Source organism: Strix uralensis, chromosome 1, assembly GCF_047716275.1.
Source record: "Strix uralensis isolate ZFMK-TIS-50842 chromosome 1, bStrUra1, whole genome shotgun sequence".
Classification (NCBI taxonomy): Eukaryota; Metazoa; Chordata; class Aves; order Strigiformes; family Strigidae; genus Strix; species Strix uralensis.
The window spans coordinates 49,135,899-49,252,867 of record NC_133972.1 but is presented as its reverse complement, the minus strand read 5'-3'; the positions used below and the strand labels follow the sequence as shown (position 1 = coordinate 49,252,867).

General features: G+C 38.4%; 2 protein-coding genes across 4 annotated transcripts; both read right to left on the bottom strand.

Annotated features, from left to right (window-relative positions):
- Positions 1–1,171: 1,171 nt before the first annotated feature.
- Positions 1,172–34,258, bottom strand: LOC141942369 (macrophage mannose receptor 1-like). Of its 2 annotated transcripts, XM_074865428.1 has the most exons (30): positions 34,144–34,258; positions 32,302–32,700; positions 31,377–31,550; positions 30,286–30,450; positions 29,863–29,979; positions 28,809–28,952; positions 27,252–27,434; positions 26,926–27,080; positions 25,947–26,060; positions 25,113–25,228; positions 24,184–24,332; positions 23,555–23,754; positions 23,037–23,158; positions 21,217–21,304; positions 20,361–20,505; positions 19,854–19,889; positions 19,596–19,765; positions 18,802–18,869; positions 17,155–17,255; positions 15,769–15,911; positions 14,146–14,260; positions 12,825–12,973; positions 11,365–11,467; positions 10,299–10,531; positions 8,512–8,677; positions 7,338–7,490; positions 6,964–7,080; positions 5,332–5,499; positions 3,384–3,425; positions 1,172–2,958 (listed from the first exon to the last, which is right to left on the bottom strand). In XM_074865428.1, exons 1-30 carry the CDS (start codon positions 34,202–34,204, stop codon positions 2,729–2,731), a joined length of 4,326 nt encoding a protein of 1,441 aa, XP_074721529.1. In that variant the 5' UTR covers positions 34,205–34,258; the 3' UTR covers positions 1,172–2,728. The 2 variants fall into 2 exon arrangements, with proteins under 2 accessions (XP_074721529.1, XP_074721539.1); XM_074865438.1 differs by lacking the exons at positions 31,377–31,550; positions 32,302–32,700; positions 34,144–34,258 and having other exon boundaries at positions 28,809–28,978; positions 30,286–30,334.
- A 4,268-nt stretch (positions 34,259–38,526) lies between these two features.
- Positions 38,527–104,547, bottom strand: LOC141942359 (macrophage mannose receptor 1-like). Of its 2 annotated transcripts, none has more exons than XM_074865406.1 (30): positions 104,074–104,547; positions 99,765–100,166; positions 98,108–98,281; positions 93,105–93,269; positions 89,859–89,972; positions 87,304–87,450; positions 82,817–82,999; positions 78,817–78,974; positions 71,149–71,262; positions 69,634–69,749; positions 68,152–68,300; positions 66,442–66,641; positions 65,901–66,025; positions 64,671–64,758; positions 63,582–63,726; positions 62,008–62,049; positions 61,723–61,886; positions 60,510–60,577; positions 58,453–58,553; positions 57,819–57,961; positions 56,971–57,085; positions 54,935–55,104; positions 53,101–53,203; positions 51,996–52,225; positions 50,752–50,917; positions 49,288–49,440; positions 45,939–46,055; positions 43,874–44,041; positions 40,302–40,355; positions 38,527–39,930 (listed from the first exon to the last, which is right to left on the bottom strand). In XM_074865406.1, the coding sequence occupies exons 1-30, from the start codon at positions 104,132–104,134 to the stop codon at positions 39,683–39,685; spliced, it is 4,383 nt and encodes a 1,460-aa protein (XP_074721507.1). In that variant the 5' UTR covers positions 104,135–104,547; the 3' UTR covers positions 38,527–39,682. The 2 variants fall into 2 exon arrangements, with proteins under 2 accessions (XP_074721507.1, XP_074721517.1); XM_074865416.1 differs by having other exon boundaries at positions 100,052–100,166; positions 104,074–104,094.
- Positions 104,548–116,969: the final 12,422 nt, after the last annotated feature.

The window sequence follows — 116,969 nt, the reverse complement described above, 5'->3', positions numbered from 1 at the left end:
TACATTTCCAAGCACCTTGATGAGCACCTATTTCATACCTCCATATAAGTAGTGTCTTTAAACTAGGTAATAGATGTGTCTCATCTGAGGAGCTTTCTTGGAGCAGGCCTATCAGCTAGGATTTGGTATGAAATACAGTGGCAGCCACACCTTTCTGTCAGAAGTCTAGCTGCAGGAGAGGAGTTTGGAGTCAAAATCCTGAGAGGAAACAAACTTTGAGAAGAAAAAGCATCATACCTGGATGTACAGACCAAAGTTTCTTGTAAATTCCCTTTTCACTGATAGGGGATCAAGATGGAGGGAAATGCAGAACATAACCAATATTTCTTAGAAGTTTGGGTTTTTTTTTTCACTAAGCTGTTATTACTAATATAATCAAGCTATTATAATAAATAGCAAATAACTATTCACATAACACATTCACATCTTCACTCACAGAGTTCACTCACAGACAGTCACTCACAGACTGCTACCTGGTTGGAGCAATATTTGGAAGTCAATCCCAGCTGTATACTCACTTGCAGAGAGCCATACTGGCACTCCAGGGGATTCTCAGATGTCTGGCAAGTCCCTCAGATGGTCGTACTCTTCATTATCAGATAGCAGCCACTGCTGTCTTGGATGTGGTCCAAGTTATACAAACCTCCGCTGATGCTTGTGTGCACTAGTAGCCTTGTATAGTCCCAGCAAATTCTTGGTTCAGTTCTCACAGAGGCAACAGGACTACTAGTCTATAAAGCTTATCAGTCCTTAGAAACTTTCACAAACTAACTTCTCATTAGGCACCTTTCCTGTCTTTGGCCTATTATTTTCTGGTAACCATTACTCTATCCAAACCTATAGATCCTATAGAATCAATTCAGACAATTCAGACAGGAGGGTCCTTTATAGCAAGTGTTACAGTGGTGGATTAATCTTTTTGATCTGCTCATTGTTGTTAGGATCTCACCTGAAATTGTACTGTCAGAAGGACTTACATACCATAGAGCAGGGTCTAGAAGGGAACAGCAGAAAGGACCAGAGATCTAGAAGAGGTAGTCAGTGAAGTGAAAAGGGAAGAACTAGTGTTGCTATCAGAAAATACGGAGAGGAGATGTGACAAGAGCTATCAAATACGTAAGAATCTGTCTCAGAAACTGCTAGAGCAGTATAACACATGAGTAGTCCTAAATTACACCACTTTCATTAGATGTTTATTAGGGTAAACTTTCAAATAAAGAAACAATGAGACACACTGTTTCACAGGACAGTAAAGACAAATTGCTACTGACGTTTAAGAACATGCTAGACGAGGACAAATGGATGCTCATTTGTGTATAGAAATTTAAGAATCCCATCCCTCCTTCTTGTTATTTTTACTTTATGCTAAATTGTTCTGTTTAAGACGACACACAAACTTTTACTTAGAAACAGCCTTTTAATGCCCATTTAGTGAACCAACATAGAATAAAAACTTATTTACATGCATTTCATACACACGCAAAATATTTTAATTTAAACAAAACTAAAATCTGTCAAAAAACTAAAATATCAAAAAATATCAAATTAAATAAGGACCTTCTCTAAACTAAGAGCTTTGAGTCATTTGTTTACATTTGGTATAAAATACACTGGAAAAGTAAAAAAAAAAAACCCTACATGTGAGTCTACTGTATTATTATACTGGGTTTATGAACCCAGAGAATATACCAGTAGACCAGTATGACATGCAATGCTGTCATCTCCATCATGATGGAACTCTGGAATGATACTCAAAGAATTAAAACCGACTTGGCCAGCAGGAATTTGGTTATTAGAAAAGACTTTCTAATGGTAAGTCCCATTAGGCTTTGAAAAAATGGCCTAAAAAGGTATGAAATCTTTACTGGCATTGGAGATTTCAAGAATAAATCTTATGTAATTTTTTCAGGTAGGAATTAAGTATAATTTATCCTGCCTATTCTGCCCCCCCACACACACACACACTTTTTGCAGAATCATTTGAGATTCCTATTCTATTATTTAAATGATAAAATATTTCTATTCACAATATATTCCAACCTCTTATTATAGTTGCTTATGTTTCTTATGTTACAGAATTATAGCAGAAGAAAAAAAATTTGCACTTTCCTTTCTATCAGTCATATACAGAGGAGGAAAATGTGTTAATTCAGATATTACAGGCAACAGGAAGGGTTTTTGTGGGTACCTCAGTAGCAAAAGGAAGATGTAGACCCACAGCACTGGAGCAGTGTGCCTGGCTGAGCCAGGGAGCTGGTCCTGCTTCGATCAGGGACCTGCACCAGGTGAACTTGGAGGTCCCGTCCTGTGCAATTCTGCCAGTCTACGCTGGAGATCAGGGTGGCATTTTCAGGATACCTACAGATCCAGATATACTTTCTGGAACATGCTAAGGAGCATATTCTCACAGTTGTCTGTGATGAGCATGGTTCCTCTTGTGCCTAAAGGTGATGCTGGACCCATGCAGAGACTGGAACTGAGTGTTCACTTACACAGCATGGCTCCAGGTCTATACGTATGCTCAACAGTTTGCCCAAGTACTAGAGTTTGTGAGCAGATCCATGGATCTGCCTTGCAAGATTGCTTGTTCCTGCTAGTACAGAAAGCAAGAAGCATCCTGTGCAAAATGAACTAGAATTTCCATAGGAGAAAATTGCTTTGCCTTAAGAATTCTTGTACTCCAGCGCTTTAATTCCTTTCAAAATCAGGCCCAAGATTACCCTGCTTATTAAACTGTTGCCTGCTCATTTTGTTCAATATTGGTCACAAGACAATTTGATTCAGCATCACCACGGTATATGGCATTGTCAAAACTGGCTGTAACTGTTTGTCGATCACGTCTTTTTTTATAGAAGAAATAGAATGTAAGGCCAGTTCCTGTTAGCAGAAGGAAGATCAGTATAACAATCATCCCACCTAAACTATTTGCAGATGAAGCAGCAGCTTCATTTTTTGATGCTGTGAAAGACAAAACAGAACAATTACTAGAAATGGACAAAGACTGCTATTGCATATAACAAACATCTCCTAAGTAAACCAACTGAGTGAACTGTAAAAGTACTGAACAACCGTAACAGCAGTTAAAATTGATGCATGTTCTGGATGGACAATGCAAAATTGGGGCTCAATCTTTTCTATGTTCCTTTTAAAAGGAGCATTATATTGTACTACAGTATACCATTCGTAAAGAAAAAAAAAAATCAATAAGACATCCAGTTTGAGAGAAGAACTCAACTTTTAAACAGATTCAAAACAAAATAATCTGTGACAGTTAAATGGATACTTAAATAAAACTTTTCTGGGGGCAATTTTACTTGTAAATAATAAATGCCTATAAAGTTATTGAAATTTCTGTTTAATGGGCTTATAGGAAACAAACTTACCTTTATTGACAGGTGAATCATGGGTTGGCTCAACTTCAATAACTTAAAAATTTAAAAATATATATATTATACACAGTTTGCAAGCGATCATTTAAAGATTAAATAAAAACTGCATACATAATTTTTACTTTGCATTTCTATCAAATTTTAAATAATCATAGAATCACAGAATGGTTTGGCTTAGAAGGGACCTTAAAGATCATCTCGTTCCAACCCCCCTGCCATGGGCAGGGACACCTTCCACTAGACCAGGTTGCTCAAAGCCCCGTCCAACCTGGCCTTGAACACTTCCAGGGAGGAGCAGCCACAACGTCTCTGGGCTGCCTGTTCCAGTGTGTCACCACCCTCACAGGAAAGAATTTCTTCCTTCTATCTAATCTAAATCTACCCTCTTTCAGTTTAAAACCATTACTCCTCATCCTATCCCTACACTCCCTGACAAAGAGTCCCTCCCCATCTTTCCTGTAGGCCCCTTTTAAGTACTAGAAGGCTGCTATAAGGTCTCCCTGGAGCTTTATCTTCTCCAGGCTGAACAACCCCAACTCTCTCAGCCTGTCCTCACAGGGGAGGTGCACCATCCCCCTGATCACCTTTGTACCCCTCCTCTGGACCCGCTCGAGCAGGTCCATGTCCTTCTTATGTTGGGGACCCCAGAGCTGAACACAGTACATGGACATGAAAAATATATGAAAACATTTTCCCTAGCAATTCAGACTGAATCCATGAAATATTCTTGTTAAAAATATTTGTTTAAAAAAAATTTAACAAACTGTTGTCTCACTATTAATTGCTTTGAACACTTTTTTTGGTAGGGAAGACAGATATTCAAAGTTTTTACACTTCCACAGTGTATGGCTTCACATCTCACACTGAAGAACTCAATTTTTTACACTTGCAAAAGTCAAAAGCACATTTGTACTTAACAGCATTTAAGCTGTATTTTTAGGCAACCTCTTTTTTTTTCCTTTGTTGCTGGAGGAATATGATTCAGTTAATTGCTTGCAGGACTGTCTGACTGGGCCCTACGAAGCTCATGGATGACTCCATTGTCAACCTGCCAACATGTGGAGATCCACAAGCAGGGGACTCAAGTGATTCTACATTACATCTATTATATTTGTGCAGAGGATCTGTTTGCCAATGACATGTCTGCCCTATTTCATACTGTCTCCCAGCTGATGTGTTCAAACACAGCTGAATCTGTGTGTATACAATGCCTCACACTAGCTGCATGTGTGCAGATTTACTTCCTTCATGCTTTATGCAACGCTGCTGTGCACGCAAGGGGGACTCACCTCAGCCTGTGACACATTCAGATTTTGTATGGGTTGACCAAAAAACCACAGGGCCACAAATAACCATTAAAAATGAAATGCACTATGCTGTTTGGTTGTCTTGGCATGTCTCCCTATGCCTGTGTAAGCAGAGAAATTAATTGGGCCCCACTGCCCACCCTCACTTGATTCTTTCTGCTTGGTCATCCAGCAGATCCCAGCACACTTCACTGGTACCAATCCCATCGGCAGTACCTACCTTCTTTCTGCAGGACCGCAGTAACTATGCACTGCTGGCCCTCAGCTTAGCTATCAGAAGAATGTCCGACTCTTCTCAGCACTAGTTTAGTCATTTATTCATCATATACTGCCCCTTGAACTCCAACCACTGAATTTTCTCCGTACTCTCAACAGGTCATATGGGGTCCCCTACCCCAGGGTACAGCAAATGTCAGGAAATCAATGCTTTTAAACTGAGAGGGGGAAACAATGACTTAGGTTCTTCTCCAACATTATTTCTCATTGTCCTTAACAGAAGTTACTCTTCACTTTGATGCAGATGCACATGCATCACCATCAATGCATAAAGCATACCCAGTGCATAAGCAGTTTGGCTTGATGCATATTAACCACTACTTCTAAAATAACCCAGTGCAAAGAAATTCAGAACTTACTTTTTGGGATTTTGCAAATAAAATTCTGGTCAGCAGAGCAGTAATAGTTCCTCCAGGTTCCACTTGACACATCCATGTCAACACAGTGTTCATCAAAAATTACTGTAGGTTCTCCTTTCTCCCAGTTGACAAATTCTACAGCACTTCTGTCTGTCCATAGCCATTCCCCTAAAATGAAAAGTATTATCTAGTGAGTGAATGAAGTGAAGAATCATTTCTAGTCTACAGGTCACAATGACATCAGATATGGAATTTATTAGTTGATTAAATTAGCATCACAGAAGGGTCTCACTCTTCTAACAGCCAGAGATATTCAGATGGGAGTGTACCAAATGTAAATGTTCACAGACAAAGTTAACTCCATTAGCCTTCAGGGCCATGGCTGTCAGTGATATAAGGAAGACATGCCCTGGCTACCTGAGGACTTGTAGCTGAAGTCTTTGCCCAGGGTTCACCTGTGTCTGGGAGCCTTAAGAAAAGCAGAGCACTTTTGAGACCCATGCTCTGTAGTTCAAGGATCCAGATTGTTCAGGAGATTTTCTTTATGTGTGTATCCAAGATCAGTGAATAGCTGCTTTAATAGAGCTTAATCAATTCTCTTTTCAAACTGTATCAGCTCTCTTTAATAATAACTACCTGCTCATCTCCTGCTGAGGCCCATCAAGTAGGAATAATCACCATCTCTGCTCCCTCAGGGTGTGCTTTCATGGCAGCATATCATGATATAACTTGCAACTGCCTCAATGATACCTCCTCTGTCTCCCGTCCAAAGCTACACTTTCCTCTTGCCTCTGCTTGCACTGCATGTAACAGTGTGGCAGTGTAGTGGACCAGGTCAGGAACAAATCACTGCTTTTGTACTGTTAGTTTTCAAGTAGAACATATGAACCTGGCCCACCATGCGACAAGGTGCCTGCCATTGCTGGTGGTGAGAGATGGGGACTTGGGCAGCCATGGTCAAGGCCACTCACTGTAGCCCAGTCTAGACTCACTCTTGAGATATACCCTCACTCTTGAGATATACCCTCAAAGTCTCCCATGAAAAACAGGTTTCAGAATTACAATGATATAGAAAACAGGATCAAATTTGAAGTTTAAAAGAAAAAAAAAAAAAGATGAAATATTTTTGTATGAAAATAAAAGGTTCCACCAAAAAATTTATGAAAAATCCCTGAAATTTAAATTAAGATATGTTGCTAGGTAGCTCATATGAGTTGCTGTCCCCTGTGTTGTTTAGAAATAAATTTCAATTTAAGGCTGCCTCAGCTTTTAATTACAAGACAACATTTTTCTTAAAAGACTAACACTGGTTAAATGTCAAGCAATTTGAGTTAAAAAAAAAGGTGACAGGAAATATTTTAATCAGCTACTGCAGTGCTAAGCTAGAACCTTTTACAGAATGAAATATACTCTAGTTACAGTAAAGATACAAAAAGAGTAGACCTCGTGGTGGTTTATGTTTTAAGTATTTTAGCAGAAAAGCTATTAAACATTTAACAGTTGATTTCTCTCTGATTATTTATTTAATATTTAGTATATTAATGTTAGTATTTAGTATGTTAGTGTTACTTAGTATTCTCTCTGTTTATTTAGTATTTATTTTCATCTCGGTATGCATCGTGAAATAATTACCATCAATATTTTTGAACAGTCCTATCCACAACTTTCTGAAGTCACTTGCAAGTGGAGACAAAAAAAGTAAGAGAAAGTCCATTTCAGCTGAATCTTCTATGGAAACCAGAGAAGCGCCTAAAAATATGAATTAAATATTGCATATAATTTCAGCAAGATTTTCCATTAGAAATTAATTATCTCAGTAAACAGTCATGATATGTTTTGTGGTCAGCTTTTTCATATACTAGAAAAGCTTGATAATAAATTTAAATTAGCTGTAGCTTATAATTGATATACATACACACAAATCTATGTATTATCTCTTGTTTCTGGATTTAAAAAACAAACACACAAACAACCTGTAAAATATCGTAATAAAAAAAGGGACTTACCCATTTGAATACACATCATAGAAGCATCAGGCCAGCTTTCTTCAGAAGTGGTGTGAACATAGTAGCAATGGCCACGGAAGGGAATCCAAGATCTACCACGCTTCGGTTCAGGACACTTCCCAGGAAGCTGTGGTGGCTCACTAGGGATTAACTCTATTGGGAAGACAAAGAAGTTTCAGTGGGGTCCTAAAATCTAAGAGAAACACGTACTCCTGTACCACACATCAGCCCTACCAATTTGATAGTTATTCCAGGAAAAGGAATATCCCATAGACTGAGCTATTGATAAAAGATTGAACCAAACATGATAAACCAGTAATAAACTATACTCATTGGAGCTAGTTCTCCAATCTGCTAAAGGTTTACACCAGTCTAATGGCAATTGTCTTCAGCAAGGCAAAAAAATTTTTACATAAAACTTGTGAAACGGAATGAGGAATGAGTCAGTATAGGTAAAGGATCTTGACACCACCAGCAGTGGCTTATGTCCAGCCAGTTTGTAGCAAGATCAGTCAGAGTAGTTCCAAGTACCTGTCCTTGTACATACATCCTAAACCAAGTAAAAGTAGTATTAGTAGCCTAGTGTATCACCTGATTAAAGTCAAAGCAGAATTTAGATGAATAGAAAATATGCTATGAAGTATGATGCAGAGATCATAAATTTCATAAATATTTTAAAATATGTTTGAAAATTAGGTGCAATATTTGAGCTCTAAAGTATCCCAGCAGAAGCTTCCCAGGATTCTTATGCTTTCAACAAATATAAATTAATTGATTCAGCTGCTACACTGACAGGAGATTCTTGTCTTCCAATATTACAAAAGATACTTTCAAATGTAAAAATATATAATTAATATATTTATAGTTAGGCTAAAGTTGATCAATTCTGCAGTTCTTGAGAAACAAGGATGCAGAAAAGAAATATTGCATATGGCATGAAATATTGCAGTTTTCTTTCTCATGTGCATGTGTTGACTGGCCTGTGAAATGAAATGCCTGGAAATCATTCAAGACAGACTGGATCTGAGAGGTCTTCCTCAACAAAAGCAGTAGTTTATCACAAGGTATACACCATCCATCACAATCTTTGCATATGAGGAAAAGCTAAATTCAAATAAAGCCATTAATTCAAATTCCAGTCTCCCAAATCATATTTCTCTCATTCACAACTTACCATCAGATTGTTTACAGAGAGATAAAAATGTTTCGTTGCAAGATGCTGTCTTCCAAAAACCATCCAAATCTAAATAGACACAGGCTGTGTTCTTATTTGGTTCTCCACTGGCCCAGTTATGATACCTGCTCCTCCTTCTATCTGACCATATGTAATGGCCACGAGTCTAAAAGCAAATGACAACAAAGATTATGTCACATACAAGAATTAGATTGAAAGAACATTAAGATTGCCCTTGAAGGTATGCAAAAATTAGGAAAAACCAGAATCACAGTTTCTCGCACAAAATTAATTCATCCTCTGTCATGAATACATAAGTCTGGTCCAGATTACCACTCTCCACAGCAGTTAGGGCAGTGGTCCTACAGATGTTTATTTAGAACACAATCTACGTTATTCAACTCACACCATCCATCTCATGCACTAAATGGGCAAAAGTTCTTGCGGTAACAAATGTGAATATACAGTTGAAGGTTTGATCAAAGGAGTCCACATATACACACAGATCAACTAAAGATTGCAGAGAAACTATTCTTACCATTCTTCTAACACAGGCTTCTCTATGTAATTAGAAAGCAAACAGAAAAAGCAGATGTTCCACTGGAGAGATGAATACTGATGACATTTTTCATGGGGCACGCACCACAGACCTCTGCCACCCATGCTAACAGGGCTTGTGATAGGTTTCTAGTTCTTGCAAGGACCAGCTACTAGAGATGAGCTAAGCGTGGGTTTTTTCAGTGAATTTCACCACTATTTGCAGAGGATGACCAATATTAGTCACATCCATGGCTCCTGTCACCCTGTCCTGTGCAGCCTAGACCCTTCTTCCTGCAATCTTTGGAGGCAGGCTCCCTTTTAGTTCTTTGTGCCAGTTCCTTTCCTGTCCTTTTTCCTTTGAAGTCCTTGACCGTGTTTCATCCCAGATTCCTGTGTAATCCTGGTTTTCCAGTGCCTGCTCTCACCGAAGTGCAGCTCCAGTTCCTCTCACGGCAGCACCTGTGGCCTCTCTCAGTCCTGTGCCTCACCAAGCCCTGGCTCTAACTCTTTCCTCTTGATTTCCTCACAACTCCAGTTCCACAAATATCCAACTACATCATCTTTTTTCATGCTCTTTTTACATGTCCCTAATAGATGCTTCCCCTCTCAGACCCTTCCAGTCTTTGCTGACTGAGTTTGATGACAGTTTTTCGCAAGGCACTGTCTTCAGCTCCAAAAGCCAGCCTAAGGTGTTCCCATTGCCAGAGGTGTGCTCCCACCTTTGTGCTGCACCTTGCCATTTCCCCTATTGCCCAGCACAAGATCTTGTAGTGCTAGGCTGTGAATTAAAACATAACTTAAAATAACCTCATGAAGAAATAACTATTTTTAACCCAAGCTGTTTCTGTGGTGTGCGCCACAATGTGTCTTTGCAAACAGCAATGCTCCCCCACATGAGTGTGTGGTAGACCATGGCGCAGGAAGTGGAAACTTCATAGCCTCTTTTACTGCTGAAACCACTGTCTAATGCAGCTATATCCTTGGTGGCCTTTGAAACGCGAGCTGTGGCAATTCTCACATTATGGCCAAACATATAGATGGGTAAAACCCCTGAAGTGGAGGGAAGTCAGGCACCTCAGCAAGGTTTTGATGCCTGCCACACATACACAGATCTAACCAATAGCACTCACATGGGAGAAAACAGTGACCACAGCAGTGGATCTTGTCAACATCTGAGCAAGAAATATGGCTGATTTCTGCCAGTCTAGGGTAGCAGTATAATTGTCACAAGCATTTGATGGACTCACTGTGTTGCTGTTAAGACCAATCCATACAGGCTCCCCATGCCTTAATATTTGTAACCACAGGTAAGATTCAACATAAGGATCCAAAACACTGGCGAGTTCTGCAAACTGATCTCTGCAGTTCTTCTGTGCTTCTTCCCAGCTCATTTTGTAGTTGATGACTGCATAGCGGTCATTGCCATAATTGTTAAAGCCAAACATTGGAATTATGGGTTGGGAGTTTTGCAGTCTGGGGTCTGCAACAACCAACCACACAAAAAGAAAAGTCAAATGTTTTATATTGGCTAGACATATAACACTGAGAGAAGATCTAGAGTACTGGGGTAGTCAAGTAATGAGGAGGGACTGGAATAACCAATTAAGATGTGTCCCAACTATCACTGCAATGATGAAAGCCATGTTTTCATGTTCTGTGACAAAATTGTCTAATTCCTGTCAGAATGACCTTTTAACATAAATATCTGTATCACCTCCAGGAACATGCCTTGTAAACTCTAGACATTCCCAGAGCATACTGTAATGATGTAGGGCATTAAAGGGAACAATTCCTCCACTTTTTCCATGATATATTAGCATTTGTTGTATTTCTGACAAGGAACAGGTTATGGTAAGCACAACATAAGCAAGCAGAGGGGTATAACTGCTGCTAATGAAATTGCCTGAGTAAGACTGTAAAGGAAATCAAGCAGGGCAGTTTTTCAAAATAAAGAAGTTTCAGTGCTTTTAAGTATAACAGTAGAATTTCAGTTTTGAAGAATTTACCCATATAAAGTACTGTTCTCTCTTACTCCCACCTGATGACACAAAATAGTAAAATACATGATGATCTGTAGCCTTTTTTTTTTTTTTTTTTATTTACTGGTCTAGTCCTTAAAATAGGAAAGGCTAAGAGCTTTTCTCCAAAAAATAAAATGGGTGCTCTTTTTTTTAAAATGTTCCATAGTGCATGTGATGCTGTCAGATTAATTTCAGTTAAAATAGGATTGAATATGGGAAAGTCACTTTTAACACCAGTTTGACATAACCGCAATAAATCAGCTGTACTAGAAAGTGGTGAAAGAAAACTCACCAGAATTTTTCTGGCATATGTAGCTTTTGCTTGTTTTACATTCTTGATCTTTCCATTTTCCTGCCTGTTCAATAGGGTTCTTCATCATAAAGACACAGTCATCCTACAGGGGAAATGAGATTAACAAGAAAAATGGGTATTGATAGGAAACATCCTTACTCCTGCTGGACATACAGACTTACTTATCATACACAGACACACAGAGATGAGTAATAGGAAGGTCATATATATGAACTCATACAAGCAGTGGTCAGGAGCAGTAATATGATAATAGCATTTACAACTCAGCCCTCGAAAAGTTTTTACTTGGATGATGGAGGGAGTTGCAAAACATAACATAGAGGCAAGAAGAATGACTGGGACTAGCTGTAAGTATATAATCTCTGTGCATGCATGTGTGTGTGTGTGTATGTGGATGGAAAAGACCTTGAAGATCATCTAGTCCAACCATTAACCTAACACCGACCTTTTCCTCCCACAGCATGAGAAGACGCTGCTTGGCTTTCTGAGGCAGAAGGCAGCTGCTCTCCCCACCTCATATCAGCCTAAACTTACGCTACCTCCAAACCCCCTGAGGGGCAGTAGTCCCAGGTCTTGGTTGCAAGTGAAGGAAGGTGTATGTGGAGCAACAACTTGTGTAGGGAAATGGGCATAGCCTTCTACAGAAAGCATATAGATGTGTGAAATGGGGAAGTCCTGGAGATCCCAAAACCCAGCTCTAGCTTGGATGGCAGCAGAGGTCAGACCTCACATAACTTTTCCCCATTTTAGCTGGGCTCAAACCAATTCTGTTATAAAAAAGAGAGAAACTTGGTACAGCTAGCACAGGAGTAGAAGAGTAGTACTATAAAGTACAGTATTCTACATTAGCCATTTTACAATCATTGAATAACATTCAGTTTTGTCTTGCAATTAAACACAAAATGGTATAGCAGTGCTGAAAGTTTCAAAGCATGAAGAAGAGATCTTTCAGAAAGAAGATTTGATAGAGGGAGAAGATAAAAATGAGAAAGGAAGATCTAGAGTCTCCTTCTTTTGAGGATTTTGTTCAATGCATTTATCTTAATAAATTCAGTGCCAAGAAATGTAAATATACACAGTTATCTGAGTATTTTTATCAATATTCAATATAATCCCAAAATTATACAGTTACTGCTATGCTATGGTTTATTTGAGTCTTCTGTTCAGTCATGGTAAAGTGAGGAAAATGTTCACTTGTCTGAGTTTTGCATAATGTTTCCAAAGTCTGTCCAGATTCGTAACAAAAAATTCATGACAAAACACAGAAGTTGAAAAAAAAGTGTGAAGGTAGATCTGTTACATGATTACTCTGTTTTCAAAAGCAACAAGATCACTAAAAATCTTCATAAAAGAAACTTTACGGAAAATACAGTGATAGCTACATACTTTCATCTACCAAAGTTATAATGTTTGAGTGATAACCAGAAATTAATGTTTACCTTACTATAATAACTTCGGGAACCTTTTGCCCAATTTGTGTAGTAAACTGGGCTTCCATCTGTCCATAAGAACGTGTGCTCCTGATTTATGTCATTCAGTCCGATCCAAGCATCAGTTGCGGCATTTTTTAAGAGGGACATGAGGAAAGCTGAAGGAAAAAAGACAAATTGTACAAGGAGGGAAACTGTATGCAGCTTTCCCCAACAGTGCAGACTCTAGAGTGCCTGGAAACAGGATGAGGAGTTTTGTTTTTCCTCTTTTTTATTAAGGTGGTAATCTTATGATAAAAATTTTTAAAAATAGATAGTCGTATGATGTCAAAGTCCAAAAAAGTATTTACAAACCCAAAGATGGGCAAATTTTGATACATAAAATTATTTTCAATTTTTTTTAAGGAATTTATGTATACATTCTTCTGTGTTGTTCATCATCTGAGGAAGCAGGGAAGATGTTTTAATGGTATTACAGAAATTAACATGAGCACACTAAACCTTGACACATAGAAAATGAGTCTACAGACTGTGCACTCCCTTTTCTTCTTTGGTAACTTCTTTGTTAACCAGACTTAATAATTTAATTTCTAAACAGGCATAACACAAATAAAACTACTTATTAACCAAGTATGTATGTACTGAAATCTCAGCTTTTTGGAAGGCAAGATGATGCTAGACTGACTTTCCACTGAAAGAATATCCTTCCTCTGCTATTGAAAAAAGTATAAACCACAAGCACTGTTGGAGTGAGCTAGGAGATGGTCCATGTGCAGCCCTCAGGACCTGAGGAACTACCTTTCCTGAGCAAACATGAGGCCTCACTAAAAAACTTGTAACATGCTGAGCAGCAAGACCAGCAGGATGCAGTCCAACAGAACAAGGGGAAGGGGAATGTGGGACTCCAGCACTGGAGCCTTCTGCTGCCTGAGGATGTGTTCTCCACTGAGACCCACAGCATTTGGCTCAGCAACTAGGTGCACAGCGATTTGGTTTAGATATTACTCCCTTTGTGTGTTATTTTTATACGTACGCTTAAAAAAATTAAAATATGGATATTTTATTATATGACAGGCCCCTTATATAAATCTTACTGTTTGAACAGTATAAATTCCTTCGTGTTGTATTTTAACCCCAAAGCTATGATTTTAAAAGTTAATTAAGGCACTAAAACCTATGCAAACATTTTTCCAAAAGCAAAATGTCTCATTCAAGATAAGTTTATATTAATATGGCATAAATAATAGCGTATATTGTAACATCTGTTTTAATCTGTTTATCAAGAATTACTTGATGGCTCATCCAGTATCAGAACATTGGTACTTTATACCTTGCGTTTCCTTTTTTGATATAGTAGCCAGGTTTCCTCCAAAATTAATACAATTGTTCCGTGCAGCATGCCATGTCAATGTATCATTTTCATTAAGGCCAAATACTTTGAAACACTGAAAAAGAGAAGCGTGCCAAATCTGTAACTGGATAATGTTTTAATTTCTGGTGAAAGCATCTCTGTAAGCAAAAAGGGAGATTAGCTGATTTAACAGGATTTTTAGTTTGCCTATAAATCTTTATGAAAGAAATATATACTAGAAACCTAGTATAAACCCCAATATTTTAGCATACCCTTAGAAGAAAGAATATGTCAGTCTAATGATTTCAGTAGAAATTATGTTAAAGCTTCTGAACACACTTCTAAGGTGTGACTTTGTGGGAGGAACGCCTAAGAAGACCTCAGAAAACAAACAAGGATAAGATACATTATTGAAGCTAAACATCTCAGCTTCTGTTGCCCTGTTTGTCAAACCAGGTTTGGTTCTCACAGGATAATCACAGAAAGAGAATAATTCTGACATTACAAAGAAAACCATGAATTTAACATTTCTTATAATATGATCTATGAGATTTAACCAAGGCATCATTAGACAACATTGTCAGAGTCAAGCAACCTAAATGTGTTCATTAAAGCAGGCAACAGAGAAGTTAATCTGGCAATTTGGGGTAAAAGTTGGGCAAAAGGGAGATAGCGCCATGATGGTCAGAAGTGATGTGTAAACACTTGGAGAGGAGTCAATAAAGGAGCCTTTGGAAGCTCCTCTTCCAAGAGGTGAGGAAGAGAGGGACATTTTAGCTAGAGAGAGCACCATGAAAGTGAACACTGAGGTTGTGACTCTTTTCCCCAGGACTGAGAGAGGGAAGGAAAGAGGAGACAGCAGCCAGCAGATTTCAAACAAAGGAGCTCTATCAAACTGAAATCATATTTTGGCTTAGCCAAAAGGAAAACAGACAGAGCTAGATGAAGCAAAGTAATCAAGGATTATCTTCATTGCTAGGTGTATTCTCAACAGTGTACTCTGTTGCCTTATAGCTTTTATAGTATAGTTGATGATGATCTATGAATTTTGAATACACACAGTCTCTTATCCTAAACTTTTGTCTTTTGAGAAGGCTAAGAGTGATCTTACATAATAGAGTGTGGTGAAGCTTGTAACTGGATTATTTAAAAACCTTAACAAGTGTTTGGTTACAGAAAAAAACTGATAAATTTGCTCAAGGAAAGGTGCCTTAGTGGCTTAAGAGCCAGTGCATAGTAGGCAAGGAATGAATTTGTGTTCAGGCAACCTGTGTCAACCAGCTAAGCTCAGCACAGTAAATGAGAACATACAACAGCTCCACACAAGGAAAGTTGCTCAGCCATCCTTGGAAACACAAAACACTAACAAAAAATATATGAAATTTTCTTCTTGTATGTCTCATGGCCTCCCTCATAACTGTTGTGATCCCAATGGAAGCTATAATGTCTATTTCAGGAATCGTATTTTTAGAGTCTTTAAATATACATAATCAGAACTTATTTTGGATAACTGAAAACCCTGCTACAGCTGAAAAACTGAATCCAAGATGGGGTTTATTCTGCTCTTTCTAAAATACAGTATACTGACATTTCATACTGCACCTTGTTATCAAAGAGGAGCCAGTCTTCTGCACATCCACCCTTTGGTGGTGGTGAAGTGGGAGCAACAGTTGGACGAACAGTACTGTTAAGCCTTTCACAGATGAATAACTCAACACTGCCACAGTTGAGATCATTCCATGTACCTGAAAGCAAATTAGAATAAAAGAAAAAAAAAAAGTGCAACTGAGACTGGGATGAAAAGTGTCCTTTCCTAAAGCAAATCTATCATAGGAAGTAGAACTAATTTCAATATTTGTATTTCTCTGCCCCAGGAATAATGAGTAATCTTTATGTATGTTCATTAGAAATATTCATGTTTCCAGCATAATTCAGAATATGAATATTTTGTCGGAGAACAGAAATATTTCAGTATTGCAAAACCACAGCATTGCCAAAAGGGAGTTTTAGTTCAAGTGCTTAATTCACCTCCTTAAGATCTGTAAGATCTCTAGGATCACTCTGCCTATATAAGGTACTGAGTCCTTGTTACCTTACTGCTTGAGCTTCTCACAGTCTTATAGTCTTCTGGGTATCTTTTCTCTCAATGGGAGTGTGATGTAAGAATATAACATTAATATCATCATCCCCATTTTATGGATCAGGAATAAATAAGAAAACAACATTAATTTCATTAACTTCAGACAGTTACAAGGTAATTATCTACAGCAGAGATAATCACACCTTATGTTTAATAGAGATATTGTCATAATTCAGTGAAGTTCAGGACATAATTCATCTTATCTTAAAGAAGATCTCCAAAACAGGACATAATATTTACTCCCCAAAAGTGTTTACTTCTTTCCATTGACCTCTAACAGAGCCTAGGAAGATTACCTCAGCTATTGATTTTGAGACTAGAACTTTTTAGAAGTAGAAGAGATTAACTGTTCCAAAGAAGACTAAGTGCTTGGCTAGTGTAAGCACAATTACTTCTCACGCTCTTTATTTGTATTTATTTTAATTAAAATAGTGTGTAACTTTGTTTAGTAATAATCAAAGCCATGCCAAAGCCCTAGATTTTTAGGCACTGCACAAATGATAACAGACAGCTGACATCCTCAGGAGGTAGTCATAAAATGGACAGAGGTTAGAGGAAAACCAATACTGATTTTATCTGCAGATGGTCTGATGCTTAACTGATTTGTTCACACTGAAATTTTCTGACAAAGCTAGGAATCAAAATGCAGATGTAATCTAATATATTAGCTACATAGAGTCCAATTTTTATAAAGAGTAAATGAAAGAAAAGAATACAATTTATTTTCCTGTTTTTTAAACACTCTTTCAAACATCAGCTTGCTCAGTATTGTAACTCACCCAGCCTTGCACATGCAGCCCTCCCAAGCCTATGCCACACTGTGCAGATTGTGTTGTGACAGCACCCACCTGTTTGGGTATACATGACCACACAGTTTTCATCATTATTTGCAAAATTGGGTTCATTTGGAGCCCAGGCAACATAGTTCACTGGAGTTCCATCCATCCACCTGAAAGAAGTAATTTGGGGGAATGATAACTCTTAGTTGAATTAGTTAAAATTTCTTTGTAAAGGATGTATTAGATCTTTCTATTGTAAGTTTCCTATATCCTACATTACAAACACATGTTCTCTGGTAAAAGAAAGCCAAGATCTTCCACCTGGGATTAGTAAAAAATATCTTTATATCTATCAACTACCTACTCTATTGACCTGGACCAGGTCTGAACTAATCATCAACTGGTAGTCCCAGCCCTTCTTGGTCTCTGAGCACTGAGAGCCTGCAGAAACACACTAGGGTAGCACTGAACATCTTTCTCTGGAGCACAGAAACAGAAACCTGAGCCTATTTCAGCAATTTTCTGCATCCAAAAGCAATAATATAAGAACTTGTAGGGTAAGAGAGAGCCTTGAACAACATATTGGGGACCACTTGGAACCATTTTGCTAAACAAAGGAAATCTTTATTATACAGTTATTGATTTCAGTTGTGCAACAATCATTTCCTACTTTGGTGATTCACAAATTTATTCTCAAAAAGTAGCCAAGAAAAGAGTGAAAAAAGCCTCAGTGGAAGGAGAAACGTCAAGTTGGGAATCTGCCAAGACTGAGAGCCTTCAGACAGCAGCTCCAGGGAAATTTAGTGTTTTTCCAGTTTCGGAGACTAAGCAACTATATGCATGTTTTTGCAAGTAAACTTCAAATAAGGAATTCAACAGGATGCCTAGCTGCTTCCACTTGCAAATCTTCTGAGCCAAATAGGAAAAAAACAGTACATAATAAACTGGGAGAAATAATATAAAGACAAATAGCGGGACTGTCATCCAGCAGGGAGGAGGATGAAACTAGTGAGGGAGCAAGGGAGAACTGGACAAACAGCAGTATTTTCTGAGCAGTGGATGTGATGTAGAAAGCAGGAGCTCCAGGAGATAAGACTCAGTGTCTGTGGCTTGTGGCCAAGACATCCTGAGGCAACAGAAGAAAGACTGAAATGAAGAGGCTGAGACTCATCTGACCAAGCTTCAAATCACAGGAGAAGGCACTAGTAAAAGAGGCAGGAGTGGAGAGGAGAAGAGTCCCACAGGAGAAATGTGTCTGTAACTCATCTAAGGCTCCAGAGGAGGTTTAGGACATTCCCAGAGCACTTTGTTTCCAAAGATATTTGTAGATGAGTAATGACTCCATGTAGTCTGAAGCTGTCCTGCCCTGAGCTCTGACAGTACAACCATCTGGAAATTACCTTCCAGACAAGGACTCTCCTTGATATTTCACATCTAAAAAAACACCATGATGTCTCTCACTGCAGGTTTGTAGGGTTCTTTGATCATCTGAATATTCAGTAATGTCTGCAAGTACCATCTGGAACACTCCTGAGACCTCTAACCAGTTTTATGTTTCATCTAACAAGGAAAAGGGGATGGCACCACACCGACTGTGAGTGAACATCTCAACGTCACAATGCAAAAGCAGAGTATAGAGCCAAAAGAAAGGGAAATAGATAGCCATGACAAATATTCACATTATGAGTCTGACAAACTTAATTTGATTTTACTTACCGGAATGTCTTGTCAAGGCTCACACTTAAGCCAATATAAAAGTTATTTCCCCAGTCTTTATAGAAAGTCTAAAACACAAAAAAAATAAGAATCTTAATGAGCTGTAAGAAAACACTGTAATTTCCAGTATTTACTTTTTTTTAAAAAAAAAAAAGCAGAATGGAATGAAAAATAAATGGAGCAAAAGCTATGTTAAGAAGATAAGAATGACCTCTTAAGCAGGCTATAAAATAGAGCAATACTTTTAAGAGATTTAGGAAAACATATTGAGAATTTGCTGAAAGGCTACAAGTAAATGGTGGGGTTTAATGCTTAGTCATGTGGAGGAAAGGATGGAATCATATTTGATTTTAATATTATAAACCTATTTCTAAAAGAGTATATCATCATCAGGTTATTCTTTTCCTATTAGAAAATATTCTGGTTTAAATCTTTTTCTGAAAATCTGAAATCTGTTTTGACAAAAAAATAGAAAAAGCTTTTCCTGAATTCTATGAAAAGAATGAGTTGGAAAACAAAACATACTCAATAACCGTAGCTTTCAGATAAACAGAGCAAGGTTTTTGAAAGTTACACCCTGAGAGTGTTCTTGAAAAGAAGCTGAGGATTTGTCTACGTGTAACAATCTATGAAAATAATGATTATGGTAAAGCTCTAAGTGGATAAGCCCATGAAAGATGGCACTGATTTTTTTTATGATGGGGACCACTTTCTAATATTTCACAAGCCAGCTGAAACAGATGGCTCAGTGCAGGACAGAGCAGAGCATTTTTGAAGTAAAACATGGTTCTTACATATTTCCAAAGAAAATTTTTTTCACTTTCATTCTCAATGACAGCAAGATCACCACCATTCTTCTTACAAAAGTCCCTGGCTTTTTCCACAGGCATTGGTTCCTTGCTGAAGTAGTACTCCTTATGATTATATATTATCCAGTCATCTTCACTAACAATATATTCATAATCTGCAAGGTAAGACATTAAGCAGTCTGTAATAGAAATTAACATCATTATCTGTTAATTTATTTCTGTTATTGGAAGTACAAGACTTACTGAATGTGGAAGTAGGCTCCGGTTTCAGTGATGCTCCTGCAATGTAAATCAATATCTGAGTATATTACATTTCTCAGGCATTTCTCAACTAAATATATTTATACAGTTGTTAACATATTAATTCCAAGTAATAAAATTAATCTTAAGTGTTACTCAGTATACTTATTTTTGTCACAGAATTTCTCAGAATATCTGAAAAAAAGGTGTTACACTCAACAAAATACCATGTTAGAAGTGATCACAAGTTAAGCTTACAGAAACTATGCCCACCTTTAGGCTGCTGTATTTCACTTCCTCAACATGCTGTATATACATTCCACACTTACACATGTATCTCATGGATGAATTAATAGTTTTCAACTGTTTTTATTCAAATTAAAATGTATTAGGTATTTCATTGTGCTTGATGGCACAGCTGGCTCTAATATGCTCAGATAGTGTGATCTGACCTGGAAAGGATGTTCTTTTCTGACTCTAAAAGTTGCTCAAGGAAGAAAGTTATCTTACCTTTTTTTATTTGGCAAATATAGTCCTGCATATGTTCACAAAATAAATCATTCCAGTTCATATTATTGTAGCCACTAAACACGCCACATTTTTCATTTCCATCATAATTGTTTGGTTCTCCATTTGCCCATTTTTCAAAATTTACCTATAGTGGAAACACAGTTTTGTTACTGTTTTCCTTTTAAAGTGAAACAATTGTCTTATATCATCCTGTTAAAGAAGAATGTACTTCATTTGATTTCATGGTCTGTCTCGTGCTTTGATGCCAGACCTTGTAAGGAGAATGGCATGACCCTTGCACAGCATGATTCATCTGTGTATTTATAAGCCACATTAGTAAGACAAGAAGTTGTTGCCCTCTTTGTTATCAGGAGAGATGAAGTTCTCATGTCAAGTTGTAGAAAGAAGTATCTAAGTACTGTCCTCTGACCACTGTGTCGGTTATCCTGCTCTGATGTTTCAACCTGAGACAATCCATCAGTGCTGCCATATGGACTTGGGCCTTGCAGATCTTGATCTACTTAAGATGGCAAGGGCAACAAAACGTAGCTTGTGTAGACATACAAAATTATTTCTAACAGTAAATGACAAATGGGAATATAGAGATTAACACAAGCAGATTTGCTTAGATCAAGAGAGATATTCCATCACCTTGGTGTTATTTCATTACTCTAAATGTTATACCATTATCTATAACTACAAATTATAAAAAGATAAAAACTAATTCCTGGAGTGGAATTGGGTAGTAAAGACTTAAGGTCACTTGTGGCTTGTATAGGAGGAGCTGTGAGAGCTGTCTGTCAAGATATAAATGGAACATTAGACAAAAAGCTGGAACAATAAATTATTTACTCACTGGTGAGCCATCACTCCATATAAATCCACTGTCAGAGTCTAAGGCACTTAACCCCATCCAGTAAGATAAATGAAGATAATCTCTGTTTCTGAAGATCACAAATATAGACCATCAGACAGTGTGAAATAGAGAAGGAGAATGTATATCATTACATTATTCTCAGTGTTTTGATGCTTGAAGTGTCATTTCAAGAGACAGTCATATAAAGTCATCATTCAATTGTCATGTGGGGAAAAACACCCTGGCACTGCATGTGGCAGGGAGCAGTGAAACACAGAGCTTCATGGGAAAGATCACAGGTGTCATGAGTCCACAAATACTGAGTTAAATGAAAATACATTTTAAGGTCTTGGTTCCACCAAGTAGTTTAGTGTGCTGGGTTTGTGTGGCAGAGTTTTTGGTAGCGGAGAAGGGGGCTACAGTGGTGATCCCTGCGAGAAGCTTCTCTAAGCTCCCTCAGCTCCAAATCAGACCCAACTCTGGCCAAGGCCTAGCCACTTAACAATGGTGGTTGCACCTCTGCGATGATGTATTTAAGAAGTGGAACCTGAGAGGAGGAGTTGTGGGAGTTGTGAGGAGGAGTTGCAAGGAGGACACCTATGCAAACACCAAGGTCAGTGGAAGGAAGGAGGAGTGAGAGGTGCACCAATGCTGAGACCCCCCGTGTATTCTGTGGTGAGACGGCAGCACCCCCACCACCACCCATGGAGGTCACCACAGGAGCAGAGATTCGCCTGTAGCCTGTGGAGGACCCCACACCAGAGTAGGCAGCTGCACCCAAAGGACGCCAGGACTCTATGGAAGGAAGAAGGCCCTGCTGTTGTAGTTTGGTGCTGGGAGGCTTGCAACACACAGGGGGTGACCCATGCTGGAGCAGCACAGGAATGGCCGCATCCCATGGGAAGGACAAGGACTCATGCCAGAGAAAGTTCCCAGAGGACTGTCTCCTATGAGAGGGACACCACACCGGAGCAAGGGAATACGTAAAGAGTCTTTCCCCTGAGGAGGAAGGAGTGGTGGACTGACTGTAACCCCCATCCCTGCCCCCTGCACCACTGGGAGAAGGAGGTAAAGAGATCAGGAACAAAACTGAGCCCAGGAAGAAGGGAGGGGTGGGGGGAGGTGTTTTTAAGATGTGGTAACCTGTCTCACTGTCCCACTCTGTCTGTTAAGTGTTGCTGTTGTTAGTGTTTGAATTAAAGTGAAGTTCTTTTTCTTCCCCTTACGAGTCTGTCTTTTGCCTGTGACTGTAATGGGTGAATCACCCTTCTCTGTCCTTATGTCAATTCCCAAGGCTTTTGCTTTATTTTCTTCTTCCCATTCCTGAGGGTAAAGGGTGAGTGAATGGCTGCATGGTGCTCAGTTTCCTTCTGGGCTTAAACCACAACACTTAGGCATCCAAATTCAGACTTGTCTGTACTCATAAGTTTAGGTCAGGCTTTCCTTAGTTTCTCAATCTTCCCCTTAACTAAGGAAGGAAAGCAGCACAAACTATTCCTTTAATCAAGAGTATTTTCAGTGAGCTAAAAAGATCAGTTTTATCTCTTTGAACTAAACTCAGTTGTAACCAATTTTGATGATCCTTCTTTAAGTTTTGTGTATGTTCAGGCTACTTCAATGCAAAGCACCACCTTCCCAGAGGCCTGCCAAGAAACCCTTTTGCTCACCTCTTCCTACCCAATTCCTTCTGCCATTTTACAATGATATACACCATCTTTGCAAAGTAGAAATTGATCACCAGAAATCCTGTATGTCTTTCAGAAGGGTCATTTTTAAAATATTTTTTTTCCTATATTTAAACAGCCTGTGCAGATACTTACAAGCCAGCTATTAGGTTTTGTTCTTCTTCACTGTGGATACATGCCAGATCTCCTCCAATGGCTCTACAAAAATCTCTTGCACCAAACCATGTTTGCATTTTCTCCCTTCCTCCCTGAAAAATCTGTAAAAAGTGGACAAATAAATACTGTGCTGCATATTACAGAAATTTCAAAACAGAATTCTAGTCTTCTTTCTTTCTTCTGGTCTCCTGGTCTCTAGTTTTATTCTTTACTATTTAATTGTGCAACCATAAGCTTGTGGTCATCTATCAAATTTGATTATTGCAACTTTGCTTTTCCTATCATCTCAGAGCCCCTGTGACTCCAGACTTCAGTACAACCTACATACAGCATTTTCCAGCAGTTCCCAGCCATACCAGCTGGGGTACCTATCAGTTAGGCAGGCTAATCAGAGACTACCTATCAATTAGGCAGGGTAAAATCCACCTTCCATACATAAATGAAACATATTCTCATTGGAAATTACAAACTTTTGCATCCTGAAATTAAACACCTACTTTGAAGCAGGAGCTGCTCTGAGCAATGGATTGCCATCCCTCTGGGCATGATGGGAGAGGGGTTGTCGTTGGAGGAGGAGGGGGGGTCACCCCCGCCACCAGCTGCTTGCAGAGAAACATGTTTGTTTCTTCACAGTTCAAAATATCCCATAATCCAGCTGAAGTTCCAGTTATCATGGCCACACAGCCTGACTCCCTTCCTTCATGAAACATAAAATTTTTAAACCTTATTGATAAATGGCTGCATCTCCTCAAAGCATATGCTACTTACTTAAGAGTTACCCGTCCCCACTGTGTTTGGATGCCAATAGGTCACAGTAGCTCACGTGCATTTCAATTAAATCATAAAAAGAAATTTTATCTAATTCCTTTTACATTATACTATGAATCATTTATCAAAACTATCAAACAACAAAAAGCAAATGATACCAACAGACACATGTAGTCCCAGGTGGTCTACTGGAAGGAGTTACCACCATTCCTTATTTAATCCCTGCAGCACAAATGAAAAGTTGCACTGTTGTTTCTGCCACTTTGTGCCAGAAGAGTTTCTAAATCACTTTTCAGCTTTCACACCCTCATTTCTTGGGTTCCCAGAGCAGAAAGTCAGTGGCCCCCATAGCACATACCAGGCATTCCTGTGTTCCAGTGAGTGAAGGTGACCGCATCCCCACTGGCCCACCTGAACGTTCCCTGCTCCTCCACATCTGAGAGACCAATCCAGAAATACTTCGCTGGATTGAATCCAATTACAGAAGTCAAAAAAGCTTGTTCATATCTGTGAGGAATAAGCATCAAAGTATCACATTTTTAGCGTAATTTGTTCATTTCTTCAAACAGTTCATTGTAGCAAATGTGGTAAAGTTAAGGTGACTTGTTAATATGTGGGAAAAGTATGGATTGAAACAAGGGTAATGATCTTAATTTTGTAGTTCTAAGTGTCATATAAGTTAATTTTTATTTTATATTTTGGTAACGCAAATCATGATTAGAGTTTAGAGTGATTCTATTCTCCTTTTGTACTGCACAATGAAAAACACAAACCAAACAATACTTCTGTTAATGCATATATATTATTTATTCTGTATAAATAAGTGCTACAGTGTTTTACTGAGTTTTATGATAAGGTCTAGATCTTTAAATCTTGTTACTCTGGGGAAAATTCTACTTTTATTCTGAGAAAGGCAAAGAAAAGGCTGAAAATCTCAAATCCAGAAGAAATAAATTGTTCCATGTTTATTTGTTTATTTTTAGTTCAATAAGTTTTAAAACAATCTGGCAAGCTGGGTTTGTTGGGGAGTTGACTCAATTTTTTAATTTCTGGAGTCAACAACAGTATAGGTGTGCAGTAGCAATGGCTTGAATGTAATGATGATGTAAAAGCTCCTGATTTTGTATTTTGTATTTTGTAATACTTCTTCAATTCTACCATAATTTTTCCAGCAAAGGAGTGGTGTCACACTAGGCACTATGAATAACTGCAAGGTAAGAACAGATTTCTGTTTGGTCCTTCCATCCTGGTTGCACGTATGAAAGGACAAGAATTACGTTTCCATACCTGTCTGTCACAGTAGCCAGGTAACCTTTGTTTCCTTCACAGATCTGTTTTGCTTCTGAAAATGTTGCTGGTAACTGCCCCATGGAGTAACAGTAGAAGCCATGCTTCATCCAGCCCTGCCAGTATCAACAGCAGAGATGCACAAAAGGGCTGTCAGATTGTGCAGCTTCCAAAAGCCACGTTAATACCACACCCCAAGTCAAAATTAACCTCAGAAACCATGAGAAGAAATGAAGGGAATGATCAAACATAGCATTTGTAACCACAGCTCTGTGTCTTGCCCCTTGATAAAGGATGCACAAGGGGTCTTTGCGAGCAGTGAGCTGTGGTTCTGACTTGAAGCTGGCAAGCACACTCACTGTCATTTTGCAGCTCCTTGTGTAAAGCCTGCTCTGCCTTCTCACTGTGTAAGTGTAGCTGTTGCAAGAGGCTACAAACAACCTACAAAACAGTCGGCTCAAATATTCCTGCCTCCTGTGGTGGATAGATTAAACTGAGAAGGCTGCATGCAACCCAAGACCAGGGAGTTGCAGCGTGAAAAAATACTGATGTGCTCTGCAGAGAGCAGCTTTTATGGGTGAAGTGACCAGCTCTGCACTAGAAGAGACCTGAGTGAAGTGCACATGTAAGGGAATACAAAAAAGAAGTCGATCTACATTTTGGTTAAATAAAGAAAAATTTCCCCATTAGTCTAATAAGCATCAGTACATACAAAATAAACAGTTTTCTAGGGCTCCATCAAGAACAGTCAAAATAACTGACTTCTGTGATATTCACTGTCATGGGAGCGAAAGTAAGATGCAACGACTTTTCACAGCTTTTTTTCACACTTACTTTCTGGCAGCCTGGATAAATAACTTCATCTGCACCTGATTCTTCTGCCAAGGGTTTCCTTTTACAGATGTAACCAAGTTTTATTTCACAAGCACTGTCAGCCCAGGATCCATCCTGAGCATGGTAAGAAGAAATCACAAAGAGAAGTGAAACCTAGAGAAAATCCACATCCAACAGGAATATTCACCGTCCTCACACAGACCCCTTCTCTCTTGGTACAGCTGAGGCTGTTTCAGCTCTCTTCCTTGCCTTGCTACTTCTTCCAAAACTCCCAAATAGGGAACAAAATAAAGACAGTAAGGGCCACATTTCCTCAGAGGTGTGAGAATGAGGGTTGGATGTATTAAAGATTCAGTGGCTGATGAGAGCAGGAAGGAACCATGCTGTTCCACTCTATTCTCACCACCATAGTATTTATTATGTTCATATAATCAGATGACAATAGCAAGGAAATGTGGGATAAACTAAACATAAAATATGAAAAATGTATTAAGTCTTTTTCCATAGTATTATGATATGTCATTTTATACTGAGTATGCAACAAGACAGAACTTCTTTCACCTAATTTTTTGTACCTCCAGTAATGAGCCTCCAAAGTAACTCTAATAAACCTCTGTTATAGGTGTTTTAAGGGAAACATAAGGCCCTGCTCCAAGAATTGTACTGTGCAGCTACGATCAGCCATGTTGAATATGGATGAGTTATTTCAACCTATTTCAGATGGGAGATTTATTGTAACTGTTTCAGAGCAGACCAAGTCTCAGCGCAGCGCACTGCTTCTGGTCTTTACCATACACCTTCCTTAGATCTGGTTGCCAGTCTCCCTCCACTCTAAAATATTCTGAATTAAACCAAGTTCATAAAAACCCTTAAAACCCTTGTCCCTTTTTACTTTTTTTCATTTTTTGGTCACAGATGTTTTCTTTTTTGGGAGCACAAAGGACAGAAGAAAGCATGAAAGTGGGAGAGGGATTTTTACCTCTCCCTTCATAACGATGCAGTCTGCCTTATTCTGTGTGTGTGTTGGCTCTCCATGATGCCATTTGGTATAAGTCACAGCTGTCCCATCACTCCATTCAAAATACATTTGAACTCTGAAGTCATTTAGACCAATCCACAGCTCATCATCTGGCTCTGGGAACACAAAGGTATGGGTATGTCTTAAAATGGAACAATCACATCTCACAGCCACTTTTGACTGAAGAAGGACTTTTTGAAAAACGTTTAAGTTTATGGTTACAATGATTAAATGAATCATAGCAACAGTATAATTCCAGATTAAAAAGTGACCTGAGAAATACTCACTGTAGCCAAGCTGAGACACTGTAAAACTGTACTCCTCAATATTATGAATACTCGCCAGGTCTCCATCTTCTTTTCTACAGGAAGACTGGGCTGCTTTCCATATTTTGGGTGTTCTGTAAATTCTATAGCAATGACCTGCATAGGTCACCCATTCCCTGGGGCACTTAAAAGGCTTTAAGTCACCTAAAAAAATTGTTTCAAACAATTAATAAGGAGTCCTGTTCAGTGCTTTCTTTTAATCAAAAGGAAAATAACCTGTATTGACATGAATTTGAAATATTGGAGCACATACTGGCAGAGAAGAGAAGCAAAAATCTGAGGATCACAAAGAAGACAAACAGATTTTTCCATGCCAAATGTGCTGGGAACTGCTGAAAAACTCTTTTACGGGACTAAATAAACACTAAATAATTTGGCATGCAAACTTGCAAGGCACAACTCTGTGTTAAATCCCCCTCAGTAAGGCCCTGGGTACAGCCACATTTTACAGGAAGGGGCCTCTTTTCCTACACAGGGACTTTACCTTGGTGATTTTTGGCGATGTATGTTTTTTCTCTGGAAACACCAGGTGCTCAGGAGCCAGTTGGAATTCCTACATAGCCCAAATCCCATATCAGAGAGCCCAGACACAATTTAGGTTGTACCAGACATGTCAGAAACCTCAGCTTCACAGAAATGCCACACACTTTGTTCAGTGGCTATTTCTTGGTGTGAATTTAGTATGGCCAACCACTGACCACTGCTTGGAAGGTTCATGTGGTCTGCACCTACATAGTAAACTGGAGAGAGCAGGATGCGCACCCAACATTAACGTGTGATCAACCACATTGTTCAGTGCTCCCTGGACATGGTTTTGACCTGTGCAAACTTGCATTCACCTAAACAACCTCCAGACATGGTCTGGAGGTTAGCATGGGTCAGAAACCATTCCCAAGTGAGCTGTCTGGATGCAGCCAGAATGTACAGGATACCAGCTATGATGTGTCATTCATCCCCTGAGTCAGAGAATAATCTTGTATACTAACATATATGTAGTTGAGGGAGTTACTGTAGAGTTAGTTGCATGCTGAGAATTCCCAGGTGAAGTAACTGCACACATTTTTCTTCACATAGATAGCACCTAGTCTGCCTCAAGTGGAAAGGGAACTCAATTGGGAAAAGGCGCCAGCCCCATATTCTGAAGTTTTCCTTTCAGAATAGAGCAAAAAGGGTCAGAAAAAGTAGGGGGTGCATGAACTCTGGCTCAGATCTTTTAGCAGGACATATCTTTAGTGTATTTTTCAGAGCACAGGTTATTCATCAGTATTTTTTGGTCTGGATAACATGACTAAGCACATAATCCTGCCTTCTTTCGAACCCCGGGATCTTTTCAAAATGATGAACAACGTCTAGACATCGTATTTAAAATGAACCATAAAATGTAAGTCTTCTCAGTGTTTGACCCAGGTCAACAAGTGTAATCCTTTTGTTTTGACAATATATTGTCATTTCATATATGGCATCCTCCCAGTATTTCTCACTCACTGCAAAAATAGCCTTATTTTTTGACCAACTTACCTGAGGCAATAGTGGAGGAATCTAAGGAGGAGTTTCTCTTTTGGCAGATATATCCCAGTTTCCGATCACATACCTGGTTTTCCCATTTGCCGTTCCTACCTTGGAAGGTCCCACATATTTTTCCAGATTCCACAGAGGGATTTCCTTTCGGAAAGAGGCACAGAGTCCCTCTGTTAACAATGAAAATTTTCACCTCATCACAGGAGGGAACTGTGATGGGCTTTTGTAGCTGCAAAGCCACTGGTGTATTATTCTTTAGAGTGATAATTTCCAAGAGATGCAACAAGGGAGCACCACTAGGATGGCCGAGAGGGATGACATTTCAAACTTAGACTTGCCCCTCTCTTCCCATGCACTGCTTAAGAAGAAATTCAGTGTATTTGAAGTATGGCAGCATACAGAAAAAAGCTTTATAAAAGTTCATCTAAGGCACAATTCCTTATGGGGTGGTAGTATTGCAAACAACTCAGCATCCTTTACTGTTGAACACTAGACATGAAATGCATATTTAATTCCATGAGAGTGCTCACCCTTTGGATTTCCCTGTAGTCACAACAATTATTATGAAAATATGTAACATGGCAACATACAAGATGGTGACTTAGATCCTAAGAAAAATGTGGAAATTTATCAAGATAAAGTACATCAAATAAATATTATAAGCAGTAACTGAGAACAATTAAAAATATTTTTATGGAATTTTTCATGTTATTTTTTTTCTTTCTTTGAATTCTCTCTATATCATTTTTCATGGGGTTTTTTTGTTTGCATTGAATAACATGCCTGATGAGAAAATTGTGGATGGAAAAAAAAAGTAGAATGAGGTGTAGATATTTGTTTTTAACTATTTACTTAGCTGTCGTCTTTTTCTGGGAAATTCAGAATTAATGACAATTCATCTCTGGTGTGATCCCTATTACTGTAAAATCCTACCTTTCTCATAATCCCCTGTAACCTATGCAATTTCTATGAAACCAAAGGAATTAGTTAACGGGAATTGGGGGAAGAGAATTTTGCCCAGACACAGATCATCGTTTCAGAAAAGTGCTCTTACCTGGAGCCCAGTTTAGGTATCTGAAAGGCCTGCCCCCAATCCATTGCCAGCCACTGTCAAGTGCACTGAAAAGACCAGTCCAGAGTTTTGCATTGACACCCAGGTCACTCGTGAGCCCTAAATGGCCAAAAGAAACAAACAGTGAAGTTATTAAATGCCTCTGAATTTGTAAGTTATTCAATAAAACTTGCAATAAAATTTTAAAGCATGGAAAAAGTGTCATAGTAGATATCTTTTTTTAATACATTTTAATATTTTGAAAACTATTTTAATACATCTTTTTGTGAGAAAGGCATAAAATTTTTTAAGAATGTCACTAAGACCTATTTTCACAGGTAAATCTAAGAATCCATGTTAAAGCCCTTGGCGCTGACCCACTTTTTAAATATATGCAGTAATTTGTTTGGGGATTTTTTACTTTACCTAATAAAAACATTTCTTCATGAAGGTCTGTGACACTTAATAATTCTGCATTCTGCTGCTGGCAGCTTTTTCTTGCTTGGTGCCATGTCAAAAGTGACTCTGAGTTTATCTGATAGTGGGTTTTTGTCACAGGATTTGTTTTCCAAAGGTCGCTGTGGATGGTGTCTATAAAACATGATAACAGCAACTTGATAATCATACTTGCTAACACAGAAAATAAAATCTTCATTGCAAACTAAAACTATGTAACTATATGATTTGCTAATTTTTTACATATAGTTTGCCCCACTTAAATATACTTTATTCAATATTAGTAATACATAAATCACATAAGGAATTATTTCTCCTTACAAATTGACCCTGTTTGTTTTTATTTATATAACTCATCTACTCTCACAGTTCAGTCCGCATTAACCCACTCACTGATATATTCTAGCTGTACACATGCATTTCTCTATTCCCCATACAGAAGATTTCTGTCTGCACACCCATTTCTTACCTTGGGACCCCTTTTACACTTTCCCAGACTTTTCAACGTGACAGAAATGATCGTTTCAAATCAATCAAATGTGAAGAGTGTGAAGGGGTAGGGAATTTGTGCTGGGGTTATTGGAAGGCTATGTTGGATAATTTGGATAACCACTGCCCATGTCCTGCATTCTTCCATTCATTCTAGCCCTCCTGTTCTCTGCTCCATCTTATGATACACCACTGTCTCCTGCTTCCCTATATCTCAGCTTTCTCATCCATTACATTTCTTACCACCTTTCATTCGCCCTGACTGACTTCTCACCTAGTCCTAGGGGTTTTCTCTTCCTTTTTCCATCAATCCCAGTCACCACCCTCAGAATACTCCCCAAATGTACCAGTCTTGGGATCACTGTAGGACCACTCCTCATCTCTGCTGGAGAAACAGTGTGGGTGAAGAGCAACTACCTCATTTTATTACTGCATAGCTCACCAGTGAACTAGGCTAGCCAGAATCCAGCTCGCTGTCCAATGCTATTTCCACATCCCAAGAAGATTTTGACCATGAGAGTGGATGAAACTTTTGCTTAATGACTTTCCTGAAATCTTTATAAATAAATTACCTTTTAGTGGGCAATGTCCAAAAAATTGGTCTTTATCAAAATCTGAAGAAGTTGCACACCAGAAAGAGCTTGCATCATCACTCCGAGGGATGCACTCAGCATACCATTTGCCATTGAGCTTAAAAGGGAACACACAAGGTGCACCAAAGGCATTTCCTCCCAGTGTATAGATGTCTACAGAGACAAACATAGATCAGTAGTAGTCAGTTGGCATCAGATGTTCACCACAGTGTCTGCTTATAGACAGCTCTCCATGGACACGGTTGAGTTGTACAAGAGCTCAACACATTAGTACTTCATTACCACAAAGCCTTCTAAGGCTGTAGTGCCAATCAGATATGTTATGGCAAGATATTCAGAATCAAGTCTCTCAAACAACCCTTCATTGGCCCTCAGACTACTTTCTGTCTAACTTTTTCTTTTCATTGCTATCTAAACTACTGTGTCAGAGGCACTCGTGACTCAGCTTCTCCCATTGCATACGTATTTCTGTCCTTGGATTATGTTTAAGTTCTTTTTTTTTCCCTGTATGGTTGAAGAGGCTTGGAAAGTTGATACCAGAATACTCTTATTGGTCTACATGAGAGGAAGTTATATATTAAATTTGCATGTGACTCTGGTGGGAAGTGACCCTCATAGAATTCCTCCCACTGTTGTTGTACAATCAGAATTCCCATTTTCCTTTATGATTATATCATAGGCCTTTGTCATTTTATTCTATCATTTGAAAGAATTACACTTTCCAAGTTATGCAGAAATATATACAGCCATATTTGCCTTGCATTTCTACACCCTAATCGTCATTAGCTCTGTTACTGATGTCACTGTAAGAAAAGGGTTGCTGCATGACAAGCAAGCAGTGGAATGCTTTGTGTATAGGTGCAGTCAAGTTATCTAGAAATAAAGATTAGTTTTCAGTACGCACCCTCGTAGCGCTGGGAGCACATGTTGTCTGCAGTTCCATGTATTTTCCACCTGCTTCCTTTGCCTGATCCTTTGGACAACCTGATTTTCTTCCCCTTCCCTTTGCCATAGTTGAAAAATAAATCCTTGCCGTGGGTTGCAAGTGTCTCATTTCTACATTCCCACCACTGGAGCTCATTTGTCCTGTTACAGGATTCCAACGTGATGGCAGCCTCGTCGTCCTTGGAGAGCACTCCCAGGCACAGCTTGAGAGCCATGCTCAGTAGCTGCGTGGCAGAGACCCACCTGAACTTTTGAAACTTGTTGTGTTCATCACAAGTGGTAGTTATGACTGAGCTAGAGTTTTGAGCTTGGGCGCAGAGCTTGCTATCTTCATTATAGATTGAAAATATTCCACTATCTATAAAATAAAATCAGAATACAAACATCTGAGGAGGGAGAAGATAAGTTAGTTACCTGTTATTTGACAGTCTGCTACAACAAAAGATTGAATATATGGAGTTCATAGAGAAAGAAATCAAGGGAGGTTAATCATCAGTATGAAGGATATTCATCAAATCGTTCTTAAGATGCAAGTAACACAGAAGCTGAAAATATAGCTCTTTCAAGAGAAATTGCTCTTCACATCCCTCCTTCAAGCACACTGTTCTCAAAATGCCATTCAAAAATGACCTTTATTAAATTTCATGAGTTCTTCAAAGTTTCACCACTACACAGCATATTAAACAGGCTTTAATTTTGCAAGTAAAAGGACTTTTTTTTTTTAGAGCTATTAAAAATGGTTTACATACTCAAAATTCAACCATTTTTATATTTGGCCCAGAATGACATTGTGGTTTTCAGCTCATCAAGCAAATGGGGTATTTTTCATTTTTTGTTAATTATTTTGGAAATGTTTGGCAACTGTGCAAAAAGTTGTTTCTTCACAGAGTTCAACTTGTGAGTTTCTCAGGAGGGAAGCCACAACTTGCAGCATCATCACTTCCATTCTGAGCACAGTAAAGCTAAGTATCCTAAGTGCCATTAATAGCTACACTTGTAAACGGAAATGCGAGACACTGCACAACAGGGTTTTGTTTCTTAACTTCAGCCTGGTTCAAAGCTTGACCATTTTTGCAGCTCACCTTACATCCCTTAGCTCCCCTCTAAGCAACAGCAACATCATCCAACTCACTCTGCTGTGCCATTGAGTTTTACTGCCACTCAAGGTTTCTTGCCAGGGTTGGAATAGTTAAATGGGGTTTTATAATCTCCTACATCCCAGAGTTGTCAGGGAGTGGTCAAACATCCTTGGTGATGTTTCTCTGAAGCGCTTCAGACCCGAACAAGCCCAATGTCATTTCCCCTGGTGCAGCTCTCCTGCTGCAGTGGTTCTTTTAAGGTCCTTCCTAAAGACATCAGCTTGGAAACAGGATTCCAATATGCAATGGTCAGTATGCCATAGTCTATATGAGCTGTCTAGGAAAGTCAAAAGTACACGTCATCCAGTGGTTCTGTGAGTGCTGAGAGGATACTGCCCTGTACTTCTGAGCTGTTCTAATGTCTCATGGAGTAATTTCAGGTCAGCTTTTGTCTGCATTCAGATGGCTGATTTTCAAGAGTCAACACTGTCTAGGTTATGCCCACATCTGTTGACATATTTCTTTCACTCATACACCACCTTGAAAACTGGGTTAAAGTAACAGAATGCCTGTACAGATACCGCCAGATTTAAGGTTGAATAAAACTGTTTCAAATTACATGCTGTGACTAGAGCTAAACTCACTGTCTACCAAGAAGGACACCTCAAAAGCATGAGAAAGAACTTGCAAACCTCCATACTCAGCACAGGACAAAGACTTACCAGACACTTGAAGAGATGTACTAAAGGAAAAGAGAAAAATCAGGAACAGGTAGACAGCCATGGCTAAATGCTTCAGTCCCTTCTCCCCTTCACCTCAACTGAGGCTGAAGACCAAATCTGTGCCTCACAAGAAAACTCTTCTGCACTGAACCAGATTAGCAAATCCTTTTCGGTTCTTAAGACTTGACAGATACAGGGAAGTTCTGAGCTGTAAAGAAGGAACTCTATCGTGTCACATGAGTAATTTTGAAATGATACATTAATGAATAAACTTTGCTTTCTAAGCTAGTTTCTCTACTGCATAAACATTTTCCCTTCCATGGAAATAGATCTATGAGGTAACATTTTAGTGAGGATTTCTGGAGTCATACCTTACAATTCAGGATCATTATTTTTATGAAAATTTCTTTTACCAGAAATAAAAGAAAAAGGTAAAAAAGAAGAGGAAGATTTCTATATCAATAAATGATGAAAAGAGCCAGAGTTCAATGCAGTACAGTGAAAAATTGGCTGGGACACCATGCAAGTCAAGTAATTATGACCTTGGAATCAGAGAGAAACAGAATTTCCATGTCTTCAGTTTCACAGAAAAGAGAAAAGCTGCAGAAAATAAGACCTGTGTTCTTCAGGAGGCACGTGTCCCTTCTTTTGCTCCATTCCTGACTATATGCAGGATTAATGTACTGAAACTGACAGCAACAATGGAATAAATTCTGAAAAGAAATCATACAATACTAGAAAGAAGAGAACCTGTAACTGGAAAACAGTCGATTTTCAATTACTGTTAGAGAGAAAGACTAAACTGATAAGGAATACTGCCACATTTTTCATCCTGCTAGTCTGTGAAAGTTTGCACCCCCTGAAGTGCACACCCCTAAGGCATTCTGACAATATTCTGATGTTCACTTTGAAAAAGATCTCTCCTTCATGACAGGTAAAATAATTAGAAAAATACAGAGGGTAGGGAAGAGAAAAAGCACTCCTGTGGAAGGTTTACATCCTTTTTTGCTTATGGCCTTTGAAAAAATTCACTTCCCATATATTTGGGAGAGGCTGGTTTGGGATAACTTCCCCAATATTGTATTTGCAGCAAATACTCTTTAGAGTCTTTCCCTGAAAATTGCTGCTGTTGCAGGCAATAAAAACCCTGGACACCTACATGAAGATGTGGGATCCTGCTTCTATTGTTCTGACTCAGATGCACATGAACATCTCACTGGGTCTAGAAATGTACACAAGGAATTCAAGCAGAAGAATTACAACAGTGACAGAAAATAGTAGGACCTGAAGGCCAGCAGGTACAGCCAGACCAAAAACATGGAAAGAATGGGAGCCTGAGAAGGACACTGAGACCTGAGGAAACTGAGAGAAAAGAGAAGGCTGCCTCAACAAAGCAGCAGATGGTCGATTACTCAGTAAATTATGATGCATATGCAAAGATGGCTGCCCTGAGTCTGGAGTAAAGCATTCTGGTAATCCCCAACATGGGACTGTTTGACTCCTCAATCTCTACTTTGCAATTTCCCTTGCTTCCTTGTTCAGGAGCTCCAGATGTGCAGATGGAAAAAACATTCTTATTTATTATTTAGGCAGGAAAAATGTAATGTGTTGTGGTTCCGCTGTATACAACATCTCAGCATCTTCAAAGCTACCAGGAGGCAACAAGTACAATTACAACAGGGGAAAAGAAACTAGTTCTGCTCTGAAGAAAGATCGGCATTTGGTGAAGGACTGTTACGACGATCTGCCAAGAGAGGCTGAAAAAGGGTAAAACATACTATGGTTAGCTTCACCTCAGAGTTTGTATGTTTGTCTGAGCAGACCTCATTGCAGCCCACAAAGTCATAAAGAAAATCAGAAGATTGCAAAGATGCACTCCAGCATCTTTTACTTGGCAAGGCACAGACTGACGTTTTAGAAGTTGCAAGGAAGAAAGGCTGCTGGGTTTTGTGTTGAGTCAGCATTGTTCCTTCAGCAATATCCCAGGCAGGAAGTTACACTCACAGTGTGCAGATTCACCACCTTATCTCTGAAGTCTGAACTCTTCTGGAGAAAAGGGGAAATGAAAATTAAGCACAAGGGTATCAAGAAACATAGCAACGTGCAAAGAGACAAACCTTCACACGCTATCAAATATTGCCGTCAAGTCACTCCTCAGCTGCCCACAGAAAGGCATGGGTGGGTCAATCCAGGTTCAGCCAGATGCTTTCCTACAGAAGTTAAATAATTCATTTTCAGAAAACACTGGTATTAAAATCTGAAAGGAATTTGTGGCCATTTAGCCTGCTATAACTTCATATAAGATAGCCTTCTATAACTTGATATAAGATTTCAACCCAGAATCCCCACATACAACACAATCGTAGTTTCCAACTGAAAAAGGTCTTTAAAAAAGAAGACATGCTCTAAACATCAGTAGAAACATTCTAGCCAAAAAAACCCCACAATCCAGAGAGTCAACATTTCCATTTCTCTAGACAACCTCAAAACATACTGAAAGAGCAACATAAGGCACCTTGCAATTTCATGCAATATTTTCATGCTACGTAATCAACAGGGTTTTTTTCTTTCATTTATCTAAACCACCAAGTTCAAACATAAGAAATCTTGGCATAATCAGAGAATTATGGATATGAATTATTAGTGATCAATTGAAAATTCCCTTTGCTTTTCTATCCATCACTTATGTTTCTTGTTTATCAAGAAATTATTTTCCTCGTTTTTACAGCAAGAATATTTCAGAAAAACAAGATCCCAATTCCTCTGTGAATGTATATTTATGCAGTACAGAGCCTGAAACCTCCCCTAAGTAGTGGCACTTGTTCAGGAGACAAAATAAGAGATCACAAGAGCAACGGGGCAGTTCTAAGGCAACAGACCGATCCCAATAGGAATAGCACCCAGTAGCAGAAAAATTGGTGAAGGATCAGAATACATTAAGTAACAAATTATATTGAATCCATATGAATATGAATCATTTCCAAGACAACACACTGGTTTTTTTCAGTCAAATAGAGCAACATGGATAGTTTCCCCAGCCCAACCTTTGAAACTTTTTTTATGCCTTCCATTAGATATTGTTTAAAGTGTTCAAGCTTGTTCTTTTCTCTACCTTCCATTCAGAAATTCCTATTAGAGTTTGTGTATAAAGTATCGGTGCTCATCCTCAGCTTACTACATGGAACTGCAATGATTTCCTGTGCTGTAAATGCCACTGTTTCCAAGTTTGCTCTTTTTAATGGGAAATTTGCTTCAATTCCATTGTATTGCAATGTGAGGGACAGCAAATCATGCAGCTTAAGTTTCAACTTCTCAAAATCATTTAATTCTTTTTCACTCAGGCTCCTTCTAAAATGAGCAGGCCAAGCAGATCCATCTTCAGAGTAGAGTTTCTGATCTGGAACCTCCTCTATTTTTTCTGAACCCATTTGGCCAGGAGAGCAGAACAGAAGCAGCTACACCTACTGTCAGCTGTTAACTAGCATGACATTTTTTTAATTCTCTTCAACCCAAAGGTGATGCTGGATTTCAGGCTGTATAAATGGGTGAATGAGTTCAGGACTATCCAGGCTCTGGTAGCTGGATTCTCTCACTGACACTTTTTAGCTGTAGAGATGTACCTGGTAAGTATGGCAAAGCACCAGAAATGAGACATCCCCTCAATCTTTCTTTTTTTTTCAATCATACATTTGCATACATACATGTGATGAAATGTTATCTGGAAGAATCACTCGGTGTGCAGATACTGCCTTAAGATGGTGCAAGGCCCCAGAACGGAACTGAACTTCTTTTGGGTAGAGACTGCACCTGTTTGGTGTTTGCCCAGCAGCCAGTGTGTTCAGGCTGGGATTCCAACCAGCACCTCTTGACCTTTCACTGTCCCTTTCACACACCTTTCTAGCTGGCACCACTTCTCCATATAAGTGAAACGATGTTGTCCTTAACATCATTAATCAGTCAGTCAGGAGGTTTCTGGCACATAAGCCACATCAGGTGGCACGAAGAATCATTAGAGGTACTACTCCTTGGAACAGCATGCTCAAATAACTGTGCATTAAAAATGGAAACAGTAATAGGAACAGAGGCAAGGAAATAACTGGGAGAAAGGGAGCAGAGTCAGAGTAAAGGTGTTCCAGGACAAATTTCCCCATCTTACCTACATTTGTATGTAATTCAGGATTTTTACTAAATCACTCAGCTGACATTTTTGTCTTGGTTTTAAGCAGACAATCCCAGGACAGATTCAGGGAAATATGGTCAATATATTACTTGATTGCAACTCTGGATGGAATGTCTCCATGGTTGTATCATCTCCTTTTCACCTTTATCCTGTTACAGAGTCTTATACAGACAAGACTATAAAATGAAAAACTATTTAAAAAATCAAAGCTAGTTACTGTTTATTTCACAAAACAAAATCTGAAACCACAAAATCAAACCTTGCAAACCTTTGTATGCAAGTGAGGCATCATGCATGATTCACATTTTACAAGATTTACAAATGTTAAGAATATAAACTCCAGATCGGGGAATCTAAAATTTCCATGAATCATAACTGATCTAGCCATTTTAGAAAGGAAATAAAATCAGTAGTAGCTAATACATTGGTAAAGCTAAATTGTTCCTGACTTCCAGCACACACCCCACTAACATGTGTTACTTATTGAGAGGCTGTAGGAGAGCAGTACCAACACGTGACCACCGTAACAGCTCTCCAGTGCTCCTATAAACCTTCAGAACACATATAGGTAATGTTCCTCCCCCTTCTCAGTAACTGTTGTCCTGATAAGAAGGAAGTTTTGCCGTGACCTTCATCACCTCTCCCAGACAAACCCACCTGTGGTCAGCCAGAACACTGGTAGTTAACACCAACCACACTTCTCCATTCCAGAGGCCTGCCCCCAGATTTTATCTGATTAAATTCTAGAATAAATAAACTACAACAACTAGATATTTGGTTCTCTGTGTTGTGTGAAATTGTGGGAACTGAAATTATAATGTAAAAAGATTTTTTCCCCATGTAGTTCAAAGAAGATGTGCCTAAATACAGATTCATCATCTAGCAACTACCCCTGTAGTTAAGTCCTTAGGAATACTTGAAAGATGGTAGAATTAGAGAGATGTTTGCTGAAGAGCTTGGAGAATCTGCATTAGCATGGTTTGAAATAAATCTGGTGCAGAAATTTCAAATCTTGGAAGCCTTCTCAAGTGGATCTATCTACATTTTACTTCCTTTATTGCAACTGTTTCTATTGTTCCATTAAATAATTAGTTAATATTATCTCTTAAGACCCACACTCACATGTGTGGGTCAATAAATTGTGAGATCTGAAATCTTACACATTATACAATGGTTACAAAATAAAATAACTGCTGTATATAACATTACGCACACACTGAACTGGCTACTACAGTATTTGCACATGAGAAAAGAGTTTTGGCTTAATCCTAATTGCATAATTTTATTAAAACAAGGCACATTTTATTTTATTACATTACATTTTACATTACATATTACATTACATTTTATTTTGTTACATTACAATGTCGCATGTTCATTCTGTTCTATATTGGTCACAAGATCCTTTGTGTCACTAGTTCCAGGAACTGCTTCACTATTGAAATACAAATTGTTCTCAAAGCTGTCATTTGCTGGCAAGCGATTCTTTCTTCTTTTGTAGAAGAGATAGCCTGCGAGGCCACTTCCAACCAGGATAAGCACAACAATAACTACAACTCCTGTTTTACCGTGGCTCAGAGTGGAAGACTTCTCGTCCTTTGTCATTGCTGAAATCAAACACAAAGAAATCAAACTCTTTATCTGATTGCTGAAAACAATTTCTTTAGAAAGTATGATGTTTTAAGCAAAAATATTCCATTTGTTTCAAAATAATGAGACATAGGTAGCAACATAAAATTAATTTATTTTAAAACATTAACATTGTATGTTATATTACAAATTATTATTTTTTTACATCTACATTTGAACACTGAATGGAGTATATTGTATTTTACTAGGAAATAATATGCTCCCAGGAAATAGATCTGGTACTCAGGTATATCAGAAAATGTAAGAGACATAATACAAAACATGATTTGTTCTGTTTATGATCTTACATGGGACTAGTTTTTGTCTACTTGAAAGACAATATTCTTACCCTTTGTGGGCATTTCAGCTGGTGGCATTTCAGCTGCCGGTGGTATTTCAGTTGCTGGCATTTCAAAACATTGAAAAAGAATTGTGTTATTATATTATTCTGTTATTTATTTCTATATTATTTATTATTTATTTCTATATTTGGACCATACTGAAAATCATATTCATATCCATACAAAGCTATATACACCTATCAAAGGCCACAGCACAATGGTTTACTGTATTCTGATCTCATATGTAGCTATTTACATAAACTAGTAGAAAAAAAGAAACATCAAAGATCTCTATGGACACACATCCTGACATCAGTGTAAAACCACAAGAAAATCTACACTGTACCTTCAGAACAGAGATGCTCAAACATCATTCTCAATATAATTACAAATTCTTGCAGTACTTGTTATCTTATATAAACATACCAAATGTAATAAATTTGGTTTGCCAAGATACATTAATGGCCTGTGTACACAGGCAATTGAAATCACTCATGAACTCCAAAGTGTCTTAGCATTTATCACATCCAAACTAAAATGTTTGTAGCTCATTTAAAATTCAGTATCTGGACCACGAAATCTGTCTTGCTGAGAAAACTGGGTCACCATTTCAGATGAAGATCTGTATTTTGCCACATGGACATAAAATCAGTTTATAACTAAATCTTGAATCAATGCATCATGTTTCATTCTGAAAAAGGTGAGCCCAGGAAGTTAAACTGTTTTTATCAATTCCCACTTACATTGCCTGATTTCATTAATAATCCAACAATCTCGACTTTCAAAGATGGAGTGCCTGTTATCCCAGGTAGTTTTACATTTAAAGACAAACATGACTCTATATTTAGCTCTTCAGAGTAAAACTAGGCATGATTAGTTGGATGTTTCCAAGAGTTTCTATCAAGAAAAGTATCTGTTAATGCTGTTTCAATAAAAAGCAGTTAGCATTATACCAACATGTAAATCTATGGAAAAGAGGGAAACCAGGAGCTTTCTGTATTTGCACCTTTTTGAAGTGCTTTCCATGTCTGCTACACTGCATGTTGTGTCCAGTTCTGGACTCCCCAGTATGAGAGGGAGAGAGAGAGCTACTGGAAGGAGTCTAGCGAAGGCCACTAAGATGCTGAAGGGACTGGAGCATCTCTTAGGTGAGGAAAGAATGTGTGAAGAGCATCTCTTTCACTAAGAGATGTGGAACTGTTTCGCCTAGAAGAGAAAGTTCACAGGGGATCTTATCAATGTATACAAGTGTTTGAAAGGAGTGTAAAATGACAGACCCAGGCTCTTCTCAGTGGTGCCCAGTGACAGGACCAGAGGCAGTGGGCACAAACTGGAACACAGGAGGTTCCCTCTGAACATCAGGAAACACGTTTTCACTGTGAGGGTGACTGAGCACTGGCACAGGTTGTCCAGGGAGGTTGTGGAGTCTCCACCCTTGGAGATATTCAAGAGCCATCTGGACATAGTCCTGGGCAACTGGCTCTAGGTGGCCCTGCTTGAGCAGGGGGTTAGACCAGGTGACCTCCAGAGATGCCTTCCAACCTCAGCCACTCTGTGATTCTGTGAAGATAATGCTGCCTTATGTCCAAAAGCACAGTGCAAAAAAACAGTCTCAGAAATGTAACAAGGAATAGGAGGAAATAATTTACATTATGCAAATTTGGAAAATAACCGTCTCACTGCATTGCTTCATTTGACTGAAATTTTTTTGGAATATAATAACCTAGACATTTTTCCTTGTTCTTCACCAAAAATTGTTGACTGACCAAGTTTGGTATAGCACTGATCAGGCATATAGTGCACATCACTGTTGAGTTTTGGTACGAGATGACTGCATGCTAAACATACGTACATGTTAAACAAGCGGTATATTTAGGGATATGAATCTGCTTTCCTGAAATGTGAGAGTGAGATACCATGAACATAATACACTATTTGTAGCACAATCAACTAGCACCTGTTGAACTGCTGAACTGTTCTTTAGAGTACCTCCTTACTTATGAAATAAAGTTAGATTATTTATGGAATAAACCTGCTACAGAATTTCAAACTACTAGGGTAAAAATTACCTCAATAAATGGAACAGAAAATAGCATCTATTCTATGGGAAGACTTCAGTCACAGTTTTGCATTTGCAGCCTCTTCAGAAAACAGCAAACATAACAAGTCATAGCAAGTGCAACTAAGTAAAATCGTGCTTCTAGCACCCCATTTATTAGCCTATAGCTATTTAATTCTGCCAATGAAGCATTATCACAGGTTTGCAAAATTGTGACAAGCCAAGATACATTTCTACGACAGTGTAGGTCTCAGTTGTGTCTTGTTCTTGAGTGAGCAACTATATAGTCCTTGCATTGACATGGGCATTTGGCTGATTCCATGGCATTACAGCTCAGGACGAGATGGCTAAAATTAATCCCAGAAAAAGTCACTATAGCTTTCTTCTGCTTCAGCTTCTTGAAATGGCTCAGCATCAAAACAGGTTAATGCCAGTACCAGCACAAACAGGTGAGTTGAATGGTCGAAAAGGAAGGGTGGCCATTGATTTTAACACTTGTTACCTACATTTATGACTATTCTGGATAGAGAATGAAAATAAAGTGCCTTTTTGTTTGTCAATCACAATGTGAAAAGACAGGCAAGTAGACTCTGAATGGATGGTTATATCTGACAGTTCTGCAGTATTTCCTGTAGAAGATACAGTCATCATTACAAGCAACTGAGTAAGTAAGAATAATTTTGCATGAGAGCAAATTTATAGAAAGGATAGCAGAATTTCATTTCCAGTCTTGTAGAGGAAGTGAGCATATTTCAGCTACTACATGCATTTCACTCTTCTCAGTAAACATTAGTAAGATATTCTGATATTGCAATACATGCTGGAAGAAATTATTAGGATGACTTTTAGGAACATATATACACTAGATGTCCTTACTGTCAAATTTGCACATTCAATTATTTCAGGACACTTTCAGTTTAGCACATTCAAACTACACTACTTGCTTTGCACATTCAGACTATTCTATTTGCTTTGCTTTTCATTCATTCATCTTCTTAAAGCAGGAGAACACAGAGACAAAATGTCCAAAACTGTTCATTAGTTCACAATTCATAAATACTCAATTTTAAGCAAATTCAGAAAATGCATGCACATGAGACTGCCAGAGGGAAATAAGCAGAGGGTACTCCCTGGGCTGAGCAGAGGGGATACCCTAAGGAATGTATTTTCAAATAGATGAGACAAATTTGTGTGTGCAAGGCACAGTACTAACATTGTGATTAGTCAACAATTATTGATACAGAACAGACAAACTTGTTAAGTGTATAAACTAAGTACAGTTAAGATAGGAACAACATCTTTTTAAAATGATTCTGAAGGGACTTGAGCACTGGTCAGAACTTCTACTTAATGACAAAAATTATTCTATCTTTCTGTTGGCATGCAAATATACATCCCTTGGAATTTATAAAACTGCAAAACACCCATCTAAAACGCACTGTGTGTAACAGTCATCTACTAATACTAGCACAGAAGCAGCATACTCCATACATAAAACAAATTCATACATGTAGCACTTACTTTTTGGCTTTTTACAAACATAGCCTTTGTAGGAAGAGCAATAGATATTATTCCAGTACCCAGAGTTTGCGTACATTTCAACACAGTGCTCATTTTGTTGAGGGGAAGGTTCTCCTACATTCCAGTTGACAAAATTCACTGCAGTGTTGTCTAGCCACAGCCATTCTCCTAATTGGAAAAACATTGAATATGGAAAAGCAAGAGAGTATTCATTTCCATCTTGACACCTGCTCCACATTTATTGCCTTCCTGAGAAATCTACTTGTGGCCACTCTTGGAGACAGGCCACTAGACTATTTAGATTGTTGGTCTGACACATCCTGTTGCCCTTAAGTTTTTATGCAAATGGTACAACATCAATTTTTGGAAAATGACAGGCCAATCTGTCTTATGCTGTTACAGAGGCAAGCAAGTTTAAAGAATTATCTCTCACAATTTATTGCAATGGTGCAGTGTCAACTATTTATTCAGTTTATAGAAATTACTGATGTCAAAACATAATATATCTTCACCAGAATGCCCTTTATTTCAATAATTTTTAGGGAAGTTTTGTATTACTCTTTTCAAAGCCCCCAGGGAAGTCTTTCTAAGTCCAATTTTTTTCATTTGTTTTTCTGTTTCTGCTCCTTTCCACTGACTTTACACAAACAATTTTCCTTTTTAAAGATCTGCATCAAAAATCTTGTGATCACTGTTGTTCAACTATGCTGGGACTTTCTGTCCCTTCCTGTTCGTTTTTTTTCTTCTTTTCTTTTAATAGTGTTATTTATTTAGAATAAATGTGCCCCTTGTGACTCTTAAATTGTACTCAAACAAGCAAATTCTTAGATTCAGCATGAAAGCTGTTTTGTTTTCTTATAAATTTTTCATATTTTGCCTTTTCTTTTTTTTTTTTTTTTAAATACCTGCCACCCTTTGTGTCAGGGTGTGGCATCTGGAAGCAAATGCTTTTCCAACAATATGAAGTTTAATTATGCAGTTATGCCAAAATGACTATAATCACTACCTAGTATTATGACATGTACTTGCTGAAGCATCTCTTGTGTTTACGATCACTGTAAGAACTGTATTGTTCTGCACCTGCTCTAGAACCACTTTAAAATACATTTTATGTTTCAATTAACCACATGAGTAAACCTCAACTTTTCTTTATGTGTTATGGTTATAAATCATTACTGTCCTCATATTCTTTCCTCCTCTACTGAAAACTTCCCCTTTTCCTGGTTAAAATTCAAGTAATATGTAATTGAATACTTGTCTTCTCCCCAACTATTTTGTTACTGAAGTGGCTGACTAGAGAGTTGTAAAAAAACCTCTCCAAAACTCATGAAAACCCCACCCCAAGTCACCTGAACAATTCCGCAGTCCTGTCTCTGACATTGTTATACTGGAGATTTTATTCTGAACAGCACAAGACTGGAGTAACTTTTAGGTCTATCATAAAGACAGAAATATCTATTTAATTGAATCCTAATTGTATTAATGGAAAAGCAATAACCAGCAAATTTAAGATTTAATTAAAGCAGCCTATTGCCTGTTCTCTCTTACCTTACCTTCCTTACAGTGAGGCACAAAATAGAAAAATTTATGATATACTATTCCAAAGACACAAACAATTCCAGCTTCAAAGTGAAGGTGTTCTGAGGGCCAGCTGTAACTGGTCATTCCGCGATGGTGATTCCAAAGACTAGAGGTGATGTTAGACACATTATTCCCTAGCTTAAAAATTGGAGTATCACAATGACAGGCACATCAACCCAGGGCCTCTCCATGTTGAGAAGGACCATTTGACTTTGGCTCAAATCCCAACATGGTCCTGTCTGTACTTTGTGCCTTTGTTGTGAATTCTTTTTTTTGCTTTAACATGAACTTTCTGTGCCTTGTCTTTCTGCTATATACTACTGGTTATTGCTTGATAACAATTGACCAGCTTCCCCTATGATGATAATATATTACTTTTTCTAATTTCACTTTTTATGTATTATGTGAAATTTTCAACACCCATGTCAAACAGCTTGTGACAATTATTCACCAAACAAAAAGATGCCAGAAGTGAAGAAATTACCATCCACATTTCTGTACATTCCTGTCCAAAAAGTTGATGTTTTCCCTTCAAGTGGTTCAATGGTGTTTGCCAGAAAGGTGGCTTCAGCTGAGTCTTCAACTGATACCAAAGAGGCACCTGGAAGACATGGAAAAAAACCCAAACTCTTAGAGACCTAAGTTTCACATTGTAAAGCATTCTCATTGTCCTGTCAAATGCCAGTCTTATTTTTGCTAGTGATTATCTGTGCTAAATTCCAAACAAAGTTTGAAGTTCAAAACAGAAACTAACTTTGGGTAATAACTTAGGAAGGACTCTAGCATTGTTGCTGATGTATTTCTTACCATTTCCATGACACTGCACTAGCATTTTGTTTGTTTCCTCATCCACCAGGAAATAGCAACATAACTGAACAACAGCTCTAGGCAAAATACAACATGCCAACATGGTAACCCGCATAAATTTCTACTGATGTGTTATTATTTTTTAAAAAAAACCCAAAAAAACTCTAAAAAAAACTAAAAGTTTTTAGCAAAAAGTATGTATAACTTCAGTCTGTGCACAATATAACTTCACACATTAATGATTGTTTTCTGAGCCTTTGCACAGCTCATGTATAGCACAGACTTTGTTGACTTTCTGAAGCACAGTCCTTAGTGTAACTCTTTAACCAGATCTTGTTTATTTTCCTACATTCTCTTTGTAGCCATCAGAGAAAGAAAGATCATCTCGGTCATCTGTTGCCCAGTTAGTGTAGTACCCTGTTAGTCATCCGCATGTAACACTAGGCATTCTGACATGATTCATTCTGAATGATGCTCTAGCAAAGTCAAGAAGTCACAGCATGGAGCCAGCAGACAGAATGAGCTACATGACTTTGTGTGGAGTGGCATTAAACACTGGAGAAAGTGCATCTCCAGTTCTCTTTAGTGTGAGGCTGGAATACAGTCAATAGGTGTGGAGCAACAGCTGTGTTTGGCTCTTGACTGTTTTGATTTGGCTGTTCAATTTTTGATGGTATTTTTTCTCAGGTAAGGAAGGCACAGTTACAGAGACTGAAAATATAAAAGTCATTTGAATCATTACTGATAAATTCTACTATGGTTCAGAATTCTACTATGGGTAAGATATAATTGGAAAGTGCCCAACTGCAAACAAAACCCAGAGTGCAAGCAAGGACAGCAAAAATGTAAGAGAACATGGAACGTTCCTCTTTTTTTTCACAGTAGTCTTTATATTTTTCTAATTGTTCCTCTTTTGTTGAATGGTATCAGATGTTTGGTTACTGTTAGGCTGTGTGATAAAAAGCTTCACTGCACATCCACAAGGGAGCAGAGAGAGACAATGGCAAGTGGGGCACCCCTTCCCTGGCTACTCCCAGGCCCGTCACAGGAGCCATCAGCCCATCAGAGGCCAATCTCCACAAGCCCAGAGGAGCAAAGAGACACAATGGCAGGGGAAGAACCCAAATTATGGACTCAGAGGGTGGGACATCCTGCTCAGGCCCCTCCTAGGGCTGCCACGGACATCTTCAGCCCTAGTGTTCAGGCATGAAACCCATCAAGACAATGGTCAGAGTACCTTTCAGACTGAGGGGACTTACCACCTGGGGGTATGGGACACATGATGGGATACAGAAGAGCATTTCAAGATTGCATAAGACTTATTATGAAATGTTTAGGGGAGGAACCAAAGGCAGGGAAAGAGATGAACCTAGATGATTTAGAAGGAACAAGCATGGGAAAATAGAAGGATAAGGGGATAAAAAGACTGGTCATATCTAAACAGTTTTCAGGTAAGCACAGTTGTCTGGCCATGTTTTGCACCTGATCTGGGCAGACAGTCCTATCCTCTTATTAAACTCTATTTCTAACTGTTTTCATGGGTGAAAGACTCTTCACTCTGTGTGAATATGTGTGCATGGGTGTCTAAGTACCAGCAACTGAAGTGGGACCATGGGTCCGTGGTGCCAGCAGCTGGAGCAAGTGCTGGTACACAAGTAGAGTCTGTGATCACCAGGGAATATCAAGTCAGCCCAGCCAGCAAGTAAGTGAGCCATGTCTCTGTGTGCATCACCAAGGGTGAGAGAGACCACGAGCTGAGCTAGCTATCAGAAGGTCCAGGGAAGTCCCAGCCAGCTGCTGGAGGGACCTTAAGGGCTGCAGGTCTCTAAGGATGAGACCCACTGGTGTGTGTGCATCTCTGAGGGTGAGACCAAGGAGGGGATGGCTACTGGGGGACCAGGGGAGTTCCAGATAGCTCTGTATGTGTCTGTGCTCTTGTGTATCTCTACAGGCAAGACCACAGGAGATAGACTACTGGAGGGACCTGTGTGTGTGTGTGTGAGGGACGGGGTCTGTACCAACAGACCCCATGGTGGCCATGGGGGCTTATATTTCCAGGTCCCAGCAACTGAAGACACTGAGATCCTTGGGCCAGCTACTGGGCAAACTGAGTGTCTGAGTCCAGCTGCTGGAGGGATCACACTGTATTTATGTATGTATTCTTGCTAACGGACCTTCACCTGATCAAACAGAGAGAGGAACACAATAAGGGTGTTGGAGCAGGTTGTGTTCATTCAAGTGCTCTGTGTTTCATCTGTGCTGATCTGTGTGGCCAGCCATGAATGTATATATAGATGTGTTGTATATGTGTGTGTGTGCACCTACAGGGAACACATTCTCAGCTTTGTCACTGTTGGACTTAGGAGCATTGAGCCGTGGCAACCTTGACTCTGCTGGGCTGCTGGATTCAGCCTGTCCTAACAATTACCGTGAAAGATTAAGGCTAGCATTGAAGAGAAGAGGATGTCAGTGACATGAAGTCTTAAGTATACTAGCATTCAAACTTTAAATTCCACATAATACCAGTCTTTTACCACACACGCTGAAACAAATGGTGAGTGCCTTTTTTCAGGAATCTTAGCTCAACAGAAAAGTGCAATTCTAATGTAACTGCAGATTCCAACAACAAAGATGTGGGACAGCTGCAGACAACCTGAGTCAGTGAGTGGAGGCACCTGCTATTACATGCAACATCATCATTCAACTCCTCTCAAACTTCACCTTAGAAGTCTTTCATCTATTATTTGCCCCACTCTTCTTATTGAGTCTCTTTCAGAAACTCAGTCCTTCAAAGAAAAGAAATGTTATTTAATTTCTTACACAAGCTTATTCAAAATTATAATCATTCCACTTAAAACAGAGACCTGCAGATAACAGATATCAGCTGTTATGTGCACAGCTGTCAAGGTCCTTTTGACTATCCATAACTAAGAACATACATTGCAGCTTTCAAAGACTGAGAATCTGTCATGTTAACAAAAGAATTCAGAAGACTGTATGGAAATGGGTCACAGGAGGATACTTACCTAGTCGAAGACATTCTAAAGACGCCTGGGCCCAGTTTCTTGTAGATGAAGATTCAATGTAGTAGCAATGACCTCGGAAAGGAATCCAGGACTTGTGTCCTTCTGATTCAGGGCACTTCCCTGGAAGCTGAGGGGGCTCAGTCGGAGCTTGAACTGTTTAAAAACAAAATTTTAAAAAGAGAGCACAAAATTTAAAGAAACAGCTTCTTATACATTCTTTTAGCATGAATAGAGTATTCTAACTAAATGTTGGAAAACTCACTCAGGTCTTAAAAAAAAATGTAATCTTGGTAGTCTATACTTCTTACTACAACACAATAATGGGAAAAAGTCCTAAATCTATGAACAAAAATACTGCAACTGTATATCAAGAAATCTAATTTAGCAAAGAATCCAAGCATACTTTTATCTTTTAACACATTCTTAAGTTCAGCTCAACTCTTTACTCACTGTGGTGGTTTAGCCCCTGCCGGGGTCTGGGACCACGCGGCTGCTACCCCTCCCCCACAAAGGGAGTGAAATGCAAAGCCCCAAGACTGAAATAAGGAAAGGTTTAATACAACAGTGCAATAGCAACACAACCAACAACAACAATAACAATAACAGTAATAGTGATAGCAATGAACAGAGCAAAATAGCTACCAAATACAGCAGTGAGAAGCACGATGTACAAAACCACGAGTGCACCACGCTCCCGCGCCAGGAAAATGTGACCTGCCAGGATGTGACCTCAGCATGGTATCTGAATAACCCGGCTAGAGCTCCACCCCACTGCTGGGGAAACTTAACCCTATCCTGGTTAAACCAGGACACTCACAAATGTATTTTCACACCTGACTGCTTTGCTGAATCAGGGCCCAGATGAACTTGGTCATATGGGCTGTGACTACTATCACGGAATGCAGAAGGCTTTATTAGATGATAGTGACAGGAGTTTCAGGTCAAAAACATAAGAGAAGGCAGCCTGAAGAAGTATCCTTAAACATTTCTATATATATAAATATTTCTATATATTCAGTTATAAAAGGAAAACTTGGAAAGCTGTTATAAACATTCCTTGTGACCTCTTATGCCTTGGTTATTCAGCTCTTCCCCCTTCAACACTGTACCCGTGTGACTACTACCTAAAGTTCATTGCGTTTTGATTTTTGAGGTTTTTGGTCTTGCATGCTTACTCAGTATCAGAATAAATATCAGAATAAAAGTGAGTCTAGGTTTTGCAAAGTATAACTAATGTTATTAACGTAAAGTGATGGTTATTCACAGTCACACTACCTCCTTCTTAATATGTGCTAGCTTTCATTTTAAAGCAGCCCCATTCAACCCAAGTAAATTTTAATTATTTCATCTATTTAGCTCTTGAAATAAAAAATAGCATCTAAGTATATATCAGCAGTCCACCCAGCACAATGAACTCTAAAGAGATAATCTTTGCAATTACAATGGTTAGATTCAAGTTCTTACCATCAGGTTTTTTGCAAACAGAGAAGTAACTTTCATTGCAGGATCCTGTCTTCCAGGCTCCAGCAATGTCTAGATAGACACAGCCTATTTTCTGCTTTGGCTCCCCTTCAGCCCATTTAGTATACTTCATTCTCCAGTTATCAATCCATTCGTAACGCCCATTGGTCTAAGAACAAAACAAAACAACAGAAATGATTAAATTCTAAGCATTAACCATGCCTTCATCAATCAAATGTCTGTCTATGCAGCAGCTTGTGCTAGAAGATTTTTTTGAAGAAATCAATAACCAATACAAATGGCTTAAACTTTTAAATTCAAGTTGGGACAAGCAGCCGTTCATTGAGAAATACAGCAGCACAACAAACGCTTTTCAGCAAAAGAAAATGCAGAGTAAGTGACATATTGAATTAATTTTGAACTTAACAAACCTGTTAATTTGGGACTAATAAACATTTTATTTAAAATGATTTGTAGGAGTGAAAGTCTGATGACTAATTTTTGTACTATTTGTTTCCGCCCCAAATTTCCAGAAATGTGGATTATTTTAACTTAAAGTATATTTGAAAAAATAATTTCCCACCAAAGCTGGTGAACTCAGTGGACAATCCTGTTGATTTGGTTAGGGGAATCTTTTGGTTTTTAGGAAGTGGTGTGTTATGTTCACTCGTTTGCATTTCTTTCATGTCCTCAGCCAAATGGAGTGAATGTGGGACAAGTGTCTGTGCCAAGAAGAAAGGGTGGTATATTTTAACATTCAGAAAGTATCAAAAATCAAAGAACTGGGAAAGTGGAGAAAAATAAAATTAAATTCAGTAAATCAATTAATTATTTGGCAATCTATCCTGAAAAAGTCACAGCAACAGCACCTTATTCTATTTCTGAAAATTTGGTATTGTTATTTAGAATAAATGCTTTCCACTGTACATCTTCAAATATGTGGATTTTATCTCAAATACACTGTATATACAAAGAGATATTACAAGGTGCTAGCCTAAAAAATGTCCTGTTTGGAAGTTTACAGACTGTCATATCACAGAAAAAGTGTTAAAAATGTGTAATATTTACAATTTAATCAGAGTAATGGAAGAGGATGGATTCCTACCTGTAAATCTGACAACATATAAAAATATTTAGGACAAAGATATAAACTAATAAGGTAAAGTATAGAGAGATAATAGACTTTTCAGTTCCTGATTTGTCCGTAAGAGAAGCAGCATCATGTTCAACTAGTCTGATGTTCTTACCACATTACTGTTAAGACCAATCCACATAGGCGCCCCATACTTTAATATCTTTAACCACAGGAATGAATGACTGTAGGGGTCTAAGATGCTGGAAAGGTCAAACTGATCACGTTTGCAGTTTTTTCGTGCATCCTCCCATTTCATTTTGGTATGGATGAACAAATAACTGCTGTTACCATAACGGATAATGCTGGATGGGGTTGAACTTGCAGAAGGCAGAAACTCAGCATCTGTAAAATAAAGGATTAAAAAAGTCTCATATGCTTGTTCAAAAGGGGACAGTGACTTAGCTGTGACTGCAAACAGAATTAAACAAAAAGCCACTTTTCTTGATTTTATATTCCCTGACTTTGATCAACATGAGTTAGATGTGCTATTCTTTAAACCAGCACCAGTAGTAAAACTCAATTGTAATTGAGTAGCTGTAAAAAGGAAAAAAGCTGCTTAAAGCAACCTCTGACAAGGAGTAAAGGAGCATTCTGTATAATCCTCCAGAATAGTATTACTGAAATGAATTAGGATTAGATTAGGTCACAATTTCTTTAACAAAATATTTTTTCATCAAAAGAAATATTTTGCAGAGACTGTGTTGTTTTCCAGGGATTTTTTTTCTGGATTAAAGAAAAACTCCACAACAGACCAGTGCTTAAAAATCAATCAGATATTTAAATCCAAGTTTTCATGGCTTTTTAATTTACTTTTGGAAGGTGAGTTAGCTCAAGTTTGGTGCAAGCGAGTTACAGTTGCACTCCAGACAGTTCATGCTACATGTACAAGCCAGTATTTTCCAGAACATGTTTTGTATGTTCAGAAAATGACAGACAAAATCATGGAACAAATATCATGTCAAGGGTCATACTAAACACAAAGAGCAGATACAAATTCCAGCTCAGGCAGGTAGCAACATGGTAGTTACTGGGAAGGGTCAGCTGAGAGTAGTGACTCTAACTAGACTTCTGACACATAGGACTCTTGTGTTCCTGCCTGAAAAACAATTTGTGGATGTATCCTTATTGGAAGTGAAATGATGTTGAAATCCACACACCCAAGCAATTCCCTGAAAAAACATAAGGTTTGATCATGTTTTAACTAAAAAGACAAGTACCTGCATTAATTTGGCATATATATCCTCTGTTGTTATCACAACTCTCATCAGCCCACTTCCCTGCTTCCTTAACAGGATTGTTTCTCATGACAACACAATCAGCCTCGAGGCAAAAAGATATAAAATCAGTTACAAATAGCTAGAAGAAGCAAATATAAAACTTTTGTCCCCCTTTTGCATCTTCAGACACAAGTGATACTGTAGTTTTACTCTTATATCCTTGTAGTATTTAAGAGGATAAGTTTTATGATGTGGAGGTTCTGTTCCTCTTGCACTTCACTAATATCTTAATGTTGCTCTCTCTTGCACAACACTGGGGTGGATAAGCAGACCACAGAAATTCCGGCATTCTCATATCTTAAGGCATACAGCATGGAGAGAAGGAAAGCCACAGACAATTTAAAGAGAAGTGAAATCAACTATTGTGGAAAAGAACGGTTAACTTTGCCCCAGAAAAAAACCTGGACCCTAAATGGGCAATGCAACATTTCTGACATACCGGTCTCTTCAAATTTATTGTTGCAAGCTGCAATAGTACACTCAGCAAAATTAGAACTGTTCCTGCCCAAAGGCAGCCATTGATCTGTCAGGACCACCCCTACAGAGACATCTCCACTTCTCTGACATGGTGACGATAGCTAGAACCTACATTAGCACACATTAAACAGTGATGAATGCAAAAGGCTGCATGGGTAGAAATGGTTTTGTGCAATGAAGCATCCATATTTATTTTATTCTATTTACTTACTTGGTTTTGCTGTCCAGGAAGAGATGCAGAGAACTTCATTTGTAAGTGAAATGCATTAAGATTTAAATCTTTCAAACTGAAGACTTGCATGGTATTTTGTATTAACTATGACAACTCTTTTTTTTTGTTAAGGTCAAGTAAACTTAAATATAAATCCGAAATTTATAAAATAGAGATTTTATGAGTTTTCACAGAAGACTTCATAGAAATTCTACTACTTTTCATAAAAAGAGAATTGTTCCTCCCAGGAGTAACATTTTAAAGATGCTTTCTCTTTTGAACTCCAAATTCTCCCAATTTTCTCCCTCCATTAGAGATAAGAAGCTCAGAGGTGCTACTTTCAAAAACAGGAAAAAGGACATTATACATAAAAATAAGATTTCTACATTCAAAATGGCATTCAAGAGAAATAGAGTTAGTACTATAATGTGCTGTAGTTCCATAGCACAGAACTATCTAGACACATAAGATCAGAGAGAGGAACTCCATGACCTATCAGATCAGTTTGTATGACAGAGAAATAGGGGAAGTGATTTTCTTTTTTTTTTTTTTTTCTTCCATAAAAATTGAATGGCTGGCTTTCTTTTTATAGAAGCACATCCTTTCTGCAAATGTGACTGACAGAAATTGCTTCTATGTAAGACATGGCTGTTTGAGGGGAATGTATGCCCCTTGCAAGCTACATGCCAAATGAGAAACCTGCTATGTTCAGGCACAACTGTGATCAGAGGACAAGGAGGATGTGCTCATACAGCGTGTTTTTGGGGCAAATGCTGGAATCCCACTGTCCTCTTTACCAGATCGTATGAGAGAACGTGGGGTGAACACAGAAGCAGTGTAGCCTTCATGGACACAGAGAACTGAAATCTGAAACCAGTCTTTGTACGAGCACTCCACAGATCCTGTCATCAGCTAACACAGCAACTGCCCAAGGGCTCAAAACCATTCACTCCATTTGGATTTATATCTGACATGTACAAAAATATGAAAGTAATAAGTCAAGCACTAACGTGCCTCAAATCCCAACAAATGCATAAATACAATCTAAAATCAAATTTCAGTGAACAATTTGTGGTTGCTATTTACCTGGCCATCATATGAATATAAATCCATATGTCCTGATGGGAAGCCTTTGGCCCAGTTTGTAAAGTAAACTCCTGTTCCATCTGTCCAGAGGAACCTCAGTTCATGATTTATATCATTTAACCCAATCCACGTATCAGTAACAAAATCTTTCATATGGAAGGTGAGGAAAGCTAGAGTAAAAAAAGGCAAAGAAAAAATTAAATACTTTTAATGAAGGGCAATTGAAATGTCCTGAGACTGGTGATATTAAATATTTTTTCTGAAATGCAGAACACTTCATTGTTAACAAACACAAGCAGGTAAGATGAAAAGAAGGTGACTTTTGAGTTTAATGAACAGGGAACCAGATATGCCTTTGGGCAAAATACTTCAGCTAAGTATCTAATGTGGTACTGGGATGAATCCCAAAGGCATGACAAAAATGTTCCTTATAATGTCTCAAAACATTTTTGAACCCTAGTCTGACAATTAACTTAGAAATATACAGCCATGTAGATCACATGCATTTCTGATAACCCCACCAATGGCATCAGACAGCACCACTGAGCACCTACCACTTGCGCATCTGCACAATTAATGCTGTTACAGAGCTGCAGGAGTGTTTCCTCTCTCCCTGTCACACCTGGGCAATAGCCTGCACTGTCTTAGCAGGGAGCAGAATGCACAAGCAACATGTTTAAAATGAGTCTCAACAGAACTATTCATCACAGGTAAATCAATCACCACAGCTTTGCACAGTCCAGGAAGGCACTTATGTGTCTTAGTTAGCACGGCTAGATCACAAATAGAGCAGGCTAGGCATTCATTAACCCACTAATCCACAATACATCAAACACTGTGATAAAATGAACTATCATGGCTTTTGCCAACTGCTAGTCATTGCTATGAGCTTACTTTTCTCTGCAAACAACAGACAAACTCCTGTCTGCTCTATCAACCATTCACCTTCCTTTAGTCTTTTAAAATGCATGCAACTTCTACTTCCAGGAATGAAACCTATAGATTTCTTTGCCAAATGTTCAAATTGCTGTTCTGCCAGAAAATGTAACAGGAACCCAAGGCTTTATGCCTACATTGCCAGCAAAAACAATAGTTTTGTGCTAATAGCTTTATTGTTAATTTCTCTTTTGCTTAGAATTCAAGCCCTGAACATGAACTAACCACCTGAAATCTGTACTGCAGAAATTATGTTGGGTAAGAATTTAACTATGTTTGAAAAGTAAAAGATTGATTCTTCATCTCTTCACATGTGGAAAACATAAGTAGTAGTACTAAGTTCATGTCAGCAGTCTAAATTTAAACTATTTAATTGCTCAGACTAAAACAAAGACTTATTTTACAATGCTTGATTTTTCAGTATGCTCTTTTGAGTTCACAGTGTATGTTGTGCAACATCTGTTTCTCATCACCATAGTATAAAACAGTATTTCTAAAAAGAGGGTGTTATTAACATCTATCAATATCTTCCCCAATTTTTAATTTGAATGTGTGCCATGTTTATTCAAGGATGAGGTAATTTCCCTATGCTCATCTCCCCCAGTCAGGGATGCACCTCTTAGATTCATTAAAATAAGTTCCTCTAGTGAAAAGAATAGTCCATCTGTGTGGTGAGTTGTGGGTAGGTGTAAGAGCTGCCAAACTTCTGCCCCAAGCTGCCCAGAGACAGCAAGTTCTCATCCTAAAGGTGTTCAGCTTGAGTTAATAGAAAAGCCATGCAGCAAGTTAATGCCACCTAGCGAAACTATATCATTTGGAATGGATCTTGCTGGGTCCAGCTGGCATCATGTGTAAGCAGAAAAAGTACTACTTTGGCTGCCAGGACAACATACATGTGTATACATACCTAAGCCAACATTAAAATTTGGTAGATTCAGGTGAAGACTTCATTGTAAATTTCTAGAAATTGTATGTTTTGTAAACAAAAATCAGATGTGCAATCATTATTCAAATCCTGCCCACAGTCTCACAAATACAACAGCCATCCTGTAAAGATCAAACGTCATCTCATCTAGTTGCCGCAAAACTATACACAGTACCTTGCACTTGTTCATTATGGATAGTGGCCAGGTTTCCTCCTAAATTCATGCAAGCTGTTCGTGCAGCATGCCAAGTGACACGTTCATCTTCCGTAGATCCAAATATTTTGTAACACTAAAACATGAACAAATTCTCTATATATTATCTTTACTCCCAGATTGAAACCCACTGTTTTAAGAAAAGCAGGATGGAGAAAAGGCAGTAAAATAATGCATTTATCTGAAAAAAAACACATTCAGCTTAAAATGAGTTTTTTGTGCTTGTCCCTGCTCTACATAAAATTAAAGATCTCAAGAAAGTGTTTTGCTCAGCAAGACACATACAAGATTTGACCTGAAATCCCTAGAAAATAAGGAAACCTGACTTTTTATAGACAGTCAGGTAACACTGCTAAGTTATGCATGACTGATACTCGTCTGCCTGTTTATTTATTTGACTCTACAAAGCATACCATGTTAGTAAAGTTAAGGAAGACTAAATATATGCAGTACTGAAAAAGCATTATGGTTTGGCTGAAAGACAGCAAGATCAAAGCATCAATACTGCAGGAACTCTGCCTAAACTCTTTAAGAAATGCATAGCAAAAGCTTTGAAGTGACTAGAGAATGACTTTTTGGCAACTGCAACTGAATAGGCTCATCTGCCAATTCATTAGAAGCATCAAAATACTACCTGTCCTGCAAAACAGTGGATGGGCAAACAAAGAAAAGCATGGAGGCATCAACCAGCTCTCTCCAAAAAATAATAATATTTTACTCTAATAAGAATCAATACTATTAAATTATTCCCTTGTTTTCTATTTAATGCTTTGTCAAACATCCAGCATGCACTGTATTTGTTATGGTACCTTATTATGAAAGGAAAGCCAAGTTGGATGACATCCTCTTGGAGCTGAAAATGTTGTTGGAGGAAAGGTTGAATTAATGGAACTGTTGTGCCTTTCACATATGTAGGGATTTGGATAACCACAGTTTATATCATTCCAAAATCCTGAATGTAAAATAAATGGGGAAATGTATGACACCACATCCAGAGCTGGTTAAATGGAAATCAGTTTCACTCATTCTTACACAAAGTGCTTTTAGTTGAAAGATAAGATCAAATCCTCAGAGCATCTCAGTTTAGTATCATTCTATATCAGCATCTAGGATAAATATGTAACTTTATACACACTGTTATTACAGAATGTTAAAAGCATTGTAGAACCAGGTACTAGAAATACCAATTTTATAGCGGCACATTAGGCCAATTTTAATCAAAATTATAAAACAGCTGTCTATAAAACAGAGGTCTATCAAACAGACTTCTAACAGAGCACAAAACTATTAAGTCCTGAAAATAATACTATGGTCTACTTCTATAACATTTCGCAAAAGAGCAAAAAAAAAGGGGGCGCGGGGAAAGGGTGCCTCTCAGAAGAAAAACAAAGTTGTGACACTCACACAAATCATGAAATTCAGGAACAAACATATAAAACTCACCTAAATTTTTATACATAACTACGCAGTTTTCATCATTATTTGCAAAGTTAGGTTCATGTGGTGCCCATGCCAAATAATTCACTGGAGTGCCATCCATCCAGCTTAAGAAAAACAATCCAACAAAACACTTCTTTAGCAAACAAATAGAATTGCTTCTATGTTATAAAAAGTAATTTTTCAATATGCTTAATATAGCCGTTCATAATTTAAAGTGTACAAGGTTATTTGACCAATTTTCCTCTTTGCTAATTGCTCTAAACTCTCTCTCTGTGCAAAGAGGTAGGCATATGTTTTGAAGTTGTGTTTACTCTGCATTTAAGCAGTATGCTGCCACTTTTGCAACAGAGAACAATACTCAACATTTGGGCCAGCGTGAAAACCAGACATTATTTTAGCATGAGAGAGCCCAGATACTCACAATTTCCCCCAAGTCATACATTTCCCGTGCCTATTACAGAGATAAGAGATTTTATTCATAACACTAGTAAAATGCTTGATCTTTCCCCCACGCAGAGGAAAAGGGCATAACAAACTACCTACAAGGAAATTCCTGTGATCATGTGCCTTACCATAAGGTAAGATACGAACATCGAGGAAGTTGTACATCCACGTAGATTAAACAATAAAGAACAAAATCATAACCAGGCAAACAAACACTTATTAAGAGACATATTCCTATTGGACCACAGGTGACAGAGGTGCCCAGGTTTGCCCTTCAGGCACATACACAAAGTACTTCACTTAAAAGCATATCTACCTTAGGGTCCCTACAAAAACAATGGAATGGCAGAGATATCTCATTTTCAGGTGATCTGGCTCACCTAACATCCTAATTATCCTCTGGAGGTTCCTGGTTGTCACTGTGGACTATAAGGAGAACTAAGAACTATTAAACATCTATCCAGGCACTTCAAGACCCAAGCTGAACTGAACCCAGGCCTAAACTAACATGACGTGTAAAAATCAATATGGTGCTGCATACTGACATTCAGAAAGGTTTGCACAGAACCTGCTTATACTCACAGAGCACCTGAACTTACATAGTGGCAACAGCTATCTTTGTCCTACAATAAGAAAATAGATTGCATTTTCCCCTTTATTACAGTCTATTTCCAACAGTTAAAGACCGGGAAAAAGAATGTTTTTACCTACCAAAAATCTTACATATTTTGAGTTAGGGCATCTATTTATATTTTCAATATAAATCAAAGAATAAAGGAAAATAGAATTCCTGAATAAAAATTCAAAATGCATTATCTGCAGTGTAATTTTTCTGATAGCTTTGGGTGAATTCTATTTAGGAAACATACAGTATTTCTCCTGGGTAATCTGGAGCTAAATTAACATGTAATTAAACCACTTGAGGATACAATCATGTTTAAGTTTAGACTCAAAACTAGGTATGTCCTTTGAAAATCCATGCCCTATTGAGTTGTTTGGTCCCACAGACTACAAAATCTTAAAGCAAACAGTAAAGCAGAACTTTCCAAATCTAACAGACCTGATGTAGGCTTATAAAAACAAAGTTAATGCTTTTATATTGTTAAAGAATAAGTCAAGTTTTAGGGTTTACGGATCTACTCTATCTTCCAGTGGTGTCAAGGAGAAATTCCATCTACTTGAAAAGGAGCTGGTCTTCTATGAAGAAAAAAATTCACCAGTAGCAACAGGAAATATTTTTTTAAATTCCTTATATTAGCTATATTTTATTGGAGTATGGACAAGGCAGACAACTGAAAGCAAAATTCAAATCAAGCTTTTTTTCCTGCTATAATCAAATATAGAATAACAGTAGTAGTAATAGGGCGAGAATGCCTAACAACAGAAATGGGATTAAAAAAAAAAGCGGATTAAATATAAGGGCACATTGTGGTATTTTTACACCTTCATAATCAAAAAACACTAAGCATGAGCATCCCATGCAATGCAATTCAGAGGAAAAACATTCTCATTTGCTTTGATGGGCCATAATTTCACTCAAGCACTTCATTATTTTTGCTCCAGTCAGTAGATTATTTTAAAGCACAATGGAAGTTTGATGGTTCTAGCTGTCCTACCTTGTTCTTTGGTCAACACTCAGTTGTAAACCAATGAAATATGAATCCTCTTTCCCATTTTTCAAGATCTAGAATGTAAAGATCAAAATTGTATAAATGTCCTCTTTTTATCATAGGAATCTATTATGTTAATAATGAGTAATATACGTCTAACTGGCAGAGGATACGAACTGCTATACTCTCTAGCTACAACATTTAACTTTGAGCAGCTCACAGCTGACAGTGCACAGTCAAACTTCACCATTGGCCAAAAGGAGTGGTCAGTATATCAACACTTCTCACAGTCTTACTTGAAAATCACTAAAATCAGCACCTCTTGCGCAGTCTCTGCAGTGGACATCATCTGACAAATTTCTTGCAAGGGACAAGCCTTCCTAAAATTGATTCCCATAAATTCCTATAAATTGATATAGGTCTTTGTATGATCTCACCACCACTCTTCAACTAGCTCAGGAAAATTTCTATGTAGTTCAAATCTGACTTTTAAGCCCATTCCTGATTAAAAGAAGTTGACCTCAAGGCAGTATAAACAGGCAACCAACCCCAGCCACCGAGGAAATATCATTTAAAGGCTCTTTCTCATTGCATAATCCATGCCTCAGATTGTTCTTCCTGCGTAATTATATTCTCCCCACAAGAAGAAGGATAAGGAACAAACTTGAGGACCAAAAAGGGCTGCTAGGCAGACTACATCCCAGATGCGTACTGACAAGATCAAAAACCAATGTTCTGATTGTTGCATGTAAGCCACTATCTGCTTTGATCCACTACTTAAGATATCTTGAGTTTACCTGCTGCTAAACTTTACTTTCAGTTAACTCACCCACCGTACAGAATCATAGCTCACAATACTTCTTGCTAAAATGAAGCCACAGATCAATTAAAAGCCTGAAGATTTACCTTAGCACATTACCAGTTGCAGATAGACATAATGTGGTGTAACTGCCACATTGAATAGAAAAAGCAGATAATGATCTGTTTAATGCTTAATGTGCTTATTTCTATACAAAATACCAAACAAAAATTGTTCTTGTCTCAACTATGAAACAATCTAAAAAAAGCCCTGAGTTTGTTCTTCGTATTAATCTGGCTTAATGCTACCGTATTTTCACTGTCATAAAACTTGTAAGTAGAACACCAGGGTGAAAAGGATTTGTGCCCATGCTCACTTGTTTTGGATGATTTATTCCATAGTATTAATGATTTTTCTTACATATCGCCAGAGGAACTTTCTTTCACTTTCACTCTCAATGACGGCAAGGTCTCCAAAGTTCCTTTTGCAGAACTCCCGACCTTTTTCCATAGGAACACTCTCTGTGCTGAAATAATATTGTTTGTCTTCATGTGTAATCCATCCATCCTCAGTAGTCTTGTATTCTGTAAGATAAATGGTAAGCTAACTATATTGTTTCTGAGGTACAAGACATTCTCATTAGTAAAATTTTAAAAATGCTTTTAAACATGCACACACACAAATGGTAACAGCAGTAACACTTACTGGGTGCAGGAGACTCTGTTGGTTCAGGCTTTACGCTTGCACCTGTAAGAGAAAGATAATTATTATGATTGTACATTTTCTGCTGTAAGGGAAAATATTTACTATGACTGATAGGCATGTTTTTCTATTGACTTAAAATTTTATGGTTAGCAATGGATTTAACCCCCAAAACTGGAAGGAACTAAATAGCCTACATCTCTGATTTTTGGTACTCTAATCAAATTTAAATACATATTCTTGTTCCCTGAGGCTATTCCTTACGTGCAAGGTATTATGAAATACCATTGAATTTATCTGAATTAAGTAATTATTTTTGGTATTCAGTGGATGCAGAAAAGCTTATCTCCTAAAACATTAACTCTATTAAGACAGTCCTGTATGTCCCTCTCCCTCCTTTCCTTAGGTCACTTACACATCAATTCTGGCTTAAACCAGAGGCAGCAGGAATGCAGGCTGGGTTATCTTCTTCGGTGGTGCCCTAGCTACTACACAGTGAGTATCTTTCTCTGGTTGAGAAGAACTTGTATCTGGATCTTAAAAATTTCCCTAGATAAAAGCTCACTGGAAATGATCCCAAGAAATTAACTGGTCCTTTCTGAAAAGAAGGCTTCAGGCTAAAGAATTCCAGTGTTTGTTTTTCCTATGGCATCATGGAGATGGCATCCTGGATGGCATCATTAGGATCTAGGAAAATGGTTTCTAATACAGGAGATCTCTGTCTTTATAGGTTTACCAATTTATTTTGTGCTAAAATATAATCTCAGCAATACTGGCATTTAATAAGAAATTATCTGCCTAAGAAATTATTTTACCAATATAAAGTAGGGCTCATACTTTTTTGTTAATAAACTAATACAGCATCTTTATTTGGTAAGAATGTGGTAAAATGTTTAAATGAGCACTTTCTAAAATACGCAAACTTAGGTAGATGCACTCCTTGTGGAACTCAAGATTTCCCTAAATTATAATATTTGTCTTGATGTCTTCAAAAAATAAAAAGCATCCAAACTCAGATCTCAAGAGAATTTAGCAAGAAATCAACATGTGAATATGAAATCCAGTCAAAGCCAAATAAAGTATCTTAAAACCAGGCTCCATCTTGCAACTACAGATTCATTTATCTGCAAAACAGTACGTGAGACAAGTAAAGGAGGGGGTTTTCACACAAAAAAATTCAAGTATGTGAACTGATTTGCAAACTGTTTTCTAATAACTAAAAACCAAACTCAGAAAAAACATTCCAAAATAGGATTTGTTGGAGAAGGTATGAACTTTAAATGAAAAGTCAAAAGTGAATGTGAATACTCAAAGTAACATTTCCTATTTTTCAAGTATCACATTTCCCTTTCTGAAATCATAGAGAAAGATCAGTGAGAAGTCCCAGCAGGGCACCAAAGGCTCTGCATCTTTAAATACATCAAAGACATGGAAATCCTTATACTACTTTGATATTTCACATTCCACAGGGAATTATTCTGATAAAAATGTTTTGAAATTTTTTATTTCTTAAAGTTAGCGGAAAAATCAACTGAGAATCTTTTCTTATTATACTAATACACAGGAGTAAACAATACCTTTTCTTATCTGGCAAATCCATCCATATAGATAATCACAGTGCCTGTCATTCCAAAGCATGCTGGAATCGCCACTGATCTCTGCACAAAGTTCAATGCCTTGATAATTATTGGGTTCTCCAAAGCCCCAGTTTTCATACCTCACCTGTGACAGAAAAGGTTTTGTGAAAATTCTGTTATATAGAAAGAAAATAACGGAGAAAGGGAGGAGACACCATCAAACCACAGACCTACAACTTGTTCCTACTTCCAGTTTAAAAACTTAGATAAGAGGAAACTAGAATCTCCCCATGCAAATGCTGACATTTCAAACTTTTTTTCAGATTGTAACTGGACTGCAGCTTAGATAACAGTTGTTTCTGATCACACTTGGAAAAATATTGACATTTTTTATAGGACCTAAATTCTGTAAAACTAATCTAATAACAATGATGGGGCATGCTACATGTTAATATTCAATCAAGCAAATATCCTGTATGAGTAAAATAGTGGGACATTATTGAGACACAACAAAAATGTTGGCATTTTTCCCACAAAAATATTACTGCTATACCGCTAAAATTTCAATTTCAGTTTTCTGTATGGTAAACTTCCATCAATATATTTTGACCAACCTTGCATGAAATACACCCACATCTCCAAAACCACTTTTCTTTCTACAGTTTTATATCTTAGTCTAAAGTACTGTCAAGTCATACTGGCATAAAACAACTGCCATGGAATGTAAGCAATGTTCAGCTCCATGGAATGTAGGCCATTTCAGATAAAGATCTAATTAACAAAGAAGAGAAATACTAAAGATGGACTATTTTACTCAAAAAATCTTTGCATTTATAAGAACATCCTTTTAGTCTACATGAATTTCATTTTCTTGTGGATTCAATGCACATGTTCTTACCAAAAATCGGTATGTTTTAGCAAAAAAAAAAATCAAGCCATGAAATTGCTATTCATAAGCTCTCCTACAGAAAGCACGATACAGTAGAGGGTTATGATTAAGCATAAAATTACACACAAACACATACACCACACACATTTGAGAAGCTCAGGGAATGCAAAATAACAGCTGTGGAAAATTAAATCACTCACTGGAGATCCATCACTCCAAACAAAGCCATCATCAGGATTCAAGTAATATAAGCCCATCCAGAAATGTTGGTGGTAATACCCATTGTTCCTAAAGAAAAAAACCCAAAATAATAAAAGTCCCATTTATAAGAAGTTTAAACATAAAACCAAAACTAATAAGGGCATTACAATATTTTTAATAATCTATCATTCACAACAGCTGCTCTAAAAACAATAACAACCAGGGTGGAAATTAATTAAAAGGCAACCACTCCTAGCTGTTATCACTATACATTAACTCAGATTGAAATACCAACCAAGAAAATATCCAGATCCAATCCAACTCCTGAAAATAAGGTGGCTTAATACTTTTGTGTAATGGTTCAGTAGCTACTGTTGCTCTGTCTATCAACTCTCCATTTTCTCTCTAAAGGCACTTACAGTTTCCAAATACAAAGTTACTTGCTGCAGTTGAATTATATTTAAATATAGCACCTTAAATTAATTCTTGTCTACAAGCAGACACAATTTATTGATTTATCTGAATTTATTGAGTCAATTTGCGGTAATTCAGCATCTGAGACTTCTTCCTTACTATAAGTACATAGCCAGGATTCTAGTACGGTTATAGCAATTTGCAAGTCTGTCATGTTTCAGTCTTGCTTCCTAGTTAGCCAGAGATGTACAAGTTCATTAATCCCCATCTATACAAGTCATATTGCAAGTCTTACCTTTTTAAAAGTATTTGATCTCATTCAGAAATCTCACATATGCTTTTTACAGTTCAGGGACTTACTTAATCTTATTTACATTCCCTGTGTAGGAGAAAATTAATCTGAAGATGCTTCTACTTCCTGATTAGTTCATAATAATGACAGACAATCAACATATTGACCAGACTTATATCACAACTGTTACCCTATTTGTACCCTTGCTTATGTGAAAATAACTGGCATCTGTGGTAATTTTATAATATCCTCAAATCCACAGTAAATATTTTTACATCAGACGATAAATATTGCCTCAACTAGATATCTTGCCAATCTCATTTTAGCATCAGCTTCTGGCATGATGGCCACTAGTCATACAACTCCTGCTATTTCATCAGCTCTGCTTTTTTACTGTGTTTGACACAGATGCAGATAATGAATCCAGACTGGCATATACTGAAGTAAAAACCTAAAATTAAATATTTCAGAAAGATCAAAAGGCTAATTAAAGTGAACAGATGACCACACTACAGATACTCACGCAATAGAACGCCATATAACATACTGTTCTTCTTTACCATTGATGGAGGCCAGATCTCCTCCTATAGCTCGACAAAACTCTTGAGATTCAAGCCATGTTTTCTTCTGCTCTCCTCTTGAAAAAGGCTAAAGAGAGCATTTTGCAGTCAGACAAAATAGACCATATAGATCACAAGATCAAGAAACATCAGCTACACAAAAGCAATTCATTTACAATTAACTCGTTCTGTGGGGTTTACAGAAACTTTGAATATAGGGTTTATGTGTGTTCGCCTCTGTGAAACACAAGCTTAGTATGAGTGTCTTTAAGCCAAGTTAGCTAACTGCATTGCTGGCGGGAGTATCTGCTGCAAAACAACTAGGAGGAAGGCACTTTTAATCTTAAAAGAATGGGAAATTAAGATTAGATCAGACCCGAAGATCAGACTTTAATGGAATAAATAAAACCATGAAGGGAATAAGACCTCTACGTATAATCTGTAAATAAGCTTATGTGCAGCAAATAGAAACTACCTTAATGCAGAAACAAGTAACATACTTACTTTGAAACAGAAGTTAATACGACTGTTTGAATCCCAACCTTCTGGACACCGGGGAATAGGAGTTGTTGTAGGAACAGGTGGAAGCGTCACTCCCTCTGCCCACACTTTGCATAGGAACTTTGCCTTTTCTTCACATTTTATTACATCCCATAATCCACCTGCAATTCCAGTCCTCATGGCAACGCAGCCTGGCTTTCTTCCTGGTTGTAAACAGGAATGCACAAAAGCAACATTTAGGGTGTCATAAGAATTTAGAAAACTTCACATTCTATCCTGATGGAAATTAAGTCTGTACAGAGTCAAAAATGTTTCTAACATTAGAGTGGGTCCAGAGGAAGTCCACGAAAATTATCGGAGGGCTGGAACACCTCTCCTATGAAGAAAGGCTGAGGAATTGGGGTTGCTCAACCTGGAGAAGACAAAGGGAGACCTTATCATGGCCTTTCAATCTATAACAGGGGCTTATAAGGAAGATGGAGAAAGACTTTTTACCAGGGCATTTAGTGACAGGACAAGGGGCAATGGTTTTAAAATGACAGACAGTAGGTTTAGATTGGAAATAAGGAAGAAATTTTTTTACTATGAGGGTTGTGAGACACTGGAACAGGTTGCCCAGAGAAGTTGTGGATGCCTCATCATTGGAAGTGTTCAAGGCCAGGTTGGATGGGGCTTTGAGCCACATGATCTAGTGCAAGATGTCCCTGCCCATGGCAGGGGGCAGGTACTAAATGGTGTTTAAATGTCCCTTCCAACCCAAACTATTCTGTGATTCTATGACTCTAATTCATAAAAAAATGCAAAAAATCTGTGGTTCATCCACATCTGAGATACTGAACTGTGCCTCACATCCAATCACCTCCAGTGGCTGACTCTAGTAACATCATAACCTGTGATACAACAAATTCTCCTCTAAAACTGTTGTTAGAGGTAGTTTCTCAAATTTGTCCAATTTGACTATGATTTTCAAAAATAAACTTGCTATATATAGGCCTAATATTGGCTTCATGGTCCGTGTAGCCTTACCACTTCACCTGACACATTCAAATCAGCTTTTAGGCACTGAAATTACAGAGAATCAGAGGATATTCTGAAAGGCAGATGTCAGTATCTTGAAGGCTGATGATCATTCCCTTTCTGATGTGATCATGTCAGAGATGAAATGACCTCCCACTCCCATATTTTTATTAGAACAGAAAAAAATGGTTTAATCAACAAAACTTATTAAATAAGAAAATCACAATTAATTTAGCAAAGATATTAACTAAAAAAAGATTAAATACAAATACGCCCTTGGCCCTCTTATCCTTCCCTATAATCCCATTTTCTCTAGCAGAGATGCTTCATGCATGCTGTGATCTCACACACCTCAGAACATGCAGTGAGCAAGTGCACTGTGAGATATGGCTGCACAGGCAGAACTTGCAAAGGTTACTCTTCCAGAGCAGTACAGACACAGACTTTTCCAGAATAGACAGAAATCAGAAACGTGATCTCAGTTGAAAGTTTCTTCCCAAGCTCATGTTAAAAGCTCATTTCAGCACTAAGCAGGAAGTTAGCAACAGCACTGCATGCTTGAGAAAGCAGCCAGATTGAGAGTAATTAGTCATTATACCATCAAGTGAGGGCAAGGAATGAAGTAAAAAAAATCTCAAGTACTGAGCAATATATCTTGGGCACTGGGCTCATTAAACAGTATAGAGCCATACCTACCAGGCATTTCAGAATTCCAGTGTGTAAATAAGACAGATTGGCCATTAGCCCACTTGAACGTTCCCTTTTCTTCTATATCTGAAAGCCCAATCCAAAAGTATCTTTCTGTTCTCAGCCCAACCAGGCTAGTCAGATAAGCTTGTTCATATCTGTTCAAAAGATCACAGCCATTAAATTAATGCTATTAAATTTATTTCAAAAAGTTGTAAAAGGCTTGTTATATTCTCAGAATTACCACTGCACCTTCCTGCAAGCATAGCTTGAATGGATTGAGTTGTGCAAAGCACATAACAAAACATTACATAAAAGATATTTTGTAAACTTCAATACCAGAGTATTCTGCCTTCTCTTCAGATGTCCAGTAAAGAATCACAGAATGACATGAAATTGGTGGGAAAGAAGAAACCTGACGTGACTTATTTGTTATACCATTTTATTTTGTGAGAGTTTCTAGTAGCCTTGTATTTTAATGGCTTCTTGTTTCAGGCAAATCCCAAACCAGAAAAGGAATCTCAGCATTATTGAAGAAATAATCAAAAACAGAGGCTAGAGTAGTCTGATACTAAATTATCAAACTAAGGAACACTGCAAATTAGATCAAACAATCATACTAGAAATGTTGTTTGGGAAATAAGCCTATGTAGAGGTAAAGCCTGTCATAGTTCATTATGGTGTTTAAACTAACAGCTCTTAAGAAATCAAAACAAATAAAAGAAGCCTCCCCTTAACAAGGTATAGTCTGAAGACCACAATAATGTTAAACAATTTTTATGACAGCTGCAGTGCTACCTACATTTAGAGAGCTATCATTCATGACAGCTAGAACTTTCACACTAGAACTTATCTATTTAGATTATAAACAAATAAGAGAAGGTGTAAAGCATCAAGTCAACTGCAAGCAAGATAAGATAAGATTTGTTTCTTAACCCTAACTTTTATTTTCCCAATATGTCACATTCAGTAATGTGCACCAGTTGTTCAGAAATTTAGCACACCCTGAACCCTGGCTGAATTGTGATAGATTTTCAGGTACCAAGCACTTCTAGCATTATTTGGTTTCTCATTTAATTTTTTTTTAAAGTAGTCTGATTCTGAGAAGACCAGATAGGTGAGAATGATATCTTCGTGCTCATTTGAACTACCATTTGAAATAAATTCAGAGCCATATCTCTTCACTTAATAATCAAAATTGGATTCTGCATCACTCAAGTAAAACCCATCCTCAAGCCACTACAATTAGGGAAACAGAAAACATAATTCTTTTCCTTGACATAACCATCTATATCAATACTGATTCCACACTCATCTGTAAACTGAATTCCTGGATTTGAACATAGGTGCAAAAACTGTGAGAAGTTCTGTATCTACAGATAGCTGTACTCTCAAGCAAGATTTTTGTCCAGACCAGAGTATTTTGATAATCAGTGATGCTACATGTTAAATCCTCATGTGATCCGCTCATGCAAGTAGACTTTTACATACCTGTCTTCAATAGTTGCTAAAGAGGCCTGATGCCTTCCACAGGTCTGATTTGCTTGAGAAAATGATACAAATGTATTTCCAATGAAGTAACAATAAAAACCATGCCTTTTCCAACCCTGTCAAAATAAACATTAAGTGATTACATATGTTGCAGCTTTTCTAAACTCCTTAAAAAAATAAAATAAAATAAAATAAAATAAAATAAAATAAAATAAAATAAAATAAAATAAAATAAAATAAAATAAAATAAAATAAAATAACCTGATTTATGCCACCGTCAGCTAACCATTAGACAAAGGAACAACAAAACTGGAAAAGTCAGACTGGAAACAGGCAGGATCAAAGCTTTTTAAAATTTTGTTGTATAAAACAATTTTTCACATATAATGGTATTTTAATCAGTGCATTCCAGTTATAAAGGCATGAGAGGCTTTGCTGTGCACCTGTAGTGCTCAGGTTAGGATTATAACTAGCACATAGGCATTGTGTAATCATCAGAATGGTCTTGAGAAGCAAATTTCAGCTTGTTTTTTCAGAAAGGGAATGACACTTCAAACAAGTTTGTTTATTATTAACACTCCCTTCTAATGCTTTGTCACTCAAATATTATTAAGTCAGGAATATGCTTACAGAGGAAGAGTTTGCTGTGACCAGCCACAATTCACACAAATTTTCTTCTGATGGTTTTCAATTTCTCACTTATGAGAAACTTTTTTCTACAAGCATTCACTTAGTTCTGTAGGCAAATATAGCATCAATAAGCATTAGGATCCCTTTATCTTCTCCATCAGTCAAATATTTGTAAAATTCCCGGGTACTCCTTTACAAATACTGGGGATAAGCATCAAAGACTTCCTGTGCAGCTGTGTAAAGCAGACTTGGGAGAAAAGGCAATTTCTTCATGGAAGACAAAAACCCAGTAAGATCCCCTATGACATAACAAATTACAGTAGGTTTTTTGGAATTACTGAGCATTATATTACCAGAAGGCAAGCATTACCAAATAAACAACAGATCCACTGGCAGTTCAGAAGGAGCACAACGGATTCATTTTGCTCAGGCACTTGTAACAAACTCTTCAAAGTAGAGGGCACTGCCAGAGACCACAGCAAAGCTTTGAGAATAGTATGTAGAGAAGCACACCCTTCCTGCTGTGAATAATTTTGAAGAAAATTGTAGACAGAGCTGAAAAGCAACTGCTGCTACAGGCAAATTCCTTATGAAGGTTTGAATGTCAATCAAGGAAAAATGGCCTGCTGCAGGGACTACGAGTTTGAGTTTTGGTTTAAGTTCTGGAATAAGAAACAGAGCATCTAGAGCCAAATGACAGTCAGAGCCTTGATTTATTCATATGTATCACTTATCCCATCTGCCATAGAAATGAGAAGGCCAGCTGTTCTGATGATGCAACACAGAACCCATTTTTCCTGTTTTATCTGTCACCTAGGGTAGTATTTTTTCCTCTTAATCATTCCTAGCAGCCTATTCAGATCAGACAGCTTCTTCTGTACTTACTCTCTGGCAGCCCATGTCAATGGTTTCCTCTTCTGCAGGAGCTTCTGACATGGGTTTCCTTTTACAGATATAGCCAATTTTCTTTTCACAAGAATGGTCTGCCCAAAATCCATCCTGAACATTAGAACAGAACATCACAGTCAAATGGGATTTAGTCTTCAAAAAAGGTGCTTTATGCTTTTAACTATTTAGTTATTTTTTGTTAGCTTTAAAATAAGCAAAACCTACATCTAAGTTCTGTACTTAACTCCAACCTCATTCCAACCTCACTTCTACTGGGGCTGATTCACCTTTGACTTACACCTTCTTTAATTATTTACCCTTCTAAAAAGAAAACCCTTGGAAGCGACAGCAATACACCATCTTTACAAAGACTACTGATTTAATAAGCATGCAGGAGGAAAGGGAGATGTTATCTCTCCCAACAGAAATCCAGTCGCAACAGAAAAAAAAAAAAAAACAACAACCAAACAAAACAGGCTACATTCCTTAGTTAATACTTATATAAAACTTTGAAGACACAGAAAGTTTCTTGTCAAAGTTGCTCCCCATACTACAGATTCTCAGAAGAAACAATGCCATTCAGTGGGAGATATACTGAAAGTTAGAAACTTCACACCATGCTCCTGCTATATTTTACATACATTTTGGTTCAACAGATGAACTAAGGTACTGAGAGAGGAAGCGAGTCCACTGTGCAAAGCACTCTCTCACCTGTGCCTTAACTTTTGTAAAAGTAAAGTTATAGTAGTTGGTGGCTATTTCTTTTTTTTTTCCTTTTTTTTTTTCTTTTATTTTTTTTCCCCACCAGAAACGTAAAATAATTATCATGGTAATACACAGTCCCTTGTGCCACAACATACAAAGTCCTCAAGAGCCTCAACAAACCCAGCTTCCAGCAAAAACTCTCCCAAAGCTCAACACTACTTCCTACAACAATGAAGAACCCTAGGGTGTTCAGCTGGTGTTTGTGTCTCCTCTGTCCTCTGCTGACTGCAAGGCAAGTCCATTGGTGACTGTCTCATCATCTTCTACCATTTCTTTCTCAGTTTCACTAGGCTGGTAGGCACTTCAAATAACCACCCGAAACTCTGACCTTCTCAGTTTGGAAGAAATCAGCACAACTTTCACAACTTTTAGACTTCTTCAACAAGGGAAAACTTACTATGAAGCTTTGGCTTTCTAGTTGCAGGAAGATCCTTTGGTGTCTTACCATAACTTTGTCTTCACTGGGAAATTCATGCAGTAATTTCTAAGGACTTCTTACCTGTCTTTTGCAAATACCTCTTTATTCTCCTACTTCCTCATTAACTAAACCCAAACACTTCCTTTAAAAAGAAGGTGGTGTCACAGACAGGGGCAGGTTTTGTTCCATAAAAATAATTGATGGATTCAGATGACTTCAGCCAAGGAGTGAACAACCCAAAATAATCAACAATGGAACAGTATATGTACTTAGGTAGACAAACCTCAACAAAACCCAAGGAAAGTCAACTTATAATTATGCTTTGTTTGGTCAGTTGATGGCTTATGCCAAGAGATCCTGGACTAGTGCAACTTCCATGGAATCTGAAGTTTCTTTTTCTACTAAGATCAACTATTTAATAGATAAATATTTTGAAAGTGTTTGGAAGAACCCACAATAAAATTAGCTTTCTATACAAAAGCCATGTATATGAAAAGTCTGTATGTAGCTAAAATGTGCTCTGTTTTTTTTAATCTATAACTGTCAAAATAGAAATTACTGACTTTTGAACCCAAGGGAAAGCTTGGTCTGATGGTAAGCATCAAACCCTTAAAATTTAGCCTGAAAGAAATATTTACCAGTCTGACTTGGTATAGAAAGCAAGAGAGTCTTCCCATCAAAAAGAATAGTAGAAAACCTAAAGCATAGCACATGTCAAGAGCTACCCTTTCCAAATGTTAAACTGGATAAATGGTAGCTTCTTTACATCGAGGAAAATTTGTATCACATTAATTTGCATCACTGTCCAAAAGGTACAGAGTCAAATTAAAAGTAAAAACAATGTAATGAAGGATGAGTTTAAATAAAACTGCATCTACAAACAGCAAATTAAATGAAAACCAGACAAAAGTCATAACACAATGAACAAGCATGTTATAAACAGAAGTCCTTCTTGATGGCATTGTTTCATGCCTTATTGTCATAATTCACTTCTAACTTTCCATTAGCAGCCTGAGGTCACCAATAGACCTGAATGGCCCCCACCATCTTCACTGGGGGCCTCCACCCAGCTGCCTGCACACGGGCCCTGGGGTTCCACTTAAACTCAGATCTGAGCCTTCAGTCCCTGTCTATGCTGTAACAGAAGTACTTGTCTCTAGCTCCAGCCATGTCTGTACCTGGCTGGTATTTGTCAGTCCACACCCTGACCTTTGGACTGTATTCCTGGCTTGATCTTGGAGCTCCCTTGTCACTGCGGACTTGCCCAGCAATCACTGGATTGTGTCTGACCCTGGTTACTCTCTCCAGACCTGATCCTGACTCAGCTACCTGGCTTGACCTTGGACATGCCTCATCATCCCAGACAAGAGCTCTGGTCTGCCACCAGCTGCCTATCCCCCTGCCCTGCTCCCTCGCTGGGGACAGTGGGACAGGCTCTGGCTGGACACGCTCCATCCCTGCAAGCTGAGCTATTACGCCTGGCTTGTGGCTCCTCACCTGTTAGGAAGGAGCTGATCCTTGTTGCTCCCTGATGCTTCCTTCTTTTTCATTATCCTTGAAGGTTAATTATCTGCTGCTACATATGTGAGCAGAAGAGAGACCAGTCATTAAATCAATGGGTATGGAAACACTTTTGTAACAGTTCACGCTCTCTGAGAAACAGATAAATTCCGAAGACCTCAAAACATCCTCTATCTCAATTCCTCAAAGTGAGAGAGGAAGTAATTTATTTTTAATATCCCTGCTGGCTTCCAGCTAACCTGTTCTTAACTGCACAAAACCCCCCACTCCAAAGTAGCTCGTTCTGCTTTTTTACTAAATATACAATTGAAACTATTGCAAACTCTGTAACAAGTTGTGTATATTTAAAGACTTTTGCTCATTTTCAGATTTCTGTTTCACAAACCAAAACCCCCTTTATTTCTTCAGCCAAAACCTACATCATGCTTTCTGTACTGCTCTTGAGCACCAATACAAGTGAAAGGATGACAGCTTTCCTAAAGCAGCAGAATGGAACAGCAGGCTGCTACTTTTATTTATAGCTACAGCCATAAATATATCTATCTATTGCTGTTGCAATTAAAAGAGCCTCTGGGGTTTAGCTACAAGCCTCACTTAATACATATTCAGTGCTGGAGGACCCCAAGATCCTTCTGTACTGAGAGACACTGTGTTAGGTGAAGAAAGGGAAGGCTTGGTTTACCAGAGGATGGAGTCTTCTGCTTCCTTCCTTCACAAAGTCAAGGCCCAGCAGCCTGAACTGGTATTTTCAGCTGGTTCTTGACCACAGTATTAAGCATGCCAGCCTGCCATCAGAAACTCCAATTCTGAGCAATGATCATGGGTTATCTGGCTGCACTGAATGCTGCCACTTTTAGCGCGGCATATAGGACATGACCAGGGAGTCAAAATCTTAATGCTTTGGGACCCTGGCCATTGAATTAATTTTATTTTAATACCCAACCAAATGACAGACTCCTTTTATAATCTTATGTCATCTTCTATCAACAGATCTGCCTAGACACATGCAAGCAATCAGATGACATTGCATATACGTGCAACTATGCTTGCCTCCTTGTAATCCAACTGCTCGTGTGTTCCAGTAGTTCAGTCTGGGCATACACTTCAGGATTTTACTGACCGTACAAACTGAGGGTGAGGACATAAATAGGAATGATGCCTATTTTTCCATCCATTTCCTTATCTAGTAGGTTTCAATGAATGGCCACATGGAGTGGGGAAAAACATTACGTAGACCAACAGCGGTTCTTTCAGGGCTTGGTATTGCACAGTGGCACATATTTATTCCAGACCATGTTGTTCCTGCCCTGCCCCAGAGGATACTGTTCGGGCTACTTTCAATCTCTCCCTGTGTGGTGGGTTTGTGTGTGGTGGGGTTTTGGTAGTGGGAGAGGGGGCTACAGTGGTAACTCCTGTAGGAAGCTTCTAGAAGCTCCTCTGGCTCCAAGTCACACCCACCTCTGGCCAAGGCCAAGCCAATTAGTGACGGTGGCTGCACCTCTGCAATAACGTATTTGAGAAGGTGAACAGGAGAGGAGGAGGAGTTGTGAGGGACATATCTGTGCAAACACCAAGGTCAGTGGAAGAAAGCAGGAGGAGGAGGAGGAGGAGGAGGAGGAGGAGGAGGAGGAGGGAGAGGTGCACCAGAGTAGAGACTCCCCTGCAGCCAGTGGTGAGACAGGAGGCTGTCCTCCTCCTCCTCAGCCCATGGAGGTCCACATTGGAGCAGATGCCCACCTGCAGCCCATGGAAGACCCCACACTGGAGCAGGTGGCTGCACCTGAAGAAGGCCGGGACTCTAAGGGAAGCCCAAGCTGGAGCAGTCTGTTGCTGGGAGGACTGCAGCCCACGGCAGGGACCCACATTGGAGCAGTTCATGGAGAGTTCATGGAGGACTCACGTTGGAGAAAGTTCATGGAGGATTGTCCCATGAGAGGGACCCTACACTGGAGCAGGGAAAGAGTGTGAGGAGTCCTCCCCCTGAGGAGGAAGGAGGGGCAGAAACAATGGGTGTCGAACTGACCGCAACTCCCATCCCCTGCCCTCCTGCACCGCTGAGGTGAATGAGGTAAAGAAATCGGGAGAAAAGCTGAGCCCGGGAAGAAGGGAGGGGTGGGGGGAAGGTGTTTTTAAGATGTGGTTGTATTTCTCAGTGTCCTACTCTGCTTGATTGGTAAATTAGTGGTGGTGGTGGTGTTCAAATTAAATTGATGTTCTGTTTTCTTCCCCAGTTGAGTCTGTCTTTTGCCCATGACCATAATGGATGAGTCATCCCTCCCTGTCCTTGTCTCGATTCCAGAGCCTTTTGTTTTATTTTCTCCTCCCCATCCCTGAGGTGAAAGGAGTGAATGAGAGGCTGAGTGGTGCTCAGTTGCCCTCTGGGCTTAAACCACGACACCCTGCCTCGCCTTTCTCCTAAAGTCTTATGGAATTAACCAGATGTGTCTTTCCTCTAATCTTGCAACAGAAACTGAGGTAGCTGTTTCTTTCCTAGAGAAATGCAACAGGTACTAGAAATCATATTATCACAAGTGATTTGCTTAGGTTTACAGAAAATTAGAATCTAGTGGATCTCAGCTTCTGTACACAAATAGAGATTTTTAACCTGAATCCAAGTTCCCCAAAATTCTGTAACACTTGGCTTGGCCATCCAGATTCTCAGAGCACCACAAAACAAATTTTGCCCTTTGCTGTTTCTTCTTGAAACTCTTGGTTTGAGGGCAGTCAAGTATTCTCATAAAAATCATGGTTTTACCAATACATTTAAGATGCCCTATATGTTCCAAAAGACTCTAAAAAAAAGATAAATTAAATTAAAAAAAATATTTCATCAAGGAACTATGAATATCAAGAGCAATCTTAGTACTTTTAAGTACTAGCCAAATTATGAAATGCTTGTCAGCCTCTAACCTCCTCTAATACTTCCTGCACCAATAGTTCCATGTACAATACCGTAAAACCCCAAAGTTCACACCACCAGATGAGGGCAGTTAAAGGGCACAGAATGATAGATAAGACAAAACCTCAACTATGTGTTCCTTGCAATTCACCACCCACATGCACCAAGGCCAGCTACCTTGCAAACCTCCCATTCCTGAGCAAGTTCTCCAGCCTTGACCAGTATAAAAGTCCTTGAAGCAACTGCCATTTACAACCTCAATTGACTGATGCTCACATTTGAGCATTCAGCTTCCTTCCACTGTCTGACCCTATAATTCTGTTAGAGAGAGCGTCTACTACATCCTCAACCAGCACTGGCATAGCTACTGCACAGACAATGGAGCACAAAAATCCTCACACCCTTAAAAATTGCTTTGTTCAACTACCATGTGCACCATGGCCTGGTTGCCAAGGAAGAAATATACATTTACACTTCTCACGAGAGCATGTCCACTAATACAATGGAGAAGAATTTTTAATACACTATAATCTTACCCATGCTTCTGACCAGTCCAAAATTCTTCACTAAAATACACATCAAATTCTAACCTTCTGGACTTATCTGACTGCACATGAAGTTCCTTTTCCCTGCTGAGTTCATACAGCAATGAAACTGTACATCTGAACTTTGGCTTGGCCAGAGAACACCTCCACAAATACACATAGCTCTGCTCAATTTTGGGAGATTAATATGCTATACCCTACATAGGCGTGCCTCTTCCATGGATATTACTGTGGTTTTGCTCTCCCAAGGATGCTGTTCTCTTCCTCATTCCTTCCTGGAACTGATGATGTGGTCCCTTTTTCTTCTAATGCTGCACCTGCTAACTCCTCTACGTCTCTCACAGCTTCTTCCTGCTGCAGAGCTGGCTCAGCCCTCCCCCGCTGCACTCAATCAACTTCTGAATTTGAGTGTTGTGCACCAGAATGATGGAGACTCATGAACCAGCTGCATGCATACATGCCACTGTTGCTGTTGATGACTGCACCTAAGTGAAGCAAGTTAAAAACTAGGCCTATTGGGGCTTAAGTGAGGGCTTGCCCTATGAGGCAAGCTCTGTATAGTGTTCAGGCCAAATGGGAAAAAAATTTTAGTTCTCCTCTTCAATTTATAAGTGCACTCACCAAAAGTACAACCCTCAAGTTTTAATTTTGCAAAATTAGAAAACGCTTTTGGTACGGGTAAATAATTTCTTTCCTCCTGATGAAATAGGTAAACCCTGAAGGAGGTGGTAAGTTCAGTATTTTTAATTGTCACAAAGAGGAAAAATACTATTTTGCAAAATTGCACACACACTGACTTTTATACCAGGTATTATCTCAGTTCCTGTAGTGTACCTAGGTCATTGATGATTGCCATATTCCAAAAGGCAGTCTTTTCAAAGCAGCCTTTTAAAAGTAGGTATACAGTCACTCAGTAAAGGCTTCCACTAATGCCATTACTGACTACTTTTCTCACAGCTCTTCATGTGCAGTGCAGATACAAGCATAACAATGAATCCACCTCGACCCAAGCCTTATAATTTTGCCTAGAAAAAGAAAATTAAGGTTTCTATTTTCTTCTAAAGATAGTAGTTCTCTCCAACATCATTAAAAATTGCTAGTGCAATTTTTTAAGGTAGGTGTATATCCCTTATTCAGTCAAAGCAGAAAAAACCCCAAACATATCCAAAATGTCTTTGTAGCTTCCTGAAGAAGAGCATTTAATATTCATATGATTCACAGTGTAACTAAAAGTTTCTTCAAAAAAGCCCACATGCACAGACTGAAATCCAGAAATATGGATCATGGGGGGCAGTTGCCTTCAAGGAAAGCCATCACTTGCCTGCTTCTCAGGGAAAACAGAAACAACTTTCTGGCAACCTTAAACAAGGATCCCTCCTCAAGAAATAACACCTATAAGACTCTAAAATAGCTGCTTCAAACAGTAATATCCCCTACTTTTGTGCTCTTGCATAGAAAAAAGCCCAGATGATGAATAAAAGTATAAGATAATTAAGTAAATAGCCACATGACTTTACCTTTCCTTTCATAACAACACAGTCCTCTTGCCTGTTGTTTGCATGAGTGGGTTCTCCACGAAGCCACTTGGTGTAGGTGACAGGTGTCCCATCACTCCATTCAAAGTACATCTGAACCTTGAGGTCATTCAACCCAATCCATAGTTCATCAGTTGGCTCTAAAACATATGATTAACAAGGCTGATAACAGTCCTTTTATATGATGTGAACTTTTATCTTCATGGAACAGAAGATTATTCTCAGGAAGTTTAACAAACAGTCACAGGAGATTAAGGCTCCCTGCTTCATAAAGAGGACAGATCATTCCCCATATACCCACTCCAGCCATCAGGAAAGGCCACTCACTTCAGTGCCAATACAATAAGGGTGCTTAACTTTTTATAAAACAGCCAAAATTCTCTCTTTGTTGAATTATGTTGTAACATAACTAGATTCAATCTTTTTTTCCAGCTCAAAACTCTTGAAACAAGACATGAATAAAACACCTCTTTTCCTCCTACCTTTAGTGAAGTATAGTGAAGAAATAGCATCTTTTCTAATGCTGAGACACCCAGTGTTGTCTTTTAGAGCTGACAACCAGAGTATTTGCAAGCCTTCCAATTACATGTGTTCCTATATTTTATTTCATTTCAGAGTAAAATGGAATTCATGTAGTTGCTGGACTTTTTTCAGTTTACAGTTAATGGAGTTAACTGCTGGTTTTTGGCTGGAACGAAAGTGCGGGCCTGATCAAGGATGTTACTTTACAGCAGCTGTTCTCTTAGAGGTTTATTTGTCTGTGCTTAAAATCCTCCATCCTAACACATTGCTACTATAATGTTCATACCTAGTTTTGTTCTGAATGAACTATTTGAATAAGGAGGATTAAAAATTTGGGCCTTTATAATCAGTCTGAACTCCATCATCAAAGGGTATTCCTCTCTAGAACTGATTTTATGACTTTGTTCACTGCAATTGGCTTTTTTAAAAATTATTATTTATTTATTTATTTATAGTCTGTCATCCATCCATTCACCAGACAGCAGGTGTCTCCTTTTGTCCACAGCACCATGACTCAGATCACTCTGACCAGCTACATGCACAGTCCTTTCCTTAGACAGCAGGCTTTCCAAGCAGAGTATGAACTACTCGGTTGCTGGAACTTACATATTATGAATATTATTCAGAAATGCTAGGGAGACTACTTAAGAGTTTTTTCCACTGCTTATGACCTTGCATTTCTACAACCCATCTACAGCACTCAGAGGCTTTTCCTGTTCAGTTTGTTATCATAGCTCTTGCTTTCTTCTGTAAGTCTTCCTCTAACATCCTCTATGCAGACTGACCATAGCCAACCTGACAACAAAACTACCCATGGAAATTAAAAATGGGATTGTGACAAAAGACATCAGCTGTGGGAATGTGTCTCAGTGGAATTGGAACTGTTTCTTTTCTGTTGCTGCCGTCACTAGCAACAGAAATGCCTGTAAAAGAGTTAAAAGTCACTGCCCCCAAAGGCCCCCTTTCTGATTCACGCATTTCATATGGACATCTTCCTAGATACCCCCACAACTTAAAGCTCTCCTGTGGCATTTCTCCCATCTACTAGTTAGAGGAACATGGAAGCTTCCCATTTTGATCAACCAAACTGCTGCAAAAATTACCCTCCCAGCCTGTCAGTTTAATGGAGTCAACTCTCTCTCCTTTCTCTTTCCCTCCCTTGTCTCTCCCATCTTTATTATCCCTAAGTATGATCAGCCCTCATAGCTCATCCACACTGTCCTTACCACCTCTGCCCCACAAAGAAGGGCTCAGATTCACAGGACATCAGGCTTCATTTTCAAACAGGCACCTTTACCTCTTCTTCCAGACTGCTCTTCATGTTCAGAAGTCCCCCAACATCACATCCCGGCACTCTCCTTTAAGCTCTCCTCTGTTACAAAAACTGAAACCTGTTCCAATTCCACTGTCCATCATGGTCTCATTCCCTCCTTAGCTACCACCCTCCATGCTCAAAAAAATTTCTTTTTTGTCTACTTATCTGTTAAAATATTTCTCTCTGTGTTTATTGAGCACCTAGCACAGCAGAGGCCTCATCCATGGCCAGAGCTCCTACTGTGGTGGGCTCATACCATGGTAATACGAACAATAAACCCCATTTTTTAACAAAAGGATTGCATCAAAGTCATCTAAATAAGCCACGCACATCAGAAACAGCCAAGAGCCATTTCTGGCTCTGTGAAGCCTCTTCCTACATAACATTTTATCCTCTGAAGAAGAAAGGCTGTTAGAGTTTTGCAATCACCTCTCAAGTTGGTTGACTAAATACCAAGATTATTTTTTTTCCCAGCCACTTGTAAATAAACTGTTTCGCACTCTTTCCAACATTTACTCAGCCATATTTGTGTCATATCACATGTTGGACTTCTGTGTAAACATCCAGAATGCAATTCTGAATTCTTCATGTTCCTCTCTGAAGTTCTCCTTTGTGGGTGATGACAACAAAAGTTCAGCTACTATGACAATACTCATCTCATTGTACTCCTTCTTCCTGTGTTTTATCATGGGACTGTGAATTGTTTGGCACAAAGACAGACTATTGTTCTTTCTGTACAGCACTTATTGCAGCAGAGTTCTGATGTAGACAAGATTTTCTAGGCACTGCAATACATAGTGTTCTCATCTCAATGGTGAACAAGGGTAATCTGATACTGTTATAAACTGCCTTAAAAGGCTTCTTTAGTTGTTCCAATTTTACTCCTCTGAAAAAAATGCTTTCAAAATAGTCTGTTGCAGTGAGTGTGCCATATGTGAGAAGCCTGGTTTCCTTCAGGACTATTTGCATTTCAGAAACATTCACTTTTACAAAAACAGTGCAGTTCAAATCATTCAGGAAAGGTCTTTGGAGAAGGCATTAAACTATGAAATAATCTACTTACAAAGAGTAAAGTGAAAATACAACTAATTTCCTCTAGAGCCTAACTTCCTTCAAATGTCCTAATGTCTCATCAAGAGGTTCTACCTTTCCTAATGATCACCTTGAAACAGTAAAAGTTTCATGTTGTTCATGAAAGAACAACAAATCCCTCTTTCGGGAATGTGAGGACAAGAACAAGTTGCCATGCAGTTGGCTAGGATACAAAACTAAAGCATATCAGCTATTTTATGACTGCTACTCCAAGATTGCTGTTTACACTGCAGCTCAAAGCAGCTTACTGCCCTTTCAGTGAAGGATAAACTAACTCACACTTGCCTGGCACTGAAAGCACAAATAGGATCTGGTACTGCAAAAAAAGCATACCTAGGTGTGAACGTGGCCCTCCCATCAAAAAGCAGTAACTGATCCTACATGCAAAGTCAGGTTCATGTAAAGCAGTAACAACCACAAAATTGCCTCAGTGTCAGCATGGTTGCATCTCCCCTAATGAACACACGGCACTTGTAGCCTAACATGCCTTGCAACAACTCAAATGTGTGCTCAGAAACTGAGCACCTAAGTACCGTATTTAATTTGGGGCACACCTGAACCCACATACTGTAACAGACAGCTTCCTTTTTCAGAAGAAACACAAGCAGCATGACTTGAAAAATAAGGACATGGCAGTGCTGGTAATAGGACCCAGATCTTCCCAAACAGTCTTTGACCAACAGACTTTGTTTCCCCTCATCTATCTTTGCAGACCAATAGTAAAAATCCTTCCAGGTTCTGAAAAGGTTGAAAATTGTTTTAATCTGTATAAAAGGAGGTAGAAGCAGACCCTAAGAAATAGAAGTTTAGGGTTGATGCAATTCACAACATTGACCACAGCTTTTCTGTGACAGCAGTTTGTTTGGTTTTCATGATCTTATTGTGGTCTTTTTCTTCCAAAGATTTTTTAAATTTAAAGTTTAACTCCTTCTGCACTCTGTGATCAGGACAATTATTCTTTTTAAACAGTCTCATCCTTTTATTAATAGGTAAGACATATTCAAAACTCTTTCTTAGTATAAATATATATTTGTTATTATTAAAAATACTCACGGTACCCAAGCTGAGAAATAACAAAGCTGTACTCTTCAACATTATGGATGCTCGCTAGATCCCCATCCTCTTTCCTGCAAGATGTTAAGGCATCTTTCCAGATTTTGGTGTCCCTGTGAATTATGTAACAGTGCCCAGCATATGACATCCATTGATCAGGACATCTAATGGGCACATTTGTCTCTGGAAAGAAAAATTGCCATGAAGAGTTTCAGAATTCTATTCTTAACTAAAGACTGAAAATCACATAAAGAAATTAATTGTATATTTTCTTCATGAAGAACAACAGTGCTGAAAAATATGTACAGGGATAATAATCTGCATGCATGATTAAAAGTTGAAACTTCCAGTTGTTTTTAAAGAACACTACAGTTGCAAACATGTGCTTGCATCTTGTGAAAAGACAGAATTTTAAATTACCATAGAACACAGTTTTGACCTTTATATGCACACATACATACTAAAAGGCAAGGTTTGCAGAGTTGTGCTTTATCATTTTTCTACACATGTCAGCATTTCTCTTCCTCCTCCATGCTGTATAGCTATATGTTAAGAACCTGGGCTTACAAAACATATTTATGAGAGCAATTTTTTTTTCATGAAACCTTAAGCATTTTATGGATTAGCCCCATTTAGCAAAGAAAAATTAACAGGTTCTACAGGATCACGAGAGAACCCAAGTAAGAATACTTTTAGGAATCCTTTTTAAAAGCTTCATTAGGAACATCATACTGTCAAAGTAAATGATTTATGCTTTTAAAAGTTCAACAGAACAGCTCCAGAGTACTGCCAACAACCACACTGTTGTTCAGCAAACAATTCAGCCTTGGGAGGAGTGACACCCGAACATATAATAAACAGAATATTGCTGTTGTAGAAACAAATTATGATTCTTGTAGCACTTTATTTATAATTAGCAGATGGGTTTAGCAAACATCAACATATAGAGTAGAACAAGGACAGTAGGATTGCAGAAATTCTGATGGCAAAAAAAATTTGTGCATGTCAGGGAAGGATGAGCAATGTGTTTGTGTATAACAGTGGGGTATACTCCATAGAAAAATTAAGTAGGCATCCAAAGTCATGACCAGTCAGGCCCAGGTTGCAAGCACATATCCTGTCAATCCTGCCACAGGAGAGGAAGAGTGGGGGAACCCCGAAAAAACAAGCTGAATGTACATGGTGATGGTGGGAGAAACGAGAGAGAACAGAGGTGGCCAATGTTGTTGTAGAGGTTAGTCTGATGCTTCAGACAGCTGCATAATTTGTCCTATGTCTGGCCTCAGCTCTGAGCGTATGCATTTTACAGTGCTTTGCTGTGACAGTCAGAGAATTGCTTTGGAAAAATATGTAGGTATATGTGCACCTCCAATACACTTAGTGCACCCTTCTGCAAACTGTAAACACTGAATAGAACAGACATCAGCAGTTCAGACATGGCTACAGTCACAAAGGTATTTATTCCCCAGTGAGTCCGTGAGAGTCTCTTTTTCAGACCGAAGGAGACTGTGAGACTATTACTGTAAGCACTAAAGCAGCTATGGCAGGGTAAGAGAATCTTTTCTTTGTAAATGCAGTAACACCAGGAAATTTGTTGCAGGCCACAAAACAAGAAAAGCAGCTGACAGTCTAGTTTCTCTGGTGCAAGTCTTACTGAATGACATAGCTGGGGATTTCTCAGTAAGAGAAAGTTTTCATTTCTTCATTTCCAGTACTCAGCAAAAATGAATTCTGTGCTTCCCTATTCTCCTTTTAAAGAAAATACATGACAACACAAAGCCATACAATCTACTTCTTCCATCCTAATGGAAACAAGTACTGTTCCCTGAACTTGACTTAAGCAAAAGAAGCACACAAATTACAAGTAAGATGTAACAAAGGAAATCACATTAATGTGTAAAAAATGGTATCCCAAACGTCAAACTGATTAATTTACTGTGCAATAGATCAAGATACAGAAATGAAGTTTGTAAGCATAGAATGGTTATTCCTCAAATAGAGAGAAAATACTTTTGTAAGCTGTAAGCTTTGTTTCCTGAAGTCAGAAGATCTCACAGTGATTGACTTAGGTGTCTAAAACGGTGAAAGCTCTAGCTGAAGTTTGTCTTGTGATTCGGGCATACAAATTTCTCTCTTTCACACCCATCCTCTGTGGTCTGATAAGAGAGAGCTCACACAGCAGTCACAACAGTGACACTAAGAGCTTTTATTTCCTTATCAAATGTTTTATGAAACATTTGGGAACAATAAGATCACTCCACCTCGATGGATTGGGATGAAATCTATTTTGGCAGTCACTTGGTGGAGTCAGAGAGACAGACAGCCTTTCCTTAGAAAACTAAGTTAAAAAATAAGCAGGTGCCTCTTAATCCTCTTTGCTGTATTACAGGGCAAGTGCTTTGGAGCCCTGATTCTCCATCACTTCCATGTATATAATCATGGGGCCCCCTGCTGGAGACAACACTTCTGCTACAAAAAACCTGTACAAACTGTTGGCTTCCTGAAAATCTTCATCTGCAACAAAAATAAATATACTGTAAAGATTTTTCTCTACTTTTTTTTGGACACAAGTATGATTATATTCTGCTGTAAAGCGTTCTTCTGTCCCACAGTCCTCACATACTGCCTTGTTAGACTCAGTTGTAACTTCTAGGGTTAAAGTTTCAAAGGATTGCCTCTGTGTTTAATGTTAAGTGCATGACTAAGTGCATGCATGAATTAGTGATTAATTTATTTCTTGACTTGGGAGCCCTAGTCAGGAAAACATCATCTGCCATGAGTTTTCCTTTACATCATTAGAAGCTGAGGGCACTTAACACCTTGCATGATCACATACTTATTCCTTTTATGACTTCCCCCCACGGGACATTTTGGAAATTACTTTATGAAGTGAATCACTGCCAGTTTCTGGTTAATCTGTCACAATGTTTACTCAGCAATTTCTGTACAATTGAAAACTTTTGTCTCGTTTCTGTTCTTCCTCCAAATTACTGGTAAACTGCAGGGAGGAGCAGGGGGGTAAGGGAGAATCAAAAGTATACTGCATAAGAAAGAAAAGGCCATTAGACTCCCCCAAAAACTGAATTTAAATCTAAATAAGATAGCAACCTGTATTGAATTGATAGCATATTTATAGGCATCAGTGTTTAAGAACTGATGTATGAAACCTGCAAAGCTGAGCAGTAACCAACTGAACAATCTAAAACAACCTATATAAATTAAACTATCTGGTTAGCAGCTGTATATGAATACTAACAAAACTTTACATCTTAATTCAGAAAATAATTAAAATATGTACTGAAGTCCTACCCAGCTAAGGCAACAAATGTGCTTGATTTCAACAGTGAAGTATTAGCTTAATTAATTAAAGTATTAAATATTGATTTCAATATTTAATTAACAAAACACTAGCTCATCCTTGTGGGTGTTTTTCTCTTAGCAATAAAGCAAAATGAATTTGACAGAAGTCTCTGTCCTAAGTATTTTTGACTGGACAGGTCGTATATTGGCAAAAGCAGGAAAAACATTAAAAAACATGTTTTTTAAGCCAAATGTCAAACACTGAGTTTCCAAAATATCTGTTTTGCCAAGAATGCATGTTAATAAATAGACTGGAAATCCAATAATGGTTTAGCTTTTTGCTTCTAAAACCTGTACAAAATAATGTCAGTGGATTTAGGAGATACCTGTATGTCCTGGAAAGAGAAAGAAACTTCGAAAGAACAGAAAGAAAGAGTGATGAAACAAATGAATACGTTACAAGGTTTTTATAATACACAGAGAGATAATACGGAAACAGGTCTAAATAAAGCTATGAAAACTTATCCCTGTTTTGTCTTTCCTACGTACATTAGGCAAGTACCAGAATTACATTTCTTCTGAAAAAGTGTCTGTATATATATAATTTACATAATTTCATTTAAAAGTTAGTTTATATATATATAAACAATTTTATATAATATATAGAATATGTAGAGATATAGAGATATATATACATCTATACAGATAAAAATTATTTAACTGTCTTGAAATAATTTTTAAAAATTTCTCTAGTCCACTACTAACTTGGACTGGCAAACTTACTCTATTCCATAAGTAGTAAAAATGACAGCAAGAGGAAATAGATTAGTTTCACTGAGTACATGGGGCTTTAGATAATTACATATTTTTTCTAAAACATTGAATTATTTCTCTTTTTATTCTATGAATAAAATCTGACAGTTCTACTTGTTTTTGGAAAAGAGAACTCCACCATTTCTGCAATTTAGAATTCAAAGCTACTGAAGAAAGATTACTACACAGGAAGTAGGGAGGCCAGAACAAAAAGGAAGTACACACTGTTCAGTTTTACAGGGAATCTTGGTCAAGTCACAGTCTGCAGAGACCTTTGCTTGATTTTACCATGTGCAATAACAAATAGCTATTAGAATCACAGATAGAAAACACTGGTCATTAATAACTTGTTAAGGGTTTATTACCAAACCTACCTGTAGGAATAATGAAAGATTCTAAAGTAGCATTTCCTCGTTTACAAATATAGCCAAGTTTCTGATCGCATTCCCGATTCTCCCACTTAGCACCTTTGCCAGGATTTAACGCTGCACAGATTTTTCCAGGTTCTGGAGAAGGATGTCCTGTTTAAAAAAAAAAAAAAAAAAAAAAAAATGCAAAAACCTCAACCCCAAAAACGAAGTATAAGAACATCATGGTTACCCTCCCAATTACTCTCACATTCTAATCTGTTCCATGCTTTAATTATAAGATATATTAACATATAGACAGCTGTGATTCTCCACAGCCCTTTAGACTGAATGGGGTAGTTCATTCCCTTAAGAGATTTTTTTTCACAGCAACCACAAGTTGAGATATTTATCCAGTTCACAATTTAACGACATCTTCACAGGTTCAAAGTCTTGATGGAAGGTATTACAGTGCACCTATTTATTTTGTTTGGGAATTTTCCCTTTCTAAACGAAGAATGTCTAAACTCCACAGCACAATCTTTAGGTGAAACAACTGTTCAGTGAACTAGTCAAATTCTGTACTTAGTATAACAGTAAAGACAGAAAAATGGTAATTATTTTGCTAATGTGAACTTCTTGTCCACTTATCTAAACAAAATGACAATAGCAGGATATTTAGATATCTTAAGTTGAAGATTAACATTAGCACTAACAGAAACATCTAGAAAAAAAGTAGAACCTGTAGAACAGAACAAATTTCTGCAATAAACCAGATGAATTTTTCACGATCCCGTCTAATGTGATTAAACTTAACATGGATTTTCTTTTGTTTCTGAACACATGCCACTATACTACTTAACAAGCTAACAAGTGTCAGTATTGCTCAGCAATAAATGTAGGAAAACAACCGTTTGGTTTTTAGTGTGCAAGATTGTTCACTGAAAATTTTCTTATAACATTACAATTTCATTACTTTAGATGACAGTTAGTCTTATATTTGCAGTCATGTTATATCTTCTTCCCGTAAGATAAAAAGATATGCTTACTTCAAAAATACAAATTTAAATTGTTTTAATGCACAAAAAAGTTCAGCCATTGGCAGTTAGCTCTCCCAGATGCCTGACCACCATAATTTTAGTTTAGATGTAGATAAACGGTTCCCATGTTTTCCTGTAATTTATTCATGGCTAGTGAGATGGAAGAATATGAAGCTATCACAAATTCTTTTAAAATATAGTAGTGGAAGAATGGTCAGCTCTTGAACATCCAGGGTAATAGGGAGGACATAGAGGTAGGCTGACCAAAGGAAAGTCATAAAGGAGATAGCACAAATATAAAATAGGTTATATGGATTTAAGAGTATTACCTTTGAATGAACCCAAGGAACATAAGGAGTTAAAGTTAAATGAAGCCCATTTTGGTTACACCAAAACCCATCTAACCCTTTACAGGACAACTGAGAGTTGTCTGCGGTTTTAACAACCATGAACAGCTCTCCTTGCTGCTTTGGCTCCACCTCACAATCAGTTTTCCACCACTCTTCATTACATGCAGATCCTCATCAGTGCACTTGGATGACAGACCTATAAATACCTTCACAGCAACTTGCAGTTCAGACCATCTGTTTGCCTTGTATGATCACTCTATTGGAGGGCTATTTATAAAGTAGTTCAATCTACTCTTCAAAGCTTACCTACTCAAGAAGGTTATCCACCTAAATTGTGCTTTTGGCCTTACCTACACAAGAGAGCCACTGGGTGACACGATGGACCGTGCATTTATAGTTACTGCAGATTAAATACATGTGACATGCTCAATGAAGATAAGAGTATTTACACTGCGTAATTTCAGACACCTACTTTAAATTAGTCTCCTGAAAGGCTTCCTGAATAGCCAGTGCAAGGGAACAAGGGTCCTACAAAAAGAAACTTTAACATAGGCACTCTGAATAATAAACGGAAAAATCACCTCTTCTTCACCATTTATCCAGATGGCTTAGAGACTAGCTTTTTAATAATGGCACCAGAGTTCAACACTGCAACTACAGACGTGAAGTAGCTGGGTTTGTTTCAAAGTAGACTAGCATAAAATGTTCAGTTTGATACCTGTTACTGCCATGGATAGGTTAACCCCAAATGAAAATTAAAATCTAATCTTTAAGCAAATAACCAAAACAAATTGGAAAGGAAAGGAATTTTAAAAAACAAACAAACAAAAACATATACTGACCAGCCTAATCTCACAAAGACAGCTATAGCATCAGATTTATTCTGTATTCATATAGAAATAAAGTAAATTAAGTAAATTAAGAAAACATACAAATGAAGTGTAAATAGATGACTTTTAAAACTTTCCGCTGGATTTTGAGGCTACCATTTCCATTGTGAGTAACAGATTAGGCCCAGTGTGTATCCCTAGCACAAGGGCCATTACTCACAGTGTTTATAGCCACAGTCAGAATCTTTCAACATCAAAACAAGCTCAATAATTGCAGGAGAACAGAGTACTAGAAAGGAAATATGTTACATGATGATCAAATGGTTGCCTTTTAAACTGTGTAACAACATATTTAACCTTACCTGGAACCCAATTTAAGTATCGAAAAGGAGCACCACCAACCCATTGCCATCCACTGTTGAAATTCAAACTGTTAAGACCAAACCAGAGAGCAGAACTCAGTCTGCCAGTCAAACCTAGGTAACAGAGACAAAGACAGATACTGGAAGTGCACAGCAAGAGCAAACACTTTCTCCAAACTTGAGAGATGAATTCTAGCTAAACCATCTGCTTCTCCTTTTTCCCAGTACAAGTTTTAACAACTTTTAACCTTTTAGTTAAGGTGGCTATACTAAACCTGCAAAACATATCATGTTACATGAGTCACTCTAGTTTTAGATTTTTCACATTTTTAGGTGTGGAGAATTATATTACAATAGAAAACAAAATGACCCTTCTGCATGCTCTTTGTAAACCAATGATCATAAATACAAAACAAATAATTTTTTCCAGAATTATAAAACATTAAATTGATAGTTGCACAAAAGATCACAAAACCAAAAATCAGTTTTCTGAAATGAAACATGAATAGTTTCCTATTGTGTATTTTCTCTTCTAATAAAATTAACAAATGTGAGTTTCAAATTTATGAAATATTGTAAAGTAAAAAAACTGTTTGCATTTTATCAAACTACATTAAAATGTGATCATTCCAAACATCATCTTTTTAACAGCATGTCTTGTACATTTTTTGGACTCTGATTTCACTTGTTTAGCCAGTGATAAGTCAGGCTTTCAAAGCCAGTTCCAATTTATTGCTCGAGTTCTGAAAAGCACCTAGAAATATCATGCTTATGTATGGCCCTGCTGAATTCTCTCGCATTATTTACAGTCATCATTAATCAATTGTCTACCTCTGCCTTTCATATAAGACTTAGAAGCCCAGCTGGACAACTGCTGATATTTCTGAATTAAATGTATTTCTGCATAGTTCACAGAAAATCATTGTGCAATATATTATTTATTTCTGCTTCTACTGATGGCATCGTGCCAGTATGTAATTTTGCTCTACATATATTTTAGTTGTGTTTGACACCATGATTATGGGCAGCACTTGAAGCGTGGCAAGGTTAAAAAGAGGGGTAGTTAAACACTGGAAAGGACTGGAATATCATACCAGAGCCTGATTTGGCACCAACACATTAATGTGTTCCAGTACTTCTTCTATACAAACAAGTGGTGGTTAAGATGATCAAGAACTGAGCGTGATGGGAAATCCTGGTACTGCCAGGGTAGCTGTAGAATGAAAAACTGATTTCCACATACATTTGGCAGCCATATCTACTAGTTTGCAATTAAAACACACTTACTAATCACTCACTCCTATATGTTAGTGCCAAATTGCTCCCTTGAGTATTAATTTCAACAATAACTTCATCACACTCAGTAAAAAAAAAAAAGACCTATGTTTTGACCAAATCCTTAAATTGAAAACAAAAGTTTAGACAGAACAGACGGTTCACAGCATTAAAAATATATTTATCATTCCTCTAAATTGGAGAAATATGGATTTGATGGATGGACTATTAGATGGAGAAGGAATTGGCTGGATGTCTGCATCCAAAGAGTTACAGTCAATGGCTCAATGTCCAAATGGAAACCAATAACAAGTGGTGATCCTCTAGGGTCTGTACTGGGACCGATACTATTAAATATCTCCATCAATGACACAGACAGTGGGATCAAGTGCACCCTCTGCAAGTTTGCAGATGACACCAAGCCGAGTGGTGCAGCTGGGACCTTGACAGGCTTGAGGAGTGGGCCCATCCAAACCTCACAAAGTTCAACAAGGCCAAGTGCAAGGTCCTGCACATGGGTTGGGGCAATCCCCAATATCAATAGGGCCTGGGGATGAAGGGATTGAGAGCAGTCCTGCAGAAGAGGACTTGGGGGTACTGGTGGATGAAAAGCTGGACATGAGCCGGCTTGCAGTCTGGAAAGCCAGTCATATCTTCAGCTGCATCAAAAATGTGGCCAGCAGGTCGAGGGAGGTGATTCTCCCCCTCTGCTCTGCTCTGCTCTGGTGAGACCTCACCTGGAGTACTGCATCCAGTTCTCAGGTCACCAGTACAAGGACATGGACCTGTTAAAGCAGGTCCAGAGGAGGGCACAAAAATTCAGAGGGCTGGAACAACCCTCCTGTGAAGAACAGCTGAGAGAGTTGGGGTTATTCAGCCTGGAGAAGAGAAAGCTCTGGGGAGACCTTCTCATGGGCTTTCAATGTATAAAGGGGGCTTATAAGAAAGACAGAGAGAAACTTTTTACCATGGCCTACAGTGACAGGACAAGGAGCAACAGTCTTAAAATGAAAGAGGGTAGATTTAGATCAGACATAATTAAAAAAATTTTCACCATGAGGATGGTGAGACACTGGAACAGGTGGCCCAGAGAAGTTGTGGATGCCCCATCAAGGCCAGGTTGCACGGGGCTTTGAGCAACCTGGTCTAGTGCAAGATGTCCCTGCCCATGGCAGGGGCGGGGTGGACTAAATGATCTTTAAATGTCCCTTCCAACCTAAACCATTCTCTAATTCTCTGATTCTATCAACTTACATAGCACAACATATAGCTTATGGCATAGAATAGTTTATCTTCCAATTGATGTAACAGACTCAAAATATTTTCTAATTTATTTAATAGATGAACTGGTGGACTGTTTCATGTGTGTACATAGGCTAAGAAGGTAGTAAAGAAGAGACTGTCTCATTGTAGCATATAAATATATTCAAGTACAAATTCAGGAGAAATTTTTTTCAGAGGAGAAGTTTGGAAATTACTTCAAAAAACATTGAAGGATATTGAAAATAAGACAAGCTATTTGTGAGTCCTTTTGTTTATTAGTTTTTTTTCTTTCTTTTCATATTTTAGCACAAACTGATGATACGACAGCTTTAATGAGATAAGCCAAAAATGCTGACTAGTACACAGAACAAGTAGAGCACAAAAAGGATGCCATCTTGGTATCTGCATCTTTGGTTTACAAACTATTTTGCATTTTTCTGCATTTCAACTTTCATTCTTTATTGCTTGCATTACTTAATTGATGTATTCTTTATGTTACTGTAAGTTTCTGGCAATATTTAATCAGGATAAAATAATCATTGTCTGTCCAATTTTTCCAGCCGGATAATTCAAAATAACAATTTAAATCTACTAATTAACAAAAACTAACAAAATATCAATTTTCAAGATGGAACATGCCATATAAGTGTTACTGTTACAATAATGTATTTTTAAAAAAAAAAAAAATTATGGCTAATATTACCCTACCTGTCAGGTATGTTTGTTCATGCAACTCTGTGATGCTCAATAACTCTGCCTTCTGTTGTTGACAGCTTTTTCTTGCCTGGTGCCATTTCAGAGCTGCCTCAGAATTTATCTGGTACTGGACATTTGTTAAAGGATCTGTATCCCACAACAAATCAATACTATTAACTGTAGGAAGAAAAAAGAAATGTTGTAACTGATCATGAAGACAGAGCCAGATAAAATATAAAATAAACTGTGCAGCAAAAATGCACAAAACCTAAACACTGCTATAGACAACTGATTTGAAAGGAGTCCCAAGGCTCTCCGATGTGTTAGTAATCCAGAGCAGAGCTAAACCACAACAGCCATGTTGGACAGTACAGAGGTCACGAAACAAGGTCACCATTTTCCCCGGTATAACAAAGCTGCTGTTTAAGGTAGAAGCTTAAGTGGCTAAAGTCATGCAAAAAGGGTTGATTTGTCACTGTGAAGAAAAAGACTAAAAACTTTCAGACTGATGCTAGCTAAGGTGTATACAAAGCTGACCACTTTTCTGAGATAAGAAACCCCAGGTTTTTTACTAATTTTGGGTACTATGTAAAGTTGCTATGGATTTTCTTACTGTGATAGAGGTAATCAGACCCAAGCCCTGAACACAAAACTTACATTATCAGCATCCATCTCACACTTTCTGGAAATTCCTGATTTGTCTTATGCATGTATCTGACATACCATCACGCTTCCTTCTCTGCCACGTGACCCGACTGTGACCTCCTTGAATACCTGAATTTGGCACATTTAAGCAATGCCAAAACAGTGAAAGCATCATCCAGCATGGCCCAGCATTAGAAGTGACTTCAGAAGGTATCACACTCCTTACAATGTTGCAGTCTCTCCTGGCTCGCCTCAATTGAATCTCCACAACATGCAACAGAAAACAGTGTGATCTTGCTCTGCCAAAAATGGAACCTACAGGAGGCCCCAACACTGAGCTAAATATCACATAAAGAGATTAAAGTTGCATGACAAAAAGCTGAATATAGCAGAGGACACTGTATATCTGCTGACAATGGGAAAATGACTGAAATTCCCGCAGCCTGTATCAGAATTTCTCAAGTTGCAAGCTGTGAAAAATTTGAGAGAAAGAGGTCTTTTCCTCTTCCGAATTCAGAGAGCTTAGAAAACTTACGTGTGCAAATAAGAGGAAAACAGTACAATAAACAAAACTCAAGACAAAGGATGATACATGTTAAATGTCAGCAGGTCAGTAACCAGTTCCACTTTTTCCTGTATTAAATCTGATTAAGTTTATAGATATTATCAATAATTCTTTTCAAATTATCCTTATTTTTAAAAAATCAATTATAACCTACTGTAATAATGACATTTGACTAAAAATGGAAACTTTCATCTCATTATCATTATCCACAAATCAACTTCTGTCCAAAATCTTTTATGACTATCAGAAGGCAAAATTTCTTTGCTACACTATGTTCTACAAGACCATAAATTCCTGTGCACAAGCACAAGCCTGGGATAAAATGGAGATTTCAAAAGTAGTAAAATCTATACTTCAGTAAAAAAAACTGCCTCTGACTTCATAGAAAGGGTATTCTAAATCTTGTAAAATTATCACAGAGGAAGAGGTAAACAAGTCTCAGGCATTTGTCCAGCCTTCCACCTCACTCCCCCAGCCTCGTAATTTATAGCTGACTTGCATATGGTGCTCTCCTGTAGAACTCTGGTCTTTCATTAAAATAAAATTAATTTTTGAACCTTGGAAAATTTGGTTTTAAGATATTTGAGTTCTATGAGGTCAAATACCTACACAGAGCAGGATTTTGGATAATCTATATGCTATTTTTTAAAGCTTAGTATCCCCAGAGAAACCAGAAGATGAATCACTTTTCTGGAATGATATATTTTAGCATCTAAACTAAATTAATGTTAAAACACACCTGTCCTTAGTACTTAACTGGAAAAAAAAATAAAAAAGCTGAACTTTATCCCTACACATATGCATTCAGCATGCATTTTTTGTATACACCAAAATTACTGAGAACTAGCTATTTCCCCTATGATTACTATCAAAATCCCAGAAGTACGGTATAGTAAGTTGGAAGATTTCACTCATGTCTTTGAAAGTTCTGTCTTTCGAGCAAAGCAAACAGACCGAAAAGGTATTGAATTTCAGGTATAACCCTTGACAGACAAGTTCAAACTTACAGGAAAGACATGAAGTCCTGACCAATGCAGACATTTATGACATTTATAATTTTAAAAATGTCAACATGATTAACATATCAAAATATGTTCCTGAATTAGGAAATGGAAGAATCTTGAGAGATCTTAATTTCAAAATTGCAAGCTGAAATCTGGTCTTTGACTAGCAGTAACAATAAAATGTTCTTGTTTGTTTAGTTATCCATCCAAAGCAAGTTGCAGTCTCAGTCCAATATCCTTGGAAACTGCATTAATAGAATCATGGCAAACAAAAACTGAATATAAAACTTGTTAGACAGTCTATAAAATAACTGTCATCGCTTCATCTCTGAGCACACAGTAGGGAAGGAATTGCATAATAAAGACATTACAGTTTATGGAAATTTATAGTATAGTGTATAAAGATATAATGTTGTCAACAGTAAGAAAGTCTAAATTATACTGAACTTCCTTCACATGCTTATCTTTACTTAGATATATTTTCCTAAAGTGCTCCTCTCTTTCTTTATCCTAGATAAATTTGTGAGGTCCAAAGTCAGGTTATGAGTTCCAGATAAATCAGAAGAAACAACACAATCCACCCCATATAAGTTAGTTGACCAATTCACCAGGCATTCTGAACCAGACAAAAAACCACAATGACAAACCCTTCAAAACATCTTGAATCACTAGCATGAGGAAAAAGCCTGTCATAAAAAATAAATTCATTGTTTGTCAATGAATACAAGGATTTAGATTTGCCCAAAAATTAACATACCATGCTAAGACTATTTAAATATTTCCCCATTCTCTGCACTTTTTGTTTCCTTCCTAGTCAGCTGCAAGTTTTATGCATCACTTATAAGGCTTTCCAAATTCTTCACAGAAATTCTAGCTCTGTAATCTGTCAAGAAAGAGGCCTCAATGGACTTTTGCCCACTTGAATACGGCTACAAGCACACCTCATGACTCACTCTCCCAATGGTCTTACATGGCAACCTGTTTCCTTCCCCAGCACCTACTTTTATATTGCACAGCAATACACTGCTCAAAAAGACACAGTGTTACCTGCAAAGAACCAGTATTTCCTAGGCTACTAAAAACTGTGTGATGTAGCAACACTTAGTTTCTTCCTGTGGGATTTAAGTTTCTACTGTCACTGTATCAGCATCTCTTTGTGAAGCACCAAATAAAGGGTCATACTGACAGTTATGCTACCTTCACTGGCCAAATTTCTACCCCTCTATTGAGCGTAATGTCTGTTATAGGTATAGTCTTATGCCCTCTTCATTTTGGAGAATATTTGAGCGGGTTTTGCTCACAGTGAAAAAAAGTGACTGGTTCAATCCTGATAATTTCACTCTATGTCCAGATCCCGGCATGAACAGCTGTAATAGTTTGCATCATACATTTTCATATCAGCACCTTTGCTCCCCAGACAGTTTAAGAAACGACAACATTTTATTCTGATTAAATAAACTTAAACATACAAAGACTTAAATGTTCTATGTTTAAAGGGGCTGTTGAAGTTTATTAAGGTATTCCTCTTTCATAGGGCTGACTAAAACTTCTGCTACTGCAGCCTGTCTCTCATTAAAATACATGACCCAAACTTGAATATTTTATAACCAGTACTGAAGAATCAGGAAGGAAACATGCAAGCAATCAGCATAAAGCAGCTTTTTCCAAAAACAATCACAGCCATCTGAATGGATTTCCTTGAATTATGCCAAAGAATTAAACAAAATTTTAATGATGCCTTCTATTTTCTATACTCAGAGAACACTAGACAGCTAGTATTCTTAAATTGATCTTGCATGTGCTGTATTAAGGGATTGATATTCCCAACATGTTTTTAATATCTTGAAATAATACTGGCATAGAAAAAATTGCAATTTTTATTTGTCTGAAATAATGAATGCAACATTCATGGAAATCAGGCAAGGACACTAATATTTCATCATCAAACCACTTAGATCAACCCAAACTGTTTTCTTCACATCAAAGGAAAGACATATTTTTCTCCTTAGCTCTGACTGCGGTCAGCTGGAGCTTTACAGCAAAACACAGTAATAAAGAAGAAAGGAGGGAGAAGTGCTACCTCTCTCAGCATGACAGAAAAAGCAGCAGCCTGCAGACAAAATGCTTACTACATATTTTACGGATGTTTAGGGAAACTTTTCTCAAATTTAAAAGAATTCAAATACATACAAGCATATTACTCCAGTTTACTTAAAGTAATATCAACATTTCTAAAGAAAGTTCTATATATTCATAATACTACAGTTGAAACTCTAGCTATACTCAAACCAGGCAATTTAGAATATTAATACTTCTCATTGATTTTTAAATACAGAACTACAGCACAGCACACAGATTTGGAAAATTCTGGGACTTAGTAAAAAGTTCATGTAAACTCCACCATGTTTAAAAGGCAACTCATTCTACAAAGTAGTATTAATTTTCAATTAAGATATATTCTAGCTTTCAATTCTGCTGCACAAATTTCTACATGGCCTTTTGCATATACTAATGTAACATCTTTACATCTAATTAACTTTCCATTTAAGTAAATGGTGTAATTACAAATTCCAGCATATGATTAACACACTTTCACCTGGATGTAGTTGGTCTTTTTTTTTTTTATGCTGAGCCCTATATTTGCATATTTAAGTAGTTCCTCAAAGGATAGCATGCTGAATGGAGATGGAAAAATGCATCATTTCAAACTGTATTTGTACAGTAAAGCACATGATAAGGACACCAATATTTCCAGGCAGCAGAATAACAGCACAGCAGAATCATGAACATACAAAACTTACATTTCAATGGGCAAAATCCATATATCTTGTCAACGTCAAAGTCTGAAGTGGTTCCACACCAGAACCAGCCATCTGATCTGCCAGCATCTGTGCAGTCAGCATACCATTTATCACCAAACTTAAAAGGGAATACACAAGGTGCTCCATTGGCATTTCCTTTCACCGTGTAGGTATCTAAGGAGACACAACAATTTAAAAACATATAAGCAATAATAAGCATGGGATATATATATATATATAAGTTCAGTTTTATGATCATATTATAGCATATGATAGCAAGCAGAGAGCTTGCTAGTTTGGTATACAAACTGTACTAGAAATGGGATATTGATAATTTTCCTCTCTAGCTCTAAACTGATACCCGTGCCCATAATGAGACAAATTTTTATTACTTAAGGAAACCACTGACTGAAACTGCCAAGACAAGTATATTTGCATGCTAAATTTTACATGCATAAGAATCAAAAGTATAAAATCCACACAGTGAAGCAATTTTCTTTTTAAGCACAAACAGCTGCTGATTCTTCTGTCAATAACCCACTCAATTGCTCACCATTTTAGACTGGGAAGAGCACATACATAGAAACTTGAAAGATATATACCAGAGAATGATTCCTATATACTATGCTCAAATAAAATTTCATTGGCATCTAAAGATAATTTTTGTTTCACCAGAAACCTGACTCAATGAAACTTATCAAAAGTAACTAAAGCAGTTTTCTGTATGTGCACATACAATGTACACGCATTGATGGGAGGCCATACAGAGGAACACTTACTTGACAGGGACTGCTAGAAAGGTGACATAACAAGGTCACTCACAGAGCTGCTAGAAAACAAAGATGGAAGGAATGGCAGGCCATCACTCCATCTCCACCCTGCCTCCCTTCACATGATTTACTTTGCTAGGGTTCTTTTATTCTGGCTTTAGACCAAAGACGAGTGCTGTAATCAGCCATTGTGTAAACCACAGAAAATGCATCCATACTTCCCTCTGTGACCATTTCTGTTTATCAAAGAATACTTAATGGGAAGCCAAACGTATTCCTAGATACTTATCATAAATATATGTATATATGTATGTACGTATGTATGTATGTATTGTACATAACTTTTTCAAATTTAACTATTTAAAATATCTTATTTCTTTGTCTAGCACATCAGCACCAACTCTGAGACTCACTTTAAACACGTAGGAAGGTGTCTTCAATATACTGGAGCTAAAGATATCAGGAGTTAACTAAATCCTTACAGCATAAATAATACTTGCTTCCCAAGGAAAAAAAAAAACATAATCAACAGACTAATGTAACACTTACACTACCTCTTTCTGTACACATGTAAATAGAAAAAGCTATCATTAACTGTTGTATAATAGTTACACACATTCTGAATAACCACAGGCTTTTTTTCCCCTCTCCAAATGAATCACTACCATGCATGGTTAACTATCTATCAGAATTTCAACAACTTTGACCAAAAAGCAAAATGAAGCCCCCAGAAAACATAAAACACATACTCAGGTATTGCTGATTTCACCAGAAATCACACTCACTGATCATTAAAGAGAAGGAAATTCTCCTACACTTCTAAATATTTCAATTAGATGCATATAGAAATGAGTTTGAAATACAGAAATTAATTTACAGAACTTTACCTTCATAGCCTCGAGAACACAGATCGTCTGTGGTTCCGTAGACTTTCCACCTACTCCATAAACCAGATCCCTTGTACAGCATAATATTCCTTTCCTGTCTGTTTCCATAGTTGAAAAACAAATCTTCCCCTTGGATTGCAAAGAGAGTCTCATTTCTGCATTCCCATCGCTGAAGTTCACTAGCCTTGTCACAAGGATACAGAGTGACCGGAACCCAGTCTTTCTTCGAAGGCACTCCCAAGCACAATTTGAATGCTATGCTCATAAGCTGGTGATCTGAGACCCACCTGAATTTTTGTGACTCATTTTCTTGAACACAAGGAGCAGTAGTCACTGAATTAGAACTTTGAGCCAGTACACAGCGCTTGTGATCTTCATTATATATTAAGAAGATGCTAGTATCTGGAAGACAAAAAACACTGGAATCATTTGGTTTGAAGTAATCTTACCTATTATCTAAATGAAATATGAATCCAGACACTACTCTTGGGGTTAAAATCTCATCACCTGTTCAGCAAAAGAAAGTGCACTACTCCCGTGGCCCACACCTGTTAAGATGACTGTAGAATGCAACTAGTTCGGATGTTTCATTTCAACCATTTTGTGTCAGTGGAAGCATCTACACTCAAAAGTGCAAGGCAGCAGAGATGCAGATCTAGTCTCTCCCATAGCTCTAAAGCGTGGGTTAAACTAAAGAGGAAAAATACACTCATGGTATCATTTCAAGCTGCACCCATGGGAGTTACAGAAAAAAGGGAGCATGCACACCGCACACTGTACACTGCAGATCCTGACACTGAGCACTCCGGCAGTACTGGCTCCTTGATTTGGGCTCCCAGGCGTGAGGATGACAAGAGGTGCTAAGTTCTTCAGGCTTCGTTTCCCTACAGTGGGGAGTTCTGTTCCCGTAAACTCTGCTAAAATCCTTAAAGTCTTAACTGAGGGGAAGGATATTCTTTTAAGCTTTATACACAACCTACTTGTAGGGCTACAACAGCATATTCATTTTTCACTCAACTGCAGTCATCAGTGATTTCTTTCTCTTTTCTTACCTTTCTCCATTATGAATGAATGAATGAAATACTGACAACAGTGGAATTTGCCATCATCAGGTATGCCTCTTAATGACTTATGAAGATCCACCAGGCTCTTCATAGCTCCCAAAGTTATTTCTCCCTCTCAGTAAATAGTGCTTCACAGCATGCATTTTCATGTATTCAAGGTTTATTTCAAAATTGTAACCACTAGAAAAGTTTTTAGCATTTCTTATGTTTGGATGCACTATGAGCTGGTCTTGCCCAAAGACTGAGAATTTCTCCTCTCTGATTCCCTTGAGATACATTTTAGCACAGTAACTTAATAGTTCTCTCTGATATTAGATTTCATAACGTAACAGGATGCACAAGGTCTTAAAACTGTATTTTAACTGGACTACAAGCCAGGAAAGATAAATACTAATTTATGTGACTCTGGGGATTGAAACTAATTAAAACATTATTTATTTTAGTGTATGATTACCAAATTAAACAAATTCTATAATAGAGAAATATTTAAGGGGAATACAGGTTAACCACAGAAAATTTTCCCTTCTCTGCTGAGGCTCCAACGTGGAAATGATCATACTTTTTTGCAGAAGAACAACCTAGGAACAAATAACCTCTCTCTCAGAGAAAGAGCTGACCTAGACTTATCTCATCCATGGCTCAGTTTCCTTCTCCTGTCCTTTGACTTCCAACTCACTGGGAAGTAGTGTAAAACTGATGAGCACTGAAGACAGAAATTGTTGCCTTTTGCCAATCTGTTTTACTCACAGACAATACAAGGAAATGTATAATTATCACTGCTGGTGATAACTTTTTTTATTCTGCTTTTCTATTACCATTTAGCATAATGTTATTGTAAACTGATACATGCAATGCTTGCAACATTCTTTTTCCTGAAATCTTATTTAAAATTTCTGGGTAAAAGAGATGTCAGACATTTTCATATGCGTGGAAAACACTGCCTGATCTTCCAAACTGTTACAATTGTATTTGTGGCCTAAAATAACATTCCTTATTTTATGCAGTTTATGGTGTTAAAAAGAGGATGCTATACACATGAAAAAGGTACCCCAAAGTCAAAAGCCTGGATTGTTACACCCAAGCCTGAAAGGGTGTGGAGTTTTGGCTTCAGAAACAAGATTAGAAAACTGAACAAATAGGTCTGGCTAGTGGAGAGGAAAAAAAAAAAAAAAAAAAAAAAAAGACAAATCTTTGGTCCTGTGCTATTCTGACTGTACCTTTACAAAGTGTTAGTGTGTAAATGCAACACAGCTGCTTATACAAGGGCCCCAGCACATGCAGTGCTCTGACAGGGAATAATACCTAGGTAAGCAGCTAAAGGGCCAACACAGCCAAGCAGGCATTGAAAATAAGATGGCACCAAAACAGGAGGACAGCACAGGAGGTGGCAGGATGCAGGAGCAACTGTGGCTGAGACTGTAGTTGCAGGATTTCCTTCCCCTCAGAGTTGCTCCTGTCTCATCCATGACCATACAGCAGACCTGTAGCACGGTCCTGTATTGCTCTAGTTTACAGCTTTATTTCTGTATTTTTTCTGCCTGCTTGGACGCCAAAGGGGATTCCTATACAACACTTTCCATGTGAGTTATTAGATAGTATAGAAGAATATTAAACAAGCCAGGTATTTGTGCAACACTTTCTATGACTTGCCAGCTCTTCTCTGTAAACACCTGATAGCACTCCTGTCAACATGATGAGTTGTATCTGTAAAATGGGCTGAGCAGAATTACTCATATAACCATTAACTGTGTTTCACTGTTTTGTAGCAACATTTGTTATAGAGCTCCCATAACAGGGTGCCATTCTTCACTATAGATAAGCTGTAGGCAATACACTTAAAGGTCCACCACAGCATGATCATGAGTACCACAGTCTTGGTACTTTGAATCACACCACTTTCTAACAGAGTAATCTATATTTTGAAAATTACTCCTGCAAGGAGGTTCCTTAAAATGCATAGGAGCATGCCAGGCATAGGAACCAACTTACCTCACTGGTGTAACCTATTCAGGGAGATCTAGCATCTTTTCCCTCAAATGTCCCAAGTAGATGCTAATAGAATTTTTCTCACAGGCTTTCATTTTTCTTCATCCACCACACTGTGACTATTTGCCTATCTCTGACCTCAGCTTATATCTGAAGAATTGTGCCAAATACTGTAAAATCTCACTGGTCAATTATCTTTTCCACAGTAGAGTCTTCCAGTATGCCAAGGTAGCTTCATACTCTGCAGAATTTACAAACTATCACAGATTATGCAAGTATAAATCAAGAAGTAACTCGTGAAGCCAATGAAGCGCTACCAGTGTCAAACACTAATGGAGAGCACCAGAAGAGCATGCCAAAAGCCAGAGGCAAGAGAGGGGGAGCAATGAGACAGCAAGCAGGTAGGCTGACTGTCTTCTCCACACAGATTCTCGATTACCAGATGGCCTACAATGATTGCTGCTAATTACACAAAGCAAGAAATGTTACATGGCAGTGTTATGAAGTTTTGCTTCAGTAGACCTGAAACGTGAGAGTGGAGGATGCTGAGAGGCTTTCAGGAAGGGCAGATGCAAAACTTTCACTGAAAAATAGCCGTGCGCCTGAAATCACTGTAATTCTCAGAGCAAGCATGTGAAAGCTTCAGGTGTCACAAAGAAACACAGCTTTCACCTGTTTTCACAGCTCTAATCCCTGTCAATACCTCAGCTACCTTAACATCCCCCCATGAAAGCTATCTGTCAAAAGCAGGTCCCCAGGCCCATCACAGACCATAGGGAGCCCCAACACCAGGCCTCGGCAGTGAGGAGGTATTTGAGGGAAAGCTGGGTGATGGTGTTAAACTGATCAGGGACTGAGTCTCCGGAGTGATGGGGGAAACTGAGGCACTGCCCATGACAGCCCTGTTTGGCACCCACAACGCCACGGGCACCCAAAAGGCCACCTCATTGGGCAGCTTCGCCCACCGGGCACTTCAGGGTGCAGGCAAGGAGGGGGAGGCAGTTGGGGTGGGAGGCTGAAGGAGGGCCCGAGGGGAGGCAGTAGCACCCCGCCGCATCGAGGCTCCCCCTCAGGCAGCACTGAGGGGGTTAAAATGGCCGCGGTCTTCTCCACCTGCACGAACTGTCGGTCGGTTCGTCCGTCCCCCTCCATCCCCCCTCCCCATCCTCAAGCCTCGGGTCAGGCTGGGCTCGGTGCCCGCCGCGACCCTGCTCTTTTCTCGTTATGTCTTAACCCGCACAGCCCCTGCGGACACTTACCCAGCAGAGGAAAAACCCGGAGGGGAAGTACGAGGAGAAGCAGGAGCAGGGAGGGAGCCATCGCCGCGGCTTCGCCCGAGGCGCCCCGGCGCTGAGGAGAGAGAGAGGGCTTCCCGCCGGGCAAGTCCTCCGCACTTGTGAAGGGCTGGTGGATCAGGGAAAAGCTCTGGGCTCGAAATGATAAGGAAATATCCTGTCACATGGGGCGTTTTGAAATAACAGGAATTCGCTGTTCAAACTTTGCTTTCCTAAGCTTTTTTTCCCTCAGCGGAGGGAAGAGCCTCCTTCCAGGCACATGCAGGTGATAAAGTGGTGATAGCTGAGAGGAGGGCTGTCTTTTTGTTGTTGTCGTTGTGGTGATGGTTCTTTTTTTTCATCCCCTTTGCCACCCTGTCAGGGTTGCATGTGGGTCAGTGGTTTGTTTTCCAAGAAAATTAGCCAAACGCGCGCTGAGGGAGCAGGACATCCCCCACACCCCCTTCTCTCTGGGGTGAACCCAAGTCTCCAACAAAACGCCCGCTCGAGCGACCGGGTTTCTCCTGAAAGCGAGGACTGCAGAAGTAGGAGAGACCTACTTTTGGGAAACCGGGATTTGGGTTGCCCCCCGCCGCCCCCCCATCACTCCTCCCCCACTTGCGAGCAGGTTGCTCCAACGACCGCCGGGGAGAGGAACGCGGGGAGGCGGCCGGGGCCGGGGCCGGGGCGGGCGGCGCAGCCTGTGCCCTGGGGTGGGAAGGAAGAGCCGGAGGGGACGCCCCGGCTTAAAAACTCTAACGAAGCATTGTTTGAGCTCAAATAAAATGATTCTTCTGACTGTGGTGGCTATATCTGTTGTTAACAGGATTCAAATCTTCCTCGTGAACCGGAACGTGAGAAAAACAGAACCTTGCTTGCTAACTGGGTTTTCATAAACTGAAGCACCGACGTGGAAATAGATAATCTTTCTAAAAAGGTGCCTTTAGAGCACAGTCTGCCTTCAGGTTTTTACGGCTTCTTGGGGTGCTGGTTAGGAGACTTCTCTGTGTGCTTTTTTGTGGGGAGTAGCATGTTATTGCTTAGGGGCTGTTATCAATATACGGTCTGAAGGGTCCCAAAGGGATTGAGAACATCAGTCTTACTGCTGTTTTACATATAGCGGCTTTTTTAACGTGCGGGGTTTACTGAGCATACATGAATTTCCAAAGCATCAAACCTACCATGTGTAGGTTTGTAGGCATGTTGTACACAGCAGCTCTACCTGTACTGTCACACACTCAGAAATCTCTGGTAAGTACTGAAGATCTTCAAAACCCTCCTTGCTGGAAGTTCTGAGTGTCTGGGAAACACCAATGTGAGATTAGTATGGAAGAAAAGGCATAGTGAGAAGGTACTTTGACAATATTATTAGAGGGGAAGAAATAACGGAGATGAAGTCCAAGCTCATTTGAAGTCAACGATGAAACTCCTGTTAACACTGAAGGGATTCTAGCCAGGCACTTCTGCTGTGCTGGGCCCTGCTGTGGACTACATGTGGGGAATGAAGAGGAAGTGCTTCATTATTTCTCTCATCTGTGGACCCACATGAACATCAGGAACAGCCTGACCTGGGGACAGGAGGTGGGAAGTATTTCAGCCATAATCAGCGATGCTCTGTATCATGATGTTGATGAATTCTCATCTGGGAAACTTCATCTCTTGCTGCAGTATATGGCAGATATTTATTATTTGCTATTTGCAATGGCCTTTATGCTGAACAACTAAAAGATCTGAGTGCTTACACTGAGATTATAACTAACTCACATAATCATAGTACAATTCAGAAATGAAGAATTCCTCCATATTCTAACACCATCACCTTCAAAAGATTCAGGCATTCAAAGCATGTATGAAAAGTGTCTTTAGAGGTAGAAGAAAAAATATTTTCCTAAACCACATTAATATTTGTTTACAGATTTATTTTATTAGGAGTTGGCAACACCTGAAAGCCCAGGAAAGCATCTAGTGCTAGAAGGAAGCACACTCACACCTTGAGTATTGTGTCCAGTTTTGGGCACCTCAATATGAGAGAGATATCAAGGTGCTGGAATGAGTGCAGAGGAGGGCAACAAAGCTGGTGAAGGGCCTGGAGAATAAATCCTATGAGGAGCAATTGAAGGAGCTGGGACTGTTCAGTTTGAGGAAGAGAAGGCTGAGGAGAGACCTCATCATTCTCTACACCTACCTGAAAGGACATTGTAGAGAGGTTGGTGCTGGTCTCTTCTCACAGGTGATTAGTGACAGAACAAGGGGGAACGGCTTTAAACTCCAACAGGGGAGGTTTAGACTGGATATTAGGAAAAAATTTTTCACAGAAGGAGTGGTCAGACAGTGGAATAGGCTGCCCAGGGAGGTGGTGGAGTCACCATCCCTGGATGTGTTTAAGGGTCGTTTAGATGAAATGTTGGGGGATGTGGTGTAGGGGAGAACTTTGTAGAGTAGGGCTGATGGTTGGACTCGATGATCCCAAGGGTCTTTTCCAACCTGAATGATTCTGTGATTCTGTGAAGGAACAAGTCAGAAGATGGAGAATAATGCTGCTGCCCCAACAGAATAATGTTATTTATCTGAAGGTTTGGGAATTCATGGTGTTTTGGCCCAAGATAAACAGAGAAGGGAAACACTGTGAAGTTCAGTCTCAATGTAAGTAAGTACAACCACCACAAAAGTCTTTGGATTAAACCCAGATGATTCACATAGCAAAGAGGGCTGCACATAACTTATGTGTGTATGTGTGTCACAGAAATAGGCAGAAACATGGAAGCAAGTAGATGAGTAGTTACACCTATTCAGCAATCAGTGGCTGTACCAGGAATGAGCTATGCTCTGAAGTGACAGAAGGAACTGTATTAGGCCATTCTTGGAGATTCTCAAAACTGAACTGGACAAGGAGTTGAGTAACCTGATCTAAAGTTCAAGTTAGCCCTGCTTTGGGGAAAGGGTCATACTAGGTGACTTCCAGAGGTCCCTTCCAATGAAAATGAGCCATCAGAAGAGTTACTTCCAAGACAAGTATTCCAGCCTTTCTTGAGATATGTGCCTTGCCAGATTAGCTCCCTCTCTGATCTGAAAACTGCCTTTTCTCATTGTCCCTTGCACACACTAGAGATACTGCCACTTCAAAGCCATTTTGAGTGTGGTGTGTGTATATATATGTGTATATTTATATATACACCCTGTCTAGAGCATCACAGGTCTCAATGCACTTATTCACGTAGCCTCCATGTCTTGTCTGCAGCATACTCCTCAACAGTTATGTCTGGATCTGGCTTGCTCTTTGGGAATCATTACACAAATACATAAATTGTATATTCTGATCTGATACAGTCCAAGGAAAAGATGTTCTCTCTTTTGAGACAAAGGGATTCAGCAAAGTCTCAGGCTATAGCGATTTGTAGGCAAATAGTTACCAGAAGTCCAATCTGCTAAATAACTAATGACAGGATACATGCCCTAGAAAGACATATGTTTTCATCTCTCTGGGTAGCAAGCCAGCTGCCATTTACATTTGGAACAGAAAGGCATAAATTCCTCTGAAACAGGTCGGACCCTCTCTGCTTCTGGCCCATGCAGTACTTGCAACTGGTGACTCTTCCTGGCAAAATACCCTGAAACCCTGAAGTCACAGTGGCCCTTGATTGACAGTCAACAGGAAGATGGAAAATTCAGTCTAAATGAAATCATATCCAGACCTGAAACATAATATGCCTATTTTGTTTGTGTTGAAGCAAAACAACTGGATTATTATCCATTCTTTCACATTTGCATCCAAGATGTTTTTTGATGTTTCATGTGGGAACCTGTATCTCTCAGATGGCATTCAGTAGTTTTCTATACATTTCTAATGTTTGCATGGTTATATATAATAAACACACTCAAGAACAAAATGCACATCATGTATATCCTCACTATTATCACAATTCTGTATTAAGAAGCTATATAAACAAGTCTATAATTGAGAAGCGGAAAAAAATAGGAATTGGCAAAGTCAATATTTCCTTTTTATGCAAATCAGATTCCTCTGAAATGTTATTCAAAAATTGATTTTGAGGTTTCTGATTTCTAAAAACAAAATATAATAACAAGTTTTAGGAAGGAGAACAATCAAGGCTCTGATATCTGTCAGCAGAGAACCTTTACCTAGTAAAAGTCCCTTGAGGATACCATTAATATTATGTGCAATATTCACTTTAGATTCAATTAATGCAATCTTCTATCTGTGCATTAAATTTAAAAAACATTAAAAATTCCAATGTTATGCCTTTACTACAAAGCAGGAATGTCACTGTTCCTTGCATATGCTTTAATTGCTTCGTAAATATATATGGCTGTTAGGAATGTATGTATACTCTCACGATTTCTAACATTTCATGTTCAGTTTATGCTTGACCTGCATTATGAAAATAAAGAGAAATGTCCCTGCTCTTGCATTTCTGGTTGCTTACAGCTACAAATGAGTGTCACCTGCATAGTTGAAAGCCACAGTAAATACAGCCCAAAGTTTTCAGATGCTCAGAACAAGTGAAGAAATTCTAGAAAGTTTCTGCTTTCTGCCATCAGCGGAGTCTCAGGTGGCAAAGGAGAGAAGATCCATGGATGTAGAACATGCAGTGTGCCTACATAGATCCTATCATGTGCCTTTTATCAGTTCTAATTTGATTTTGCCATGGTCTTCTACCATGTCATGTTTCAGAAATACAGCTAGATATTGGATTGTGGGCTGGGGACTGTTTCTTATAAAATACAGATGTTCACATTTTAAAATTAGCATATTATGTTAGGGGCTATTTGGTGAACACAGCCAACACTTACTTTCTTTTAATGAAAGGACTTCTCCTTAGACAAGACACCAGTTTAACATATACATGATTTTTTTAATCTCAAAACCGGCAACTTTGTAAGATATATACCTTTCAGAGAATAATCTGGAAAGTAAAGATATTCTGCTTAGGGACAGGGAGGAATATAGCCATAAACGGGGCCACTTTCTATCCACCCACCAAGAAATAACACCTAGTATAAACAGAATCCAAAGATACCAAAGAAAGATTTTTGTATTGAAAGATTTCTTCCATGATCATCATGAAGCCTTTCAGCATTAAGACACCAAGGTTTGGAAGTTCTGCAGTGGAAGATGGCTGATGACTTCTCCCTAGCTTAATTTTTCTCAGTGTTTTTTCTTAAATGCTTGACATCACAACATGTAAATGCTTCCTCTCTTGATACAGACATCACGCTCTTATTCTGTGAACGGTGAGATAGTTTATATGCAACCAAGTAAGGCTTTTTTGGTGCTACAGTGGGTTACCCATAATGGAAGCCTATAAACATTTCAGCATTTCATTAGTTGTCCTAGAGTATTTAAACAACATTTTCACACTATTGAATGATTTTGGAGAGTTAGCTTTCAAGAAGATTGTATTGTTGTGAAGAGCTAATTAAAGTTAGACACCATACTGGTTTTGGCTGGGATGGAGTTAATTTTCCTCATAACAGTTCAGATGGTACTATGTTTTGGATTTATGACCAAAACAGTGTTGATAACACAGTGATGTTTTAGTCATTGCTGAACAGTGCTTGCACAGCGTCAAGGCCTTTTCTGCTTCTCGTGCTGCCCCGATAGCAAGTTGGCTGGGGGTGGGCAAGAAGTTGGGAGGGGACACAGCTGGGCCAGCTGACCCTAACTGACCAAAGGGATATTCCACATTGTATGATGTCATGCTCGGCAATAAAAGCTGGGGAAAGGAGGAGTAGGAAGGGGGGACAGTTGGAGTTACGACATCTGTCTTCCCAAGGCCTCACTTTCCTTGGGAAGTAGCTGAACACCTGTCTGCTGATGGGAAGTAGTGAATGAATTCCTTATTTTGCTTTGCTTGTTCATGCAGCTTTTTGCTTTAGCTATTTAACTGTCTTTATCTCAACCCACAAGTTTTCTCACTTTTACCCCTCTAATTCACTCCCCCATCCCATTGCAGGGGAGTGAGCAAGCGGCTGCATGGGGCTTAGCTGCCAGCTGGGGTTAAACCACAACAGACACAGCCTAAAACATGATTTTTTAAGATCATTTCAAGAACTTTACTATTCTGTACATTATCACAGAAAATGGACAGATACCTTGAAATTTCTTTAAGAATTTTCAGTGACAGACAAACTAAATGCAACTATCAAATTGAGGAAAAATTATAGTACCTTTGCATGTGAACTAAAAAAGCCAAGACACGAATCTATGGATGCTGACCAACAGTCACCAGAGCTGATTTCAAATGTAGCTAAGGCTGAATCAGGCACATTTCCTCCATCCTTCGGCTAGTAGAAAGAAGGGTTATGAAAACTTTCAGCCCTTTTTCATCTCATCTCTTGCTTTGCAAGGCTTAAACTCATCCTGTTGACTTCTGCAAGCACATAGAAATGAGACAGTTAATAGGAACAGTGAACAAAACAGTGCATAAGTAGGATCCAGTTCAACACTGGTTTTACAATACCATTATCTCAACAAGAAATTTTGACCACTGGTGAGGAAAAAAAAAAAAAGGCAAAGTACTGCTAAGAAAGCAGATTATTGTTCTGTAATTACCTTAAATCCCACAAAATAATCTCCTCTAAATACCCAAATGTGTTCAACCCACCTACACAACTCCCTAGACAGCAGTACAATCATTCTAACGTCCCTTTGCTGTCAGAGGAGAGAAAGAGAGGAGCAATTTGGATTCCATACCCTTCCACAAACACCTCAGGTGTCCAGTCTTACCTGACTTGAGCCTGGCTCTGCATTCCTGAACAGGATACATACATCATTGTGCTAAGTAGAGCAATAGAATAAATATTAAATCTGAATAACAATTTTGTTTTTCTCAAGGCACCACCTCAAGACTTTATTGTCAAGTCCTACATGCTTTTCTTTTTTTAAAAAAAAAACTTTTTTAATTACCTTTTTTACCTTTCAGTTGACCAGTATAAAGCAAATGGGATTAACTTCATTTCTCTAGCATCTGCCTACAAGCTATGGCAGGTATCTGTTGTACAGGAAGAAAATAGCTCACCACTGATTCAGGAGGTAAAGTAGCTTAGTTCGCTCCCAGAACAGAACTGCTCTCAAACATGAAATCCATGCTACAGATCCCCCTCAGCCAGGTGGCAGAAAGGAAATGCCACCGTAGTAAGCACTGGTTGCTCTTCAGTCTATTCAGTTTTCTCTCCCATTCGGTAATAATAAAACAATCCTAAGTGATTACTGTGGGGAATTTTGTTTTAATTACAGTGCTCTGCATGCCAAAGCGCTGTACACAACCAGAGCAGTGGGACCCATGGTGCTGTTATCTGCATAAGAGACAATTATAAAGCTCTGGACTGCCATTTCTCATTTATCTAGGTAAGTCTTTTGATAAGACTGCTTCCTAATTACCAAAATGAATACACATCTTTAATCCCCCTCATAACTTTACAAGTACACCAATGGTCTCTAAGTTTTCTTCATGAATACTAATATCCAACTACATGGATATTATTGCAGAGTCAAAAGTCAGCAAAATTTGGAATTAAGTAGGAGTTGAGCAGAGCACACCTTGAAATTAATGTAATGCCATAACATACTGATAACAGTTACTACCTTTGAGCTGTGCACTTAGTTCTAGTTATATATCATGGTCAAAAAGACACAGCAGAAATATGGCAGTTCACAGATGAAACAGTGCTTAATAAAGGATGAAGAGGCTTTCTTACCAGGAAATATTTTTTTAGAAATGAAAGGCTAAAGTTGAGACATGATAGAGAAAGCTAAAAGGATAAACAGTATAGAGCTGGTTTGTCAGTTTTTTCTGTTTGCCATATCACGGTACAAGCACAAAAAAATACAGTTTAATTCAAAAACAACAGTCTTCATATCCATTGTCACTATCAACTCAAAATATAACCATAGACATGAGCTGTCAGAGGTCCTTCAAGAACTGTCATCTTTTAGGACAGAAATAAATCAGTAGGAGACAGTATTTAAGAAGAAACTTCTGAGCAGGTTATGGGATCAATAGGTAACTGTGAGGTAGAGAGTCTGGGTTGGTTTTTGTTGCAGAGAATAGGGTTCTTTCGGGGTTTCTTTGTTTCTCTGTTTTAACTTTACTTCAAATAATCTAATTTTGGATGAAATCATAAACCACACTCTTTAACCACAGATTTGATCCTGTCTCACTGGAATAGGTATACTGTGACATTCCTATAAGTATTAAGAGGATACCTGAGAAATCTTTAAATCATTCTTTTGGCAACTATTCTGCTGGCTAGTAGTTGAGCAACACTGCAATATTCCTTATTATATATAAAAGTCTACACCAACAATCAGTATGCCAGTAAGTCTATGCCATCATGAATATTAATTCATGAAATTAAACAATAATATGAGTGAAAACAAGGTGTATTTTTAAAAAAAAAAATACTATCCCTAATATTAGACAGATTACTGTTGTAGAAGTTTAAACATAGGCTAACCTCAAGTTTATGAAGTGTTACCCATAGCATAGGTTTTATCCATGGGCAGAATATTAGATTTTTGGAAAGAAATATACCTAATTTCCTACAGGTATTGAGAATTGCAGTTACATCTATGACTTAATGTTCAAACCTTCTGTCTTCTTTAGTGAACTCCTTAAGCCTGTGCTGACTGGAATATTTTTCACCATTTTTGCAGAATTTAAAAATCTTTTTGCATCAGAAAATTAACTCAGTAAAACTAAAATATTATAAAGTATTATGTAAACTAAGTCACTGAGTACACATTATTGTATTTTCAGTATAGTAGGAGAAAAAATGAAGTTTTATTTCGCAGAACATTGTTACATCTCATTCTTATTTCAACAGCAGGATTTTTCTTTTGGTAATGTTTCCTGTAGAACAGAATAAAATTTCCATGCCTCAGTTCTGCTGTGCCAGAACAGACTGCCCATCCCTCCCAGTGACTTCCCTTTAGGCCAGCACCAGAACTGCAAGATGGCCTTCTGCCCCACTACAGCTCACCCTGCATTTTGCTCATAAATGTACTGGGTTTGTCTTTCCTAAGAATGTCTGAGATTGATAATGATGTTTTTATTTGATTTATTTGTTTAGTCACCAAATAATGTCATCTTGATTAGTCCAAAACTGTTTATGCATTCAGACACGGTTCACCAAGTTTGTTTGAAAAGTGATTGTCATGCTGGATTCATAAGACAGGATGACTCATTAGACCACAGCGGGGTGCATTAGATCTGGGCACGTGTACAGAGACGGATGCCTCCCACAGCGGATTTCAGATCTGCACAGCACGTGTCCTGTCGCTGCAGTGTCACCCAGGAACATCGCCAGTCCTGATGAACACACAGTTCTCTATAAAGCCAGTTCTAAGTGCCTAATTTAGCAATCCCATGTTTCACTTCATTCCTGCCCTCACTTCCTTACTCTGAAAATGACATAGTTACTACCTCACTCAACTTACCAGAGGAGCAAATATAGTGATGTGTATATTGAGTATTGAATATAATGAAATTTATGAGCCACAAAGTAGCTGAGACAATCTCAAAGCTATTCTACCCTCCAGTCTATCACCAATGAAATAAAAGCCATGTAACAATTTTATAGATTGTGGTCTCAAGAGACGTGCATGAAGGAGGATGACCTGCGAGACAGGAGTAGAGGGAGGGAGACTGGTACTACCCGGTGTGTGGGAGTATCTCTGATGGAGGGAGCAGACCTGTTGGGGGGTGAGGAGGGCCTGGGATGATGCTGAGTGCTGCTCTGAGAAGGCACATCCTGAAACAAAAGGCTGGGACTGGTGTAAAAAATACCTTGGGCCTTAATCCTTATTGGATCTCAGGAAGCTGTTGGAGTTGCATCTCACTACTTCCATCTGCTCATCCATAGCTGAACTTCAGGGAAACACTGCTCCAAGAGGTAAACACCCTACCACCTCCTCTCAATGCAGTGTCTCCTGCACTGGGTCTTAGTGGGAGAAAGATAAAGAAAAGACAGAAGCTGAAACTGTTCTCTTCCTTTTACAAAGTTTTGATAAAACATGAGGGGAGAGTTTAAGTCTGTATATCATAATTTCTGGGAAATTCAACAATCTTGCCTTGAATTTTGAGAAGTTTGGCAAGAGGTCCAAAGTTATTAAGAAATGTAGCAACATGTTAAATACAGGAACAGCACTACAATGCCCCAAAGAACCTGCCATCTGAAAACTGCCCTGTGAACCAGTAGTGAAATGATTGGCTTGGGCCAGAAGCATGCTAACGTTAAGTCATCACTGCAGCTCTTCGCCGGGTAGCATTTTCAGCAGAAATGCCCTGGCATGAAAAAGCAGAGACACTGAATCACCTTTTTGTCTTGTGCTGAGAAGCGTTACAAGGAGTCAGAAAAATCTCACACTGTCTCAAAGCCAAGCTGTACCTGTTGTATACATAAAGAAAACAGCAAGTTTCAGTGTTACTTGTACAACTGGTTTCCCATTAAAAGAAATATTTTTAAATGTTGAGATTTAAGTAAAATGTCTTGTACCACTATGTAGCAGACTCAACAGGCATTTCCTTGAGAATATTTATGAATATTGACTTCGTAAAATCTGAAGGGGATGTAGTCCACATTCCCGAGAGCTATGCCAAGAGATTTTGAATCCAGGGAAACAGCACTCTCATGATGTGCAAACAGGACTAGAATCCAGAGCTCCTGGAATTTAACCTCAGCTACTGGTTTTCTGCATGTTTGTGGCATGCAGCACAGTCACTGCGAGCCTCGTTTCACCAATTTAAGGCATGCTGACATAGCGTACTGTGTAGGTCAATCAATACTTGTAGGATGGTGCCCACTCATAGGCAAGATTGCAATGTTCCTCATCATAAAACTTGTTTGCAGAGTGAGCAATAAAGTACAATTGTGAAAGCTTTCCTCAGAACAGCAGGGAGCCAAATTCCAACATGGTTCTGAAAATCATGTAAAGGACCAAAACGGTAGGCAACAGTACCCAGTCTGGGCCCTAGCTGAAAAATATCCTGCCCTGAAAAACAATTCAGAGTAGGGTAGTATTTTCTGTGATTATTATATCCTTATCCTTATTAAACCCAAATTAGATTACCTTCACTAGCAATCCCAGAAATTAGATATCCGCAGCATTCAGTTCAGTACAAGAGGTCCTCACAGTCTGTTTCTGAAGGTACAACAGCAACTGTGCCACTTGTTATTTCAACCAGTACAGTGTGTAACTGCTCAGGCAGACCCACTATGGCAGCCTGCCAAGCAATCAAGACAGCAACGACACAACTTAGTTCTTATTTTATTTCATACTGACATTGTCATCTTATCTAAGCTTTCTGTAGAGCAATGGGTTTGAAATCCTGAACACTTAAAATATCTGTATTTTCTGAGAACAGTTTCCTTCTGCAGTATCAAAACATGCCATTTGCTTTTTCTTCCTAAAATAAAAATACTCACTTCAGCTCTGTGCTGCATGGAGGATTTATATGGACTATTCTTAGGAGTCCTGGCAGCTCTTCCTGCCTGTTATCTATGACCAGAAGTAAGCTGATGTATCAGTTTTTACAGGAAACCAAATCAGCAAATGTCATACAGGCAGTGAAGCAGGATATAGTAAACCATGCTCCATATATACATCCCATGCTTCCTTTACACTCCTAAAGCTGAGACCCAGGTGGCGAATGGCTAACATAGGTATAGGGGGAAAGCAAGCTGAAGTGCTTCATAAATCATAAAACCTGACTTTCCCTACAAACTAGTCAGTGCAAATATAAGCAATTGAAGATGAACTTTGAAGCGCTCAGGATATCGCGTGCCATAGAAGTCAGAATACTGTCCAAAAAGACTTGCCTATATATATCTCCTTATTTTTTGTTTGTTTTAGTAATTCTTAATAAAGAGGTTACTTTTTACACAGACTTAAAGTACTGCTTGGTTTATAGACAAGGGTTTCTATGGATGAACCCTCTCTACACAAAGCATGCATGTCCTTCTAGAAACAAAGTTTTATTATTAAAGATTCATTTATTTGCACAAAGTCTTCTTCCTTCTTTGTCTCTCCTGACTGCATCATCCACCTCAAGTGCTAATTTACTTTTTTCCTTCATTGTCTCCACCACTCTTAAGTCCTTGAGACCCTACCCTACATGTCATACTCAATTCGAGTGAAGCCAGTGCTTGATAAATTTAGCAGTGAAGTCCTAAGAAAAGAGATTAATTCATTTCATCACAGTCTCTTACTTGTCACTGCTATTCTGAAGTACAACATTACCCAAAAAGATTGACTATTATATACCATATTTTACCACAGATACCTTCAACAGCTGCCCCGTCTATTCTGCAAGACAAACAAGTATTCAAAATAAAAATAGCCCAAATACCTGTAGTGATCTATGGATAACAAGTCTGGTTTAGCTGAAAAATTCAGACAAAATAAGTATACCTGGGTAATTATGGAAGGCTGGATTTGCAGTGTTACAACCTGGACTGGGAGCCCAGGGAGACGTAACAGTTTTGTGATCTTCTCGGGTTAAATTAACGTGAAATGACACCAAACAACTGGTTAACTTGCAGTAGAAACAACTTAAACTTGGAAAAGGATAAGCAGCGATTTGGTCTCTTATTGATAAATCTATAAGAAAGAAAAGAGAGTCAAAGAACCTGAATTACCACCTCAGGTTCCAGTGTTGTCTCAGGTTCAATAATCTTGGGTGGTGGGTGCACACCCAGCAACGTTTTCTGTCACCTTTTAAGTTTGTCTTATCGTCTGATTTGCATACCAGATGAGGAGAGGTGGGTTTTCCATAAATTCATTAGCATGAGAGATGAGGAAAGGTGGAGCTGGGGTTCTGCATGTGCCTTGAGGGGGAATGGGGTGCATTAATCCTTTT

Bases quoted from the DNA above. Each gene is read 5' to 3' on its own strand.
- LOC141942369 (XM_074865428.1), bottom strand. From the start codon at position 34,204: ATGGCTGTCTACCTGTTCCTGATTTTTCTCTTTTCCTTTAGTACATCT. The intron at 24,333-25,112 runs GTATGGAAACGT...TATTCCTCACAG, and splicing joins CTGGCTACTGTGACAGACAG to ATATGAACAAGCTTTTTTGA. The intron at 19,766-19,853 runs GTAAGTCTTGTA...CTTACCTTGCAG, and splicing joins GGAGCCTACTTCCACATTCA to ATTATGAATATATTGTTAGT.
- LOC141942359 (XM_074865406.1), bottom strand. From the start codon at position 104,134: ATGGCTCCCTCCCTGCTCCTGCTTCTCCTCGTACTTCCCCTCCGGGTT. The intron at 64,759-65,900 runs GTGAGTATCTGT...TTTTTTCTTTAG, and splicing joins GTTATATGGCGTTCTATTGC to GAACAATGGGTATTACCACC. The intron at 55,105-56,970 runs GTACTGTGTATA...TTTTTACTCTAG, and splicing joins CCATAATGAACAAGTGCAAG to CTTTCCTCACCTTCCATATG.